General features: G+C 41.9%; 11 protein-coding genes across 16 annotated transcripts; 7 read left to right on the top strand and 4 right to left on the bottom strand.

Annotated features, from left to right (window-relative positions):
- Nucleotides 1–4,571: 4,571 nt before the first annotated feature.
- LOC120958600 (uncharacterized) lies at nt 4,572–45,179 on the top strand. 3 transcript variants are annotated; one of them, XM_040381508.2, is made up of 11 exons: nt 4,572–4,783; nt 5,772–6,553; nt 40,439–40,733; nt 40,808–41,511; nt 42,112–42,244; nt 42,324–42,548; nt 42,860–43,040; nt 43,113–43,367; nt 43,921–44,228; nt 44,294–44,466; nt 44,531–45,179. In XM_040381508.2, the coding sequence occupies exons 2-11, from the start codon at nt 5,951–5,953 to the stop codon at nt 44,582–44,584; spliced, it is 2,931 nt and encodes a 976-aa protein (XP_040237442.2). In that variant the 5' UTR covers nt 4,572–4,783; nt 5,772–5,950; the 3' UTR covers nt 44,585–45,179. The 3 variants fall into 3 exon arrangements, with proteins under 3 accessions (XP_040237442.2, XP_040237445.2, XP_049465003.1); XM_040381511.2 differs by having other exon boundaries at nt 4,573–4,783; nt 40,808–41,361; XM_049609046.1 differs by having other exon boundaries at nt 4,582–4,683.
- A 3,529-nt stretch (nt 45,180–48,708) lies between these two features.
- Nucleotides 48,709–49,288, bottom strand: LOC120958618 (tetranectin-like). Its single transcript, XM_040381539.2, has one exon. The coding sequence runs from the start codon at nt 49,276–49,278 to the stop codon at nt 48,811–48,813; it is 468 nt and encodes a 155-aa protein (XP_040237473.1). The 5' UTR covers nt 49,279–49,288; the 3' UTR covers nt 48,709–48,810.
- Nucleotides 49,289–49,428: 140 nt separating this feature from the next.
- On the top strand, nt 49,429–50,278 carry LOC120958174 (mannose-binding protein-like). The gene is made up of 2 exons (XM_040380781.2): nt 49,429–49,521; nt 49,618–50,278. The coding sequence occupies exons 1-2, from the start codon at nt 49,461–49,463 to the stop codon at nt 49,989–49,991; spliced, it is 435 nt and encodes a 144-aa protein (XP_040236715.2). The 5' UTR covers nt 49,429–49,460; the 3' UTR covers nt 49,992–50,278.
- Nucleotides 50,279–55,322: 5,044 nt separating this feature from the next.
- Nucleotides 55,323–65,878, top strand: LOC120955225 (tyrosine-protein kinase Shark). 2 transcript variants are annotated; one of them, XM_040375903.2, is made up of 6 exons: nt 55,323–56,196; nt 60,353–60,449; nt 60,537–61,021; nt 61,090–63,472; nt 63,546–63,717; nt 64,115–65,878. In XM_040375903.2, the coding sequence occupies exons 1-6, from the start codon at nt 56,167–56,169 to the stop codon at nt 64,569–64,571; spliced, it is 3,624 nt and encodes a 1,207-aa protein (XP_040231837.2). In that variant the 5' UTR covers nt 55,323–56,166; the 3' UTR covers nt 64,572–65,878. The 2 variants fall into 2 exon arrangements, with proteins under 2 accessions (XP_040231837.2, XP_040231838.2); XM_040375904.2 differs by lacking the exon at nt 55,323–56,196 and adding an exon at nt 59,603–59,997.
- Nucleotides 65,879–65,928: 50 nt separating this feature from the next.
- Nucleotides 65,929–69,888, bottom strand: LOC120955226 (exportin-2). The gene is made up of 6 exons (XM_040375905.2): nt 69,463–69,888; nt 67,526–69,329; nt 67,359–67,450; nt 66,966–67,272; nt 66,699–66,866; nt 65,929–66,630 (listed from the first exon to the last, which is right to left on the bottom strand). The coding sequence occupies exons 1-6, from the start codon at nt 69,545–69,547 to the stop codon at nt 66,168–66,170; spliced, it is 2,919 nt and encodes a 972-aa protein (XP_040231839.2). The 5' UTR covers nt 69,548–69,888; the 3' UTR covers nt 65,929–66,167.
- Nucleotides 69,889–70,895: 1,007 nt separating this feature from the next.
- Nucleotides 70,896–72,418, top strand: LOC120955081 (m7GpppX diphosphatase). The gene is made up of 3 exons (XM_040375587.2): nt 70,896–71,579; nt 71,655–71,800; nt 71,873–72,418. Exons 1-3 carry the CDS (start codon nt 71,087–71,089, stop codon nt 72,416–72,418), a joined length of 1,185 nt encoding a protein of 394 aa, XP_040231521.1. The 5' UTR covers nt 70,896–71,086.
- Nucleotides 72,419–72,508: 90 nt separating this feature from the next.
- LOC120955080 (uncharacterized) lies at nt 72,509–74,095 on the top strand. The gene has a single exon (XM_040375586.2). The coding sequence runs from the start codon at nt 72,509–72,511 to the stop codon at nt 73,964–73,966; it is 1,458 nt and encodes a 485-aa protein (XP_040231520.2). The 3' UTR covers nt 73,967–74,095.
- Nucleotides 74,096–74,617: 522 nt separating this feature from the next.
- Nucleotides 74,618–78,127, top strand: LOC120955082 (probable very-long-chain enoyl-CoA reductase art-1). Its single transcript, XM_040375588.2, has 5 exons — nt 74,618–74,883; nt 74,976–75,331; nt 77,120–77,336; nt 77,405–77,520; nt 77,605–78,127. The coding sequence occupies exons 1-5, from the start codon at nt 74,878–74,880 to the stop codon at nt 77,807–77,809; spliced, it is 900 nt and encodes a 299-aa protein (XP_040231522.1). The 5' UTR covers nt 74,618–74,877; the 3' UTR covers nt 77,810–78,127.
- LOC120955079 (anillin-like) lies at nt 77,910–85,185 on the bottom strand. Of its 2 annotated transcripts, XM_040375584.2 has the most exons (9): nt 84,970–85,185; nt 83,020–84,868; nt 82,623–82,947; nt 81,738–81,867; nt 81,309–81,488; nt 80,331–80,934; nt 79,955–80,253; nt 79,235–79,878; nt 77,910–79,156 (listed from the first exon to the last, which is right to left on the bottom strand). In XM_040375584.2, the coding sequence occupies exons 1-9, from the start codon at nt 84,985–84,987 to the stop codon at nt 79,045–79,047; spliced, it is 4,161 nt and encodes a 1,386-aa protein (XP_040231518.2). In that variant the 5' UTR covers nt 84,988–85,185; the 3' UTR covers nt 77,910–79,044. The 2 variants fall into 2 exon arrangements, with proteins under 2 accessions (XP_040231518.2, XP_040231519.2); XM_040375585.2 differs by lacking the exon at nt 81,309–81,488.
- A 1,010-nt stretch (nt 85,186–86,195) lies between these two features.
- Nucleotides 86,196–87,544, top strand: LOC120958069 (HIG1 domain family member 1A, mitochondrial-like). The gene is made up of 3 exons (XM_040380624.2): nt 86,196–86,381; nt 86,666–86,967; nt 87,049–87,544. Exon 2 carries the CDS (start codon nt 86,667–86,669, stop codon nt 86,937–86,939), a length of 273 nt encoding a protein of 90 aa, XP_040236558.1. The 5' UTR covers nt 86,196–86,381; nt 86,666; the 3' UTR covers nt 86,940–86,967; nt 87,049–87,544.
- Nucleotides 87,545–89,751: 2,207 nt separating this feature from the next.
- LOC120958068 (uncharacterized) lies at nt 89,752–96,806 on the bottom strand. Of its 2 annotated transcripts, none has more exons than XM_040380622.2 (5): nt 96,552–96,806; nt 91,841–91,963; nt 91,474–91,679; nt 91,095–91,314; nt 89,752–90,875 (listed from the first exon to the last, which is right to left on the bottom strand). In XM_040380622.2, the coding sequence occupies exons 2-5, from the start codon at nt 91,871–91,873 to the stop codon at nt 89,829–89,831; spliced, it is 1,506 nt and encodes a 501-aa protein (XP_040236556.2). In that variant the 5' UTR covers nt 91,874–91,963; nt 96,552–96,806; the 3' UTR covers nt 89,752–89,828. The 2 variants fall into 2 exon arrangements, with proteins under 2 accessions (XP_040236556.2, XP_040236557.2); XM_040380623.2 differs by lacking the exon at nt 96,552–96,806 and adding an exon at nt 93,671–94,497.
- Between the last annotated feature and the right edge of the window lie 6,718 nt (nt 96,807–103,524).

Consider the following 103,524-nt stretch of genomic DNA (forward strand, 5'->3'; position numbering starts at 1 on the left):
TCGACCTTAATTGCACCAACTGGCGGCAGGCTTCCATTTGGATCCAGGTTGATGAATGTGTTTGCTGAAGAACAAATGGTAAAAACAAAACCACAAAATTCAAGTGACATGGTGGAAGACGCTTAAAAGTAATGCTTGAAATGGAAGCAAAAAAACAAAATCGATACAACCGAAATAATGCTGGTCAAATAAAGCGCACTGTACGCATTGCTCAACTGCCCATCGCTAAGCTAATACACCTCTTCACCATCAATATCTTCTCTCTTTCTTTTTGGATCGAAAATAATTCTGCTTCACTGTCTCGCATTCCCCCGCATCCTCTTCCAGCAGTTCCTTTCCCGAGCAAAAGGTCAATAGTGCACGAGTGCGTTTAATTATAGCTGCCGATGTAGTATAAACTGTTCGAACTTGAAGCACGTCGAAACGTAGCCGTGGTGCGTGAAGAAGCCAGTCGCATCAGCAACATCTCCAGGCAAAAGGACACCCGGTACCCCCGATGTTACACATCCCGGGCCCAAAATAGGTGAAATAAAACATGACCTCACTCAACGCACAGTGCGGTTGAAGCGACTTTTGGCGGTTCGAACTTTTAGCACGTCCCAGTCAAAAAAGAGGAATGTAAAAAAATAAATAAACCCCATGCACCTAGAGTTAACATAAAACTCCCTCCACGAGACATTGGGATGCGGCACGTAAATAGGGTATCGTAAAACGAAAAGTAAATCCACGTAGCGACCTTTAAGCGCGGTGTATATAATATTCATTCGCCGCGAGTGGATAATGATCAAACTGTAGCGAGCATAAACTGTGCGATCGGAGGGATAATTTAACGAAAGTATGTCAAAATTCGACTGGCCGGGACGAGGATGCGTTACATCCTTGGGAGACGGGTTTGCTGTGTGGTGTTTTCAACTTGAATTCAACTTGTTTTTATGAGTGGATTAATCACGTGTGTCCCGTACTGAAACTACGCAAATTTACCAAAGAAGCTACAAATATTTATACTATGGTGAAAATATTGTATTATAGCCTATTTTGTTCGAATAAATTCATGAAAAAAGGTTGTCAACACATTTAACCAGCAAAATTACTTTTAAACTTTGTTTTACCTTATACCTTAACACTGTTGAAGCTTAAAAAACGTATAAATTGTGAATAAATCGTAAAATATTAAACCATTTTTTCCTTGCAATTAAAGGTTACCGGGCATTAGTAAGCCCCATTATGTAAATATGTATATTGTGAATATGCTATAACAAATATCACTGGATTAAATAAAAAAATGATGCTATTTAAATGCTTACTAATCTACTTAGTTTCCACCAAAAGAAATAATTTAAGACTTTCCCAAGATATACCTCCTAAGTGGCAGGAAGAGTTGTTAACATTAAAATATGTTATTTAAAAAGAATGCGTATATGATTAAATAATAAGGAAACCACGCAATGAAGTATACATTTATTTGTTTTTTGATCGATATTATCAAATCAATATTACGTTTATATAGTAAGTTTCAATTTGTTCAAAATCACATTTAATTTAATAATATTATATAATTTGATTAAGTATAGCTTTCAAGACAATAGTTATATTAAAAAATGAAAAAAAAATTATACTCAGTAAATAGCTGAAGTTAAAAAAAACCCTTGAACACTATCATTTCGTATATCACTTTTAAGTTCATTCTCACCGCAGCAACATTACTTCACCCTCGTCACTTTCTACACGGTTCACCACTGCTGGAGTGTCGATTTCCAAACGCGTGCATGTGCTTTTCAATTCAGGTTTGTCTTAAACCGTAACCTGTAAACATACTGCTCAAGTTTTGCGGCTGTAAGCTGTGGGAATCTGCCGACCATCCAAGGCCGAAAAACCAGCTGGCCCTACGGTTGTGTCGGCTCTGTGGAGTCTGTAAAATGAATCCGTCACGACGGCCAGTGCGACCGGGCACGATGATAATGGAGCGGCAAATGAGCTTCCCTCGCTGTTTGCTCATCGAAAACCGTTGTAAATGCGATCGTCTCATTAGTGCATATTAATTCGACCATCCCTTGTTTGATGTGATGGAACGTTTTGGGGGTGCATGTGTGACAGATATTCTGGCAAAAATGGCACTTTACGGTGATGTTTGCAAATAATTCGCTGTGGCATTGAATTTTTTGGTCGGCAATGTATTTTAAAAGATTTTTTCGCGGCATCAAGACATGGTTAAGAAAAGGGTTCAGTGGTAGAAAAATAATTAAAAAAATAGATCATTAGGACACACTTTTGAGCGGTTTTCGTTGGGGCGGCACTCCAAGTGGCACTCGTTGTCGAGCTGATCAACAATCGATCAACAACAAACATAAAAAGCGATGAAATCTCCTCTCATACAGTCATATGAGAGACAATTCAGTTTTCCCCCAGTCTACTGCGTGACGATGATTCACGTCGTGTGGCCTTCGAATGTGAGTGTACGCAGTGTGGTAGTGTGTTTTTCCTGCTAGCAAACGAGTGCAGAATCTGACTGACAGCTGTCAAGGATGGGGAGATCCAGCAGCAGCAGAAGCAACACCATCCGGTCAGAGGGGAAAACCCTTTCGGGGAAAGAAGAACTCAAACTCGAGCGGACGATTTGCCTATAATTAAACGGCTCGAAGCAGAGCGAACCATCACCGGTGAGTGACATTGATACACCGGCTAGGTAATTGGGTGTTTCGGTGTGTCATTTTTGAGGATGCTCTCCAGCCGAGGTACCCTCGAAGAACCTGAAGGCAATCATTTTTGCCCTAATGAGGCAACATTTTCTATGAGCGTTGCTATTGCAGCCATAGAAGAACCAAACGGCCTGAGCCAAGCAGAACACACTTGAACACCTTCAATAAAATCTCAATAAAAGAGACCATGAGATGGAAGTGTTAGAATGGTTCGTGGTGGACAAAAAAACTCTCGGAATGTTTCTCCTAAACCCCACGGATGGAGCATAAGAACGTGCTGCTGTTGGGTTGGAATTTCTGAAGAAGCTTGTGTCTTTCGCGCGTTTCCACCTGGGGTCAAACGTCACACTGACAACTTTTCATTATTCTAATAATGGTTCGAATGCGAATGCATGTCACACCGGCCATCAATGGGGGACTTCGAGCTTGAGCCATGTATCATCTTCGCCTGTACACAGCGTTCGTGTCACGATTGCTTGCAGAGGAGTGTCGAAGGCGAACTCGTTCCGCTGCAGTTGCACAATTCTTGCAAGGGGCTGTCAATACATCGATCCATCATGTTGGGTGGGACGATGAGTGACGGGCGGATCATACTAACTCCTGTGCGGGCACTTTAAAGTGATCGAGCTGGTAAATAAATAGCAACAGTTTATTTGTTGCCATTGACTTACATTCGCTGCAAAGTTGTTGATGGTGTTTTGTGTGGAGGAAGAATTTGCTGTATATTTTTCTGTTGTTTTTCTTCATATTGGAAACTGCTATTAGTTCGTTGAAAGCTGGTTTAGAAAACAGATTGAAATACAATTTAGTACTAGTATAGGTTACTGCACCTAAATGTGATTGATTTGCTTGTGCCCTTTAAGCTTCCGAAAGTTAGAATTAAGAATAGTTCCATACCTTATTATTATGGCTCTATAAATTTTTTATTCGTAAAAATGTGCATATTAAACTTAAACCTCGATCTACTACTTTATTTAATATATTCTTGAAACCTGTTATGTGATTAAGTTACAGAATTGTTACAAAACAGCCATTATTTTCGAATAGAGAAAAATGTGATATTCTTAGTTTAAAGTGCAGAAAGTAGACTGTGCTGGAATCCATTTTTTTTAAAATAATATCATTACATTCATTTCATACCATATTTGTTTATACTTCGGTGCATTAGAGGTTTTTGTAATTAATTGCGATACGTATCGACATCTTTTCAACATTATCACCAAATACTAGCGATTTTTACAAAATAAACAATTAAACAAAATTTAGTTATTTTTTACTTAAGTTTGCATACTGACTAAGTTTTGACATCGTCATAATTCAGACAAAGAGCAAACCGATCAAAGTATAAGTCTAAATCTTATTAATCTGAAAGCAGACTCCATTTTCAAGTTCTATCCGAAATTGCTTTCACTCTACATTCTAAACGCTCTGCAACCTAGCTACAATATCAAAATACAACGTTTTCGCTCGTATTCTCATCAAATGGAGAACGTAAACACACCTCATGTTTCCCTTCATATTTGTACGCGGTCAAAGGTGTCAGAAAACAATCTCCCAAAACGACGCAACGGAAAGTGGTGGCGCCAATCGTATTCATCCAGCTGATCGTGGCACTGACTCTACATCAGCAAACCGATCAGCAAACGAAAGCAAAAGTTAAGGAAAACGAAACGCATGGCAACAGCCGCGGTAGGGGTTGTTTAATCCCTTCCCTTCTAAATCCACCATCCGACGTCGCACGAGCCAAAAAAGCTCACCCTGAAAGCTCCGATCGTGTTCGATACGATCGTGCGTCCTTTCACGATTGTTGTGGTTTCGCTTTCCGTGGCTTTATTTTTTCAAACCACCGAATGGAGGGATGTTGTTGGGCAGCTAACGTCTTTCGTCGGCACGGTACCAGTCGACTGCAGTCGTTCGTCGTCTTTCGCCCGTTACGGTCACTCGTCACTGGGCAGCGAGTTGAAGCGGGTTTCCCCCCATTTCGCGGGTGCGTGCGTTGGTACAGCTTCGCGTGTTTCTTGCCACTCGTACGCTAACGGTTTGCAATTGGTCGCAGCCAAAGAAAGGTGCGAGTGTGTGTCGAGTGTGTAAGTGGATTGTTATTTGTATTTCTTTTTCTTTCGCGTGAATGTTGGAATGATTTTCTTCGTCACTTTTCACGAGCTATTACTTTGGTGCTAATGTGAGTGATTTTGAGAGAGAAAAAAAACAACAAAGTTGACGTCCGTGTGAAGGATACGTTCAAGTGTCTTTGGAACGGTAGCACATGAAAACGCATTGTAGTGTTGTGAACAGTTCCATGGACAAAGAAAGAAGCAACGGTGCACACAATTGTTCGCTTGACCTCGGACAACGCTAACGCGGGTTTTACGCATGAATGACGAAATGTGTGAAAGGAAAACTCATTCAGAAATCGTGTTTGAAAAGCAGCGTCAGTGATAGTTTCTGTGATGAAGGGATTTGGAACATCTATGTTTGTCCATATGTGTTGTTTTTACTAGTGATGTTTGTTTTATTAATGTACTAATTCACAAACAGAACCACTTCTTAAAGAATACAAAACAAAGATTACGGCATTACATTGAACTCTGTATGATTTAGAGGACTGCAGGCTTTTAGATACTTTCGGAATGATATGGAATGAATTATAATTATAATAATTTGAAAGTTTCTATTATTTCCATAACTATTAATAGATTTACTTTTTTTGTAATTTTATACAATGTTGATACCTGATTAAATTATAATATGAAACTTTAAATTTAACATCAACTTAAACTAGATATCAAACACTATCAATGTTTGTTCATTTTCATTTCTTTTAATACCTATGTTTTATTTGTATTCACTAAAATGTCTTTAATTTGAATAATACCACTATAAAGCTAGGTACATCTAAAAAAAAAATCGATTTATTTCCCTTGCTCGCCGCGTTCCCCGTAAAAATTAGTTCCCAGGCATTTTTATTGATCGCATACAAAGGGTTGTTAAGAGGTCCCAGTGTTGATCGTTTTACCTCAATTTGTTCACTTTCCCAATATTTGTTTTCTGTTTTTGGTGCGCTGCGTTTATTAGGCGATAAAAAGTGTTTAGTGAAGAAAGTGAAACAAGCAGCGCTAACGGCGCCAGAAACAGTGCAGCTTGTCTACGGAAGGAAGGCAGCGTGGTAGCAAACAGTGACTACCAATAAATACTTCCCAAAATAAAACACACGTAAATAACAAATCAAACAGTAGCAAAAACAAGCTGAAACAATGGTGAACAAACAATACAATGTGCATAATCCCAAGCTGCACAAATCGAAGCTGCCCGGTGGGTCCGGAAGTGGCAGCAGTGGCCACAGCTCCCCATCCCCGTTGCGCAGTAGCTATCCGGTCATTTCCACGCGACCGGCGGGGGCCTCCGACGAGGACGGCTTTTCCGTGGAAAGCGACAGCAACAATCTGTCCGACCATCAGTCGGCATCGAGCGGGGGCGGTGCAAGCGGGTATGGTGTGGGCCATCCACGACAGCTGCCGCCACCACCACCACCACCGACCCATCGGCATCGAGGCACGCAAAGTACGCAGCCTCATCATCAGCAGCAGCAGCAGCCGCAGCAACCGCAGAACAATTTAAATATAAGCCGCCGTTCGGCCTCTGCCGAGCCGGTGCACGGACAGGAGGAGGTGAATGGTGACGATGGACTTTACGGTCGTAACATTCAGTTCTACAGCGAGGGCCGCGGGATCGGTGAGACCGATGCGGTGGGTGAAAGTGGACACACCGGGCGGTTCGGTCACGGACATGGCGGCAAGGAGCTAACGATCAGCGACATTGGGCGATTCCAGTACATACTGCAGATGGATCGAGAAGTGGTGAGTACATGCTGAATTGAGAAGCTTGTTTCTTTGCATATGAGATTTGTTTAGTAAAGTAATATATTATCGAGTTTTATCTAATATTTTCTACACCAGCGGTCAAAAACTATAAGATTACCGAGTTGGATTGAAGAAATACTTGTCTGAATTTGAGCCAGTTTTCAGACAGAAAACATTCAATTCGTTCTTACACTGTTTTTAGACTAAAGCGGAAAATAATTACCGTTTTTTTCCTTTTTGAGGAACATTTAGTATGGTACTTAAGTCGCACTGTCGTCGATATAGTAGATTATGTAAAGCCTACATCATTTATAAATGAGCTACTTGTGTGATTCTTGCATTACTATGGACAAAAATGCCACAAATTCTATGAGTTTGACTAGTAAACTGCATAAAATTGTCGGTTTTTTCTAGCTTTACTGTATAAGATATCTTATAAGTGCAGCTCTAAAAAGCTCTTGTTCAAACGTTATCGAAAATGTCTTAACGCAAATCAGAGAATTTGCTAAGCTATATTGGTATGATTTTTGCACAAAACAGAAATTGGACAACAATTTGAAATGTGTTTCATTATTTAGGAGCTCCATTTGGTTGAATTAAAACCTGATTTGCATTAACCAGGATCATCAATTTGCAGAAATGTGACAAATTCTCAATAAACCGATGAAATCAATAGTTTTTTACCACATTTAGGTAGAGACAACTATTAAAATAAAAACCTACTGGAACGGTTTAGTCCCTAAGAACTCTAGCTAGTCCTTAGAAAATTGCCTTAAATTTTAAATAAAATGCCAATTTATTCGAGATAAAAAATATGCATAAAACCTGAAGCAATCAAAAATTGTCCAGACAAAGAAATAATATAATTTATTGTTGAACCTCATAACAACGATCAATGAAGTATTCTGCAAAAAATATCTACAATGAAATTTTTTTCTTTACGTTCTATAACTTTTGAGCCCACAACATCCCAATAAAATGGTCTCGTGGGCTAGACTTTGCCGAGCCCTTTTTTACATCATTCTATGACTATTTTTATAGTTTGATTTAAAGAATCCAGTTCAGATTATGTCAAATTGTTGGGTGATACAAATTCAATGCTAAGTAACAAGAAATACTGTTGTGTGTATTTAATAACACTCAACTATCTGCATCATAATAAAACTTTAGAATAGAAAATAATAGATAATGTTAATCGATGTGTGTGAAACAAAAAAACAACAGAATTCGTTGTAATCTAAATCATTTGTGGTTCATAGTTATGATTTAATTCATATTAGACTGAACAGATTAAGTAAAATTCTATAGGAATGCTACTATACAGTTCATGACCGATGACTTATGCACATGATGATTAAATGGGACATCCCGTTTCGTTAATGATGATTGATGCAATTCCATTAAAAAATGTTCTAGAAGTATTTAAAACAAAATCTGGACGCAATTCAGTAGATGCCATGTGTTGCAAATTGATTAACAGCAATCATATTATTTCACAAAATACTAATTTAAAGCGAACATAGACATACACAAATCATGTTTTAATAGCTTTTAAATTAGTTTTTTAAATATTATTTGACTCAAATATTGTGATCGATCTGCCCTAAATCACTAAGGGACTTGGCAATCGCTGGTTTAGTCCGGCCTATGAAGTGGATAGATCTCTACCGGACTAGAACCTACAATAGGTATAAGGTCCGTCGAGATACCGACTGTACCACGGGACCGTTTGGATGAATTCTTAAAAAAGACTACAAAAAAACAGTAAATGCTTAAGAGAAGATCTTCAATAAACAAAATTCATGTGGTGCGTTGAATTATCTGTGGTCGCCCGGCCATTAGTGTAATAGTAAAGATTTTTACGTTTTTATATTGTTTGTTTCATTGCAAATTTTTACCTAACACAAAACAATATGTGTTATTACATTTGTTATCTTAAACTGAATTATCTAGTCAATTTAGTGTATTTTTTCATTTTTTCATCAAGCAATCGTGACTGTTCCAGGATGTAGCGACAGAAGAAAAAAACATGGATCGAAAAAGATTCCAATCTGCTAACAAAATTCACAGCACCGCCAAGACGACAAGCCCATCATTCCAATCAGCGAAACAGAACAGGAGATTAGTTTTGTGACATTTACGAGCAAAAACATAACACTAGAAGCACTACGTACGAGCCTTTGACTTTGACGGTACCATGATGTCGGCTTTTGTTCGCGCGTTGCAATCGAAGGAAATATCAAATCAAACTCGTTCGAAACTTTCCCACCGACGCCAGGCACCAAAACAACCCGCTGGCACACGCAATATCAGTCCAATCGGTGGTTGCTTCCGTTCCCAAAAGCCGACGCATTAAGACATCGAATCCACGCTGACACTGGGGTAGTATGGCACGAGGGTCACCTCAATGATGATTTGCGCGGCTGGCCTCGATCTGTCCAAAATCTCATCACCGAAAAAATAAAAACTGAGCTAGAGTAGCTTGAACCATTTTTGGAGACCTTTCTATACGCGTGTACATGCGTTTTTGGGTGCGAAAGAGTGTGTGTGTGTGTGTATGTAGCCATCCTTTGTTTAACGGCGTTCCGTGCAGCGGTGGAAGAAGCATAAACGTGTAGCATAATGTGATTCGTTTTCACACCACCCGCAGCAGGAGTTTCCTCACATCCACACACATACACAAAAGTGCCCTGCCCAGCTATCTGATGGGTAATCAATCAATGTGTCATGCAAAATTAGCTCTTGCTCTTGTTTCTTTTCGGGATGCAAGCAACAAGATTGCTTGGCATGGGGTGGCAGTACGTGCGGACGTGTAATTGAAGTGGTGGGACATTACTGATGTAATATCGTACCGGAGGGCGAACTGACGCATGGACTGGGTGTGTTGTTTTTGAGTTGTTTCACACGAAAATGTCACAGAGGACGGTGGCTTAAAAAGTAGGTGAAGATGATGAAGTTCAACCGCAGCGTTCAGGTTCAGTTTTGGACAATGCGTTTTATTGCACAAATGTTGCATCACCGGCTGCATGGACTTGTTGGTACTGTTGTGCATTTATATTGTATGGCCGAGCCTGATTTCAGTATTGCATGCACCACGCATTTCAAAAAAGTTTTACATTGTATGGATATTCTTTTGAGAAAGTAAGATTTCATTGCCTAATGCTTATTAAAATGACGCAAAATAGCTGTTTATTTTATGTTTTTATTTATCGTTAATTTTGAAATTGAGTTGAAGATTTGTACAGCGTTTATTTTAGACTTTTACACATTAATAATTTGCAATTCATTTAAATACTTTCTTAAGAAAAATATATAAAACACCTCATTACATCAGTAAACTTTTCGTTTACCACTTATCAATGATGATACTAATAGAATTCTCATTCGGTTTCTCACTTATACGCGCATAGAAGTTTTTTTGTTTGTAAGAGCAATTTTATACAGATCTAGCTGCAGTTGAAACAGAAAACCGAATCAACCGAAAACATATTTAAAATTATGTCATTAAATAAGACTTAGCCATTTTAATATTTTATTTGAGCCAAAAAGACCTTTTTTCCTATGATTGTTCACTGTTTAGTACCACCTTTGTCCATTTATAATCGCTTATGCAATCTGTCTGGAATGCATCACACACACACACACACACACACACACACGATTTCAATCAGCCAAACACGACTCCTATCGCACGAATGCTTCACTCAAACTTCGATTGACTATAACACTTTTTTGTGCTTGCAATTCAATTCCTTATACGCTATGTACCGTCGAGCTCCAAGCAGGAAGTATTTTCCACACCTCGTTATGACGCCCTTCTTCAGCTTCAAGCCAGGTCAATGCGGGTCAGTTACGGTGCCAAATTCAACAACTCCCTGAACGGCCCCCTAACGGCCGTTCCAAAACTCCCAAGCAAAAAAAACGGCAACACAATACCTTCGATACCAACTAATGCTCGCACTCAAGTCATAAATACTTCGACAGTTGAGCTCCCGGTAAGCGGGCCCGAAGCGGACCCGGCGCACCGACCGAACCGGACGGATGACGGATCTTAGCGCCCTCAAATCTTTAATTGGGCACGGTTTTTTGTTGGTGTTGTGGCGAGTGTTTTGTGTGCCGCAAGCACGTCCTCTCAAGTATGTTGTAGAAAAATAACAGTCAACAGTGGGGTGTGTACAGGGATGGGACGCGGTGTTGGACATGGGGGCGGTGTTGGACATGGGGGCGGTGTTGGACATTTGTTTGGAGCGAATGGTACCACCTCGCGAGTGAAAGATTTGCATTGTTCATGGAGAGAGCCGATTCGTGCGATTTGGATTGGTGATTTTCAATAAAAGGAAATTGGGTAATGGATTATTTAGGAGAAAATAAAGAAAGATTAGCTAATGCGCGCTATCTGTGCCCGATTCGATTGTAGTGGTGCTATAATTTTTGGGTATCGACTGTACTAAAGTAACTTCGCCTGTATTCGATGTAAATAGATATATTTTCTCCAAGTCACCATATTTAAAGTATAAACTAGTACTATTTAATAATAATTCAACATTTTGGTCTTACAATTATTGCTCCTACAATCGTAAACGAAAAGCAAAAAAATCTTTACCTGAACATACATAGTTCGTTTCGCTAAAGAACCCTAAACACCGATCCACTAAACTATCACGAAAAGGTCGCTCTGTATCATCACTCATTTGCATAGCATTTGCACAGAAATTCGAGCCCTATTCGTTACGTTTGCTACCACTAGTCTACTGCCAGTGCTAGTGCCGATACCCCACGAAGCGCATATTTCACAGGGCACTTGCATGCCGGCTGACATTACTCAAAACTGTGCCCAATTTTGTAATGTCAGTAGAGCACGTCATGCGGCGTGACGTCTTCGGTGAGTTTTGTCGGTGGTGGTGCTGTTGTGTGTGTGTGTTTCTTTTTTGAGAAACCGTTTACGTATCTTCTCCATCAATCTGCTTACATTGGCAATCACAGTCTACGTTTGTTTGTGAGGGTGGCCACGAAAGAGTCCACGGCACACTCGACGCCAGCCAATCTTGCGATCTTTCCGATTCTAGCATAGCGATCCGTATTTCCACAGCTTCCCACGCTGGAAACTAAAGAAAAACTTGATTCCCACCTGAAAAGACAGCAACACGCACCGATCCCATCATCCGAAAACAAAAACGTGTGGATGGAACGAAATAGATAGAAACAAGAAAATAAAGAAAAAAAGAACAAAACAAATCAACCTTCTCAGTGCTGATGGAAATGCATCTATAGCCTGTATGTGCAATGGTACAGCTACGACGCTGCTCGGTGCTGTTAATGCACAGTGCTTGTGCCATACCCAGGTTTAATGTTCTCATGGCTATCTCGCGCGTGGTGGCTACAGCGATATAGCAATACACACACAAAGGTCTCGAGGCTTTTGCCCTGGCTTTTGCCGCATGGTGGAATGATTTTAAGTGATTCTGTCGTGTTAGGTGCTGTAACGTTTCACGAACGTTTAACTGTGATCGTAAATGAGTTCCATTAGTCCGGTTGCTCATATTTAGATTAACTTTTTATGTTTCATGCACGTGCGTTCATCATATTAAAGAAATAATATCCAAAGCTAACTGCTACTTTTTTATATTTTAAACAAAGAGACTTCCATTCCAGTGAAGAAACAAACCCCCTTAAATATATCAAAACCCAGATGCAATCTAGCTTTAGACAGTGAATCAGAAGGGTTTGATCGAATTCAATACTTCACTTGACTCAAGCACAAAAGAGCTCAGGTGTTTCGCTCAGTTGGTAAGTAAATATACGATCGGGTGCATCTTCCTATCGGCCAATGATTCGTGCAGAAGCAGCTCGTTGTAATCGCGCAAAGGTCAACTACACACTGCTCGGTCGTGACTAGGCTTTACCGCGATACAACGCTTCAGGCTAAAGTCGCGCCGACAATCAAAGAGAAGAATCGATTTTTGTGCAGCTTCACCCATCACGCCTTTAGAACCAAAATTGTGTGCTCGTTAAATGTCATCCATACAAAAAAATGCCACTTGCTTCACCCAGAACAAATACTTTACTGTGCTTTACGATTCGGTTGTAGATTTGCAGTATTTAAAGGCGAGAGGATTATCGTGTTCACCTCCTACATAAGCACAACTCATCCATCCTCTCTATTTATAAAGTTTGAATTCACAAAGAATGTGAGGAATTTTGCAAATGGATTCCTTTCAAACCTTATCGTAGTTCAGAGGTGCTAATTATATCATCATTAATTTTCAAAGAGTTTCTGTTAGCAAAGATGGAAGTAATTTGAATTTTAGCACTCCTAATATGTATTGGACTGCTGCAATGTTTGCTGTATCATGGATATTGGTCAAATATTGAATAATAATGAAAAAGTTCCTAATTAATAGGTTAATAGCATAAATGTAATGAGAAAAACTATGTCACAGCTGAAAAAAAATCAGAAAGAGTATACTTCAATAATAAAAGTTATCATATTTTATCACAAATTAATAATCTGAAGCCATTCTCTTCGTACCGCGTCAACCAAATTAAAGATTTCAATGCTAGTTTAGACAAGCAACCTCTACATTTACTTCTTGAACCATCCATTGCTGAAATCTGATAGGAAGAGCACAATTTAAACTTACCTTCTAAAGTTCAATCGCACGGCAGTGACCTTCGATACATTCCTCCGGTTCGGTTCGGTCCGGTCCGGTTTGTCAGTTCATTCCACCGCAGCCGAACGATAGCAAAAGTTCTGCACGAACGAGCGGCTGTTTTGTTCGCTCTCCGATGAAACTGAAAGCTTGAACTTGAGGTTCGCGCACAGATATAAAAAATGCGTTCAAGAACCAGCTTGTTGTGGACCAGCGTCGTGCCTTTTCTCATCTCCATTTCTCTGCCATATTTTTGCTACTTCGAAAGGCGTATCTCTACCGCCTTCCCGATTCAACCATCAACGAGATGCGCCGAAGCTAGTTATGCAAAGTAGGGACGACTCCACCCGCTGCCGGGTGCCAAAAATAAATTCTAAAACTGCCAACTCTTTCGATGCTGGCAATGACATACCGAAGCTGGAAAGAGTAACACACACACGCGCAAAAGACAAAAGCGAACACAATGCTAGCAGAAGACAAACATCCAGTTGAAGGCCGATCGACGAGGGAGAGAAATGAACAAATGGAACAAAAACCTCCTTCAGATGCCTCTTTCAGCCGCTATCGGTTTGGTTTTAGAGTGCTTCTTCTCTGACCCGGCTCGTGCAGCAGCAGCAGCATCACTTTTGCACTCTTTTCAGACGTGCGCGCCTATTCGAAGCGATTGTCGTTCAGGGCCCACCTAATGCATCATAATCGCTTCGGAATGCTGCTTAAGTGGTTCAAGAGCACCATGCGCTCGTCAAATTGATCTGCTCGAAGGTTTCGAGCCGTCCGAAATGCGATCATTTTGCACACATTTCGTAACATCTGCCATTTTTGGAGCAGCTTTATTGGGTGTTATGGGTAAAGCCAAAGTCAAAAGATCCTCGGCTCGGCAGGACAAAAAAATGAGCAAGGCTACAAAAGTATAGAATTATTTATTGGGCAATACTGTGTCACTGACTTCAAGAGTCCCTTTGTTTCGCACAACTGTTGAATATACTATATGTTTCATCTGGTATTCTTTTATGAACAGAATGCAAGGATAAATACTTTCATAAGCTATTATAAAATGACATAAAAGGTTAGGAATAGTAACCACTTTTTTGGAATGCACACATCTCATAAAAGATGCTGTCATTGATGTTGGAGTGTTTCAATTGATATGAAGAAATTATGTTTCACACTAACAAAGCGTTTTATTATTAGGTAATCTATTACAAAAATTGTACTTGACATTGAAGGATTGAAGAATCGATTTAAAGTGTTTTTAAGCAGATTCAATTCCATCAATTCCAATTCCATGACTATGCTACATACTTGATTTGAATGGGCGTTGAAGCTTGGTATTTCAACATGCTCAACACCGATCGTGTGATACAAAAATGCAGCAACACACTCAATGGAGCATCTTAGCATATCATCTTAAACGAGCCGTTTCTTCATTCACATCAATGTAAAGAGTTCCATTTTGTGTTGACAGTGTGGTTTTTATTTTCAGTGCCGGATGCAAATCGTAGCACGCTCCTAAACTTGACCATCAGTGGAGGGTGGATTAAGCACCATCCACGAAGGTGGAAATGTTTTGCAACTTTTCTTCATCCGTTACGATGGCTCATCGTCTCGATCCAATTCGATCGATCTCATCCAATGTTCGTTCACGTCGATCGTAAAAACGGACCACTCCGATTACCAAAACAGCAGAGCGTCCAGCACGTGTTTTTAGCTCTGACATTGGCTCCCCCGTTGACAAAAATGACCCACACGCGGGTCCTTCAACCGTGTGCGCTTGTTAGCAGCAATCCAAACATATGCTGCCGTTGGTTAGCTACCATATAAGTTGGCCGGTACCTTGGCTTCCAGGAGGGACGATCGCCGCGACCCTTCACACAGTCAAAGTTCAAAGCGATCGTTCTATGGCAGCACTGATGTACCAGGCTGGGCAGTGTAACAGATAACCGAAACGATGCGATGACATTGAGATGGTAGCTGGGGCTGAAGCTTGACCAAGACGTTGGTCCGCTAACGATGGTTGGGCTAAAAATACAAATGTATATTTATGAGCGGCCAGTTCCTTCTCGTCGAACTCGTCGTGCTGCCAAAATCTGAACGCATCGGTTATCTAGCGACGATCGGTAAGCTGGTTCGACAGGAAAAAGTATTGCAATGTGAGGTGAAAGATGTGAGGCGAATGAGAGCGCTACACGAAATCATTAGGTTTTGGTCGCCTGCTTGATCATATGTATTATCGACCTGGATAAGATTACACAATTAGCCCGGGCAAAACAAATGGATTGCTTGTCATTGTAAGCTATAGAACATACTGGAAGTGTGTTTTAGTTTTGATTCAAACATCTTATCAGGTGTGCAAATGAATGAGGTATGATTAAATTAATCACGCTCTCCCACTCTATTGTTGGCTTGTTCACGATTTAGTTTTTAGTTAATTTAATTCAAACGAATGAGAAATGAGGGGATTGGATGCACATTTCGTTTATTTTTTGTAGTTTTCTCAGCTATCATTTTAAATATTTGATATTTTAATCAATCCTTTTGATCATATGTAAACTTTGAATAGCTATTGAATAAGCACAAAGTTTTGATTGTGGTGTATTTACCATTTGTCGTATTTGTTTTAATTTTTTAACAGTGAATTATGAAATATATCATAAATTTATGTATTTGCTCAATATTTCAGCATAAGATCACGATGAAATCTGTTCTTTATTGCACCATTTCATAATTTCATGTATATAGACAACCTAAAGAATCTTAATCTCATAGATCAAATATTAAAAAAAAACTTTGAATAAAATACTGCAAAACATCAAGTAACATTAACAATTCTAATAATTAAAAAATATTCCAATTCTTCGAAGATTTGTCCAAAACTTTTTGTTTTACCTACCTTTTTCCTTCCGTTTTACACAAACCGTTCCCGAGCAGATCGCTTGATTCAATGTCATCACAAATATACCAAGAAATCTTTTAGAATGTTCATATTTAATATGCTTCCTTCCAACTGATCTCCGAAATGCAGGAAATCCAAACTATCACAAACACTCCTCATGTGCAATCGAATCCACACACTCAAGGGCCCCACGCGTTTGCGCTCCGATCCGCGGTGAGTCATATCGGCAGGAAATACCCATCAGTACTGGCCGATAGTAATCGCCATTGCTTAACGCGGATAAACATCTGTCCTCGGCATGGACATCGTTACTAAGGACGATTTGTGCGGTGACCATATTCGATTAAGCACAAGCCAGCATTCCGCTAGTCTAGTTGGTTAGCACAGTTGAAGGACACTATTTTGCAAATCCGTTCGCTCCAGCAAGCGAAAGGAGATCGGGCACTGTTTATTACATCATAAACTAGAACTGATTTTTATAACCGATCGCCGCAAGCAATTGTTCGTAAAGATGATGAAGATGATCTTTGCGCGGAAACGTTCGGTTTTGCTTAAGCAAATCGCAACGTACCGTGTTTGCCTGCCTAAAGGAAGGTGTGTTTGCCCTTCTCTGTTTATGGTTGGTTTTTGGCACGCTCCTATATTGTTCTGAATTTAGCATCACACGTTTTGCGCAGTAGGGAGGATTTGATGTTTTTTTTTCCTTTTGCAATCGACACTTGTCATGATGGAAACGGAAATGTTCGATCGATACTCCGTTGATATTTTGGGATTTTATAAGCCGCAAGCAAATAACGAAGCGCTAACACAAATCTGAACACACCGGGCTACGATCGAGTGAACATTTTTATGATGCTTTATGGTGGACGGTCTACAGGAAGCTCGGTGCGTCAAAGGAATGGTATTCTGGATTATTAAAGCAGTGAGTTATGGTTATGGGATAGTTTCGCTTTAAACTACGAGGATCTTTTTGAATGTCAAAGTCAATTAATACATGTAGTGAAAAAAAAACAATATTTCAGATTCGTTTTTTTTATTCTTTTCCTCGTTAACTTCTAATGTTTCTTCTTAATAAATTTCTCTAAAAAAAGAGCCATACACACATACCACAAAACATCAATTTCCTATTTTCACCTTGTGCTGAAACTCTCAGTGCTCATTACCTTCCGCGCGCATCAGTGCGATTGATTTATTGCCGTTTAAGCAAATTCCACGCTCAATTTCGAATGATTTACTCCAAGCGAGCTACCGTGCTGTTAGCATCTAATAATAGAACCGCTACCACTAGCGCACCCGCAAGGACACGGATGATGATGATGAACACTGCTCTCGGGCCCATCGTCCCCTCGTCCCTTAATGTGTAGGGTCCGTTCAGCAAAGATCGCCGGCATTGACCACGCTTTTAAGGTGACTGGTGGTATCCTTCAGCTGCCGCAGAGTTTAGACAACCGCAGATTATTCATTTTTGCAAAGCAAAAAAAAAAACAGAAACAAAGGTACTCATTTGACTTGCTAGTTTGCTGTACGTTATTAACTACTGCGTTCAGTGTTTTTGCGTATTTCCGCTTTGAGCTAAATATAAATCAGTCCAAGTTGGGGAGCCTATTAAACACTGGGATAGAAGTAAAAAACGCAATCATCATTACGACGACAGAAACGAAAACAGTTTCACTGCAAGGGTTTGGTAGATAAATCGCTTCACTCAACCAACCAGGGTCGATGCAGTTTCAGCACCCCAGCCAGAAGTCTGGTGCATTCAGCAATGTGCAGTGTCGTTAAAATCGAAACAAACACCCCCCTCCAGGGGGCAGCTGCGTCAGTCACCGATCGTATCGACGCATCTTAAATTCCATCCCACTGGACGGAAGATACTACTGGCCGCGCTCGTCCAAACGCCAGCACCGCACGAACTGGTTTTCCTTGGATCAATGCCAACCGATCGGTAGGATGCCGCTACGGTGGTAATTTCATTAGCATAACTCATTCGAAATCTCTCGCGCTGGGTGAACTAGAGAAGCTTCAGCTTCAGTCTGATTAGCAGTGGTGTGAGCTCAAAAATGACCGGGCCCCGGCGTGGACGGTTCTGCATTTGAATAACTGGAACAAAATAGATGATCTTGCGGGGCCCGGTCTTGCAAGCGGGCGCAGATTGCCTTCGGCCAGGTTGCTGAGGTCATTCGAACCAGCAACCGGTATTTGGTCTGTTGCTCTGTTGTTTGCAGCGTGATATCCGGCCCGAAAAACATAATCATCCTCGGGGGAGTGCTCTTTTGGGGGCGCTGCTTCGTACGAGATAAGACGCGACAGAAGGTTCGTCGGTTACGGAAGCATTGAAGTCAATCGTTTTTCATGTCGGGCGTTTTCGGTTGTAGAAAAACCCGTGTTGCAACGGGGTGAAATTTTATGATAGACATTAATCAATTGAAGACTACGAGGAATGGTGAAGCGATTTTAATCTGAACTAGGCGAGCAGTAATAAAAATAATTTTGATATTAATATATTAATGCACACTAAAATTTTCATTTAAAACATATTAAACTACAATTGTTGGTAGCTTGATATTTTTCCAACAAACAATACATCAGAATGTAAATCAATCGATCTTTGCAACATAAACCTTCAGAAAAGACAAAGAAAATTGCAATGAGTCACAATTTTACGCCGCTCGTGTTGCAGCCGGGACAACGCAGCAAGACAAATGGCACACCAAAGTACCAAACGCATTCGCTTTACCCTATCGCCAACCGTATATCGCCTTTATTACGTGACTAATCACACCATAATTCCACACCACAATGGCTTATTTAGGAAGCAGGGACACCGTAATGTCCGCACGAAACGCAAACGACAGTGAAAAGCTAACAAAACGCGTCGCTTCCAACTGCCCGCTTGCTGAAGGCGGCGTTGTTCCATCGTCGGTTCGTTTTTGTTTCTTCTCTTCTCTCCAACGCCATTAGAAGGCAGAAAGAGCGCGGAAGTTATTTAAACGCAGAGCATAAACCCTGCAATGCTGGGCCATTGTTCTGTTAGCGGGCCCTAGCGCTCGGATGCCGGGTGTGGGTGAAAAACCAAATACTTGCTAATAATTCGCGAACGCATGTTTTTCGCAACATTAAGCCGCATAACCTTCCTGCCAGCCTGGGCAATGCTTTGTTGCCGATGTGTGTGGCTGGGTGCGGGCAGCCAGCCCGTATGTTGCTCGGTTTTGAATTAGTCTCACTTTAATTGCTCTCATGAGGTCTACAGGGTTGTACGTTAGAGGAGTGTTGCCGTGGTGTGAAACAATGGTAGTGGCCTGTGGCGTGCTGTGCCGCCAATGGATGCTTACTCATGTGACAAACACGAACGAGGCACGCCTGGAGATGATTTATATGCATTTCCCGGGAGTATTACCTTTTATGTCATTCGTTAGAGGAGAGGTACGTGTTTGTAGTCTGATCACACAATTCAAGAGGTGTTTATTGCACTTGAATTATTGTTGAATTAGTTCACTTTAGGACACCGTCAACAAAATGATAGATTAACTTTGTTGTAATTCTAGTTAGAGTTGATAATAGAAACTCGGTCGTAAAATAATATTTTGTGTTTTATATTACTTTTATTTCAAACTTATTTTTAACACATGTTTCAACCAAGTCCTTTTTCTGTATGGTGTTTTGTATTTTATATACAGGGATTGTAATGTCCAGGGATAGTAATACATAAGATACGGATTGAAAGGATAAACAATATTTCATTTAAAATATCTCCAAACTTTCACTTTTGTTCTAAAACATGTCCATTGATCGTTGAACTTGATAAAGGAATTAATAATGATAATTTCATATTTTTATTGTAAACCATACATAAACATAAAAATGGTAAATACATATAAGTCCTAACAGAGTCGTCACAATAGCAGATTGTTCGATAAAAATACATACAATATTCACAATTAAGAGTCAATAGAACAACAACATACATTTTATTTGGTATATTTAAACAAATCCGTTGGAAGAAGCTTTTTGTTAAAGTTCCCCAATTTTTTCCAAAACAGCTTTTGCATCACAAATCAAGTAGGAAGTTGTCAAGTGATTTGCAACCAACCGTTATACCAACTAATCAACCTGTTTACTGTGAAGCGGCCTACTCAATCACATGCCATCATCGCATGTGAAAGGCGCGCGTATAAGAACATTTCCTAACTCTGCGGGAAGAAAAACGCTACATGTCAAGCTGTCCTCGGGAATCAAATGCAAAAAAAACAGAAACCACAAGTCGTGACCGGTCAATTACTATCAACAGCACATGGGAAAATTGTTGACGTTGAAAAACAAGCTTGCAAGCACCATTATTTTGGCGACATTCTACTCCACGTAATGATGGTCCAAATAGAACGGTGTTTTGAATGGATTCGGTTCTGTTTCGGCACACTTGCAAATTCATACCTCTTGTACCACGGTGACCAAAACTAATGACCATCCAACGATGCGCAACCGCTGCTGACCGCATGCCCGCACAAATTCGGTGCCATTTTCCACGCCGTTTTGCGCAAACGCTCGCGATCATCACACTCACATGCCTTATTGATCGTCCGGCAGTCCAGCAGTCATTTCTAAACAGTGATGGCTAGCCGTGGACGGTGGGTATGCACGGTCGTGTGGAATTACGAATCGGTTGAGCCGTTGCGCTCCAGCACCACAGAGCGCGTGGAGCATGTGTGTCTGACGGTGCGTTGCGCCATACGGACACGCTTCTCTCTGATGAGCACCGTGCATTGTGCGATGGGTCGAAATTGAAATGCACACACGTCGTGTGTCGATGTGTTTGCGACTGACCGGAGATGATGAATTTAATCAGGTCGATCCTTTTGGTACGCAGCAGTTGAAAGGTGATTGTGAAGTGAACGAATATTGACCAGGTTTTTTGTTGTGGTTTATGTTGCCAACGATGTCGTAGTGGCCCAAATTCTATGGCGAAGCAGAGGTGAAGCCATCTCGTCGTTGCTGTTGGGTGCATAGGCCAAAATAGTTCTATGTTCGCGAGGAATATAAACTAAGTTCATGAAATATTGTAACGAGTATCAATTTATTTGAATTAAATGCTTAAATGCTTAATTTAATGGAATGCTAATAAGTACAAAATCAATTATAAGATAATCAGGATCCTTTCGGATCGTTCAAGAATAATCTATTTTTCCCATAGTATAGATCGCTTCGGATAAGTTAAAATGATCAAATATGCTTTAAAAAAACTTTCCACGATTTCGTCCTATGTCCTTCGCAAAGGACGAAACTCTTCAGCAAAACATTTAAATGTATACTAGCATATTGAGCCACCGCATAGCTTGTGAAAATAAACATAAAAAATACATAAATACTTAATGAAAATAAGAATATTCTAGCAATGTTATGAAAATATAAATAAAAACCTAATAAACAATTTACGCAACAGCAATGCCATCGAACATTGCAAGCCAAATGGTAACTAATGTCAGAAACCATAAATCGATAAATCAATTTACTAAAAAAAACGCACTCTGTTCGCTAGATTTCCTCCAAAGCAAATGCCTTTCTTTCTTCTGTGTGCGATACTGCTCGTTCGCAGCAGCGGTAAGTTGGTAGCGTGGTAGCGATCACAAGAGAACTAATTTTACCCATTCACCCGACTGACTCTCGCTTTTCAATCCGAAGCCGCAACCAAGCGCTATGAAAACTACACTTGAACCTGCTCTTTAACCGCAACTAACGAGAAGCGCTGATTTTCATCTTTATTAAGAAAAGCTTCACGCGAACCTTCGACTGCCACCGCCAACGTATGAAACATTACCGTGCAATGGATAGATAGAAAGTGTGTGAGAGAGAGAGAGAGAGAGAGAGAGAGAGAGAGAGAGAGAAAGAGAGAAAACACGCACACACTCCCCTTCCTGTCCACCAACCTGCTCCATTGGCACCGGCGACCCTATCTCGATCGTCAGGCACCAGACCAGACCGCCGGTTATGTAAAAGTTCACGCGTGCAATTTTCATCTGGCGCAACGGATGAGGGCATCATAACCCGGAACAGAGCAGCCAACGCTAGTCGCCGGTCCAGACCCACCACATACATATACTAACAGCACCTGCTCGGTTCGGTTCAGATGAATCAAACATCGCATCAACAAAAAAAATCGGTGGAAAAATCGAGTGCCAATGTAAGTCGTTTAACGGTGCGTTAGTTCCCCTCTGCACGGCTGGATGATGAAAAACCCCTTTTAATTTCCCTCCGATTGCAAATCAATTCGATTGTGGGGCGAAATTTCGACACCCGACCAGACGAGACGAGGCGGTAAGCGTCTATTGCGGTCCCGAACCCTTCTCTTGTATGTTTCTATTTTCCATTTCAGTTTGTTTCTTATGCCTTTTTTTTGGCGCAAACCCATGTGAGGAAACGATTTTCACCAGCCGTATTTGCCTTGGCACCGCGTGAAAGTCGCCGAGCGCGAATAGTGCACGTTCTGGGCGGTAAATGGGGTTGAAAAAAAGGGGCTTGGTGCGCTGTTTCGTGCTTTTAGTAAAGCAACATGCAAACACAACCAACGCTGGCCAAAGATTCAATGCTAAGCTAATGAATCGGAACATGGCACAATGTTGATGGGCACTGTTTTATGGCGTTTCTGCTTGGTAGTTGCTTTTTTATAGGCCGTTTTTCTGCTGCTGCACGCAATTCGTGTCCTTGAAATTGCAAGCGGATACGGCGAGGTGGTCAGTCAATAAAAATGGATTGCAATATACATCCCACCGATAAGGGTTGATGAACTGTTGTTTGGATACGTTTTAAGCCGTTATTCTTGCTTATGAAGGATTTAACTTTGTAACTAACCTGTTATACCGATTGTTATGGATGTTGCTGCAAATCCTAATGGAAATTTAAAGTAACTGTGACATTTGATGTAATTTGCAGGGTTTATCATATCATTTATATGATATGTTTTGATGTCCAAACTGAGAACTGAGAATTATTATTTATTGCGTTTTATTATTCGATAGCCCATAGACAATTCATAAGAAGATACATAAATTTCATTTATATTTATTTTATATTAATATCAAATTTAATTGTTTCCGAGTAAAATTCAAAAAACAAAATAGCCTGGTCGTTCATTCAGAACATAAATGCAAACATAAAATGAACCCACTGAGTAAGACGCAATCAATGCTGTCATTGCATGATAATTGTAAAGCTGGCTTTGGAGTACCATACGTCAAATCAAACACCACGATTTAAGCCACTCTAGGCATTAATAATCCACGAACAGGCTAGCGATTGATTTAACGATAAAAAATCTAATTCAGCTAATCAGCTTATAATGAAAACAATACTTTCATGACCTATATGACATCATATAACACATAATAGACTAAATACTAAAGACAAAATTTAAAAAAGGTAGAAGAAAGGATATTAAAATTTGTACAACAGTTTATTTCATTAATATTGATATGCTCTTATGAAAATAGTTAACTCAAACATCAGGAAACAATAAATAACCATCTCCTTCACAAAACACCTCCTCAAATACGACCGCTTTGATGCACCGATGCATCATTCTTCATGATTGTTGCAAATGTAAAGAATTTTGCATTCACAACATTGATTAAATTTATATTGCTTACTTTGTCAACATTCCACTACCGTTACGCGCACACAAAAGTGCAACCGACACGTCGTGCACCGTGTTGTTTGGATGTTTTATCGACCGTGTTATCAAATACAGATACATAACAAGCCGGCAGTATCATCAACCTGAGCCCACGGACACCGTCGGCACAAAACAAACATACCCGTTCACCCTTCAAACACACATTTAAAATATTCTGCCATTCTCATGCAGCGCACGTCCTGCCCCCGTTCGAGACGCATTACACTTGCAGCGCAGCAGGAGGAATGCGGTGTAAAATAAAACAAAATCCAACACGCAGAAAGCTTTAAAGCCCTTCCTGACTGACACACTTAGCAGGCGGCGGCGATGCTTGAACGGTGCCCGATAACGATCGAAACCGTGGCGCATCGAAAGCGAAAACCGCCGATTACATCAGACACAACAGACGTCCAGCGGCTACTACTAGCAACGCCATGAAACTGAAACTCTACCCGGCCGGTGTGCATTTCTCTGACATCTCATCCTCCAGGGATGCATCTCTTATCAGTGCGCGTTCAACGCGTTAGCGTGCATCACTATTACGTGCGGCGGGTAGTGTTAGTGCCCGTTGGTTCGAAAAGAAAGTAACGGCAATCGATGGTAGGTCGCGCCAAATCTGCATAAGAAATCGATCGAACCCGTAGGCCTAAACGATTGCGTTTGCGCGTTAAATTAGGTTATTGAATGGGAAGTTTATTGCCGGTCGTTTCGAGTCCAACTCGCGCGGCAGGTCGTATGTTTTTCTGGTTATTATTATTATTTCCGAACTGTCACTCTCTGTTTGCTAACAAATGTCGTGTTTGTTGTTGTTGTGATTCAAACCAACGGATGATTGGGATTCGGTTTATGAGCCCTTCAAGAAAGTTGAGCATGTCATAATCGACTGTAACGGTTTGTTTGGAATGATGATTTTTACAATGATTGTGAATATGTAAGTAAGACATATAAAATATGAAAAGTTAATTTCCTAACAGAGAGTTGGAAAGATTATTATTTTCAAATAGCTAGAACAAAATATCTTAAGACAAATGTTAAGTTGTTATTGTCACATGTGTATAGTTTCCCTGATAAAAGATAAAAAGTTCACAGAATGTGCACAGAATGAATTTTTATTGTGCGTAAAATGTGCGAATATTAATTCAGAAATCAACTACTGTTCTTAACTTATTATTTCATAGTTTGTAAACGTTATTTGATTGTTAACGGGTGAAATGTTCGAACATCTTCATTTAAATTGGGTTAATTTTATTTTTAAAACGTATTTTATTATTCATTGATTGTGCATGGTAGCTTGTAAATTATGTCATAAACTATCGCCACCTAAGCATAATTAGCATAAGAAATATGATCTTGCAAAAATATGGGATACAACTAAAAAATGTTGTTCTATAATAAATACTAGCAAAGAACAATTTTCTCATGATAAATAGCATAGAACCAATAAAATAAACAAGACCAAATGGATCAACAGATTTTGACTAATTGAAAGCTTCAACTGTTTTGCCAAAATAAGCTAGGAAAGCGGTCATTTTTACAGGAAGTGTAATCGTCTAAAGCAACGCTGATCCGCAATTCAAATGCATCTTGGTTCTTGGTACTTCTACAGTTGATCAATTAGCATATCAGGTTTGAAAAAATGTAAATTCTCCAAATTTACAAATTTTATATTTAGCATACAACTTTTTTGACTTTTTTGGGACATTTTTTTTCGGTCCGGTATCTTGGGCATCATCTGTATAAATACACCAACAAATTGATTAGAAAATTTAAGTTTTACTTAAAATATTATTTTATAGCAACTACATATTTTCAAATCATGGGATAGACACTTTTCACTTTACTAAATAAAAATTCGTCAGTCAAAAAAGTTCACAGCTTGGAAAATTAATGCAACCATGAAAGTCATAATTTCAACCACAAATAAATTAACTATACATGAAACCTTTTACAAAGCTCCAACAAAGCTGACTAATTTTATTCATTATACCTTTCTCCCAAGCACATATGTGGTCGCAACATTCTCATCTTAAAAATCACCGTCTCTACCCTCCCTGAGCCGTGGCATGCTGGCGCCAGTGCGTAATTATTTAGCGCATCTTCACTTTTACTTTCACATGGTTTTGTGCTGCTGGCAGGTGACGGCACACCAAACCGTTTGGATGTGTCGCCTGTACCGAACGGGGTGATATACCATCTGTCAAGCTGTGCACTCGATCGATTCCGTGCCATGTTACGCGCAGCTTTTACCTCTCCCATCGCCACCGTCATCTTTTCCTTGCCGTGCAGATTGCTTACTACTTACCTTTTACACTTTTGCCCATACCTTCGGAATGTGCATTGACATGCGCGACATTTCGCCATTTTCCATCACAAACTGTAAGTGCTCATCACACGTGCAGCGATGAAATCTCGGCGAGTTGATGAGTTTCAGAAGGAGGCAAAAAGCGATAGCACAGCACGACCCAACTAATAGACTAATGGTTTTGCGGACGTGCCAAGCGTACCGATGGAATTCAACAGTGCAATACTATTTCTTCGGCTTGTAGTTTTATTTGTACAAAGTTGAAGTGAAGGAAATCGGCCTTTTTCGCATTGCAATTTCCCATCACAAATGCTGGCAGAGTGTAGTGAGTCAAGGTAATAAAGCTATCATGATATCATTTCAAACAACTGTTCAAAGTTGTTTTTAGAGCTGATGTCTGGTTATTTTTTATTTAGAAATGATTAAACTTGCTTCTGACTGTTTTTTATGTTCAGGTTTTGCTTTTTCACTATTCGAATTCGATACTAAAGTTTCGATACTAAAGATAAACAAAAAAATCCAGTAATTTATATTATCGACAACAAAAACAAGATAAAAAAATCTATTGATAATGCAACGAGACACCATGAAATTGAAAATTAATTAAAATCAATGCAATCAATTACAACGTATTCACCGACGTCCCCGTCACAATTACACAACAATCCCTGCTAGACGCTGGATCAAATCGTCACGGTCGTACCGCCAACAACCATCCAACTAACGTACGAAACTGAACGCAAACTGTTTGTACCCATGTGCACCGTGTGCAACCATCTGGCAGCTTTAATCCATGCCGATGGCGCCACCACTATCAATACTGACGATACGGGGCGATACGGGAGCTTTTCCCGCTGCACTTTTTGTTTCCTTCGTGCACGGCGAATGAACTTTACCTTCAACTATGCAACGGCCAACCAAGTCGGACCAACTTAACCGACCGTAGCCAATCACTTCCACTTCCCGAACACATCGGATGTTGAAGCATAGCACCAAATGCACCCACTTTTCCGATTGGAAAACTCAGCTTTTGTTCAAAGCAGACCAACAAACAAACAAACAAAAACCCGATAGCACACAGGCCGTGTTGGAGTGTTAACGCAAGTATCATAATTGGATCATCATCGTTGGCCGCTCGACAGGCTGGGCCGAGGGAAGGAAATCAATCGAACAATGGACAGAGTGTGTGTTGTGTTTTTAATGAAGAATCAGCGTGAATAAAAAATAATGAAACGGTAGCGATTACGCGATTACCGATCGATCCGTGTTATTGGCGGCGCTGATGATCATTTTCAGGCGCAATCATAACGGAAAAGTATTAATAGAAAAGCCAACTATTACCGCTCGCGGAGTGGGAATGGGAGTGGGTCGGTAGGCGGGGATATTGATTTAAGCCGTATATAATATACGTTGCTACACTTTGTCATCATGGACAGTCACACAGAATATTGGAACACTTTTAATTTTAAAAAAGCTGCAAATTAACGGTTATTGTATGTTGTTCAAACATTAACTAAACAATTGTGTTTAAATTAACTGAGTTTAGCGAAAACATAAAATAAACCTAAACATTTCAAGTAAAGTAAATTATACGAAGGACAGCATTGCATGAAAATGATAATGTACTTCATTCCTAATAAAAATTATCACAAAACATTAAAAAAATACTAAAAAGAATGAAAATAGATTAAAAATATAAAAGAATCAAATACTAACTACATAATATTTAATAACTTTTAGGATTTGAACGATTAGAGAATTATGTTTGAAATGGTTTGATTGAAAGTATTTACTAATACATTGTTGTATTTAATTTTTCTTTACAGGTAAGTTTATGCTGTAGTTCATCGGAAAAATTGCCACCACACCTTTTCTACCCAACACTTCTGTGAAGGTCACTCTCAAGCTAGCCATTTTCCCAGCCTCATGTCATGCCTCAGGGTCACGGCAGGTGTCAAGCTTTGATGATTATTTCTTTCCCAGAGGGAAGTAAATGAGTAAGAAAAAGTGTACTGCAATAAAACAGCGCTGTAAAGGGCTTTAAGACGGCTGGCGAGCGTTTAGATTCATATCGCTGTTTGTAAAATCTATTTCCATCGCTAAAACTGTCACCATGGAGTGCAAGTGGTATGGTTGCAAAATCAATCAGTTCCTTCTTAGCTGAGCACGATCGTTCGCTCGATTCATTATTCTATGGCGAATGTCAGCTTGGTTTCCCACGAAAGTGGCCACAACTAACGGGTGTGGGGATGATTAGTTTTTATTGGAGTTTTTTATGTGTAGCAATAATTAACTCGGAGAACTACCAACGGAGGAACTAAGTTAATTTTCCAAAAAAAAAAAAAAATATATATATATATATATATATATATATATATATATATATATATATATATATATATATATATATATATATATATATATATATATATATATATATATATTTTTTTTTCCAGACGAGGTCCCTCGACGTGAGTGGTGTAGTACTATCAAAGAAAGGGCACATAATTGTAAACTATATTTTCAAAAACGTTTGCAAGTGTTTTAGCTACTTCCAAACTAAATTAAAATATTCTCTGCAATATACCACAACACAAAAAGACAGAAAATAGGAGACATTTATGCCTGTTTTTTCTTTAGCCTCAGTACCTTCCAGCATGCCCAGTGTCCAACGCCCCCAGCCAGTTGACCACCCAAGAAGCTGTGTGAACCAGCCGGTCGGAGTTAAAAACGGCTTTGTTTCGTGTGAAACATCAAGTGCCTTTGCGTAACATTGTCATTCGCGTTTGGTGGCTTATGGATGAGAAAATACAACAATCTTTCCAGCCCTCTTTGGGCCTTACTACACACAACGGGTCTCTTTTGGGTTGGTGTAAGAATTAAGCCCAGCGTAGGGGTCGGCCTGTGGCAAAATCATTGTCTTCACTCTTCGTTCACAGCGAAGGTACTCCAAGACCTTTTTGACAGCAAGTGATGCAAACCCGGGCCCCGATTGCCTGCCAAAAGGTTGCTGGCCACCATGCTGGCAAAATGGTGTTGACTGAAGTGTTGTCTTTTTGACATTTTTGTTTTGCGTGTAATTTGAAATGTACACAGCTGATTGCAAAGATCTGTCCGGGCTGGAAGCCGTTGTTGCAAAAACTATCTAGTTTAGTTAATCATGCCGCATCCTGCCTCCATCCTAACTCTTCTCTCGGTGCACCCTGTCTGTCCGTTCGTGCGGAGTACCTTTGCCTACGGGCGAATGCTCATAAAACGATGACAAAACCCCAAAACCACCGATTCAGTCACGATGCGAAATAGGTCAATAAAACAGTACATCTTCGCGGTCGCTAACCACCGGCAGAATGTAACCGATCAAGCATCATCGACCTGCATAAAGATCAAATAAAATTATAAACCGATCGCCCCTAGCCTCGTTGCGCGCGTAAAAATACCACTCGATACACACGGAAAGAGTGACCGGAATTTGCCACCATCATAACCGAATCAGTGTGATGAAAGAGATTCTGCTGGCTGTGGCCACCCTCGCATCATCCGTCGCCGTCATCATCTTTACAGCAGCGCTCAAGGCGATAGAACGGTTGATCGTATTGAATCAATCTTTGATAGAAGCGCACCCCTGAATCGCCAGCATTTTGTTACGGTGGGACGTTTCGATGACGTTCGATCAGCGACGTTTAGACGATGGCTGTGAAATGTCAAACCGGTGCCGAAATCAAACGCCCACTGCTGAGATCTGCGATCGGTATTTAAATAAATGCAAGAATTTTGCTTTCGAAATGCCGCTAAATCTGACGGTCCATGATATGGGAGGTGGATAGCAGTGGGAGTTACTATGCTATACGAAATGATCGCATCAATGAGTGTTTCATTAAAGAGCGCATTTCTAACACTGTTAAGTGATGTATTGAAATGGTGGTTTCAACTTTATTTTGAAAAAAAATCAATGACTATACCTTCAACAACTTGGGTTTCCAAAGAATTACATCGTCGCACCTCAAAATACGTCTAAAACATAATCTGTAATTAATTGGACGGTTTTAAGATTTAATTATACAGTACTAATTTTTAAGAAATGTTGCAGCTGTTTTTTTACTCTACATTTCTTACGACAAATAATAGTTTCATAAAATTAAGAAACTATTTCGCTCATTTAATATAATTTTGCAATGAAGTTTCCATTGCACGCCGATTAAATATTGTTAACACTTTAGGAAAGTAAAACAAACATGGAAAAAATCACCCATAATTCAACCGTGATGTTTCTTGGGCCACATTTCACAGCCAATCCTGGTGGTGCGCAAAAATCGTGAGAGAAAAGTGCTGTTCATTTTTTGAAGAAGATCCCATAAACCTGTCGCACCCAACCGACACACACCAGATGCCATGTTCTTTCGTATCAATAATTTATCTTCTGACACGAAGAAACATCCAGCACAAAACAACGAAGCTCCGATCGTGTCGTGACAAGCTTTACCTTACCCTTTTAGGCATGGAGCCACCGGCAGGCCCCTGCTCGGGGAAAAAAATAAAACACATCCTAGCCGAAGCTTCAATTTGACATTAAATCCGCCAGTTGTAGCCGAGGGTTGTTTGGAGGAAACATTTCATTACCCATTACTTTGTAGGGCTTGCGTTGAGGATGATTCGGTGGTTTCCGTTTCACCCGTCAGAATGAGCACAATTAAACCTGGCGATGGGGTAGGAATTTCTGCACCACGAATGAGGCGATCCTCGTAACGAATCACTGGCAAATGTCATGATTCACTATCGATTGGTTTGGGCTATAGCTGCTGCAGTAATGGTTGCATAAGTGGGCTTCTCAATAGGCGACATAAACCGACAACTAATAGACGAAGCAGTGAGTACCGTTTTGCGAGCAGAAGTAACAGCCGTGCCGGGTAATCAGATGTGAACATGAGCCGTACAATTCACGCTCATGAGACATGCAAAACGAGTTCATTAAAATGGACATTGGTTACTGCGACATCGGTGCTAGGTACTTCGTTAAACAGCCAATTGATAGAGGACGATCGCACGGACCCTTTCGCTTTGAGGCATCCGGGCACGGTTGCCCTCGAGCACCTTTCGGGGACGAACATAGTCAACAAGGCTTTGCAAAGGAAATATCATTGAAATATCTTTCACTTTCATCCACGGATTGTCAATCGTTTGCAAAGCCAGGGAGATCGGTAACAAATGTTTGCTGTGTAAAATAGATCGTAACAGCGTCTGAAGGGACATCAGCCAGTTGTAAACATTTCCTTGAAATTCGATAAATGGATGTATTTGATTTCAAGGAGATCAGTAATTTAAGTATAACATCAAAAAGGAGTCAAAATATGGTAAACATAAATGCATGAAAATGGATGGATTTAGTATTGAATATTAAATATGTTTCTTAAATGTTAATAAAGCTGTTAAAACTATTTAAAAATATGGAATTGAGTATCCCTCGGGTCTCTTGTCCAGTGCTATTATGTTTTTGTATATCAGACACATGTATATCAATTCCACAATATTCGGAAACTAAAGAGAAGTTAAGGAATTGTTTACTCATAAATAATAATTAACATTCGTCCAAGATTTCGCAGTTTTAATTTTCCATCAAACGACCTTGTACATATATTACAAAAAGATAAAAGTTTTATCATATTTTTGAAATATCTCATAATATTCTCTCTCTATCCTTCAAAAAAATTTAGAAGTCTGCAATCGGCAACATCATTTCCATAATTAATTAATTTGAGGAAACATATTCCTGCTTATGAGTGATAATTGATACTCTAATAATGCTTAAATCACGCTTATCAAATGATAATTGACACTCAGTTAAAGAAATCAAAGTCAACCAAAAGGTTCTAAACCTCTTCAGAGTTAACATGGGATTAGTTAAAGCTTTTATACTCCTGAAGGATTTTTTCGTTGTTCCAGAATCTCAAAATACCGCGTACACTTAATGTTTTCGTTTAACCGGTCACATGGTACAACAATAAAAAGTTGATTTTTTACAACATACCTGTCATTAGTTAAATTTTCGTACGGATCTAACATTCAATATATAATATTTAAGTCTAATAATTGTATTTCAATGACAAATTCAATTTGGTTGGTAAGTCTAATAAGAATAAACAACGAATGAGATATTTTAGAAACAAAGCTATCTGTGGCCGGATATTCCGTATAAGCGATATCTCGCCTAGTCAACTTTTCTTTAATGCAAAATGACATTTTTTGTGTAACTTTACGTTTACTATAAAAACTTTATCATACCCTAATGCATAATAGCATGTAAAAAATAGGCGTTTACCTTTCCATTCTATATGGTTAATGGATATGTTAACAATGGACCGGTTGGAGCGTTTAACAAGCTTAACACACAGAGCACCCAGCAGGCACATATAGTACTCGACAAGTGTAAAGTGTGTGACTCCGAAGCGCAACAAAAGCATTCCACTTTGATATAAAGGTGCTGCACCCATAATATGCCGCGCAACGCGACGCAATCGGCAGATTTTTATTGCAGGGAATTCGTACGGATTTGGATTCCATACCCGTAATGGGCCGTACGATTCCTGCTTCTCAAGGTGAGGTCAAGTAGGAAGCCAAGCGCCAAGTAGAAGCTATCTGTTGCAGCCAAGCCCACCGTACCGCGTTGAAAGACAAAAGCGTACAACGTGTGTGCGTATTATGCTCCTTTAGCGTGTAGTGGCTCAGTTGGCGGTGGAATGATAATCTGCAAAAGGAGCAAAAGTCGAGTAGTGTGGTAGATGGTTGAGAAGCAACGAGATTTAGGAGCTGTCAGTAGTAGGTGGCTTTTGTTGCAAGCTGTGTCAAAGTGGCAGGGCAACTGAAAGCTCTCGGTGAGCTGTTTACGAGCGATTGGCAGTGCGAAGAAGGGATGCGTGACGGAGCAATGGACATCATCGAAGTTGTTGAACGCAACCTCTCGATTACGATAGCCCTCATACGCTCACGCCGCGTATAGTTCAAAGCGAACAGGCCGCACACTGGCATGCAGAAGGTGTGGAAGGTAACTGTCGATATGGGTTAGGTTCTCACTTGCAGAACTGGGTTTACTGATTGCCAACGGTGTGGCGGTAGGAGCTACCTGTTAATGAACTGTCAGTGCTGGAGCTAATAACTTACAGACCGCGGACAGCATTAGGGTTACAGTTTCATGAATGCAGTATGAAGGCGTCGAACATGTCTCAACACGCAATGATCGATTAATATAGGCGTCTTCTTGTGTGGAGTGTTTCGATTTGCATCTATTGCTTGGCAAAGTAGATGTGCTGAAGGAGTACAACACAATTCTCATTTCCTTAAAGTTTTTGGACCCTATTCAGCAAAAGTCATTACAATTCGTCCACACCTTGTTATATTCATCTCGCATACTTATTTGATCGTTGTCCTTGTCCTCCAAAAATACGTTCCGTCACTCTACCATCCAGGATCTGATTTGCAGTTTGAAGGAACGCTCTCAAACTTTCGTTCTTAATTCGAGAGCAAACTGTCTGTACCACTAACCTTCAAGGCAGTCCCGTAGCTACTTGAGCAATTAGAGTCTTAAGGACAGGAAACGCTGTCCAAACTCGACAGCTCACTAATTAGGGATTGGTTCTGCAGGAAATGCTCCCCACATGCACGAGTGCCTTACCGAATCGACCAACAGCCCGAAGTGGCGCATCATTCAAGGATCGTCACACAACCCGTCAGCACACAGTCCCGTCGACCTCGACGTCAAAGCGTGTGTCGCCTGGTGTCGGTCTGTTTGTGCTGTCATCTTGGCAGCAATTGGCAGACGATTCTGCCGTACAACTGGTACGGACACAATTGGGTCAGCTGGGAGCGTCAAGAGCATCTACCATGGGATCTTTTGCCATCGGAGCAACGCCAGATCGAGGCCGATAGATTCCATTCGATTGGCGGAAGGAATTCAGGTCACATGCTGAGAAGCATCTGGGCCCGATCGAGCAACTTCACAATGGGTGCTGTTGCACGAAGAAGAAAGGAAGCTCCCCATCGGTACGCACCTAAAAGTGGGTGCGTTTGGTGAGGTGGCGCTCCATGATTCTCATATACTTACACACATACACTCATACACCTCAAAAACTCGTCCATTTCTTGTTAACCACCGGTAATGGGGCACCTTTTCTCACATTCGCACATTGCTCCTTTGTTCTCCTGAGGAGATTAAATCGAAACACGAATACAATTTTTCAAACAGCGACATCCACGTACAGAAATTAATAGAATGGCAAAGGCCACGGCAATTTGTTCACGCGTACTACGACCACTTTCAAAATCTAATTATCGACCATCCACGCGGTACGGAGGCGGTCATGGCTCAAAGACGCAATAGAATTAAAATTGTAACGCATTACTTCACGGTGTCGGGTCGTGAGGATGGATGTACGAACATGTTTCTTTGGGCAGCACGATGCAAGCAGCTCGTTCTCATGTCCTCTCATAATCGTTCATCTTCACTTTCATTCAATGACCTTCTGGAGGAGATTGTGAACTTGTGGGTTCAGTCACGTATGCACCATTCTTGCGAATGAGTTCAAAGAATGGATTTTTACAGCACTTTAGTTGATATGTATTTAGGGGTTACACATTATTTTTTTGGAAATTCCTGTCTACCTTCAAATGTAGCTCTTAATAATATTATTTTTAATAATTTATGTTATGCATAGTATTACATGCGTGGCATGGTCGAGGGTTTTTCTCATCATTTGACAGCATCATGACCTTTTTCGGAAGCAATTATTTGAATACCATCATTTAGACACCTTCGAACGAGAAATAAGCAATCATTGGTTTTGATTTGTTTCCTTCCCAGACGAATGCCGAATTTAACTCTGTTCGAACGTGTGGTACATCACGTTAAATCTTTATCATTAAAACGCACGAAAATGCAAGGCCTCGAAATCAAAGCCAATTATTCGTTCAACCTAATATCGAAGATTACCTGCAACTAAGTCAAGGTCATAGCGTTAGTGTTCGATTTTTTCCCAATAATCATACGTTGCCGTTCTTTATGCGTTATGTCAACGTGAATAAAATGATCAATTATTGACTATGAAGTTAATGACCATAGGTTCGTTCTTTCTTACGAATTCAAACATCTATTGCCCTCGAAACATTGGCACAATTTTTACACTCAATTGTACAATTTTGTTGTTTCATGCTTTAGAATTAGAATGCGAATGCAGTGTTGCTTGTAATGAGAGACATTAGACGATTTTTTATACATTAACATAATTTACTATTTTCTTCAACATCCTCAAACAACAGCTTTTTAGCCGAAGCATTTAAATAAAAACTGCCAACGCACTTTATTACAAACCCTTCACATCATTACCATAAAAGGATCGCGCATTCCACAAGCGACATTCCATTGCTCATTCAATACTGTTTGCTGCGCGCTTTACGGTTCGCCGACGGTATGAGATGCATTGAGAATTACCTACAATCTGTTTAACAACCCAACCACCCACAACAACCAATCACCCCTAACTCTCATTTTGAATCATCCGGTTTCGCAACTTTCGCTAACATAAAAAAAAACTCACTCACACACATAATCGAATCCAGCCTTACTTGTCGTGATTGATGAGAGCGATCTTACGCGCTAAAAGGGTGCGCTCGAGCGACCCTTGAACATTCTATTACAAAGAGACACACACACACTTACACGCAGATCACACACTTTGAGGGAATAATTAAGCGTCTCTTAACGAATGCAAATGCAAGGAAGGAGTGTTCCTCGTTGCTGGTTCCGCGTTGCTCACCTCGATCGTGACAGGTGCCACAGTGCAAGCGGATCGCGCGATCGTATTTTACAATCGATGCGCTTCGATCGCTAGGGCGCTAGCGATGGGGTGCACGGAGATCGTGCACCAACTTTATGGTCCATAGAGATCGTCTTCAGGGTCGATTGAAATGAAGAAAGATTGGTATGGCACGTAATCGAAACGGATACTGGGCATTTAAACCATTTGTAGATCGAACTGTGCCTGGCTTCTGATATTGGAATGTTAAGTATTTAAAAAAGGTGTATGAAGCATTGTCCACAAGAGCAATTGTATGGATTAATTCATTGTTAATTTTTCAATAATTTAACAATTTTTTAACATTTTATTACAGTTTATATTATAGATTACAGTTCATAAATCATATTGTATGCACATTAACGAGTGAATTATAGTATCGTTTAAAATATGTTTTAAATACTCATATTAGTAACAATCAATAACTAAAAATATCTTGCTATGATATTAATTATTGGTTATTTTAATCACTTTTCTCCAAATTACCGTTTTGATTACAATTACGAAACAGCTTCAAACTCGGGACATTATTTTTATTGAATTTGGTTATATTCTGTCCCTGGCAATGTCGTATTTTAATATAATTGATATGGCGCATTAGAATAAAAAATAAAATTCTGACCTCTAGTAGATCCTAGATTTACCTTAGCAAGTCCTAGTAGTAAGAGTAAAAACCCTGATAAATAGATATTTTCTGTAGGTGAGTTTACCCCCATGCCGCTGGGGGCAGTTCTTAGCAGTTTTGTTTCAAACCGACTCCAAATTAATTTAGTCTGTATTTCCCATTAATTTGGGCCAAATGCACTGAAGAACATCGGAATCTAATCTATGAGTAGTTACCAACGTGAAAACAACAGTATTTTATCATATTCGGCCTTGATTTTCATGTATAAAAACACTTATCTAATTCTGTCTGTAATTTGAAGCAAGATTGTTTGTCTTATTTTAAATTCCGGACAGCCAGAGTAAGATGTAATTAACTGCATCAATATATTTTTAAAGTGTGAACATAACCAGAAAACAACGATATTTTAAGATAGTTGAGACGAGTTGAGGCATCGTCAATAAGGGGGATACGGAGAAAACAGTCGATTCACGCATCAGTACTTGAGTTCTATCCATCTACAAGCGAAAAACAGCAAAAAGACCGTCGTGAGCAAGACCGTCGTTCTGTTGGTCCAATCCGAGCCTATCCGGAATTTGAATCAAAACGTCCGTAATATGAAGCATAAGCTCGAAACTGTTACAAGTATGAATCAAAATTTGGTTGCAATTTCATTAATTTTTTACATGATTCGAGTAAAGTTATTGGAAATCTTTGATATTTTCACAAAGTTAGAAGGTTGGTTTCAGTAAACTGGGTTATACAGTGGTATGATCGATTAAATTTATGTTTATTTGATAATTTAACATATCAAACATGCTTTAAGTGTCCGTAATTGTTATCACTTTGTTTGGTTGTTAGCTATATGAATCTCATACTCATACATGAAACATAATTAGACTGAATAAAATTGTTATACAGCATTATCATGGGAAGTGGTGTGTCAAAGGTACATGTGTTCAAAAAAATGCTTTCCAGACAGCTGCATTACACATATCTGTCCAGACAGCTGCATTACACATATCAGTACAATCCATCACATCACGGCCGTATTGGTTCCCTTCACAACAACGCCTGGAATGGCCTTTCGATTCATTCCAACTTCTTCTCTAACCACATTCCACTTTCGAACGCTGCCCTGTGAGGTGTTGCATCGTCAGAAGTGAGCCCCAAGCCACGATTGCAATAATTGCTACGATCAATCAGAACCATCCTGCTGGATGCCTTCCATTTCCTTGTTACACCAGAGCAAAGTACGCGACGTACAGAAACGTTTGGTCTTGGTGCAATGATAAGAATAGATGTAGAAAAGAAAGAAGGAGAAAGGAAGCCTCAATAGATGTTTAGCTTTCAACGCCTTCTTCGTGTCTGATTGCATTTACTCAATTGCGCCCGTAATGGAAAGCATTTGAGTATCGTCGTTTATTTACCCCGTTGGACTCAATGGGACGGTTTGAAGAGCGCAAACGATCGCCTGCACTAACAAAATCCACACAGAGTAAGAAATTATGTTTGTTTCGGTCGAAATATTTAAAACTTTGTTATGAATAATGATTCATGTTGGTTTTTGTTGAATGAATGAAGCATGTAAAAACATATTTTGCAGAATTTATTCACGTTATATTCGCATGTTCATGTTAACATTCAAAATATATTTTAGTATTGGTATAATATAGTATGGTTCAGTCCATCCATCGCCACAATTAAGAGTTGACTTCCTTTTTTTATTTTTAAAAGGGTCCTCTCGTTCAAAGACCGCTGTACACTCTGCCGTTCATGTGACGAAATTAATACAAACCCAACTCAACGTCAGTTCCTCCAAACAGCTTCCAAGATTAATGCAAATACATTACCCGTAATGCGATGCGATTAGACTGATTAGATTAGAGAGCACGTCCATTTTGCGCTCCGTCCATGGCAAATGCTTCCCGGTTCAGCCTCTCCAACTGGCACCGGCTGGCTGCAAAGCAAACGAACGGTCATTTAGTTTTTTTGCTTTATTTCTGCGGGCAATCGCCGGGCGTCGGGCAAAACGACAGTCAATTAACCGAGACTAGAGAGTCTTTTGGGAAGGCCGATGAAATAGAATCATTAGTCGGTTGACGTGGTCGGGGTTTTCGGATTGCGACAGGATAACGATTCGAGCCGCCGGAAGAGAAGCGTTGGCCGGTGACTGTAGTGTCGGCGGGATATCGTGTCCGTGTCGCGATGCTCGACAAATCAATTCATTACGTTGGATTAATTTTTGCTGCCACGTTGATCGATGAGGTGCAGGGGGGAGGGGGGGAGTTCAATCGTGAATGTGAGAGTATTAATCTTTTTAAAGGAAGCGATAATCGCGTGTTGACACTCTAGGCCAAATTGCTCCATTGCACTGCAACTGTACTTTATCGATTAATTTTAAACTTTTTCAAAGTTTTGTGTGGTTTTTACATTGCCCTGTGCAAAACTTGTATTTAAACCCCTTCAAGAGGACCAATTTTGATGTCAAGCCAGCTGTTGTGTCACGTTCGGGAAACCGTGACAAGTTTCGCTGCACTCTGTTCCGCATCAAAAGGTGGTAAATGGTTCAACTGATACCATATCTTAAGCCTTTACCCAGCTGCTCGATATCGTCCGGAATCAGGTCCCAAACCAATGTGCTGTCGTACGCACTCGTACAGTACAGGCTTTCATCGGACGTAAGCCCGCAGAGAATCCGGACATCCACGACGTGCAACACGGCCGGGTGGAGCTGATTGCGCAATACGCCGGTTGTACGCACGGTGTTCACGAATGGCACAAAAGTACGCATGATTCGATGCAGATTTTTCCTGCATCTTTGCTGCATAAGAGCTATGCTGTTGTTAAAGGACTTGTAAACAAATCACATCTCATGAATCTAGATTTAAATAAATCTAATTCGACCTACAACAGTTACATGGCTTGGACAAACACTATTTATGAAATAGTTGAGAGCTATTTTACGTACTTTTTATCCATTTTATTCATACATTTCTTCTATGAAGAAGAATTTTAGATAAATACAGCAGTTTATATGTTTTCCGATAGTAAAATAAAAAATCATTATATTCTAATAAATAGATAAATAGCTACAAAATAAAATGTAGTTATTTTCATTCAGTAGATTTTAAATAATCCATTGTACTTCCATTATACATAATACATTTTTTGTTAACATTCAACAAATTTTCAACACGCTTCTGTTTGCATTGCAGAAAATTGAAAAAGAGAACTTATTGATATTATTTGCTATTCGATTGTAACCGATCTCCTAAATTAACTTGATTGCTGAAACCGAAACAAATGACAGTACAGTTCAGTTAATCCAATTTATGGTTTAACCACTGGATCGACCACATAATTTGTTGGTGGTTTTAATGATCATAATGAAAATATACGAATATACTGGAATTAACAACCATTGAGATAATCATTTGAAATGAGAGTTTTCTCCAAAATGTTATGGTTTGGTTCACAAAAGTAGGAATGTTAGTACGGTTGGCAAAGGTAGTGGCTGATATATGAATAGTGGATATACACAATATGCATGCCGATTAAACATATCACCAACTGCTCTACTGGAACTGGATGGAAATTAATGATTTGAACAGCATGTACCGTAAATCATTTTAACATAAGGAAGACTGATACTGGCGATGTCAATAATTAGTTAAATGTTGATAAAATAAAGCAAATTTTGCTGCCAAATTTCATTTTGACTCGAGCCTGTACTAAAAACTAATTTTTATCATAAAACTCTGGTATTTTTGACTGGTGACATGTAGTTTCGGAATGCAATACATGGATTCTAAATTTCAAATTAATAATAATCCACATTATCTTACATATTTGTAGAGATTAGAGTAGCTATTTTCCTACTCCTAAAGAAAAATTATTTTTCACATCAATAACTTGTTATTCTTTTTTGTAGGGTACTCCTTATAGCGGATACACAGCAGCCTCCACAGATTGCGCCAACACGCTACCCTCATCACCCTCACCCACCTCCCTCGGTAGCATCCATAACCGGCAGAGCTTCAACTTCTGGAAGGCCGGCTCACAGACGCCCCTGTCCGCATCGTCCTCCAGCAGTTCATTCTTTCGACCAACCCAGCGCTGCCTGCTGTACAAGATACTCAAAGTGATCTGGCGCTACATAAAGTGGCCCCTTGGGTTGCTGATGATATGTGGTTTACTTGGGCTCGTCGTATACTTCCTGGTTGTTGGTAAGCATTTGGGAAAGATCAAATTGAAATTAGAATGATCATACATAACCAATTGGTTCGTCTTTGCTTCGTAGATCATGATATTATGAGCAGCGGACTGCTCGGCGAGGATGGCTACGAGGTGGACGAGAATTTATCAATTGATTTTAACGATTTCACAAGCACAAACGATCTCCACTTCGATCATCGCTTCACCGGAAGTATTGCAAAGGAATCTAAGCCCAAGGACGCGCAAGGACCGGGCCGAACGGTGGACACAAAGTTTTCATTCGGTTTGGACAACGATCTGCTGGCCGTGTTCGGTACAAATGGCAAGAAACCAACGTATGACTGGCCTACGACAGCATCGACGACCACCGGACTATCGGGCACGGAGCGTCAGCGTACGGAGAGCGCAAGCGAAGAGTTACCGGCGCTGGTAGTGAAAGTGACAGACGCTCCAATTCGTAAGACCAGCACGATCTCGCTCAAGGATTACACCAAGGCACGAGTGGTGTTCGACGATGAAGATTTCCTCGACGCGGACGATGGTCAAAGTCGTACGCAATCGGCACCAGCGCATCCGGAAGGCACGACCAGAGCGTACGAACTGGGCCATTCTACCGATTCAGCACTGCCAGCGACTCAGGTGGGGCTCCGGGACAGCCCGGCACGAGGGACGGAGGTGCGGGGATTCACCTCCGGCCATCAGAACAATTTTGGCGTCCCAATCGAGGAGGACGAGCGCCTGTTGCGCAAGCTGAACGACCAGCTGATGCAACTGGAGCACCTGAGAGAAGTGAATTGACGTTTTCATATTGTGTTTGTGTTGTGGTTCTCTTTTCACACCCTCTTTAAGTTATTTTCGCTTTTGCATGCATGATTGATTCGCATTGATCTGTTGAAATCGATGGTAACCACAAGGCATGGAAAAACAGGGATTCAAACACACTCCTGAAGATTCACACCTATAAAGTTTAAATAGAAAACACATGGCACATTTTTAGTGAATGCATTTGTTTAGCAAGTGCTACGGCACAGTGCCACAAATTAAAATATTATATGCACACTTACACACACACTACTGGTACTCATCCCTTTTACAGGGAAAAGCACTTTGGAACACAATAATGCATGAATGCTTAGATATAGACACGAAAGTACACCTCAAAATTTGCATGCAACATGAATTAAATCACTTTTGGGGGAAAAGGTTTTACGTTCTTTTCATACTGGAATCAACCTGTGAGTGTGTGTTGTGGAATTCTGATCGGTATTTGTGTGTGTTTCTTTCAAACGCTTTTAGCTGGGGAACTGCTTAACATTTAGTTTAAAAATTTACTCTTTCCTTACCAAAATGAGTTTAATTTACCCTTATTGTAACATTTTCAAACTCCAGAAAAATGTGACCGTTCCATCAGCTACCACAGACTCGAGCCTGTACAGGACGAAGGTATCTCCAACGTTACCAATTTTATCCCGCTTTGAGATCACTACCGAGGGGTTGAAGCGGTTCAACATATCCGAAGAAGGTAAGCACTAAAGATACCGTTTAGAAACAGTTGATGAATGAGAAATATCTAAAAACCATTTTTCACCTTGTTTACTTAGGAATTTGTCAATCTACATCATTGCCCCTTTGTCGAGGCGTTCTACCGTATGACCTTACGGTCTCGAACAATCGGCAGCTTTCGCCGCTGGAGTATGATCATTTCCAGTATCTGATCAATTCCAAATGCTCGGTGCGTGTGGCAGAATTTGTGTGCCTTGTGTTGGAACCGGAATGTCGTCCAACGCGCATGGGCACGCTCACGCCGTGCAAACGAATTTGCAAATGTAAGTAATTAGATGTAGAACAAGCTGATACATATCCATTAAAAAATCTAAATATTAATCCACGAGGATAGCGATCACGAAAATTGTGACGTAGATCGTCTTAAGATAGTACATCAATTGGAGCCAACGTTGTGCATACTTCTATCTATTACGAAGCTGTTTAATAAAGTGAGGAACACATTGCATGTTACGATAAACTATGAAAGTTCTAAGCTACGTAGTATAATTGAAACACAGTTTTGATTTATGATCCATTCTTTGTAAGCACAACAATTAAAATCAATCCATTTTTGTTATTTTCCTCATTCCAGCCATTCTTGAGCCGTGTGCACATATAATTGCCAGCTCGGAGGCATTAACAGCGACTTTCGATTGTGACAGTTACCCGGATTCGGACGATCGGAACGTTTGTGAGGATCCAACACGGCTGGGGCATTGCTATGCCAACGAGTTCCGGTGTGCCGATTCTAGCTGTATACCGCTACAATGGAAGTATGGCAAACTGAATCATCATACTTTTAGACAATTTAAGCACTTCCATCACTCTCACTGATGCCTTTACAGATGCGACAACATCAAAGACTGCCACGGAGGAGAGGATGAATCGGATTGTAAACAATGTGAGCGGGACGAGTATCGATGCATGTCAAACGACAAATGCATTCCAGATAAGTGGCGCTGCGATCAGTACGAAGATTGCCCGGACGCATCGGATGAGCTGGACTGCTACTACGACGAACCGACGACATACCCTACGGCCTACGGCAGCCAGCGGGAGTATCCATTTGTGCAAGTACAGGTTCCCAACAGTCCGAACGGGTAAGAAGAGGTTGTGGGAGCGCGTCGATCGTGCGCTTGCTATGTGCGTAGCTGTAGACCTGCACCAGGACATTGACAAAACGGAACAGGACCCTGTACAAAGCGTCTGGCAGAACGACAAACTGGACGGACTTCTTCTTTGCACAGTAGATCACCTACGCACTCCACAATCCCACTGTTGTGTGAGCGACAAACTATGGACAGAGAAAGAAATGGGAAACCTGGAGTGCGCTTTTCTGTACATTATCTATCTATTTCTCAAAGCTTCCGACTTTTTGGATACCATTGGGACGTAGAGATTACTACTGATGAATGTGTAGGTGACTGTGACGCCTTTTGTGGAACGAATCTGGTAAGAAGCACGTATAGTACAACTTTATTCGACTGCGGCAACGGAAGCTTTGGGCCTTGTGTTATGACATTTTTGGTGTTTTTTTCTGTGACATGTGTTCTTCAACTTATGCATATGATCAACTTTTTCGGAAAGAAACAATAAGATTTGTAAATATTTTTTTTTTTGTTTTTTTCACATTGCATTAATATCTTCTTTCAGTCGGCCTTACATTACGATCACCAACGAAGACCGTTCACAGGCAGAGCGACATCGAACCTCCCAAGAAGCTGGTTCTGCTGGTGCCCGCGAGTACGCCAACTATGGTACTTCGGAGGAAGATGAAGCAGGAGACAAGTATGAGCCAACTGCTGCCGAAAATGCTCCCTTCGTAAATCGACACCGAAATCAAACAGACGCTGGCAATGGAACAGTGGAACAGACTACCACAGTTCGATCGAGCGAAAAACCGGTTGAAGATCAAACCGAGGCCGAAACGAGTCGGACAGTATCGATACCGAAATCTTTAGGTATGCATCTCTCTTACTGATATAATCGTACAAGGTCCTATATTTTATGCAATATCTCTTAACAGTGAACTTCCAAGACAGTAAGGAAATTATGATGACGTCTGACTCGGAGAATGATTTCAAGATCAGCAGTACCAGTAGAGATTTTTTAACGACCGCCCATGTGTCTCCTTGTCCAGAGGGTGAGTTGCGCTGCGTTAGTGGAATCTGTATATCCATCAGTCAACTATGTGATCGGGTAATACGACTTTGGATGTGTAAATTTTGTACCATGATTGATGTTCTCATTTCCGTTTACGCAGGTCACTGATTGTGCCGATGGAGCTGACGAGACGGGATGCAACTACAAAGAATAGGAAACAAAAGGAATAAGCTGGCAAACAAACAAAGGTGGAAAAAATAGGGGCACCGATCGCTAGGGATTGGTTATTGGTTTCTTTTAACGACTCATTGATATCATCGTGCATACACGGTTTTTTGAATTTTTATATTGTTGATTCGTATTAAAAGATCCTACAGTAGCACCAATCGAATCTCAAGATCGCAAATATTCATCTTGGAGTTGGTGCATCTTGCACCGATGATTAGAAGAGTTTAGTTAAACCATCAGTAAAAAGGTATTAATATTCATTTTTTGGAGTAAACTCTTGTTCATATTTCTATCATCTTGTGAAAAGGAACATTATACCCTGACATCGTAGTAGATTGCTATCCGTGCTTCACCATTATAGTGTAGGATTGTTTTTATCATAGCTAAGTAAAAGCGTTTCATTCATCGACGATCGTTGTAAATCTCATAATGCAGCGAAATAAGAAACGTTACATTACCACACTCTATCCGCGCTTTGTACATAGAGAAGGCACTTCGAAGCTCATTTCATTCACCACTATTAAATATCTTTTGTAAATGTTTTATCTCTAAACCAAGTGAATAAAAGATGTTAAAAATAACTCGGTGTGTTTTAATGTACATATTACAAAACTTTTTTTTTATTTATCGTTAACGTAAGCCACCAGTTGAAATCCACAGCCAGATCCGCTAGTATCCGCTACTGTATATATGACTAGTGGCAAGGGGAATATCTCTAAATGATTAGTGTAGTGAGAAATTAGACCCAATAGCTTCGGGATTTGCATGACAACCTTTGGACCGTGAAGGGCAGAACTGCAGAAGTGATTTTTTTAGCCATTAGAATGCCATCCGTACAAGCTTTCAAGACTTAATTCATTCCACGCAGCCGGATAGTCAGTCCTTGCTACGGGGGGACGATCCATTCTAGGCTTGAACCCATTACCGGTATGTTATTGAGTCGTTCGAGTTGACAACTGTACCACGGGACCGCCCCTTTTGTATTTGTTGATACAGTCATTAATTTCTCACTTAACATTAAGATTAAATATTATTCATTTGCACTTTGTGTTTCCTTGTCCAATCAATAATTGTAGAGTCACGTCAGTTAAATAACCCGTGCCATGAAAGTTGGTCTTTACGATTGTACAATACTTAAACAATTTCCTTTACAGCTTTTGGCAACATCTTTTTTGCTCAGCAATTAATCACCAAATTATTACCTTAATTCAAGCCGGTAGACCCACGTAGTAATATTTACAGTATCATACCGAAGTAATGCTTCAAATTTTGTGCGCCTAACATTGGACTACAACCTCAAAATACACTATAAGCTTTACATTTGTAGTGGCCTTTTTTGAAGTATAAAAGAGCTGCAATAAAAGAGAAAAATTGAACTGTTTCAATTATTCTGGTATAGATGAGCGTTCTCAGATTTGCTTCTCATAAATTTAGTAAAGTGTTTAGTGTTCTTCTAATCCTTTTGTAGTTTAGAATTCTTCATACAATTTCTCGCTAACACTTCAGAAAGGCCTACATTCGTGTGACCGCTTAGGGCCTTCACTCTTGTTAATCCGCCACCGACCTCACCTAATTTTCAACAATTCTTGAGTATCGGAAAATTTTGAACAAAAAGCACACGTTTTCTATTGCATTTCAATGATGAATTTTAAATAGAACTATGAGATAAGTCTACTACGAGGACTACGTAATAGTGTAAAATTGTTGGAGATGTTTAAAACTTAACAACAGGCAATCAATTTGATTTCCATCAATGGGACCCTACACGATTCTCGTCAGCTTTTTTATATGGAGTTTGACAGTTGGAGGCTGAAATCATGTAAACACTTCATACAAAACCACACTAGCCTGCGATTTTCAACTTAGATTATTCTAACCTCAAAGCTAGAATTAGATTCGAGTACCTGCTCAAAAAAATGGCAAAACAAGATGGTTTTTACATTTATCCCAAGCATTAAAGAGATCAGGTGGTGGAATCTAAAATCAAAGTGTAAGTGGTGTGATAGCATGTTTTTTTTAACCAAATTTGAACGTCTTTTTTTACTGTACGTTTAAAAACTTTTGCTCAAACAGGCTTTCTGGTAGCTTGAAGAACAGAAGCGATAAAAATCAGCTTTCTAAATAAATACACCTTGGGATAAACCCACCTGTATACTATACCCACTTTGATAGCTGCTCGAAAACTGCTATACAATGCAAACAGCTGACAGGCTGAAATTTCAGCCTACGGACTTAAAACGAAAAGGCCCCCAATATTTGCTTATTCGTGTTATCTTTGGGTGTATTCAAAAATCTGAATTGAAGATGTACAAACAAATGATCATCCAATGTATAGATAAACATCGAATTGCCTACCTTAAAACGAATAAACATCCTCGCTAAACGTAAATAAGAGAAATCACTTAAATTGCTTAGAAAACAGCTGTTACAATTTGAACAACAAAAGATTTCCTAACGGCAAAAAAATTCAAATCGTTGTAGTGTTGATAAATCTTACTGATGTTTGTATCAAATGTTTAAGTATGCCTGCATGTATCCCTGGCATGTATGCTGTCTTAGGGACAGTAGCCGTTTCAGTCGTTACGATATGCTAACCATGAGCGAGCCAACAAGAAAAAGAGAGAGAACATATGTGTCTAACTTTGATAAGAACAAATATATCTACAACAAAGAAACACACCAACGTACCTTGAGACATTTACAATTCGCCTCAAACAGTCGCGAAGGTTTCTGTACCAAACAGATATAGCAAATACCGGCGTCTAATGATTCTGAGAAAGGCAGAATTGGCTCAGCCATTAAACAGAGTTAGACGAACAGCTCAATTCAAAATATCTTGTTATTTGTCCAGACAGGTCATACGTCTGGTACCTGTTTATCGATTTACATCATTTTTTCTTCTATTTTTAAGAGCTTCAAAAAATATGACCATACTAATAACTCAAGAAAACAAATAGGCAACATCTATGTCTTTGGTTGTTTCATACTCCTGATTCTTAGATGTAAATTAGTTTCCTAACATACATGACAGTTTGTTTTCAATAACTTTCCTTATAAAAGAAAAGCTCAAAGTTAAACTGACATCAAAAATCTGTTATGTCAAATTAATTCAAATTCCTACGTTTGCCTTCTTCTTATCCCTTAATCTAAAGAGGGTCCTTCCAATTTCTAAACAAGTTCTACGTATATCTTTTTCTCTAAGCCTAAATTACCTAAGGCCAGACTAGAACATTTTTTAAAATTTTTGGATTTCAAAACTCCCGTCGATAACGCTCACTGCATGTCACTTTGAAAGTCCAATAGTGATTGTTTATTAAAATTTGGAATATTGTTGAACATTCAGTCGCAAATAGATGGGTGGTTACGAATAGCAGAAACATTTGCAAAAACATTCAACGTTTGCAACGAAACGAACCACTGGTTGCAAATGCAGAAGTATCATTTTCCAGCTCGTTAACCTTAGCCTGTATGTAATTGGGTGCTTCTTTTTTATTGCAATTTTTAGCTTTATCATTTTTGTAAAATCTTCTCCCGTTTAACTGATTGTTGAATGTGTAATGTGATGATCGTACATACGTCACAACTGGACGTCGAGTACCGCCGGTAGGTCAGTGTTTCGCTGACATGAGCCGAGGTGGAATTAAACTTTGTTCGAAGCAGACTCATCGACACTTGATCGTCCATAGGAAGTGTGTTGCTATGGTGCGATCTAATTTGCAGAGTGTCTTATAATCAATGTGTTGCAATGGTATGATTTGGCTTTCCGAACTGTTATACAATGTATCTATACTTTATAGTGTGTATTTTTATAGGCCGTCTACAATGACAGAAGAGGCGTGATAGGCCCAAATTGAGGTGACAGCCGTGAGCGGTTTCGGACACTCCAGACCGCAAAGCGTTTAAGTAAGTAAGTAACTAAGTGTGTATTTTAGATGGTTTACATAGAGATATGCTACAAATGAATAATCGTTCATCGATTTTCAATTTTTTAAACAATAAAAGTAAAGCTATGAACATTATTTTTTTTCTATTATTCTATTCCAAAAGGGTAAAAATGGCTCACCTATGGGGAAATTACCTCAAGGTTGTTTAATAATAAGCTGTTGAATCATATCTCTCCTCAAATAGAGCAATCTACAAAAAAACTACTTAAACAGATTGTTCATTCCATAAATAATATTTTTATTTATACTGTAAATTATAACAAAGCTATTATCCGAAAGAATAACTATACGGTGCATAGTATTCACACACATAAGGATATTCCCGAGTGCACTGTCTATCGTTCCACATAGCTGTATTGAACACACCGATGGTAAGACAGTTGTCTCCTGAGTTCGCAGCATTACTTGGCTTTCCTGGGTACCAGTTAGTGTATCCACTCATCCTTCCAACAGGAGTATTTCTTGATAGCCATATCCACGATCCTTGTAAGCCAAGCTGCGTTCCCGAAACCCAAACTTCACCGGTAACTCCTGCTTTTCTGATTACACTCCAAACTTCAGAATTTTGAAAGGCCGTTTGGGTCGCCGCCAAATATCCTCCATTCATTATGCACTGATCCCATGCCGCGAAAAACGTCAATTTTTTGGTGTGAACGGTATAACGTAACGCCTGTATTGAAGGTACAAACTCGGAAAGAAGTCCAACGACAATGATAAAGATCACACGAGCCTGCATCTTGTAGAGATACGGGTGAAGTTTGTGTGAAAATGACGAACAACATCCCGTTTTTATAGCTAGATATAAGAGACCTCAACACCTGTGTCAACAAGACCAGTACTAGTATAAAAGAATGTCTATTAACCGCTTCTCATAGCAGTTCAGACCGGACGGTGTTACTGAAGCCATCGTTTAATAAAATGTTGTTCAAAACATTGTGCCTGCTGTTGTGTTTGGCGTTATTCGATATTCAAGTTAATGGTAGGTATAAATTATCCCTTAGTTAATGTCTAGTACTACTTCTAGCCCTTGTATAAGGTACATAATATTGTAACTGTCTCTCTCATTATCTACCAGGATTCAAACACTATGTAGCTTACAAACGGAAGATTAAGTTCTTCTCCGCTTGGCAACAGTGTCGTCTTTACAACGGTCATTTGGCTTCAATTGAGACACCCGAGGAAAATGCGCGGGTCGCACGAGCGATCAAGGCCGTAGGAGATATTACCGACGATTGGTACATTGGGGGTACCGATATAGGTTTTGAAGGTAGATTTGTTTGGATCGGTTTAAACAAAATAGCATCATACTTAAACTTTAATCCCGGTGAGCCCAATAACAATAAAAACGAAGACTGCCTCATCATGAAAGGATCGAAGGCAGGTGAAAAATGGAGCGATGTATCTTGCGAGTACGAGGCAGAAGGATTCGTTTGTGCGTTTATTTTATAGGGATAACATTAAGCACGAAATATTATTTTAACACATCATTCTACATAAGCAAAAATAAATACAACCAAACAGGGGTGTTTTCACAAATAAAAAAGCTCACGAAAATCAGTAGAGACTCATTTATTACAAACTTTTTTTCAAATCTGTCCTTAAAATCTGTTACAATTAAATACAGAACAATCATTTAACACTTTGAGTACCATGGCTATCATATATGATAGCCAGTTATGTTGACTGGGGTACCTTGGCTAACATATATGATAGTCAAGAATAATTTACTTTAAATTTTAATATCTTGTAGCAGATAGGGCGTATTATCATGAAATTTTGCAAAAAGATCAGCAAAATGTTAAATAACTTTGTAATGTATGCGATTTTGGCAATTTTTTTATTCTTTCTATTTTATAGAAAAATCGAAAATCGAGAATATAAATCCAAAATAACAATTCCTTCGATCAATATAGTGCAGCCACTTATCACAATATAGTCCTGGGGGCCATGACTATCATGTATGATAGCCATAAAAAATGTAAACAAAAAGTGCTTGACACCCAGGGTAACATAAACAAAAATCATAAACAAAAAAGTGTTAAATGGTACAGCTGCATTTAACTTATAATATAAGGTATCTTGTATTGTCCGTTAAATTTAAATCATTATAAAATCCTTATCAAATTTAAGACATTTCGTAATAAATCATTCAATCAATTCAAAATAGATGTTCAACAATATTTTCTTAAATTCCTATGCTATTCCTGCACTATTTCCCACGCTAAATTACTACTCTATTTCCTGTGTTGCTCATATACTGCCGGGTATGCTTTGTCAACCAGCAGAATCGGTGGAAAATGAAATTTCTATACGTCCCAAAACCGGAACAGATTCACGTTCCGTTCCGAATCCGGAGCAAGTGCAGGCAAATAGATTTTATATCAAGACCGGTATAATGATAGTATCCGCTCCAAGCCTATGTATGGTTTCATCTGTAGGTCGGATAATGGACCATCATCAGATCCTGATTTGACTTGGTTTGGGGAGCCGATTACGTGAGGTATACACCTCAGAGTACTGAGTAACCTTGCAATTGAATTGTGTATCCCTATAATCGGGTCCAATTAATAAGTGAAAATAAAATTACCACGAACATTTAAAACTATTTCCATTTATTTCAGAACAGAATAAAAAACATGTTTTTTTAAGGCTGCGACAATTCTGTCGCTCATTTCCGCTCCATTCACTTGTTATTCACTTTCAAAAAATTGTGTAGTCTGGTTTCTTTTGCTTTTTTTGCTGTTGTTGTTGTTTTTTGCTTGAATTTGTAGAGAAAAATAAGTTCCTACGAACACACTTTACGAGCTCTTATTCAAACAATCTATTACAACTATCATATCGTTCCAGACAGGGCAGAAAAAATAGAGAGCAACTGTTTCAATATTCCCTTAAAAAACAGGCAAACGAAGACTGAACAACGCAGATGTGTTCCTGATTGCCTCCACACAAGCGACACAGAAGCGCGACCACTAGTACAATTTGTGCTAAGTTTAAACTTTTTTCTGTTATGAAGAACTAAACGTTCCGTTGTTGTTTTATTTATTTATTTATGTAAGTTCCTAGAAAGAAATAGGACGAACGTAAGAGGAACGAAGCGAGGACATCAGGAGAAAGAGAAACGAAGAGATGAGTGAGCGAGATAGGAGATGATAGGATAGCTATAAAAACGGGAGCACTTGCGGATCAGTCAGTCGCGATCGGTTTGTTGTACTAAACACGTCTAAATAAAGAACTTTGAACTCGTACATTCGTTTCCTCGTATTTTCATTCCTTACATTTATTATAAAGTATCGAGCCTCCATGGCCTACATACACAATTAAAACTAATGTCTTATAAACTATGTGTTCCTAAAATTAGACGTAATGCAATCTCGAATGACGCTAGTACATTTCGGTACACTAAAGGACAGGTCTACAAAATTTGAAAATAAATTAAAGTTCTTGGACATTAATAACAACGGATCCCTAGCACAGAAAAGACGATAACGAAAGTCAGTTATTAAAAATTGTCGAGTTCTTAAAGGTCTAGTAGGGACATAAAAATTTACATGACTTAGCAATAGAGGTGCATCGATTCTTCCAGTTAATAGTTTAAACATAACAATTCCTTGGGCAACCATTCTTCTCTTTTCCAAAGTTTCAAGCCCTAACAACTGACACCTCGTATGATAAGCTGGTAGGAGTTCTCGCACGTACTAAGCCCCCTATGCGCTATGAAAATATTGGCGCTATATTTACAATACAATTTTTATGCGAGATTCCAAGTTACTAAGAATAAGGTATCTGTAGAATGAGCGATTTGATTATGCTATAGTTGTTACTTTAGTAACAATAAATTTATTTCCGTTAATTTTCAACAACGGCGATTCGATCTTAATGCGCACGCTTAAAAATTTGTCCGGTCTCTCTCGTGTTTGCTTTCTAACTCCTTGCTGCTAATTGCGCCAAACTCGACCTTCTTTGACCCTTTCGCTAAGGTTTGCGACCTTAGCATGAAGCGCTAGTCATTTCGCTCTTATCACTGCCTAATCTCCTGATCGTACGCTAGCGCCAATCTGCGCTTGGTGGTGGAATCGCTCCGGTTAATCCGTTGGCTTCAACTCGCTGACAGGTGTTTGTTTACATCATACCGCGTGCCAAAACGTGTCAACAATAGTTTTTATAGTATTTTGTTTAGAAAAACTGGACCAGTAAAATCGTAGTTTTAATTATTGTATTCTAAAGCAGCCATGTACCTGTGTAATGCACTGCATTGCATACCTTTGGGCGTTAAGCACTTGCACACAAAACCTAAACGTAATTGAATAATGGGGCGCGGTCTGGTGGTACAGTCGTCAACTCGAACGACTTTACAACATGCCCGTCATGGGTTCAAGCCCCGAATAGACCGTGCCCCTATACGTAGGACTGACTATCCTGCTATGGTAACAATAAGTCACTGAAAGCCAAGCTCACTTCACTAGTGGGTAAAGGCCGGCAGCGGTTGTTGTGGCACAAGGAGAAGAATTGAATAATGATAAATCGAATTGTGTAACTTATGTGGGGTGATCCTGATGGACGACAGCTCGTTGGTTAATCTCAAGTCGAGATTTAATCTTCAGTGTACAAATTGTTGTACTCTTTTCGATGTATAGATCGATTTATGATATCTAAATTATTAGATTTATGATATTTAAATTATTATCTTAATAGATATGGAATTCGTACAACTGTATTCAAAACTTCTAGCATGTAAGATGTGTTATTTTTTCATACATGCTTACACAGGATAAAAGATGATTAAAGAGTTTATAAGAACTTGAGAATGCCTGGATGAAGAACTAAGAATAGTTATTTCTACGATCTTTAATTAGCACTAGTTAGCTAATTGTTACGTTACTACTTAATACTTATAATGCATAAGACGCAGGGTAGCACAGCAAACTCGATGGCTGGATCAGGTGAAGCGGGATTTGTCGGAGATCGGATAGACACATGGATGGGAGGCTGCAGCCAGGGACCGAGCATTCTGGAGAATACAATGTTACAATGTTTGAAAAGAAGAAAATCAGAAGACATATAAAGCTTTATTTTATTTATGCCTAGTCAATTTTTAAGAATTTCATGCTTGTTACGAAAATATTTAAAATTTACCATGAATTTTAGTGTTTTTCGTTATGGCAATGTGCTCTGATAACTGTTTAACGGCTGTATGTCACCTGTGTATTGAACTGTCATTTCTCAACATCACGGATATACGGACAGCCGGATAAAAGGTACCCGAATATACGGCGTCTCACGGTGTCTGTAAACTATATCAAATTTAAATCACATAATTTGCTAGTACGTGGTGGTGAATCCTAGTATGTTAAATCAAACACTGTATTTTTATTTCTGAATTATTAAATTGAACTTTTATTTATTTTTCAACCTTTCAAGAAATGTTGATTTGTTTTCATGTTGTTGATATCCTTGACAGCAAGAATCAAAACAAGTTTATCAAAAGGGAACTCTATCGAAATTGAATTATTTCCTTCTAATTATTGTTTTAGCAGAAAAATCGCAGAAAACCCAGTTCTTTACAGCTTTTATTTCAGTATGTAAATATAATCGATTGATCAATTCAATTCAATCAATTGTTATGCCAAATCAACCCATCGAGGTTATTTCATTCATGATTATCGCCTGTTAGTACTATAGGTGTATTACAAACAACCAGGCGTCCGCTTTAGCCAACTTCATATATACGCTTACGTCACGTGCACGCCACGGCTGAATAAAGACTCAAACACGCAATCTAACAACTCATACCAACGCTGGTTTCATTAGTGCTCCAACCTACACACAAAAACAAAGGGAAATCCCATGACATAGACCCCCGGGTCTTATGACTCACCGTTCCGCAATAGCGGCATAGCAAACCCAAAACAATTGGGGAGTGTGGAAAACTTGCTCTCAAATGTCTGCAAATATTGATACAATTGAGTGCAAATAAAAGCCTTGGGATAAACTTAGCTAAATTAGTATCAGTAGAGAAAGATGCTTTCTTGCTTCTTACAACACCGGCAATGTTTGGCAATAAAATGAAGCAGGTGGTCGCCCATATGCTTCGTAATACGTAAAACTTTGTAAGTATGTGAGTTTCATAGTAGTAGTGAGATCTAGTTAAACGAGTTCACGGTGGGCTTGTTTTGCTAGAATTATGATCAAAACTATATCTAAATATTTTTTTTACTAAATTTTTACTATAATTTTACTTTATTTTAAATTTAGTTTACTCATTTTAAATATACAAGTAACGCAATGCATTTTTATTAGTTTATTGTAGGAGAGGCATACTGCCAACATTATCAAAAAGATGAATCTAATAGTTTTGGTTTGAAATAAACTAAATCGCTCAAAACACGTAAAATGTTTTCAGTAATACAAAAATGATAAAATAAATAAGCTTTATCTGATTAGATTATTGATGCGTTTATTTCATGCAAAATCTATGTTGTACCTTTGGGCTTTCGTGACTTTTCCATAAAACTATAATATCAAACCGTGAGCTCTTCGTATGATAATAGCTTGTAGTACAGCAAATATTCTTATTCTTATTCTTATATTAGAATAGCAAGATATACTATATGTGTACAAAACTATTTATTTTGCCTATAATCTCTTTCAACAAAAACTAAAACTAATTTTTTAATACTGAAACAAATTTTTCACAAAACTTTGTCACATTTTACCACATTATCTGTTCTAATGTGCCCATAGTTCGGTGCAAGTAGCGTTCTCGAATACACGTTCATTCGGCATTTATCAGCGTGACTGACCGCATGCCGTGTGAAGAGGTTCCAGTTTTTTAGTCCAAAATCGTAAATACTGCTTCATGTTTTCGTACAAATTTGTTTAGTGTGGGACGTCCCTTAAATTAGTGTTTAATACGAATGGTGCATTGATTGAGAAGATACGTTTCTGTGACTCATACAATAGTGAATTTGGTTTAATTGTTCAATTTTGTGAATTTATTTTAAATAAGTTAAACATTGTGATACATTGTGATGTGACCTAAGCATCAAACTTATCAATACACGCGCTCTCTTCTTATTAGTTTCACCTCGTTTGTGTTCATCCAGCTGTGGACACATATTAGACCTTTGCCTCTCTCTCACACTGTCCTGCTGTCTATCAGACGTAGACAATTGTTATCGCTCTCGCTTGCTATAGCTGATGTCAAATGCTAGCAAGAATGTTTGCAACTTTGCACCGGTGACTCATCGCCACAGAACGTCTGTGTGTTCCCGAACATGTGTGTCGTGCTATTCTCTCGCCGCTATTTGGTTGTCGTTGGTTCTGTGTTTAGTGTAAAAATTTGCTCGCAACAATAACGTACCCGATTCACGTTTCCGGAAGTTGGTGTTGTTGTGCATAGTGTAAATAAAGCTTAAAATATAAGCCATCAACATCGAGAAGTAAACAAACAAATGAACCACGCTTAATACAGTGGCAACACAATAATTGCAATGCATCGTACTGTGATAAGAGTTCTGATTGCCCAATTGAAAAGCAGACACCATTCAATGTTTTGAGTAACCGGCCGGCGTGTTAAATACTACTGGAGAATTGTTTTCACTGAGACAAGACACGGCCAGAGAAAATGTCCCGCACCGACTATGTGATTGTAAAGGTAAGTGTAGCTGGGTGTCTAGACTGCCATGGTGGTAAGGTAATCTCGGAACGTGATTTATTACCCAGTCGAGAGTGGTAAATTGAATTTGGGGATTTACACTGAATCCTCCATACGGAATATTTAAACAATGTAGACGTCCCAGAATGGGCGATACGATTTATTTGAGCAGGCTGGACTGGAAATAGCTTACACTCTCTGACCATTCTTTACAGCCTGACCATGGCTTATGATGTTTTTGGTTTGTTTTTCAATTGTTTGTAATCTTACAAAAACGAAAAGAAGAAAAATGTCTTCTACAACAAATAAACAAAATTGTGATCACATGGTACTATTCGATTGTAATGCACTGAAAGCTCCCCAAAATTGAAGATGATATATTTAAGAGTTGAAAATCAATTCAAGACAACTCAGTGTTTCATTATACGCAAAAATAAGTAATATAATTGAACATGAAAAGTAATTGAAATTATTTATTAGAGGCCCGGGGATACAGTCGGCAACTCGAATGAATAAATACCATCTCCATCGTAGGTTCAAGCCTTAAATGGACCGTCCCCTCGTAACAAAAACTGACTATCGGGCTGCGTGCTACAAATAAATCAGTATAGGCCTAAAACTCAACGCCTGTATAGGCTAGCATGACCGCGCAAGTCATTATGCCAAATTGGCAAATGTATACAAATAATGGCGCCAAATGATGGCGCAAATGTATACAAGATTATTATCAAGTTATGGAGTTTAAGAATTAATAGAAATAAATAATATGACTACTGCAACGGGGCAACATTTTAAACGAAAAAAGAAGCGTGATGGTGGTTCAAAATACATTTTTAATTTTATTTAACTGCATTTTCACTGTGATTGCAACTAATCGAAACTAAACATACTAGATTATCCATACGAATTGATACGGAAAATTACAACAAAACAAAGACAACAGAATTAAAAACTCACTAAAGGTCAAGAAAAACAGTTGAAAGCTGAGATTACGGGATTGGATATCTTACGATATGTGTAATTTACTCTTCCTAGGACCGATTTTCTAGTATAGTCGTCAACTCGCACGAATTAACAATATACCTGCCATGTCACCAATTGTCTACTCATAATCATCATAACACAAGTTACACAACTTAAATTTGAAATTTGAAAATATGCTCGAACCATTTTACGTGAAGAGCCAATTTGAAAAATCAAGCATAAAAATTCAAAAAGTTATTTTGACAAACCTAGACCAACCAACTAGGGATAAGAACCAACCTATGAATCATTTTGTTTTACGCTCACGTAGGTCATACAATTATCACACCTTTCTCGATTATACACTTCACACAATCGTGTTTACAACCAGTTCTTCTGAAAAAAAACATCTAAAATAAATAATCATGAGGTCAAAAAAAATGTAAGCATAGTTACTGATACTGGCCATCCAAAGTATGAGCACCCAGACAAGCTGTCTGTGAAATCTTCCTCGACTTAAGCGAGCAGTCCAGTGTAGTTGAAATGTGAAAGAAAATATATGATGGAACAACTTCTATTCTTTCACGAAGTCTCGTCCCAACTGAAAAAGCCTCCCGTTTGAGATCACGCAATGAGCTTACCCCGATGTTATGCAGACAATAGACTGGTTTTAGGCAAGTCCTTTGAAAGTAATGAATAATTTGAAGGTTGTACAAGACTAAATAACGAATTTTCGTATCCCGGTCTGCAGAAAAAGATCTCGTTACCAATTCCTTTTTACAGACACTTTCATGACACAAGCAGACGGCTACCGGCGACTTTATAGCGGTCTATGAGAACATCGATGGTGAAGTGGGAGGAAAAAAATATCGGACTAGGATTACATTCCTTAACTATGTATGTAACAACAGCAAATATTTAGATTCTGCTAAAAAATCGTAGTTGAGGTTTTTGTGTCGCTTTTGTTTGCTCGGATCAGGTTTGAACCGTTGTTCAAAAAATTGATAAGGTTCTCATGGCAATTTCAAAATAATTTTTGTAAAACTTTTTACATACTTTGGTTTGCATTTTTAAAACAATCATTACAGGCAAAAAAAAATGTTTTTGTGATTTTTTTTATATTCGAAAAAATATATTTTGATAATTACTCTATAGTTGTGGTAGGCACTTCTCGTCGATCCTCCCTTGTCGCTAGTACTCTGTCCATACGGCATACTATAGAATGGCGAACTACGAGGCCTCTCAATCGGCGGGGCCCTAGGCGACCGCCTAGTCCGCCTACCGTTAGATCCGCCACTGGTAAGGCGCCAAAGCACTTCACAGGTCATAGGTTATTCCATAGACTTGGGTTAAATTACTGTACAATTCTTCCATGATCTCTGTCTTTAACTGTAACTTTTTGTACCCTTGCTCAGGCAAATATGGTATCCAATCGAGCTACGATCTGACACTTAGAATCAAGAAATTGATATTACTCCAACACATCCTGAACATTCCACCAGTTGGTGGAAAATGTCAACCGTAATTTCAAATTGCCATTGACATCACGATCAGCAAAAACATCGCCAACGCGCCGACACTGCAATAAAACTCCCGTTCAACAAATTTCAACAACAAAGCTCGCGAACGCTCGATTGATTGTGATTTTCTCTCGCTGGCGAGCGTTTTTGAAAGGCCGAATCACATTTCGAGCGAGGGATTTTGAGGGTTCAAGATAGCCGCCAAGAAGCATGCGGTGGTGTGTGATTATGTTGGTAAACACAATTAAATGGCCAAAAAACATTCCGCCACTCCCTCCGCCTTCCCACACATTCATCCCAAGGGCTCCTACATTTCATTTGTGAGCCAAATTTGCATCTTTGCTCCGTCGTCTCACTTGCTCATATGAGTTCCACTATTGCATCAGCTGATCCGGTTGTGGCCTTTTATGTACTGTCTTCATTCGCTGGTGACCTTGACGCTGAGGAAATCGGGTAAAGCCGGCATTGAAGATTTAACGGTGCTTTTATTAATGTACACCTATTCATGGACAAACATTAAGCTATAAAATATCACTAGACATTCGAAATATGCAAAAAAAATCGTTTACCAACTTGACCATTGCTGCAAATGTTCACCACTATTGAACAGCTGTCAAATTTATACGCACGGTTAAGCCACCCGCCGGTTAATCCGCCCCCAGATAATCGACGATCTACTGTGTTTATTTTGTGCCACTTTTGACGCGGCCATTCGCGTGCCATGCCGATTGATGGTTACGAAGCTATATCAAACAACCGTAGGTGTAGGTGAAACTCACAAAAGTAAGAACAATTTTGAACATGTTTCATGAATGATCAAAACGAACGCTGTAGGCGAGTAAAGTACGGGTAGAGAAAATGAGCGAGATGCAGCTATTTTCGAACGTCAAAAACCCTCGCCTTGCCCTGCGGGAAACACAAACAAAGAACTTCTACATTCCACGAAACGTCATCCAACAAAACACCTCAAACAGTTCAGAGAAAAATTAATAAATAATATAAACACTAAATAAAAAAAGAGGTTTTCGAAACAGTGCTAAGTGCGGGTACGGTTGCGCACGGCTTTCCCTTCACGTACATGAACGTACGAACAGCGCAATCGAAACGTATCGAACTTGCAAAAGAGGCCTGAGTTGGGAAATGATCCGTGATTGAATCCGATTGTGCATGCGCAATTCTGGAAAGCAATAGAAGCCGTACGCACAAATCGCGCAGGGCCGAATGTACGACGGGAGACCTTCTATTTTGGAGTATGATGCGCCTTTTGCTGTGTGTAGATAAGTAAATAAGCAAAAAGTTTGGCTCAAAACACGAATTGGTAAGCATTACAGGTGTTTTTTTTTTGTCTCCTTGCCCTCCAGTGTGTAACTTTTCCAAACTGATAGCAATGATAATGAACAGCGATGCGAATAGTGCCCCTTCCATGGCGTCAAACGTCAATTATGTTCAATAAGAGTGTATCTTTTCTGTGATAAAGAAGATTCCACCTTGAGAGATTGTATGGCATTGGATGATTAACGTGATGTTGGAATTGTTTCCCTCAGTTTCATTTTTGCTCGCACAGCGAAACAAACATTTGGTCATCAATTAAATTAATAATAAATCTACTAATCAAGGACAGTTTGATTTCACAATGGATGTTTCATTTTTTTTTCGTTTTGTCTCTTTTTTAGACCAAATCCTACATCCTTAGGATGAATCGGGAGGAAAATCTGTGCTGGTTTCATGGCAAAATCTCGCGTGAAGATGCGGAAGAGATTTTGCGACGGGGTAAGCACATTTCCAAGCGAAATATTTCCCATTTAAATAACATTTATCTATTTCTCATCCGTTTAACATTCAATCACTCACACACAGAGGGCAGCGATGGTGTGTTTCTGGTGCGCGAAAGTTCCTCCTCCGAGGGAGACTACGTGCTGTCGGTGCTGTTCAAGGGCGAGGTAGTACATTACGCCATCCGACGCCACGGGGACGATGCGTTCTTTTCCATCCACGATCACACACCGATCCATGGGCTCGATTCGCTGATCGAGCACTACCAGAAGGATAAGGGCAATCTGGTGACCCGGCTGCAGGTAATATGCCGAAGCGATCCTCCGCCGCACGACGTGCGCAGCCACGGCACCACGAACCTGCTGCACCGAGCGACGAAGGAAAGCAACTACACGGTCGTGTCGGAGCTGCTCAAGTGTGGGTACCGGAACATTGACTCCAAAAATCAGGACGGCCAAACGGCGGTCCACCTGGCCTGTCTGCACGCGGACGACAAGATTCTGCTGAAGCTGATCGAGCGCGGCGCAAACATTAACAGTCGCGATGCCAAAGGCAACACACCTCTGCATGTAAGAGCAAGCAAATGAAAACTATTTAAATGATGTGCTATAACGGTCTGCCTTTTACTGCTTTTCAGTACGCTTGCGCGAAGCGGAATGGGTTGGAGATGGTGCGAATGCTGATTAAAGCAGCAGCCAGCCTGCAAGCACGGAACAGCGAAACCGGTTGGGTGCCACTGCACGAAGCTGCCGACAATGGCAACATCGAAGCCATTCAGGAGCTGCTAAGCCATCGCGTACCGCACCGACCACGCACCAACTTTGGCGAAATGCCATCGGATCTGGCTCGCCTTCGCGGCCACTACCAGGTGGTCGAGTTCCTGAACGCATACGAACCGCAGCGACCGCTGACGCACCGGGATCTCTGGTACCATGGCACGCTTGAGCGTACGGCGGCTGTCGACTACCTGAAAGACTTTGCCGTCAAGTTGCTGCCCAATCTGGCGCATAGACAGCAGCAGCAGCAACCGGACCGCGACGGCAACAAAGAGAACGGCGAGTGTCTGGATGGGCTGGAGCAGTCCACCTCGGGCACGTATCTGGTGCGCTACTCGGCCAAACAGAACGTCGACGTGCTGACGATGCTGTACGACAACGAGCCGAAACATTTCATCATCCAACGGCAGCAGGACTGGCTGTACATTGACGAAGGCCCGTACATGAACTCGCTCGAGCATCTGATCGAGCACTATACGCGCTTTTCGGACGGTTTGCCAATCAATCTGCGCTTTCCCGTTACGCCCGGACCAAAGCCACCGATACCGGCGTTCGCCACGATACCGAAATCGAAACATCGAATGCATCGTACCGATGGTACGACGGCCGGACTTCCATCGTACGGCGGCTCGGCTCATCACAGCACGAACGGCAGCAGGTCCCTGCTGACGGCCGGGCTCACAAGCACGTTTCGCAAGTCTAGTGAAAATCCTACCACAGCCACAGCCACCCTTCCATCGAAGGGAATGCCCTCAAGGAACCTTTCCGTGCCGAACGATGCAATGCTGCAGATGAACCGGGTAGGTTTGTTCGATCGCAGCCCCGAGCGGTGTGCACCCGAAACGCCGCGACGCAATTCGAAAGGACCAACGTCGCCCAACACCCCGGACGAGCCAAAAACTAAACCGAGCGGCAGTAACGCCTCGCCGACTCTCAAGAAAACGCTCATGGACGGGATGAAGAGCTTGCGCAAGAGCAAACAGAAGCTGAAACCGGCTGCCGCCGATCCGGACGGTGGGTCAGGCACTGAAACCAACTCTTCCTCTGCCTCGCTAAACGTGTCTTCGATCGAGCCCACCGTGAGTCCTTCGAAGTTGCTGCAGCAGTTGAAGTTTTCCTCCGACTTTAACCTCGTCGCGAGCTGTGCGGCGGCCGATGATATCTACAAAATCCCTACCAACAACTGTGCCATCGTCGATATCGACATCGGTGAGCCACCGGTCGTTGCCGTACCCGCACTGTCCACGTCACCCCCGGTGGCTGGCCTGCAGGATGATTCGGAACTGCCACCAGCGATCCCGCCCAAGCTGTCGGCGCCCTTGCTCGATTCCGTAAACAACAACAACAACAACGAATCCGCCACACTGGACTATTTCACCCAAAGCGACGATCCACTGCGGTCGGACACGCTGCCGGACGATGCAGGTGAGGACATTTATTTTGTGGAAGCACCCATTCCACCACCAGCGCGGGCGTGCCTTGAAGCTGCAGCCGCCGCTGGTGGTGCCAACCTGCTCAACAACAACAACACAGTGACGCCAGACGATCCGGCCGCTATCCAACCCGCACGCAACGCGCCAACCAACTACATCATGACTAAAACGGTACCCATCTTCAGCAGCGTCTCGGTGGAAGAATGTCAAACACCGACCAGCCCAACCTGCGGTGGCCAGATGCGTGCGAGCAAGCTGTTCGAACGGCTCGACTCGAACCAATCGTCCTTCAGCCGGGCTAGCGTGCTCAGTGGCGAGAGTGTGTTTTTCGCCATGTTTCAACAGCAACAGTCGTCGAACACGGCCGCACAACCCGAGGGACCGAATTACTTCATACCGAAGGAATGCATCCATGCCGAGACGGTGCTCGGGCGCGGTGAATTCGGGTTCGTTTATCAAGGCTTCCTAGACCCGTGGCCAGTCGATATCGCCGGAGGCGGCTACCAGAGCGGCGGAGTGGCGCACAAAACCTCCCCGCCTGTGATGATGGGACGTGTCCCGGTGGCAATCAAGAAGGTGATGGACAGCCAGGAGCGGCGCGATCGGACCGATTTCCTGCGCGAAGCTAGCGTGATGATACGGTTGCGCCACAACTGTATCGTGCGGCTGATCGGCATCTGCAAGGGGCCGCCATTGATTATGGTACAGGAGCTGATTTCGCTCGGCTCGATGCTGGTGTACATTACGAAAAACAAGGCTACGATCAATCCTAAGCAAGAGATGATGATTTGGGCAGCACAGATTGCCAGTGGTAAGTAAGCGTGTGGGGAAATAGGTTTTTCATGAGCTCATGACATTTTCCCTTTTTTTCTTCTTCTTCGCAGGCATGCAATACCTGGAGGAGAAACACTTCGTGCATCGAGATTTGGCGGCCCGCAATATTTTGTTGGCAAACAAGTATCAAGCCAAAATATCGGACTTTGGACTATCACGTGCAATCGGTGCCGGTCAGGAGTATTATCGCGCTAGTCAGGGCGGCAAATGGCCCATTAAATGGTGAGTAAGCGAAGACGATGAATCACTTTTTGCATTGTATTCGTTCAATGTGTGCAAAATATCATGATGCAGAGTGGAATTGGGTGTTTTTGCAACGATCGCTTTTGCGGCATGAAGAGCCACCATATATGCATATTTTGTTGTTAAATTTATGTTGTACCAAAATTAGAAAAAATGTATTATTTCTTAGAAGGACAAACAGCCGCAAAGGGTTAAATGTGGCTCTTATGCTGTTTTTTGATCCCCACTTTTTTGAATAATTTTTATCTTTTATTTTTATCGAATAATTATTTTACAACACTTTCTAACAAAATGTTAAATAACTGAAGATCATTTATACATCTGATCATCAATATACTAATCGCACTGTAAACCCCCACCGCCCTTATTACCTCAGGTATGCCCCCGAGAGTTTCAACTACGGCACATTCTCGCATGCCAGCGACGTGTGGTCGTTCGGAGTTACGCTGTGGGAAATGTTTTCCTACGGTGCGCCACCCTACCACGACATGAAGGGGGCCGAGGTGATCAAGCTGATCGAGGAAGATCAGCGACTGTCCCGGCCGGACGCCTGTCCGGACAAGGTGTTCGAGGTGATGCGCAACTGCTGGCAGTACAATCCCAAGTTGCGCCCGACCTTCCGCTTCCTGCATCGCTTCTTCTCCGACGACATCGAGTACCAAAATCTGCAGGAACTGGTTGGGACGGGTGTTGAGATCAATGCCAACGCTACGACACTGACGCATGCTGGCGGCAGCAGCAGCAGCAACAGCAACAACACAGCGACTATTACGACGGTAGAACCGACCGTTCCGGAAGTAGCAAGCGACAGTGACATCGGTGTGCCCTACTGAAAAGTGCACAACTACCGGCGGGCGGGTGGAATGACATGTCTATTCAATTATCCGTATTACTCTTCCGCAAAGAGCTTCTGTAAGGACTTGTTTAGGTTAAGGGTTGCACTGTTACGATCTATATCTATAGTATTGGCAAGTTTCTTGCAGGGTTTTGTTTTTCTTTTCTTTTTTTGGCACCGCTCCTTTAATAATCGATTACGCTCGCGCCTTTTATTTGGCCCCCCATTTCTCCTATAATTTATACAACAGCTATTTATTCTCTTGCGATCATTCCTCTTTCTATACCTGTTTTTTTTAAACATATTTTACTTATTATGATGCACCGTTTCCCCGACTCAGATTGGCACACGAATTGCAGTGCTGCAGATTTAACAAACGCGAAAAGAAGTATTTATTTAGGATCGCATGCACAAGTGTTCTAAACACATTTGCCCATAGCACAATGAGTTCAGTCAAAACAGTTATGCTTTTCATAGTCTTTTGTACGGAGACCACCATTTCGGCTTATTTGTTATCCATATCTTAGAGACGGATTCAAAACATATCTATTTGCCATTGGAAGAATGTGGATGAAGGGTCGTGAAGTACACGCCAGAGTCCGTTAGAGGTATAGAGGTGCAGCAAGTAAAGGGTAAAGCAAGATAAAGCTCCGTGTCATATTGCAACCCCCGGGTGCCATGCTCATTATGGTGGTATTTCAGGCAAGTTGCTAATTATTAAACAGCCGCTCTGTTTACGACACTGAAAGAAACGTGCACATTTAACTATTATTATCTTATTCGCGTATTGTGTTAACCAGCGGTGCTAGTCCCTCAAGGAGATAGTCCACTTGAACAAAGGCGGAGGGGAAAATGCAAAAAATAATTCCTTGTTATTGAATTTTGTATTTCTCTCGATATGTTATTAAATAGTGAACCATAAAATCCCGCTGAGGCGAAATTATTACTACGTAAATTCAAAATAACTCACTAACCATTGGCCATACAACGTAGAGCACTATTTAACGTATAACTACAAAGCCGCAACAAAATTAAACCGTCCGCTCGAGAGCGATCGTATTACTACAATACCCATACAGGTTGGCTGGCAAGTGGGGTACGTAAATGCGCGTGTACATAAAATGTCCTCCAGTCACCACACTTCGCTTAACAGTGCGTAAAGTGCGCAAAAAGAAAGGAAGATAAATTTTAACTGGTACTAAATACAATGTAAACAGATGTATGCAATGAACTGTAATTTAAAACAGACGTCGTTCGTTCACTCTGAGCCGTATTCATAAAAAATAAAAAGATGGTTAAAAGGTAGATATAATCTGTTTTGTTTTTGCATATACAAATTAAGACAAAAAGACACGTTTTTAGAAGACAACAGCGACACTTACAAGAGCTTTATTACAGTACATCCATACATTATGCAATGTGGGACACAAATGATAATTTTGTAACTTAAAAATGGCGTATAACGGATACCACACACGATCACGGAGGAGCGAATCTACATCTTAACAATTAAAAACACAAAATTCCGAACAGAGCTTGCCAATTTCCGAAAAGGATTCTTCACACTATTACGACCTTCCCGCCGACTCGCTCTCTAAGCGATCTGAACACCACTCTGGGCACAGTACTTCTGCAGCGCCTCCTGGTGATCGGCTGGAAGGGCCGCAATCAGTGTACGAACCTTGCCCCCGTTCGCCTGTGCCAGCTTGCCAAGGTTCTGGACCAGATGCTGGCGCACATTCCCAACGTCCGGCAACGGGTCGACCGGCTTGGACTGGGCAAAGTTGAGCTGCGAGTAAGCGGCCTGGTAACCGGGCACGTCCTCAATTTCGATAAAGTTGTCCCCATCGATGGCCGACCCGTCCGGCGGCAGCTCAAAGATCTGCACCACCGTTTGCAGCAGCTGCGGCCAGAACAGGACGTACGGTTCGGCCAGCATTTCCGGACACTCGCACAGCAGCTTCGTGATGCCGACGGACACAATCTTTTGCTCGAGCTCGCCGGACACTTTGTTGATGTCGGGAATAAATACGCGCTCCACCACCATGCCAAACATTCTGCAAACGGATAAGCACGTTTTAGTAGAGAAACGTAGTTGATGTTAGGCCGCTTGAATCATACTTACTGCGCTTGAATGCTTTCGATCATCTGAATCAGTGCCTGCGGACCAACGCGAGCCGTGTAAAGGCAGAGAAAAACGATAAAGCTTCGCACGAACTTGGTCGTTTTGGAGGAACTAAGCCGCTGGAATAGCAGGGAGAAAATCTGTCGCATACTTCTGCCAAGCTCCTCGCTACCAAAAGAAAACCAAACAAAATAAATTATTCAAAATTTGCGCCTAATCACATCGCTTTCCAAACGCATTTCCGAGTTCCTTATTTCCAATACTTACGCGGGATAGTAGAGGAGCAGATTTTGCAACAGATAGAACCCTTCGTGATCGTTGTTCTTGGAGGCAATCATCTTCTGGAACACACCCAGCACACCGTTCAGCTTGTCGTCGGCCGAGATTTGCGCCGAAGCTTGCCGCACAAACGCGCACAGCAACCGAATCAGTGGTGTCACGTTGCCGGGCCGCTCCCAGAGGGCGGGCGTCAGCAGGCAAGGGAACAGCGCAAGGTACGTGTCTGGAATGTTGCTCTTGCCCTCGCGTATCTCCAAAAACAGTGACAGCATCTGGAACACGTATGGCATGAATTCTGAAAGCAAAGAAATGATTTCAATGCAATTGAAAATGTTAAGAGAAAAATATGAAGCGGATGGTCTCTTTGAGCTGCACACTTACCCAATACGTCTTGCTGAAGGATGCCTTGGAATACGGGGAAAAGCGCCTCCTCGAACGAGCTGACCGCATTAGGATCGGCTTTGCAAACGAGTCTGTTGATATTAAAACAATTAAATATTAAATTGCATTACCACAAACAGCCCATGCCATGGTCCACCCCAACTTACTTTACAGAAAGGGACAGCGTTTCGAACAGATAGTGGTTAAAGTGTGGTTTCGATGGGTTCTTCGCAACGGTCGACAGTATGTCGGTCAGGCGCGGCAACACCACGATCATAAACGGCAGCGACGCTTCCTGTAGCGTGTTGAGCACCCGCATAATGCACTTCATAATGTACTCGTTCTCGTTCGATCCCTGCACGGTGATCGCCGCAAACAGGCCCGCAATCAACTCCGCACTCAGCGGCGATAGTATCTCCTTCGTCACGATCGGCTGCTTGTCCGGACCGCGCATCGTGAGTATCTTGTCGATCGCACAGGCCGCGTACGTGTGCACCACAACGCTAGCCGCACCGAGATGCTTCGAAACCAGCGGCATCGTCGCGACAATGATTTGCGGTCCCAAGATCGTCCGGAACGTCATGATGAACTTCAGCGCGTCCGCCTTCAACACCGGCAGCTGGTTAACGTCGGCCCGCTCCAGCTCGGGAATGATCTGCTGCTGCGTGAACTGGGGCAGCGGCACCAGCTCGGACGTCTGCGTAACGCCAAGCTTCTGCGTTTGGCCCTTCGAGGCCATCGACGTGACCAGATAGATGGCCGTATCTTTCGCCTTCCAGTTGGCGGCCGGATTTTCCGCGTACTTTGCCAGCAGCACCTGCAGGTACTGGCCGAAAATTTCCACAATCTTTGCCTCGAACTTTTGCAGCAGCGACTTCACCAGATCGCAGGCCGCCCGCCGGCGCGTCTCCACGTCCGAGCCCTCGATGTCGCGCCGGATGTACTCCTCCGGGTTGTCCTCGAACAGCTCCTCGTCCGACACGCGGAAGTCCATGTTCGGTATGATGACCTTCTCGCAGATGCTCGCCAGCACGTTCGGATCCTCGAACAGATGGCGGTAGTGGGTTCGCTCCGCCACCGTGCTCAGAAAGCGCAGCGCATTCGAGACGAGCGCATCGTACTTGGTGTGGATGTGCGATTTCACCAGCAGCTCCCAGACGGCCGTCACAAACTGGGGCATGTACGGGCTAAACTCTTCGTCGTACTTGAGCGCGTACATGCACAGGTTTTCGCAGATCTGCGACCTCAGATGCTCGAGCACGCCCGCGTCCTCGTCATCGTCCGTCTTCAGGCACGGCACGTCCACCGTCAGCAGCCCGTGGAACGCCTTCATCCACGTTTCCATGTTGTCTTCGAAAAATTCTGGCAAATCCTGCGAGTTGAGCGAAAAGAACACCTTGCACACGAGCACCAGCGAGTTGTAGATCACGCTCAGTGCCTCCTTGTTGCCGGCGTGTGCCTCCGCTAGCCCGAGCGTGGCCTGCAGCAGATCAGTGAGCGGTTTCGCCATCTTGTCCAGCACGTACTTGATCTCCTCCCACAGCTCCTGGGACTTGAACTCGTACCGGTACCGCTTGAATAGCGAGTGGGCCGTCTGCAGCACACCGTTGATGATGTGAAAGTCTCCGGTGGCAAACTTTTCAATCATCTCGTCCATCAGCTCCGGCCACTTGGTGGGAAAATCGTACTTGCCAATAATGCTGACCGCATCGCTCAGCTGCTTCTGGATGGCGGCCGGCGATTTCAGCATCATTGGTACGATCAGCCCCTTGATGCCGGTCCGGTCCGATTCGCTCACCTTGTTCGGCCCGTCGTTGTCCAGATGGAAGCCCCAGTTGCGCTTGATGAAGTTCTTGAACGCGATTGCGGCCGCCACCCGGATCGTCATGTCGACCTGCGGCCGGTCGATCAGGTGCAGACATAGCAGCGGATAGTTTTGGCTCACCTCGATGCTCTCGATGAAACGTTCCGCTGGATGGAAGGAGAGGGGGACATTGTAATAACAACTCCAACACACGCCACAGCCATGACACACATGTGGCCCACGCATGACCCAAAGGCACCCGAAAGGTGATGAGTACGAGCATCAACACCCCCAACCTACCTGGACGCCGTACTTCCGGATCCGGATTCAGTGTCTGCTGCAGGTAGCTGGCCAACCGCTCGAAGTTGTTCTCGTTGATCTCCATTTTCCTCTGTGCTTGAGAGTGTGTGTTTCGCCGACAAAGACCCGCTTTACCGCCGTCTCCCGCCTAATGACGCGCTTCCTTGCACCGTATCAATTGCACCGAACGCGAAAAGGTATGTGTACCTTTGAAAAGCTAACAATAAATATTATGTACTTGCACGTTGCTGCGAGCGTTTGCGATTCCTCCGTGCGGATAAATTGTGCCGTAGTTCGTCTGTTCTGCGTAAAGTGGAGAGCGGCAAACAGCAGCGACCGGTAGTTTGGTGTTTTTTTGTGTTACTTTTGGCAAATTTGCGAGGTGCTGTAGCTTGACAGCTGAGAACAGATATTCACCACGTTTTTTTCTCCAATGTCCGTACAAAATCCGTTACAATTTCAAATTTAAATCTCGTTTTTTTTGCTAAAATAGAAAGCAATGGAAATTTCGATAACTCGTTCATTTTGTTCAGAGAGTATACAATAGCAAAAATTATTTGCTTATCATATAATATCTAATTTGTGTAATTCGTGCTAAATTCACACGATCCACAACTCTGGTTAGGAACGCCTCGGAAATGAAACAGATTCCCAATTAACAAAAATATCCCTGAAATAACCCATGATGAAAACTGAATTTGCGGGCCGTCCAGCGGCACATACCCGGAAATTGTATTCTTGTCATAGGCTTATTAGACGATGGTAAGTTCTGTCATCCTCGTTTGGTATTTTTCTGTCACCCATTTTCAGATTTCCTAAGCTTTATCACAAGCAATCAAGAAATGTGTATCTCTCACGTTGTTTTTATCAAACATCACAGTAACATCAAACAGTAAATTCAAATATTTCTAACGACTTTGACAGAAAAATCCTCTCCAAAGAAAATTGGAAATGAGCATGACGAATTTCGATTTCCTGACCAGTGATCTGTCAATTGCGATATGACAGAAAAATATCAAACAAAGGTGACAGTACTTTCCATCGTGTAATAAGCCTGTGAGAGCTTTCTCCTTCTCTTTGTACTGTTATATGGTTTCGTATTGAAGTTATGCATCGCTTAAACTAGAATGGCGATACGATTGCTTAAATACTAAACTCCAATATATACCACCAGCACTAAAGCAAGTGAGATTTGGACGGAAAGAAAAGGGCAGCAAAATAATGATCAATTATAAAACGCCATTAGTTGTTGATTGGTCGAGAGTTGTTAGAGAAGAGTTGTGTGTTGGTTAGAGCCGTATCGGTGCTTCGTAGCATGCTATTTAACCGCACATAAAATATCGAATCCGAATTAAAATATTCGTTAACCAAATTTTGTTGTTTGGGAACGAAACCGCATTGCGTCACGGTGACATTCGTGTGGTGAATTTAGCTCACCTGTCAGATTAGCCCGATGGCGTCAGAAAACGCGGTTTCTTGCTGGCGTTCTTGATTTGTTGATGCCGATAAGATCAACCCGGGCCGAACAATTCGCGAGCCTCACATTCCACATCATCAACGATCGCTTCAATAATATAATAACCGACAGAAATCCTCGCGAAAAACTACGCCAGGCGCTGCTGACATGCTGAAAACAAGCTCCACATCGAACGATAACGGCAGCAGCATCACCAAGGTCAGCGAATGTAATGTTGTCGATGAATCACCGTCGTCTCAACGTCAACGCGAAGGTCAGCAACCACCACCAACCGAACAAAGCACGGCCGACGGCGGCGAAATATGTTACGATCTGGCCCACTTTCGTACCGTGCGCGTGCTGAACAATAACAGTACGCACAAGTGTGTCGCCCTGCTGGGGCGTTTTAGCAACCTCTCGCCCGACCAGCAGGCCATCGTCGTGCTCGAGAAGCGAGCGTTTACCGAGGCTGAGATTACCACCACGCCAGCGGAGCGTGAAAAAAGTGCTCAGCACGGTGAAAGTGAAACCGAGAAAAGCGAACAGCAACCGTCTAGCGAGCAGGGGCGAACGTTTTTCACGACGTCATCACGTTTGCACAAGGAGTTCGTGAATGACGTATATGGCAATTTCCTCTGCACCGTAGATCCGGAGCTGAATCGTACGTAACGGAGTGTTGGTGCTACTGTGTCGCAAAGGTGATAATGAGCTTATTTTTGCTGTATCTGCTTTCAAGGTTTAAAAGTGTCCATTATCTATCCTGCCTCGGAGAAACATATCGTTAAGCATACGGCGCAGCATCGGTATATGATCGAGGAGACGATCGACCAGTACAATAAAATTACATTGCCCCATCTGGAAGAGGAGCAGTTAAGTTTGGAGGTTTGTCGTTTGACGTTCCAGCTCGTTTGCATAACGAACTTCATCTCTCTTTTTTGCTTTTCTCTCCTGCAGTGGCTTTACAACGTGCTTGAACATCGCAAAGAGAAGGAGCGCATCCTGTACGAGGATCCGTGCGACGAGAACGGTTTCATTCTGCTGCCGGACCTGAAATGGGACGGCAAAACGGTTGAACAGCTCTATCTTCTTGCACTGGTCCGTCGTCGTGGCATTCGCTCACTGCGCGATCTAACCGCAGCCGATCTGCCCCTGCTGCGCAACGTGCAGACGCGCGGAATTGCTGCGATCGAGAAGCGGTACGGTATCGGGGCGTCACAGCTGCGCATTTACCTTCACTACCAGCCCACATTCTACCATCTGCATATGCACTTTACCTATCTGCGATACGATCCACCGGGCGCGGGCTGCGAAAAGGCACACCTTTTATCGACGGTCATCAACAATCTGGAGCTGGCGGGGGACTATTATCAGCGCGCTACCCTTTCTTACACACTGAAGGAGACTGACAAGCTGTACGGCAAATTTCTGCTTGCGCAGGAAGCAGCGGACGAACCGGTAGCAAAGCGCAGCAAAACAACGGTTCTGGACGAATCGCAGTAATAATAGACTCGTACTTCAAGTAATTCCTTAACGATCGTTCCAACATCTTGAACGGATCTGTATACAATATAGTGAGCACAGCCCTGCAAAATGATCCCATCCACGGGTAAGATCGACCGACTGCTGGTGGAACTGCGGCCCCGGCTACAGTGTGCCAACTTCTTCATCTCCTTCCCGCGCAAGTTTGTCGACATTGAGTCGACCACCATCGAGCTGGCCACCGATCGGATCACGATCGTGATGAAGGGCGAGCGCGAACGGTACGAAATCCGTACCGGCGACTACTTCCAGCTGCACACGCAAACGCTCAGCTCGCTCGTAATTAAAAATCGATACATTTGCTTCCGCGTAAACACCAACGAGAGTGTGTTCGGGTCCGAGCGATTATCCACCGGTCAGGAAATGCCGGGAAGTGACCAGCACGAAGAAAACTTCCGATTAGCTTGCAATGTGCAGCCAGGCCAAAGGTACCGAGTGCTTTGCAGTAATTGTGCCGGACCGCTTCAACAGTCGGCCGACCCGGCCGGTGATCCTGACACTTCGTTCCAGCGCGTACTGGAGCTACCGTCGGAGCAGCTCGATACGGACGATTGGTTCTGTCATCGGCATGATCATCAGCCGTCCGAGGGCGCACCGGAACCTTGCCACGGGCGACAACAGGGAGAACCATCTTCCCAGCTTTCTACAAAGTTTGAACCCCAACCGGGCGATCTGTTCTACGGCACATTCTACGCCCTGCTGCACCGGAACGTTTTGCAGCGCGTCCACGTGCGCAACGATCGCTTCGTGTACTGCAAGCGCTGCCTGCAGTATCTTGGATCGACGCGAAAAAACCGCACCTCGGTTAAGCTTTGGTATGAAAATGTACGCTTTCAGCCGTCAGAACGATCGGCGATACCGCTATCCCTGTTCCGCACTGACGATGCGCTGGAACTGTTTCACCATCTCGTGCGCAAGACGGTACGGGAGTTTAACTTCGTCACCCATCTCGGTCTTCCGCCATCGATAAAGCTTCTGTTTGAGCTGCGCCGTCCTGGGATGCAAGGTGACGTGTTCTATCTGCTGATGCAAATCATGGACTGTCAGCTAAGCGTGTTCCGGGCGAAGCAAAAACGTACCGGATCCGGTTCGTCCGAATCCTGCTCGGATGATGTGGACGATTGTAGAGCTGATGGGAAGGAGGACATAGCGGAAAATGTGGCGCTTGAACGGGTCGATCTGAAGAAAATCGAGCATCAGGATGAAGCCAACCACGACGACGATGAAGGTGATGATGATGATGATGATGTATTTATTGACAACTCTTACCGGAAGCATACGATCAAGCTGGAACGACACCGGGCAATGAAGCTGATGTATCAGTACGAAAAGTACGACGATCAGCCGCTGTTCGTGTTCTGGCGGGAGGACAGCAATGTGGTGAATCTGGAACTGTCCGAGCCAATGTTCAGTGCGGCGATTCGGTACCTGGACGCAAATTCGAGCTACGTGCCGGAATGTTACCGGGTGAATCTAGGATTTAGCATGAGCTATTTGGACATTCAGTAGATAACCATGTACAGAAGGAGGAGCATAGGCAGCAAAATAACTAGAACGCTTGGAACCAAAATCCGATGGCTGTCGGTTTCTGTCGGAACCTTGATGGGATTTAAAAAATAAATGTGAATATACGTAGAATTTGAAGTGAAGGTTGAAGACTGAAGGAGAAAGTTGGCTCAAGAAATGAGAAATTTTGTCTGCAAATAACCTTCGGTGGACGGCATACGGGTGCTGCTGCTCATACGACAGACCTTGAAGCAGTTATGTCTCGTGATAAGTAATTGATTAAACATTCCAACCAATACCAGTTAAGACATTTGCTTCTGCAAGATTAGAAGATAGGCACGTTTTTTATCAGTCAAGCATTCTTGAGGATTAGACAAACGTTGACGACACTATGGTTGAAGAATTTCGCATATTTTGAGTCAAATTTTTATGTTTTAAATTTTGTGAATAATTGTTTGATGAATTATACATTTTACGAGTTCGTTTGATAATTTCGTAGAATTTAATGCCCTGAACCAGCTATCATTCCAAATTCACCATACTGTCATACGCAAGCCAAGCTCAAGTCGTAACTCCGCTACCATAAACGCAACTTACCTGCCCGAATCAGCTTCGGCAAAAGTCATCAACAACGCACCCCTTGGGGTTGGGGAGGGGATGAGAGGTGATACCGCGTTGGAAGTTTGGAAAAGCGGGGGGTAGAAGGAGGAGGAAATCTTCGCTCACTGCTTGTTCGCTGCTGCTTCGCAATCCCGTGTGTCGGTCCGTGTAGTGCGTGAGACTGGGCTGCTTGCTGTTGAATAATCGTACCCATCGTCGAAACACCGTAAGGTCGACCGCTACACACTTTCTCCGCAGATAACGGGGTCCCACTTTGGTAGACGGAAGTGCCACGGGTTACTATAGCAGCAAACATGGAGGTAAGTCTGGTTTTTCGTGATGTGTTCGGTAGTACGAAACGTCGTGTAATTCGGGGCGCTTTATTTTTTTCATTTGTTTGCCGGGTTGATAGATCGAATTTTTGGACGCCAAATCGTCGAAATCGCTGGGCAAGTGTCGCGTGTCGGGCGACACCACACTGCAAGCGCTCAAGACGGAGGTGCAAAAGCTGAAGCCTGCCCTGACCGTGCACCGCCAGTCGCTCCGGCTGGAACCGCGCGGCAAGCCGCCAAAGGAAAGCGAAACGCTGAAATCGCTCAATGTCGCGGCCGGCGGCAAAATCTACGTGCGCGATCTCGGCCCACAAATCAGCTGGAAGGGCGTCTTCCTGGCGGAGTACGCAGGGCCAATCTTTGTTTATATGCTCTTCTACCAGCGCCCTTCGCTCATCTACTCCAATGCGGACAATCCGATGAGTCTTACCGCCAAGTAAGTAATACGACTGGGAAGGTGCCGAACCGGACAAGGCAGGGCAAAATGCAAATGGGGCGGCAGCTTGAGGTGGGCTTTTCGGAGCATTCTCTTTGTAACCGCAGTTGCGAATCCAAATGGTGTGGTGAAAGGAGGGAAGAAAAAAAAAGCGCCCGCCCGCTGTTACTTAATCGCTATCAAGAAGAAGTGGTTCGAAGTCCACGCGTCGTCGTGGCGGGGTACGATAATGAAACTGCCGCACGGGTCGTTAATGAATGTACATACATTGCCCTTCCCGTGGGCCAGGTAGGCGATACAGTTGATATGGCAAAACACATTCATTGAACCATGCGCTTAAGTCATACGAAATTCGTGGCCGATTTTCTACTACTGCCGAAACATTTGGGATCTTTCTATTTGCTGTTTAAAACGGCAGACAAAAAATAGAAAGTTTTGTCCAAAACATGCCCCCAAAATAACAAAGTAGGCCTTCATCTCTTGAAACGAGACAAGTTTGTGTCGTTCGTTTCGGCATTGCCCTTGAGTTAGAAACAGAGTTTTCAGTCTCCAAACGGAAGGTCTTTTTTGTGCGTGCAACCTGCTCCGCCATCCGTGCCTTAGTGCGTCATGGACGCTTATTTGAACGATCAAGCGGGACGAAACATAAAAAAGCGCATAGGACACCTGCGCTTGCCGTCACACCGTACGGCAAGTAAATATAATTTACCAATCATTCAAAAGCTTCTCCAATCCCTCCCAGCGCACAACAACCATTTGAATGCAGCATGTTCGTTCTCTGCTGCGGTGTGCGTGTGCTTGTGTGACGCAAGCAAAGTGTGGTTACTGTGAACGGTTTGTTTTTGCTATTGGCAAGTTCAAGGGCAGAACACGCTTTGCCGGCTCGCGTTCCTTTTTATGTGTACGGGCAGACATCAGCGATCACCGCTTTTGGTCCTAGATGCTGGATAAGAGGGAAATTATTATTATATTATTATTTATTGATTAATCTTCAACGAGCCATATGGCCTGATTAGGTAACAGTACAAAAAAAAACATAACAAAATCAAGATTTGTATCACAGTTCACTGTGGCCACGGCAGAAGCCGGATACGTTCCTTGAAGCATTGCGTTGAAATGTTCAAGTCGAAGAAATTTGAAACAGTGTTGAATACAGCCGACATACGGAACATAGGGTCTGACCGGCCAGCGCTGGAGCGAGGCCGTAGAGTCACTCGAAAGCTATGTGGTCGGGATGGTGCATAGATATCGATGCGATGCAACAAAGGCGATGAGTCGATAGAGCCATTTAGCAAACCAGTGATTTATGGATAAGCGCATGTTCAACGAAATAGAATTTTTTATGTTATCAAGGTTTTCGGCTTATTATTCATTACAAAACTCTTGCTATAACAAGCTATTTGTGGCAATATAAATGTTTTTTTTTAATTACAAATTAAAAAGGTAGAATCATTTCACAAAATTAAATCTCTCTGTATGCAGACCTGATCCTATTGTGGATCAAATTATAGATCAAATCTTTGTAAATTAATGAAACAATCAGGCAAAAAATAAGGCAAACGCAAGATAGCAGAAAATGTACCTACGGTTTCATGTTTTATTACAGAAGACTGCTCACTGCTAGGTATATTATAGAGTTATTTATAAATATATTGTTTTCACTTAGCATGAACTTTTACAAAATTAATCAATATTCTGCCATTCGAATTTTCAAAATATTCCATTAAGTCACGTTTCTCAATCAAGTTTACGATTAACATCCCCCAATGCTTTCACACTTATCTCTAGAATTGCGGCTGCATGCTGGGTGGGACATTACACTAAGCGTCTTCTGGAGACACTTTTTGTGCACCGTTTCTCCCATGCGACGATGCCCCTGAGGAATCTGTTCAAAAACTGTTCGTACTACTGGGCGTTCGCTGGCTACGTGGCCTATCACGTAAACCATCCGCTGTTCACGGAACCTTCCCCCGCCCTGGTGTATGCTGGGTTGGCCACCTTTGTGGTAAGTGGTTATTCTCATTTTCTGGCCAATAGGTTAGTTGCTCATAGTTTAAAATTCTTTTCCCACAGGTAAGCGAGCTGGGCAACTTTTCCATCCATATTCTGCTGCGGAACTTGCGACCGGCAGGCTCGAACGTGAGGAAAATCCCCGTCCCGGATGCCAATCCACTCACGCAGTTGTTCAAGTAAGTGAAGAGCGCCGCATCACCACTACCCGATAAGCTTCCAATAATTTAATCTTCTTTTGTTTGTGCCGCTTTGATTTTTAGCTTCGTCTCGTGCCCGAACTACACGTACGAGTTTTTCTCGTGGGTCGGCTACACCCTGATGACGTCCTGCATTCCGGCCGGTTTGTTCGCGGCCGCCGGCATGTACCAGATGACCGTGTGGGCCCTCGGCAAGCACCGCAACTACAAGAAAGAGTTCAAAGACTATCCGAAGAGCCGCAAAGCTATCCTTCCGTTTGTGCTCTAAGTTAATGGGCGATGGTTTACTAATTTACGAAGAACCAAAACAAAGAACAAACATAAGACAAAGCAGAGTCCGGGGTTAAAGAGAAAGAGAGAGAGAGAGATTACGTTTTGGTATTTTTCTACATTAAGCAAAGGGAGTGGGAATACGTTTCGAGCTATTAATTTAATGTTTGCCGTTTACTTATTAAACATAGCTGTTTCTTTGTTTGTTTTCTGCGGTGGAGGTAACATTTCCCTGCTCAGATGGAAAATTGTCACAGTTATAAGATTTAGACGTTCACACATTTCTCATTTTTTTTTTTTTTTTTGTAAAATCATTCACGAAAGACAGCAACCAACCAAACAAGTTTTCTTGGGCGTTTATTAGGATTTCAAATATGAATAGCTTTTTGATTTACTGCTAATTGTTTGCAGTCACAAGATGAAGTGTGGTCATATCCCTTCGCAACAGCATTCCTGGAGTCGCATTTATAAATTGCCTTAACGAAACATACTCAAGTTGAAACACACGGAACGTTCATTCCTTCGATCACATCGTTGTGGCAGAACTGTTTGGTGGAATATGACAAAAGGGCGGCATTGACAACACTTCACAGAAGTAGAGCTATATTCAATAAGAGGAAATGCAAAGCAGTGACAAAATAAATACATTAAAGATAACAAAACAATACATCTTCTTTTCTCAATTCAAATCCAACTCCAAAGAAAAAGGCCCATTAGTTGCTGAAAAAGCTGTACTCGTTTTATTATTCACAAGATATATCGGGTTAGTTATATATCCACATTTATGGTCGGATTAGCACACGTTCGTTTTAGAAAAGCATATAATTTCTTCTGGACTATCGCTAATTCTTTCTCCTCAGCAAAAACAATACTTCCGTGTACAGTTGATTCGAAAGTGTTAGTTAAATGCAATGCTCATTCTTAAAGCGGATCCGCTTCTCCTCTTTCATTCTTTCCCTATCGCTCGGTAAAGGACATTGAAATTAAAATATTACACTAGTTAATATATAAGACCTTTGCACACAACACCACACAAAAATAATACTTAAAAATTTACATACAGCGACACTCCGCTCATGGCGACGCTACGTATATTCGATGGCAAAAGATCTCGCTGTCTAATGCAGAATGGGGAGCAAAAATCAAGTACATCGCAAATAGACAACTATCTAACATATCCTTCTGAACTAAATGTAAGAGAACAAGTCAACTGTAAAAAAAGGAACGCCTCCTCTAACAGCTAGTGACGTGGCTGGCACCCCAAGCTTTCAACAATGCCAATGTTTTGTTTAAATGGGCACACCATTCATCTCGCTCTTCCTTTGAGTCGGCGGAAAGCAAATATCTGTGGGACGAAAAAAAAATCCATTCCATTAGTTACTAAACCCCTAAAAAGTGATCATTTTGTAAGTATAAACCATACCTTTCGATAGTAGTTTTGCCGTGGCGAACGATTTTCAACGATTCCACATCGTCATCCCGTGCCGGACGCGGAAACTCCAACAACAGCGTGTTCAGGCGCGAACAGATGTCACGCGGCGCAACGCCAACCCGCTGCGTACTGCAGCCCTGCAGATCGATGCTACCGATCGGTGCTTTCCGCTTCTCATCGTCCGGATACTTCCAGTAGTTAATCGTGTGGCGCTGCAACCGACACCAACGCCGATGCCAGGCGCCCAGTCCCGACACGTCCTCGTACATCGTCAAAAAGCCATGATAGTCCACCGTTACCGCGAGCTCACAGTTTACGCGCATATTGACGGTGCCATCGAGCGGGCTGGCACAGCCGGAGATTGGATTCAGCGTCCAGCTCGTGCGTTGGATCTCTTTCAGCGAAAAGATGATGAATCCGTACTGTGTGAGCGAAGGCGACCGGACGGCTTGCGGACCGGCCGGCGACTGTACCGGTGGCATGATGAGGCGCGAATTGCTCTTCAACCCTTTCGGGGTGTGCAGCAGCTTGCTCGAGCCACTGCCAGTTTTCTTTTTACCCAGCGCAATGTGGTACTTAATCTCGTGGGGCAGCACTTCGCGACTAGCGGGCATGCCGTAGATTTCCATCGTTATCTAAAGAAGATTCAAATTCAAATATAAAATAACGCATTACAAAAGAGCTTTCGCCTCTATGTGAACTTCAATTTACCTTAAAATCAGCAAACACATTGCTCAGTTGTAGCACATCGGGAAAACGGACCGATAGCAGCCCTGGCAGTGTCGGTGCCGTCTGTGTGGCCAACACAGTTTCATTATACTTCAGCAGACACACCAAATTATGGCCACTGATCTGATCCGTCGCCAGCTTGCGCATGTACTCCTGCTTAAGCGGCAGCGTAATTTCCTTCACAGTTAAACGGCCCTTCTCGGTGGGAGCACCTGGCGGTCGCAGGCAGCCTTCAACGCGCAGCCGTTGTACTTCGTCCAAAATGGCCTGTCGACGGTGTGCTTAAGCGAGGAAAGAAAATATTGTTTAATATGCAAATAAGAATCAGTAAATATTTTCTGCTTTTTTTTAAACTTACTTGCAACGAGCAGATGACGTTCACCTTCGGCGGACTCGGTGGAGCCAGAAAACTCAATCGTGGCCGCACATAGGTTAAGCGCTTGGCTAGCTTGGGCTATGATCGTTTGCTGCTTGCATACTTCGTCCAGCAGTTTCTTCACCTTTTCCTGGACCAAAAATTCACCCTCCTCCGTACCGGTGGAGGTAGACTCAGCCGTGCTGGATACGTCCTCCTGCTCATCCGAATCATCCGCGGTGGTAGAATCAACCGTTCCGGCTCTAGGCGAGGAGTTTGTTGCTGCCATTTTCGTCGACACCGGCGTACGTGGAACCTTCCGTGGGGTCATCGAGTTTTGCTGTTGCTGACGTCGGTAGAAGCTAACGGTGTGGACCAACGTGACCATATCGTCGTCATCTTTCGAAGGCTTCACTTGAAGCTCCGACCGCACCGGGCTACTGTAGTCTACGGTACCAACTTGGCTCTTGCGTGGCGTACCCGACTTACGCTTGTTAGCACCACTTTTGGGATCCTTTGCCGACTCTTCCTCGTTGATAGTGGCGCAACGATCGCGCCCCGAGTGCTTCTGGTAGGAGAAACTGTTGGACGACACTGAAGACTTTCGCTAAATCGGCATTAAAGATAGAGGAAAAATAGTTCATATAAAAAAAGCAAATACATTTGAGCGTTTAACAGTTACAACAAGTAATAAAGACAGATTTTAACGTTTTCATTGATGGAAATATTAAAGTGTTATCCCATAGAACCAGATCACTCAAGCATTTACCACAGATCGAAGAGGAGCGCCACAGATTATGTTAGAACAATTTAAAAACATTCATTTCATAAATTGGTAAATATATTATACTTTGTTAAATACACGTTCCAACCACAGCACATACAAAACAATCATGCAATAGGATCGATTAGTATATTAGTTAAACGTCCACAGCACCAAACCCGCAGCACAAGCAGATTGCTAGATGTTTAGTTTCTTACGGGTGTATCAAACGCTTCACTGTCTTCTTCCTCCTCTTCCTCGTCAACCAAAGCTTCCTCGAGGCAGGCATCGATCAGGTCACTGTCTTCGAGCGGATCCGTGCCATCGCTGGCACCGGAACGATACAGGCTGAAAGACACACCCTTCGGGGCCTGCGCCTGGGCAACTTCTTCCTGTTGCTACAAATTTCAAAAAAGTACGATATAAAACTTCGCAACGCGGTAAAACGGCGGGAGAATTTTCGACTGGCAGAGGATCATTTGTTCATTGTTTCTTTGAAGAAGTAATCGAAGATATTATTACAAGGGAAGTTTGCTAATTATAAATCAAAACTCAAAACACAACAAAACAAAAACTTATGAGTGCATTTGCAAAAAACAATCCTACATTCTAAATACTTTGTAATCAGGGAGAGCTTCGTGACTTACGTTCCATTCTTGACTTTGGCGACGGCCACGACTAGTGCGACGATCGTTCAGCTTGACGGCTTGTAGAATTTCGCGCCCCAGGCTCACGTTGGCAATGTTGGCCTCTTCATCATCGTCCGAGTACATAAAGCTGTGAAAAGGTGTTGGTAAATAAAAACCAAATATTATTTAAAACCCGTTGAATTGTGGTAACAACGATATTTCAAATTTCTCAAAACATGAAAGCATGATAAATGAAGCTTAACATTGAAATGAGAAAATGGTTGATGAGTTTATGAAAATGGTGGTTATTAATTTATTATTTATGCAATTATGACACAAGCTGCTTTGGTTTAGTGATGAATATCATTTAAGGGTGAAACTTACATTTAATGTTTATATATTTAATTTGATGTTTTGCCTGCTTAAACTTCAACAATATGAATAATCACCTGTATTTATTCATTTTTAACCAGATAGATTTCATAGAGATTTCTATAATATAAATGCATAATATTTCTATTATTATTATTATTTCATAACGAAATAATGAAGCATGGCATGAACTTCCATTCAGGCAATATCTTTATGTAATGCTTTGATTTCCATGATTTTTGCATTATTTTCTAACAAAATTTCGCGAAATAATCAAAAATTAAATGTGAACAAAATGGACTATGATGAAACTAACTTGAAAATGATTTTCTATGAAAAATAATTGTGAAAATGATAGTAGAAAAGGAAAGAGAAATAAAACCAGCTAACCCGTATGAAATGATGTGAAAAGACAATTAAAAAAAAAAAAAAAACAAGTTTAAAAACACATAAACCCCCACACCAAATAACGGTTCAGGTTAAATGTTAGCGCAGCAAAAACACTGCAAAAGATCAACAATGAGTTCCCACCTGTCGTCATCCTCATCCACCTCGTACTGACGCCGTTCGTTATCTTCCTCCTCGTCATACTCTTCCTCCTCATCGGCCAACTCCCGTTCACCGTCTTCGGCCTCACCGTAACAGGTGCGGTAGGCACGCTCTGACCCTTCCGAACCGGATACGGTAGCAGTGGTGTAATCATCACCCATCGCACCCTCGTCACCCGATTCGGTGGCCGTCGTTTCGATGTCACTCAGTGCCGGATACATTCGCCCATCCTTGGCCGCCGGCCCAACACGGATCCGCTTCACATCGTCCAGAGCGGCCATCACATCCGCACTATCGTTAGTACCGTCTTGAGGAGAAAAGAACAGTCGAGGAAATTTACTTTAAAATATTTTTAAAAATTAAACTTCTGTTTGCGTACCACTGCGCCGTTTCGCTGGCGGTCCACCATGACCGTTGTTTCCTTCCGCCGAGTGCTTCGATTGTTTCCGACCCGTCAGATAACCCTCCGGTGGCATCGGCGGTGCAGATGGAATCGGTTGCGTTTCGTACTCGATCGTATCCGACGACATGTCGGCCGGTTTGGTGAACCGGTTTAGCAGCATTTCCATCTCCTGTTGGCGCATACGACGGATCTCTTCCGATATTTCCGACTGCGAAATCGTGCTCGTGTCGGACATGAGAGCCTCCACCGTATTACGGATGGCGGAACCGGTCGCTTTCGTTTCCACTTTCGGTGCCGCTTTGTCATGATCAACCTTCGGTTTGCTCTGCGGTGAAGCAGGTGCAACCGCTCTGCTGCTCGCTGCTTGCTGGGTGATACTCCCAAATCCAGACCCCTGAATGGCAGCACAGGACATCGGTCCCGATCCGGACGAGCCCGACTTGCACCCCTCCTTCTGTCCCGTGATCTGCCGAATCGAAGGGCTAATACCGAATGCAGCCTTCGGCACCAGTGCAGCTCCCTTGTTCTTCTCGAAAATGGCCATGCGCTCTTTAAGTGACATTTCAGCGGGATCTTTCTGGCCTGGTTTCAGGATGGATTGGCGCCGTCCGGACGATTTTTCAAACATTGCAGCACGCCCGGATACGAGACCTCCGGCTGGTTTCGGTGCACCAACCGCAACTTTCTTCGGCTGGGAAGAAGAAGAAGAAACAGGGACCGATTTCTTGACCGTATCAGCCTGATCAGCCTGGGTGGTGTTCCGCTCGCGAGAGGTAGAACTCACGGCCGAGGCCGTTACCGGAGCACGATAGGTGTCCGTTTTTTGGCCATTCTTGTCTTCCTTGTAGTCGTACACCAGCTTCGATGTGGTTGATTCCCGTCGCTGGAAGCCTTGCGACTCGAGCGTGTCCATTACCTTTTGATCCCACTTAAGAGATTTTGTTTGGACCGGTTTACCTGCCGCCCCTGATGATGGCTCGCCACCACCATTGCTACCCGTCTTCTGGGTGGCTGTTAGTATCGATTTCGGAGGATTTGGTGCAGGGTACTTTTTCGGAGTTGCACCTGTACCTGGTGCCGAGGAGCCTGAGGCACCAGTCCTAGCTTCTCCTGCACGCTTCGGACTTTGCTGTCGGATGCTACTGCTGCTGATAGGCGATTTCCGTTCCCTACCCGGCACGATCGTCTCACGATGATGCGTAATGTCGGGATGCGACGTATCGTCTTCCCAATTGTTTATCGAATCGGCCAACATTGCCAGTTTCGCGAGCTTCGGTTTCGGCTTATTACTACTCTGCTTCACATCCTCATGAAACCGACCCTCGGTCCGGTGCACCGGAGAGGACAGATCCTGCGTCTCCGAGTACAGCGTGCCAAGCCGCTGCAGCTGGTTACGGCTCTGATCGCGGATCACGCTTTTCGCTTCGGCACTGTTCTCCTTTTCGCCCTCGAGCGCACGCACAATGTTATGTTCCCATTGCTTCTTAACACTTCCATCGTTCTCCAGCTCCTTCACGCCCAGATCGACCTGCAGATTGGCGCTCGTGGTGATGTTTATTTCCAGTGCCAAATCACAATTGTCCTGCCCGCCGATGTCGACCGTCGTCGTACGCTCACCGTCCGTAGCCGTTCGCGTGGAAACGGTCGTCGTAGGAGGCGGTGGTTTCGGTGCGGAATGCTTCTTCGTCACCGACTTTTTCTTGGGCGATGCTCCCGCTGCGCCCCCCTGCTGGTCCGTTTCGTAGTTAAACTCCGAGAGCGGAAACTTGGAGGTGTTCGTGATGCCAAGCGCGGCCGCACGCTTTTCCGCACGTTCAAGTATGTTCTGAAAGAAGCCACCGAAATAGGGCACATTAACTCACAGGAGCTCATTGCCGCTTGGACGCCACATCCAGTTGTTAAAACACATCCGTTCAGTCAGCTTACCTGAGTGAAAGGATCCATTATTGCATTTCCCAGCAAAACAACACTTTTACACCAAAATATATAAATAACACTGTGTGAATTCGCTTTTTGCACTACCTTTTCACTGGGGTTTCACAAAAAATGCGACAATTTACGCCGTTTTCAGCAGCACCACAGCGGAGCCGATGTTGCTTGCTTTGTTCTGGGTACGCGTCAGGGCAAGCTGTTGAGGTTTGAAAATTGCAACGGTTCATCGCCCGCTTCGGCAGAAAACGGTCCCTGTCAAAACAAGCCGTTGAAACAAAACTTATCGTTTTGGTGTCATTTGAAAACGATAAGTTTAAACGTAGCGATAAAAAAATATTAAAAAAAACATTTTTTTTATGATTATGGCAAAGTGTTCAGTAACGTTACATTTATTGTTCTCTATTTCACGTTTATTTGCTCAATAAAAGTTAATAAACGATTAAAAAAAAGGACGTACATAAAGGCCGCCAAAAAGCTTGCCTGACCTGCGGTCCAGTGTGGCCAGATTATATTGGTAGATTTCGGCAGGAGCACTGTTGAGAACGCAACCATTTAAATGTAATCAATTATTTTAACGATCAATTTATTCTTCATTTTCTTCAATTTCTGAGGAAAATACAATGCGCGAGCGAGCGTTCTTTTCAGTGGCACTCACTGGCACTCTGCCTCGTGCATTTTAAAGGCATGCAATAGAGCGCATTCTCTCCGTGAAGGCGCTCCATCCGCCATTTTTATTTTTCAGCCCAAAAGAACGGACTTCGGATCCGATCTTGGGCTGGACCCCCACCGTGTGTTTGTACCTACCCCTCGACTGAAAATTTAATTCTCTTTTTCTGTCAGGTGAGCTTAAACCGCGGACAGCGAGATTCAAATTCAAATTTAAATAATTTTCTTTGGCTAGCAATTCTCGGAATCCCCACAACTGACATAGTCTACTTATTAGGAACACTAAATTTTAACGGATAAAACTAAAAAGTGCCAGGCAAACAAACGTGCATCAGCGCGATAAGTAACAAATGAGGATAGCGATCCTTGAAACAGCAACCCAAGCGCCACAGATTAAGCTTAAACGACTGAAAAATCAAATATCTGTGATTTTCGGTAGGATAAATGGAAAATCGGTAGTTTTAGGGCGGTCATCTGTGAATCGGTAGGCATATAAAAAATCGGTAGGAATACAGATAAATCGGTATTTCTGGTCACTCTGGCCACACAACCAACACAAACAAAGCGAACCGTCATTTCTATGTAGGTCGATCATCTGGCGCGCTGCAACGTGAATTTCATCATCTTTCGCTATCCGTCGGCTGGAAGGGATAAAGTGGTACAAAACTTCACCCTCCCTGCGGTGCTATCCCCACGTGGACACTATTCGCCGGCAACAAACGGAACGTGCAATTGATCAGGTGCGTACGATTGTGCGAGCAAGCAAGCTTAGCAAGCAAGCCTTAGCACCTAACTGCACGAACAGAACTATCCTCGTGATGTAACGCATCATCATCATCTGCTCGGTGCAAGGTGTGTGTGTGACCTTGAACTTAGAAGCAAAAGATAGTGGCAGGATGGGGATGGGTGAAAGTAGTAGCTAAGGACGGTGGAGGGGAATTGTGGTCGTCCCCACTGCTGATGGACTCAAGTGGGGCTATAAATTAATGTACCACCATGAATGCTCTCTTTATCTCTGTACCAGGATGAGCGGTAAGGTTCCATCGTTCGACGAGACCCACTCGGATAAACTTGCCCGCAAGGCCCGGGAGTCCCCTTTCATGCCGATCGGTATAGCCGGACTGGTGGCGGTGTGTGCGATCGGTGCTTACAAGTACAAGCACCGAGGGGCTATGTCGACGTCCGTGTTCCTGATGCAGCTGCGAGTGGCCGCCCAAGGCACGGTGGTCGCCGCCCTATCTATAGGTCTCGGCTACACGATGGCCAACGAATACATCTTTAACAAAAAAGACGACTAACAAGGAGGCTTTTAGGATACTCAAAGAAGTAAGTATGCGGCGCCAGAGGATGCTCTTGTGCTAACATTAATTCTAATGTAATTGTTTTACTTTCTTCTCCTCCAAACAGGTGTAAATAAGTATTAATGAATAGAGCAAGACACTATTTATTCTCCGTTGAGTCCCCACCAGGCCAAAATCAATCCCTTTATATTCAACTTAACGCATCCCCTCCCAAAAAAATAACGACGCCTACTATTTTCTAGTGCAAGGCACAAGAGAACACTGTGATTGATAAGAAGTTATCGCGATGACAAACGATGCGCAAACGTACGAATTGGGTGAGTGCGTATGATTCGCATATCGGTTCGCACTTGGTTGCACTTGGATTGGTTTATCTCATTTAGTGTATACTGAAAGGATTATCTATCAGTGTTACGTTATTCTAATTATGATAGATAGCCTCAATCTCCCCATCTTTCGGACTAGTTTACACAAAAAAATGAAGCAAAAATATTAACAATAGTTTTTAGTTATGGCATTATTGGAAAGAAGTGGTATGGTTAAAATGAATGCTGCTTAATACAGAAACGAATATAAATGTGTATTGTACCAAGTGCATAAAACAGTGTTTCTATCGCTATGAAATGTAGTGCCTTTTCGGTAGATAACATTCTAGTACAGGTAAGATTGTCGTTTGTTTTTCCGGCGTAGTTAATTCTATGAAGTTGATGCGAAAATTATCATTGGCTTGTAAAGAAGTTGCTTTTGTTTTTTTTTTTTTTATTCAGGAGTAACGGTCCAAAAAGGCCGTATTGCTTAAAAGTTGCTTTTGTTAAAGCTTTAAAAAGTGCTTCCGGATACTGAAATCCATACTCGGAAACATCAAAATGGAAAGAATTCAAAGTGAAATATCACTAACGGCTACGCGTAAAAGCCTGTTCGCTGCATGTGATACTGTGGTATGACGCGTGAAGAGAAGCGCAAGCAAAATTAACGGCGAAAATTTATGGTTATTTATTTTTAGTTCAACTACGCGTTCGCGAAACGATCTATTTCAGTGAATGGGTGGTGTATGGTGTACTGTATCCTAGTTAACCCCCATACAACGCTTATTGAACATATGTTAACTCTTGACCTTCGACAATTGGCCGTGAAGTGGTTGGTGTGATTGTGAAGTACATCCAATCAAAATGTTGATAAAACGAACTGTAATTTATGTCAAATATTTGTGAATTGTAAATCATCTGAAGAGTTGTTTTGCTTATCTATCAAATCTATCAAATCTCTATCGTACGCGATATGTAAATCTCAAGAGCATAATACTAGAGTTAAAATAGAGTTGTTTAATCATAGATAAAGCTTAAGAAGGAATTATTCATATACACAGTAATTTATGATCTGATTTGGAAATTATTATTTATTTTTATTATTATTTATTATTATTATTATTTTTATTATTATTTTTTATGGGTAGCACAGCAGCATTCGGTAATATGGACAAGGGTGGTTGTAAGTAGGTGGTCAAGTATACATCGGCCAAGGGATGTATATCCCTCAAGGGGCATACAGTATTATTACAAAATTTACCGATCAATAGACCAGGGCCTTAACAGCTTTTTCACGGTTGATTGTCTATTTTTTCGGTATTTCAAGAAAAGCACTTATTTAAAGTTCAGCAAGCACTTCGAAAGTCCATTCTGTGAAATGAGATGGATTTACTCATTTAGTGACCATACTGGTCGATACAAGGTTTACCAGAAGTTCTCATGGCTGTGGGACACTCTATTGCTTCTTTCTTGCGTGAAATGAACTTAATGTTACGGGAATTGGATTCTATAACACTTTTGTTGGACAAATCCAATTGGAATTTCCAAGGAGCCTGTCCAAAAAGGGTGCCATAGCCCGCGTACACACGACGCCCACGGGCCTGCATGCCCACGCCCGAATGCAGAGCCGATTGCATACGATTCTATCTTCACCATTAACGTAGGAGGGATAGGCTTATACCACGAACGTACCTGAAAGGTATGCATGCTTCACTCATCAAAGGCAAGGACAAGGCAAAAGAGACACAGAAAAGTTTCCTCACGGCTACACATGTCCTTTGGATGCGTTGTCTATGCGTTTCGCTCGTTATAACAGCGGCATATGGCAAGTAAGCAGTACAACTGCTGCTACCTGATACGCACACATGTTTAACGAACACGATTATTCAATTATAACTGTAATATGAGCGAAAATGTTATAGAATGAAGGGGTTCATGTAAAACAACTTTTGATTTGGTTAGATGAGATTTTTATTGCTGTTCGTATTATTGTTCGTATTATTGTTACAAGGTTGCAAATTCTTACAACGTGAGAGAGGCGGTGATTACCCTGTGGTAGTTTCGGATAGTTCACAGTTTTCTAGAGAAAAATAACCGAATCAGAAAATTGAGAAAGTATTAAATTCGGGATGTCCTCTTTTGGTCACCTAAAACCAATATTGAACGTCCCAGTCCAACCGGAACCGGACGACCCGGTCCATAAAGTCCTTTTAGGCCAGCAAGATGGTTTGGAGGCGTTCGACATTAAGACCGGGTTAACGGATTGGCAGACGAAAGCGCGAGATCGTGAACGGTTTCGCACACTCATAAAACAATCCAAGTCAGTAAAGCGATTGTAGTGCCGGATAAGTAAGTAATTAAGTATGTAAAATAGAATTTAAAATTTTAAGACATTAATTTGTTGGTTGTAAATGCTTCATCGCATTCTGATTCTTGTTGTACAGCCACGGTCCCACCAATGATCGACTTTTCTTTGAAAACACATTGAAAGACCACCCAAATAGTAGACTGTTACCAATATTTTTATTACAAATAATTAGCTATTAGATAGAAAGATCATTACAACCACCAGACGCACGATTTACAGCGTTTTCTGCTCCTGCTGGTGGCGTTTGGTTTGATTCCGCGGCTTTTGCGCCACATTCTTGGGTGCCTTAGAACCGGGCATTACCTCCGTGTTGTGATCCGTGTTTCGTTTGTACACCCGATTGTCAACTGGAATCTGCACGTACCCGTAGTCCAAGCTTTGTGGTTGCTGTTGCGATTGCTGCTGCTGCTGCTGCTGGTAGATCACTTGTTGTAGCGTGCCCGAACCTTGGGGCGAAACACGCGCCTGATCAGCATAAACCGTCGTACGTCTACCGGCCGAAGCGAACGCTACACCAAGCGGCTGGACGGGTGGTGACGGCGGCACATTGATGTCACGGTACGCTGCCAGCGGAATTGCTGTTACGGGGACCGCTATCGTGCCGGCAGCACCACCACCGTTCGATTGTAGCTGTAGCGTTCTGATCGGTCCACCGTTTACGGGTGCTGTCGCAATGTAGGCTAGGTTACCCGCTGCCGGAAAGGCGGCCAGATATGCTCCAGCAACGGGGGTCGCCTGGGTGGTCGTCGAAGCGATCACTGCCCCGGCATGGGGAGCCGTGTTGTAGCTGTGAATCTTCACATCACTCGGTCGGAGTTGGGAGGGATAGAAAGGAGCCGGAATTTGGGTCGGATTTTGTGCGGCATAGTACAGTCGAGCTGGTCGAATCTGGTGCGTGATGTATTGTTGCTGTGGTTGCTGCACGGGAGTGCTTGCGTAGTACCTCTGATAGGCGATGGGACTGACCGGTCCAGTGGGAGCCACTGGTGCCGCTTGTGCCGTAGCTGCTGCTGATGCTACTGCTGATGCCGGCACAACACCCGCAGGTTCATTTTCATAGGTAACGTCCGCACGGTAGCCATTGTTGTCGGCGATGTACTTGACGATCTGCATGCGTCCATCGGGAAGGTGTACCTTGTAGCTGCCCTTGACTGCACCGTCCTGATGCTGCTGTTGGGTGTGCGAAAAATCATCACCCGAGGCCGTATCCTTGACGGCGTATGAAAATACATAATTTTTCTTAACGTCCGTAGCCGCCTCCTGGGTCGGTAGAAGAAATTTGTGAGGATTGTGTTTAGATAATGGTCAGACTTTGGTCACGTACAAACTAATAAAACACTTGTTGGCCTCAACTAAAATTGCCTCAACATCGTATTTAATGTTAATATTGAATATTTAATAATGACTTAATTTATGTTACATTCTCAATTCCCACAATAAAAGCAATAAAACGGCGAAGATGAGCTTGCGATTACTCACATTGAGGCTATCGATGTCTTCCACGGCATAGCTCTTGCCGAGCACACGGGCCGCATGTTTGGCCAACGCTTGATACGCCGGTTTCACCGTCTGGCTATCGGCACCGGAAAACCGCACCATCTTCTGGTGGCGTTCCTTCAGGGCAAGCGTTTCGTACGGGTAGGGCAGTGCGTTAACCGAGCTTCCGTCTCGCAGCCGTGGGAACTGCACGGGACCTTGGCTGCGAAGGGCAGAGACCGTAATAGATCGTGGGAGATTATTATACTACACTACTGTGACAATATCGCAGCCCTATCAAACCGATGGCGCGCCTGCTAACCGATTCACGCAGTAAGCGGGGCGTTCCATCCCATCATTTCCATCGGCAACGGGTGCTTACTTGAGCAGATTTTGGGTGAATTTCTCGCTGTTGGTAATGAGGTTCCGGTCGAAGATGGCGATACCCTCGTAGGCGTGCTGGTACGGGTGTGGATTGACGTCACGAGGCCGCAGCAGTGATGCCGGCTCGGGAGATTCGGCCGCCACGGCGTCACATGCAGGGAGCCCTGCGAGCGTGCCAAGCGTCACCACCAAGCCCCAAGTAAGCTGTCAAAAGGGGGCGTGTGGGAGATAGAAAGAGAACGTTTGTGTGTGTATGTGTTTAAGCTAACATTGTTCAAGCAGAAAACAAACCGAAGACAATTTCCCTGGCGTTACCATGCCCGGAGCGCACTAGGGTGCTAACATTGTCTTACTGCCGGCCTTACCTTCATGATTGCCAACGAACACCTTGACTGCATTTTCGGTTCCCACCTAGGTTCGGAATGATTTCAGCACATCCACAGGGTGAACCCGCGTGTCGCTGCGGTTGCAAATGCACGTGGCTAGAGCTGAAAAAGGGAAAAATGAAACAAAACCGTTTGCGTTTAGTTTGGATGGGTGTTAGTTTTTTTGTTCCTCTCTATTTCACTATGTTTATTACATGTGGTTTTGTCGCTTTTCACACAAATAACTTCTTCACACGCCAAAAATGCGACCAGCGGTTGGTAAGGCCAACCTCCGGGACCGATATATTTTGCTAGCCATAATTGCGAGTGACCTTCCATTGCACTTATATTTGGTTGGCGAATTGTATGCGCAACTAGGGCGAACGACAAGTGATTTTTTGATAACAATTGTAAACATCCAATTATTTAAATGAAGGAATTTAAAGAGCTCCACTTTGTATGCATAATATTAGCATACATTGTATTACAGATACTGTTTTTAAATGTAAAACCAGGGACATAATATGACTAGAACAATTTTACTCAGATTTTCTATGCAGGCTTGCATAACGGACTGACAGATGAAGGTGCGAGACCATGAACCGTTTCGGATACTCCTGAGGCAGTCCCAGACCGCAAAGCGTTTGTAGCACCGGAAAAGTAAGTACAGATTTTTCCAGAGGTTCTCATACTTTTGGGACACTTCCTTGACTCTTTCTTGCGGGAAGTGAACTTTATACGATGGAAATTGGATTCTATGGCACCCTTCTTGGATAGGCTCCTTGGAATTCCTATTAGGTTGGTTCGACAAGGCTATAGCGTCCAATTCCCTTTACATAAAGTCAATATTAAGAAAGTGTCAATAAAGTGTGCCACAGCTATGAGAACTCCTGTAATACCCTGTAAGTAAGTTGCATATGAAATAGTAACGGTTAGAGATGATGATGATGATATGATGATAAATCCCACCTCTTACCCCAACATAGGGTTTGCGTAGGACGAGGACGATACAACCTATGTTGGCTCATTAAAATGTAATAATCCTCTTATAATGATAAAATTTCAAAGATTACTTAATCTAGGATATCTTAACATTATCCCCCAAAATCGAATAGGTACAATAAACCATTCAGCGTTAACCTTCAACTCCTTCAGACACAGTTCAACTCAATGGTCTAATAAAATCACGAACTCCATCGCAACACAATGCCTAGATGACAAGAACGGTTCTCTGGATCTTCCAGATCATCCGTGTTCACCTTGACCCGGCACCCTTAAAAACAAACACCTTTGTCCTACGCGTCTTAATCATGCAGCGGTGGTCCATAAACGACCTATTGGTGGCTCCCATTAGCCGTCAGAACTTTGATTGGGGCTGTGGGTCATAAACATCGTACGGAGTGGCGAAAGCATGCCATCAAAAAAACACTGTACCTAACCGTGCGTGTCGAACCATCGGTGTTTGTCTAATTGGGACATGTTGGTCAAAAGCGGGCACCCCCGCAAACAAGGCATAACACGCAACCACCAACAACAATACCGCACGCCACTGCAGGGGAGCTGCTGCACACGATCGTTTCTAATGATTTGCCTATACCGCGGACCGGGGCGCCCTGAAGATCTTGACCTACGCGTTTGATCCGGAAAGTGGCAAACATCGCACGAAAACTGCGTGTAGTCACGTTTGCTATTAAACCCAGCATCTCCCCATACAAATACGCGTGCTGGATCGGATCAAAGCCAACATCTTCCACCCTCAGCCGTTCTTTCCCTTCCCCTAACGCGGCCAATGAGATAGAAGCGATATTATTTAACGCTTAATTAACATACCAATTAGAGAGCTGCACGGTGCAGGGTAGTTAGTCGCGCGAAGCACGCGAAGCTTTCGGGCGTTGCGCAACCTGAAGATGTCGTTGTTATTGTTGGGGCGCGGACCATGCAAATGGATAAGCGGGCTGGTTTTTGGCAAAAAATGATTTGAGTTTGAAGTGTTTATTGTTTGTAGCATGTAGCGAAAGTGTTGCTGTGGATATCAAGCACATTTCAAGGAGTTTTCATAGCTTTAAGAGGATGATGCATGTTGACTTTCTTTTTTTATGGCGCTCAAATCTATTAAAAGATCCCTCCTTAATACCGCACACATTCGATTATAAAAAGAGTGCTTGTTATTAATTGCGTAAAAACACATTTTTTCAGTTATATTAGTTATACAAGGTTTTCCAGGGGTTCTCATAGTTGTGGGACACTTTTGTTGTGTCGACGTAATTTAGGTAGCACTGTAAGTAGTTTTCGTTAAGTATAAAACACTCATTAGCTAGGGAGTGCTAAACACTCACAACAGGATATATAAGTGTGCACGTGGTGGGTATCGCTCTTCTCTTCTATTGTAACGTGAGAACGGTAACAAGCTATAATAAAATACCGTTTCTCTAAAAGCGGTGTCTTAATAAAACACTTTCTTACTGAGGGAAGTGAACTTCATATGATAGAAATTGGAATCTATGGCACCTTTTTTAGACAGGCTCCTTGGAAATTCCTATGGAATTATCCAACAAGGCTACTATCGAGCCCAATTCATATTGCACTAAGTTCGTTTCACGGCAGAAAGATTCAATAAAGTGTCCTACAGCTAAGAGAACTCCTGGAAAACCCTGTATTAGAAAATATCACTGAAGGGTTAACATTGCACGTGATTAAAATTTCTTAATAGAAAAAGAGAGCAAAAGAAACGTCCAAAAAATAACAATATTGCATTGAAAATGCTTTATACACACTTTTGTGTGTGTAATTGACGGAATAACATCTCATCGTTCTTGAAATTACGGTAATAGGCAGTAAATGTAAAAAGAGTAACATTAAATACTATTATTTATCACAGCTTTGTGTTAAAGTCCGATTATATAGATATGCCTATGAGAATAATAGATTGCCTTAATGGTAACAGTGTATTGTTGAAAATCGTTGATATTCAATTGACATATAAATTTATAATTTAAACAGCAAACAGATAAAATAGTTAAATACATAAGGATATAACACAATAGTATAAAAGTAAACAAGATGAATATAAAACACAATAGTAAATATTACCATTAATGGAAGCAAGCAAGTTTCGAACTTAAATTATGACAATAATAAAAACAGATAGTAATGAAGAGAGAAAAAATCTATTTTCACCGTAAATTTTTTTTTTCTTTTTGTCAAAACGACCTACGTGATCATGCTGGCCTGCACAGACTTACCAGGCTAATTAAGCAATTGAGTAGGTATCTCATCCTTCCCAAACGAGGGTGGTGGGGATGGGAAATGGGAATTGAAAATGAAAGTACTAAATACAAAACTTAATCAGTTAATAATATTCAATGTGCAATATTGAAATTAAAAGAAAAAAAACTGGAAAAAGACAGAATAAAATTGAAATTGAATAAACACGAAAATTACAAAGAAAATGCGTGATAAGGAGCAGCATAAAAGTGAAAATGAATGTTTTAATTTTGGTTTTATGCATCAAACGATATTTAACTTCCCCATGGATAAATAACATGTTTTTTTTTTAAATTAAACTTTTACAACGAGTTCTAATGCCATCCCCTAATAATTACACGCAAAAAGGTAAAAAAGTAAATTAATATTCATTTAATGCTTACAATTTAACGTTTAATATATTTTTAACTAATTCCTATTTCATTCATTTCAATTTCAAGGTACCCATGATTATCGCAAAGAAGTGAAATATTATAAATACAGGAAAACCAATAAACAAAGATACACGACCACAAAAAATCATCCATTGCATAAAATAATAAGTTACTCAATAATGCTTTCCACCAAACAGTTCGCTTCCTACGCATGTTCTTTCACCATTCCCAATCGTACCAAATCGACAAATCGATCACCAAAAACATATGCAGCTCACGTCGAACGGATATTCGGTTCCGTCGTGCCGCTGATGACAAAACGTACCGGGTTCACACCGATGCCTAAGGCACAGACAATATCCGCATCGTTTCTCTCCAACGTAGCAGTAACAACAACAACCCAAAGCTGGATCCCTACCCACACATGATGTACACCGATTTACCGCAGCGACGGCATTAGCATTCCACGGTGCAGGCGTTTGCTGGTGCACCGGCGAACCCCCACAGGTTACACACGTTTATCCGGTGTTGACACGGAAGCTATAGCTAATCCTGCCCAGCACCGCCCAACTGTTTTTTTTTGCGCCCGGGTCGTATGGTAGCGAACGATCTTTCCCAACCAGCAAACCGATTGGAAAGGAAGTCGGCCGAAAATCGGTGTTTGCGCCATCGAGAAGCTGGACAGCAGCGGGTGTCGCCCGCTCTGTTGCTTTGCACGAAAGGGCTCCTAATTGGCAACATTGTTCGGCTCGATGTCGACAATTAATCCTATCTGAGGTGGCCTGCGTTTTGACACAAGACACGCTTTTTACACGCGTTCAACACGACACTACACTGGTGTATATTGGCGGGTCGAAACAGATTTGCGCGATAGGCAGATTTTACACTTCACGATCTGTCGCCGATCGTGATATGTTGCAACCGTTACAGTTTGCGATTGATTTCTTTAAATCACTTTCACTGGGATGAGAACATTCAGATGTCTATTTGATGTGGCGAATCTACTCGTAACGCTTACAAGAGCTACTACAATTTTATTACACCTTGCAAACACACAAACAAATGCAACTTACACTATTATGATCACACTTTAAAGAGACGGCTCTTTGTGCAAACTTTTCAAATTTGCGACCACACGGATAGACACACACGCGGAACAAGTGACTTATGAGTTGAGCAGAACGAAGGCGAAATACAACACGCGTCCGATTATGTTGCGCTCCTGCTGGGCACTGAACGGACGCAGATCGATTGGTGCACAGTGCTGGGCCATAAAGCTGGCCACCGGGTTAGGCTTAAACGCGCGCAAAAAAAACGCCCTCTCCCCCCTAAGCGCTAGCGGAAGGGGTTCTGTTTTCGTTGTTGCGCGGGTGGGAGATTGCGCTCCCTCGAAGTGGTGGTGTAGTCGAGAAGGAGTGATATTGGACGATTTTATAGGAAACCTTCGTAAGTGGTACTTGGGGTACCTTGGTTCATTAGTCAGAGAACTTTGCCTTTCTTAGGTGAAACGGTCCCTTTTGTATGTACAATGTATCATAAATAAAATGGGGGAAAAATATAAACGAAGTAAATGTGATCGTAGATATATTTTACTTGCGATTTAAATAACATTTCTCAATGAAAATTCTTTTTTTTATTTGATTTTCCCATAAATGAAAATTTGAGAAGATAAAATTATGTAAATATAATGATAAACCTATCATCTATTCCAGTGCTCTCCCATTGTAGTGTAGTAATTTTATTGTTAGTTAATGTTAATGTAATGTTTAAACAATCTTTTCGACTATTCGCTTCCCTCGTCTTATTAAATAATTTTATAACTAATACATAATATTTAAGACATTCTTTTTGGCAAAGTATTTCTTCCTTGCAGTTACCCCGTCCAAACTCGATTAAATCTAAATTGCTTTCTTCTTCTATTTGGTGTAACGCCTTACGAAGACATGCCGACCTATACAGGCTTTCGAGACTTTATTCATTACCACGCAGCCGGATAGTCAATCCTTGATAGGGGGGACGGTCCATTCTGGGCTTGAACCCATGACGGGCATGTTATTGAGTCGTTCGAGTTGACGACTGTACCACGGGATCGCCCCTAAATTGTTTTAATAACTAAGAAACTTCAATTTACATTACCAGATACTAGCATATACGTATTTATTATCAAGCTCTATTTTGCCTATTTCATTTCCTCACAGCTTTCAAAAGATAGAAATGGAATGTAATGTATTAGAAGAGATATAAATAATACAGGCTTTCGAGACTTTATTCATTACCACGCAGCCGGATAGTCAATCCTTGATAGGGGGGACGGTCCATTCTGGGCTTGAACCCATGACGGGCATGTTATTGAGTCGTTCGAGTTGACGACTGTACCACGGGATCGCCCCTAAATTGTTTTAATAACTAAGAAACTTCAATTTACATTACCAGATACTAGCATATACGTATTTATTATCAAGCTCTATTTTGCCTATTTCATTTCCTCACAGCTTTCAAAAGATAGAAATGGAATGTAATGTATTAGAAGAGATATAAATAATACAGGCTTTCGAGACTTTATTCATTACCACGCAGCCGGATAGTCAATCCTTGATAGGGGGGACGGTCCATTCTGGGCTTGAACCCATGACGGGCATGTTATTGAGTCGTTCGAGTTGACGACTGTACCACGGGATCGCCCCTAAATTGTTTTAATAACTAAGAAACTTCAATTTACATTACCAGATACTAGCATATACGTATTTATTATCAAGCTCTATTTTGCCTATTTCATTTCCTCACAGCTTTCAAAAGATAGAAATGGAATGTAATGTATTAGAAGAGATATAAATAAAATAAGAAAGTAAAGAAAAACTGAATGAACAATAAATAACATAAAACATCGAATTGCTTTATAAATAAAACCAACGAAAGTCAATCGACAAATAACAAAAAAGTATGATAAATTAAAATAAAATAAATGTGACACTGTGAATAGTTAAAAGATACAAAAGAAACTTGAAGCAGATTGAAATATTAACGTATTTTGTAGCATTATTTTATTTTTCTAATGATTTTTAATTATGGTATTTAAATGACATTACAACCTCTAGAAATTATAGATAAAAACATTTAGCTGTGCATATGTGTTTTTACTTCATTCATGAGACCTGCGTACATTAACCTACGTGAGACTAGCACACGAATTAAGCGCAAATCTGCGCAACAATACAAGCTTATGAGTTGCGTTAGAACCTAAACCTACCCCCTCCTCTTATCGCCCATAAACACCCATTATGCTAAAGAGTAAATCTTCTCTTAATTCAAAAGACCCCAAAACCATTCCCCAGCATTTGACTTTACTGATAGTTGATATGCAAATGCGCAAAGTACGGGGGAAGGAGATGGTGTTACCCAGCACTTCGTCACGTGGCCAGCGGGTGCAATATGCTACAAGTCGACTATTTGTCTGAATGCACCTCATCGGCCGCTGCAATCGCTGCCAAGATCTTGTTCACATTCGGATAATTGTTTTTTTTTCTTCTTCACGCTCCAACTTCCAATTGCTGGGAAATAAAACGGTAATGGGTTTGTTTTGTGCCTTTTTTTCTATCTCTCGCTCTCTCTCTCTCTTCTCTCACCTCTCTAATTAGGGTGGTTTGGGGTTGCGTCGCTAGGGTGCAACTGTGAAGAAAAGCTATGGAGTTGGTTTTAAAAATATGCAATCTATGGAAGTGGGCACTTTGGTGCGGTTGAATGTGGAAGAAACTACTGGAAGCTGCAATGTTCACTGCTTTGTTAAATTCTATAGCAGATTTCTCAATTCAATTGATTAAAGCCCTCAACAGAATGGAGGAGGTCAATGAAATCAATTTGCTGCCTATGAACCTGCTATGTATTAACTGTAGGAAGCATATATTTTAACTATTCTATTCCTTTAATTTACCAATAACACGAATACATCCAATGACATTGATTATAGTTGCACACAAAAAATCACACAAACAACCTTCCCAATTTAATTAATATTCCTAATGTCTCTCGCCCAATTCAAACCAAACCACTCAATCAGAGTGGATGCTTTGACTTTAAAACTCAACTGACCAGTTTCAAAATCAATGGAATGACGATAAATAAACCCCGAAAAAAAAACAAGCACAAACTTCACAAACAAAAAACCAACCTTCTCCGATGCGACGCAATCCGGAGCGCATTTTCATGCAAATTCCACGATCGATCATCATCATTCGCCGCTGTCTGCACTAGTAGTGCAACTTCTGGTTGACGCGTTCGGTTACTGCAACGCGTAAAATAGTACCAGCTTGGTCCACATTCGTAATCGGAGCGGGGGTTGCCGGCTTTATGCAAATTCCACGATCGCGATCACAACATGACAACGACCTAGACCACCGAAACGATCGAACGGCAGAGCTATGTGGGGACCGGTTGCGCGAAGCGATACGGTGCAACTGCCATTGATTAACCAGTTGGGGAGGCAAGCAGTATGGAGACAAATGCATTTTCCTACCAGTCAGTGGGTCAGTGAAGTAGGAAGAGAAAATAGAAACAGCTGTCAGGAAATTCGATCGGTTTGAAGCATTTTTTTGTATGTCGTGTAAAGGCATGTGTAAATTACACTTTAATAAGATTGGAATTAGAATAGGCATTCACAGATCAGATTTTATTACAAATTTACCTGATCATATCACAATTTAACACTTTATTCCCCAATGAGCATCTACGTGATCATTTAAATGGAGAGCTTGTACAATTATAATGTTTACCTATTCTCTTAATAATAATTATTTTAGATCATATCAAACACTACTCAACGTATACACCGTATCAAGATACAGTGAATGCCCAACGCCACCGCACCATTTCATCAGTTGGCGTACGTTGCTCCCGGCATGTCATACTTTACGCGGGGGAAACCGTCCGCCCATGAAAATGGTTTATAGCATATGCGTTTCATGCGGCCCAAAAAAAAGTAAGTCAAAATCAACCAGATCACCTCACACGATACGGAGACACCGTAGAAGGGCCGCATGACACACAAACCTTACCGAACGGTTCCGGACAGTATGGTAACCACCTCCACACGACACACTGTTATTTTAGCCTTAATGCAAGTTTCCGACAGTTTCCAGCACGCGGGAAGGTGTACACCATTTTTCGCGTACACAAATTTTGCGCTTTACGCATATTGCTCAACCGGGGGTGCATTGCTTGCTCAAGTACAATCTGATGGTGGTATTAAGATATATGCCACTGCCAAACGAGTTCATGCACACTCGTGTGCGGTGTTTCTGAGGGCTCACGATATTCTTGTCAAGTGACCATGAAGATCGTGAAGCGTGCTGAGTTTGTTTTTTGGTTCTTTGGTTCTGATATGGCAGATAGTGGAGCACGTGTTTTCGCTTGCGTAACAAGTTTAAGATGTTGTGTTTGTCCTTAACATGGTTGACAACTTTATTCATATTTGATTCAATTTTGGCATCATACTACATGTTATGATTTAAAATTATCCTAACTCTCATAATTAGCAATAAATAATACATAGATACTGAACAAAAACACGCGAGCACAGTAAGTTAGTAACATGATGTCAGTCAAAACTATCATACTGCGTGTGGAATTTAAAAGCCACCGCAGTTAGGGGTTCGTTTTCACTATAAGCTCGTCTAATTCGTTGGGTTCTGAGAGGACATTCAAGTTGCTATTAGCTAGGACGCGTCAATCTCACCTACAAGTAACTTAGATATAAAATACAGCTGTGCAACGTCACGTCTCTTTTCAAGCGCTTCTAATCCTAACAATGAACAACGAGTTTTACAATAAGGTCGAGGTTTTGCATTAAGACATGATCTAAAACGTAGGACAAAACGTGTGAACTTTCTCTATACTGACTCTAATTTATTAGACCACAAAATCGAGGAAGACACCATACCACAGAACAGGACTCAAGCAATGGACAAACAATTGACTTATACAACACTAAGAAGCAGTTTGGAACGGAGAATTCCCTCGATTGCCTGCGAATAAAACGAAACATTTGTGTTTTGCTTAACTAAGATGTCAGATTAGTGTTGATGGAAATTTAGTTTGTTATCTAGGGTGACTTATAAGTCATGTTTTAATAATTTGTTTATGATTATGGCTATAATTATGGTGTTCGTAGAACGAAGTTAGACACTAAAACACGTCGTTTGAAGCTATACCACTGCTTGCGTCCACCCCAATTGGGGATGTGAGAGAAGAGATAAGAAATAACACAAACAACAAACCCTTCATTTCTCATCATAACGGATTTTTGAAGCTTTGTTCTTGAACATGCATCCACATCAATAAACACTTTTGGATTACTATCGACAGAACTGCAGGATATTTTGATCCTAAAAGACTATGAACAACACTGAGCGAAGCAGAATTTTATTCAATACATTCGATTCATTGGAGCTTGGCCATGTATTTATGAAAGAGCATTGGAAAACAACACCATCCATCAGCATCAGAGAGTGCTATCACGTCTTTGGACTGGCCACACCCAGCTTACTCACAGTTTTTTATAGCAAAAAGCCAGCCAACCACTATGCAGTTTCGGTAGTATTGACATCACCATCCGCGACATCTTAACCGAATCCCATGGATACACCGATAGATTGACAAAAAATTGTACAAAAACGCCGAATAATAATTGAGAATGTGTCAATAATGAAATTAAATATTAATATCAATATTATCAATATCAATATTAAATTCATACACTAAAGAAGCACAAAACGTAACTTTCTACCTTCTGATAGACAAAAACTTTTTGAAGAAAGAAACGTAGCAATGTAACATACACCCCAAAACTATGATAACCAAACTGACGTATCGTGTGTTTCATGATTAATCCGCAAGAAACCGCTGTAACATGCCGTGCTATTCGTATCCGTATCCATCATTCCATACTGTCCTGCTAACCTTTTAACCTACTTTTTTCCACGACCATCCTTGCTTCATGATTTTCCAATCACAATCACGCTCAGCCAAGTTTGTTTACTTTTTCCATTTACTTTGAGCTGATCCGTGTTCATCCTTTTCTCAAATGTCATGGTGGTTCCCATTTTCCCGCTATCCCGTTCACCATTACCAACTGGGAAGCTATCACGAAATATTGAAAAAACTTTTACCAATGACTTCTTTCTAACCTTCAACTTGCGAGGGGTTGAGGTTGTCTTTTAGGGACATTTCCATATTATTCCCTTCGAAAAGTAGAGTTTCTTCATGGGGAGCGCTTCGAATTTGAGGAATTGCGTGCACACAGCTCCATCGCAACATTCCGTATCGTGATGAATATATGGTGAAATCGTTAAAACATCCTACGATTGACCTAATATCATGCGAAGAGGGAAACAAACGATTCAGCCAACAACATTCCGCGTTGGTGTCAAAAAGTAAATGGATCCAGGGCGTTCTACACCACACAATCCCAAATTCCTTCCTTCTTGCGTTAGTTCTTTGCGCGATAATGTTGCGCCGGTACAACCGCACGTGGAGCGCGAACGCAACTCCCAGCACAAGGCCGGGGCACTAGGTAATAATTTAAATTCCACCATATGCTCCCCCACGGGGATATGTTTGGGTGACTAATTTGGTGCAATATTACCGGCGGTGCGGTTTTTGTGTTTGGCGGGAACCGTTCTTTCTTCCGTTTTCTGGTAAGCAATGCTCGTAGTAACGCAGCTTACGCGGGTGTTTTGCGCGCTAAGTCGGTACAATAAATGTCAAATTGGTTTAGCTCGATGGAGCTAAGGGGTAGTAACGTGCATGCTGGTGGGCAATAATCGATCGCTTGAGAGTGTCTTTTTTACGATCGTACTGTTTAGATAAGCAGCGCGGTACATGAGATGAGGTTGATTGGACGGGAACATGGAACGTAAACGAGTCGTACAAGAAGAATGAGGGAGATATGTTATGGAGCGGATTTAGCAGCTGGTTGGATTAAAGCCTAGACCATATGGATGTAGTTCTAGAAATTTAGGCATTAAAATTTAATATTTTTGGGAAATTATAGAA

Source organism: Anopheles coluzzii, chromosome 3 (assembly GCF_943734685.1).
Source record: "Anopheles coluzzii chromosome 3, AcolN3, whole genome shotgun sequence".
In the NCBI taxonomy this organism is placed as follows: domain Eukaryota; kingdom Metazoa; phylum Arthropoda; class Insecta; order Diptera; family Culicidae; genus Anopheles; species Anopheles coluzzii.

Bases quoted from the DNA above. Each gene is read 5' to 3' on its own strand.
- LOC120958069 (XM_040380624.2), top strand. From the start codon at position 86,667: ATGAGCGGTAAGGTTCCATCGTTCGACGAGACCCACTCGGATAAACTT.
- LOC120955081 (XM_040375587.2), top strand. From the start codon at position 71,087: ATGCTGAAAACAAGCTCCACATCGAACGATAACGGCAGCAGCATCACC. The intron at 71,580-71,654 runs GTACGTAACGGA...TCTGCTTTCAAG, and splicing joins CGTAGATCCGGAGCTGAATC to GTTTAAAAGTGTCCATTATC. The intron at 71,801-71,872 runs GTTTGTCGTTTG...TCTCTCCTGCAG, and splicing joins AGGAGCAGTTAAGTTTGGAG to TGGCTTTACAACGTGCTTGA.
- LOC120958600 (XM_040381508.2), top strand. From the start codon at position 5,951: ATGGTGAACAAACAATACAATGTGCATAATCCCAAGCTGCACAAATCG. The intron at 40,734-40,807 runs GTAAGCATTTGG...TTTGCTTCGTAG, and splicing joins CGTATACTTCCTGGTTGTTG to ATCATGATATTATGAGCAGC. The intron at 43,041-43,112 runs GTATGGCAAACT...ATGCCTTTACAG, and splicing joins TGTATACCGCTACAATGGAA to ATGCGACAACATCAAAGACT.
- LOC120955080 (XM_040375586.2), top strand. From the start codon at position 72,509: ATGATCCCATCCACGGGTAAGATCGACCGACTGCTGGTGGAACTGCGG.
- LOC120958618 (XM_040381539.2), bottom strand. From the start codon at position 49,278: ATGCAGGCTCGTGTGATCTTTATCATTGTCGTTGGACTTCTTTCCGAG.
- LOC120958068 (XM_040380622.2), bottom strand. From the start codon at position 91,873: ATGCAGTCAAGGTGTTCGTTGGCAATCATGAAG. The intron at 91,680-91,840 runs GTAAGGCCGGCA...CCCTTTTGACAG, and splicing joins GTTCGTTGGCAATCATGAAG to CTTACTTGGGGCTTGGTGGT. The intron at 90,876-91,094 runs GTGAGTAATCGC...CTACCGACCCAG, and splicing joins AAGACATCGATAGCCTCAAT to GAGGCGGCTACGGACGTTAA.
- LOC120955082 (XM_040375588.2), top strand. The intron at 75,332-77,119 runs GTAAGTAATACG...ACTTATCTCTAG, and splicing joins CCGATGAGTCTTACCGCCAA to AATTGCGGCTGCATGCTGGG. The intron at 77,337-77,404 runs GTAAGTGGTTAT...CTTTTCCCACAG, and splicing joins CTGGGTTGGCCACCTTTGTG to GTAAGCGAGCTGGGCAACTT.
- LOC120955226 (XM_040375905.2), bottom strand. From the start codon at position 69,547: ATGGAGATCAACGAGAACAACTTCGAGCGGTTGGCCAGCTACCTGCAG. The intron at 69,330-69,462 runs GTAGGTTGGGGG...CCTTCCATCCAG, and splicing joins TCCGGAAGTACGGCGTCCAG to CGGAACGTTTCATCGAGAGC. The intron at 67,273-67,358 runs GTAAGTGTGCAG...CTTTGCTTTCAG, and splicing joins CCTTCAGCAAGACGTATTGG to AATTCATGCCATACGTGTTC.
- LOC120955225 (XM_040375903.2), top strand. From the start codon at position 56,167: ATGTCCCGCACCGACTATGTGATTGTAAAG. The intron at 63,473-63,545 runs GTAAGTAAGCGT...TCTTCTTCGCAG, and splicing joins GGCAGCACAGATTGCCAGTG to GCATGCAATACCTGGAGGAG. The intron at 63,718-64,114 runs GTGAGTAAGCGA...TTATTACCTCAG, and splicing joins GGCAAATGGCCCATTAAATG to GTATGCCCCCGAGAGTTTCA.
- LOC120958174 (XM_040380781.2), top strand. From the start codon at position 49,461: ATGTTGTTCAAAACATTGTGCCTGCTGTTGTGTTTGGCGTTATTCGAT. The intron at 49,522-49,617 runs GTAGGTATAAAT...ATTATCTACCAG, and splicing joins ATTCGATATTCAAGTTAATG to GATTCAAACACTATGTAGCT.
- LOC120955079 (XM_040375584.2), bottom strand. The intron at 81,489-81,737 runs GTAAGTCACGAA...TGAAATTTGTAG, and splicing joins GCCAAAGTCAAGAATGGAAC to CAACAGGAAGAAGTTGCCCA. The intron at 79,879-79,954 runs GTAAATTGAAGT...AATCTTCTTTAG, and splicing joins ATGTGTTTGCTGATTTTAAG to ATAACGATGGAAATCTACGG.